The sequence below is a fragment of the Oryx dammah genome, unplaced genomic scaffold, assembly GCF_014754425.2.
Source record: "Oryx dammah isolate SB20612 unplaced genomic scaffold, SCBI_Odam_1.1 HiC_scaffold_9, whole genome shotgun sequence".
Classification (NCBI taxonomy): Eukaryota; Metazoa; Chordata; class Mammalia; order Artiodactyla; family Bovidae; genus Oryx; species Oryx dammah.
In genome coordinates this window covers 48,223,067-48,366,596 of record NW_024070193.1, presented here as the reverse complement: position 1 = coordinate 48,366,596, position 143,530 = coordinate 48,223,067, and the positions used below count along the sequence as shown (strand labels likewise).

Here is a 143,530-nt window from a genome sequence, read left to right as displayed (position 1 = left end):
CTATTTACAACAACAGCTAGAACATGGAAGCAACCTAGATGCCCATCGGCAGATGAATGGATAAAGAAGCTGTGGTACATATACAAAGTGGACTATTACTCAGCCATAAGAAGGAACACATCTGAGTCAGTTCTAATGAGGTAGATGAACCTAGAATCTATTATACAGAGTGAAGTGAGTCAGAAAGAGAAAGATAAATATCGTAGTCTAATGCATCTATACAGAATCTAGAAAAATAGTGCTGAAGAATTTATTTACAGGGCAGCAATGGAGAAACAGACATAGAGAATAGACTTATGGACATGGGGAGAGGGGCAGAGAGGGTGAGATGCATGGAAAGAGTAGCATGGAAACTTACATTACCATATGTAAAATAGATAGCCGACAGGAATTTGCTGTATGGCTCAGGAAACAAACAGGGGCTCTGTATCACCCTAGGGGGGTGGGATGGGAGGAGAGGGGAGGGAGGAGATATGTGTGTACCCATGGCTGATTCATGTTGAGGTTAGACAGAAAACAACAAAATTCTGTAAAGCAACTATCCTTCAATAAAAAGATAAATTAAAAAAAAAAGAAACACCCATGGATATATTATACAACACAGAAATATAACCATTAGTTTGTAATGACCAAGAGGGGCATAATGTATAAAAGTACGAAAATTTTGTACCATTGAGATTAATGTAATATTATAAATGACATATACTTCAATTTAAATAATCCATAGGGTGGCTGAATGGATTCACAAAAATCAATTACATACTGTGTACAGGAGATTTGTGTAAATTTTAAGGCCATGTATAGGATAAAATTGAATAACTGGAAAAAAGATATTCCATGCAAATGATACTTGCCTCATTATTATAAGGCAAAGAAGACTTAAACCTCTCAAAGAAATGAAGGTTATCATATAATCATAAAGGGGCTAATTCATCAAGAGATTATGTATGTATAACCAACATACATATATTATATCCTACATAAATATGTATGTATCCAAATTGGAGCATCTCAGCATATAAAGGAAATACAAACACTTGTGAAAGGGAAAACATGAAGAAATAAAATAATGGTAAGAAATGTCAGTACCCAATTTTCAACGCTGTGTAGATCACCCAGACAGAACACCCACCCAGAAGCACTGAACTTGAATGCATACTTGATATCAAGTGACCGTAACAGACATTTACAGTACATTGCACTCAACAGCAGCAAAATTTTCATCCTTCTTAAGTATTCCTAGAGCATTTCCCAGGATAGATTAGATGTTACACCACAAAAGAAATCTTCAAAAATCTAAGAAGACTGAAATCATGTCAAGCATCATCTCCTACCACAATGGTTCAAAACTGAAACTCAAGAAGAATAATTAAAAATTCAAGGACACTTGGCAATTTGAACAACAAGCTTCGAACAGCCATTGCACACGAGACTAAATCAATAGGGGACGTCCCTGGTGGTCCAGGAGCTACAACTCTGGGCTTCCAATGCAGGGGGCCTGGGTTAGATCTACTGCAACTAAAAATCCTGTGTGCTACAACCAAGACTTGGCACAGTCAAATAAATAAAGCAATAGAGAAATAAAAAATACATATCTTAAAGCAGACACAATTGGAAATGCAAGTATTTGAGCTCGTGGTGTACAGGTAAAACAATTCAAAGAGTTATGCTTACAGTGTTAAGCGCATATATTAAAAAAAAAAAAAGCTCTTGAGAGGCAATCAAAAAGATAAGAGTAGGAAGATACTGAGCTCACCTCCTCCCACAGACACATCAAAATCACAACAATTATCTCTGAAATGACCTGAAGACTAGCAGAGAAATTCTCCACAGCTCCAAGTATAAGGAAGGAGAAACCATAGGTAGGACAGGAGATCTAACAGTACCCACACCTCCAGCACAGTGATTCACGGTTGGAAGGTGTCACAGCTGCACGAGGGGGCCGGGGTCTGAGGCCTCCATCAGGCTGCTCAGCCCAGCATAGCAGGTCCGGCTCTGAGAACCCGCCAGGCTCACATCCCAGAGAGCTGGAGGCTAAGGGATACTGAGACTGCTCTCGGGGATACCACACAGACCCTCCTCCATCCTCAGTCCCCGCTCAGAGCCAGCAGTTTCAAAGACACCAGGCTTGGACCCACCTGCTCAACTCGAGAGAGCTTCTCGGCGAAGGCGAGAGGCAGCTGGGACTCCCACTAGGGACCGAGATGTTGGCAGGCCACATTTTGGTCTTCCTTTGACCTGGGGCGTACCCGGTGTGCCCCAGCTGCCAGCATGCCTACGGCACTTCTGCACCACAAGGCCTCACACCCAGATGCACTGGGGTCCTAGCCGATACCCTCTGCACCTGGAGCGCCACACACCGCCACCCATAATGGGGGGGGCTGCCTTGCCCACCAGCACGCCTGGGGCGACCACAAAATGCAGGACCTGCTGTCAGTTTAGGCCAGGGTCCAACGCCGCCTACCAGCCGGTCCACAATAGCTGGCCCCGCCACGCAGCCCACAGAGGGATCACCCCTGGGCGCCTGCTGGTGCTGGCCAGGGAATGTGCTGCTGGGCCCTCCAGGCATCTCCTGGGTAAGGCCACTTCTCCAAGACCAGGAAATGGAATGAACCTAACCTAATGAAGAGAAGTGCACAGAGAATCAGGACACGTAAGGAGACAGAGGAATTTGTTACGTTGTGGTAACAAGATAGAACATCAGAAAAAGAACTAGATAAAACAGAGATACGTGTTCTATCAAGAAAAAAAAAAGTGTTCAAGGTAATAATTACAGAGATGCCCATCCAAGTCAGGAGAAGAATAGATGGACAGAGTGAGAACTTCAGAGAGTAATAACATATAATAAAGAACCAAACAGCTGGAAAATAACAGATCAACACACACACACATGCACGCACGCACACACACGCACGCGCACACACACACACGCACACACACGCACACGAGGGAAGCAACATTAGATGATGTGATACAGGAGGACAAATCAGTGATCTGGAGGACAGAGAAATGAAAATCACCCAAGCTCAACAGCAAGAAGAAAACAGAATGAACAAATAGAAAGTGGGACCTCTGAGACAACATCAGGAAATATCAACATGAGCATTATAGGGATCCCAGAAAGAAGAGAGAAAGTGGCAGGGACCTTATCAGAGGGTGTAACAACTGATAACTCTCCAAATCTGGGGAAGGAAGCACAGAGTCCCCATCAAGGTAAAGACAGACAGGTCCACACCAAGACATGTTAAAGGGTCAAAAATTAAAGATAAAGAGGGATCATGGATGAAGTGAAATAAAAGCAACTAGTTATGTGCAAAGTATTCCCCTAAGACTGTCAGCTGTCTTATCAGTGGACGTTGCAGACCAGGAAGGAATGATAGGCTATATTCAATGTTCTAAAAAGAAAAAAGCCTACAATAAGAACACTCTACCAGCAAGATTATGATTCACAATTGAAGGAGAGATCAGGAGTTTCCCAGACTAGCAAAAGCTAAATGAGTTCATCACTAATAAAACAGCCTTATAAGAAATGTTGAAGCAATTTACTTCAGCTTAAAAGAAGTGTCACTAATCAGTAACAAAAAACCACACAAAAGTAAAAAATCTCCCTGGAAAAGGTATACATATAGTAAGGGTAGTAGATCAAACACTTATTAAGCTTCTGTAAAGAATAAAAGACAAAAACAGTATTTTTTTTTTTTTTAAAGAAAGGGCCCAAGTAAACCAGAAATGAAAGAGATGAAGCTGTAAGACACTGTAGAAATACAAAGTGCCAGAAGAGATTACTACAAACAGTTATATACCAACAAATTGGACAACCCAGAAGGAGTGAATAAATTCCTAGAAACACAAATCTTCTAAGATTGAATCAGGAATAAATAAAAAATAATTAAAAATAGAAACGATTACTAGAAATGAAATTGAGTAATCAAAAAATTCCCACTAAAACAAAAGTCCAGGACTGGGTAACTTCACTGATAAATTTCTATCAAACATTTAAAGGAAAGTTAACATCTATCCTTCTCAAACTATTCCCTCCAACCTGAAGAAAGAGTGTTTTCAAACTTATTTTCTGAGGCCAGCATCACCCATAGATGAAAACCAGAGAAGGACCCTATCAAAAAAAAAAGCAAATCACAGGTCAATATCAGTCAACACAGATGCAAAACCCCTTAACAAAATAGTAGTTAACTGAATTCAACAATACATTAAAAGAACCATACACCATGGTCAAATGGAATTTAGCTGACCAATGCAAGAATGTTTCAATATATGCAAATCAACAGGCGACACTCTAGATTAGCAGAACAAAGGATAAAATTCATATGATGATCTTCCTCCAGCAAAAGTATTTGGCAAACTTTTATATCAACAAAATTCAAACTATGATTTATGATAAAAACTCTCAGTGTGGGTATAAAGGCAACATAGCTTTTATACTAAAGGGCATGTATGACAAATCAGAGCTATCACACTTAGTGGTGAAAAGCTGAAAGAAATTCCTCTAAGAACAGGAGCAAGACAAGGATGCCTACTCTCAGCACTTTTATTCAACACAGTATTAACAGTGCTAGTCACAGCGAAAAAATTAAAACTGGGATCTAATTTCTAAAGGAAGTAAAACTGTTACTGTTTGCAGATGACACGATAACATGTAGAGAAAACCCTAAAGATTTCACCAAATAATTAGCATAAATAAATTCAGTAAATTTGAAATATACACAATGAATACACAGAAATAAGTTATTTTTCTCTGTACTAATAACAAACTATCAGAGAACTTAAGAAAAAAACATGTGATTGTATCAAAAATAATAAAATACCTCAGAATAAATTTAACCACAGAGGTGAAAGATTTAAGTATAAGACATTGATAAAAGAAATTAAAGGTGACAAATAAATGAAGATATATCCCATGCTCTTGGATTGGAAAAATTAGTCTTTTAAAAATAGCCTTATTACTCAAAGCAATGTACAGATTTAAAGCAATCCCAATTAAAATACCCATGACATTTTTCATAGAACTATGACAAATGCTCCTAAAATAAATACAGAACCACACAATACCTACATTGCCAAAGCAATCCTGAGGAAAAAGACCCAAGCTGGGGACAGCACGCTCCCAACTGGGTGAGTGCAGTGAAACAGGCCTCTTGCTTTCTTGCCCCATCCAGCGTGCTGAATTTTGAGTTAGTTTCATGCCTGGGGGCTGGGAAGAAGGCTCATAGGATTCTCCTAAGACACTGATGTGGCACAGATGCTACTAACTGTGTCACGGACTCCATCAAGACGCCCATCCGCGAGTCAGCAGGGATGCCCCACCCAGACAGCCTCCAGGCTGGCCAGGGGGCAGCCTCGGTGTCCTGCACAGCTTACCACCACAAATCCGCACAGCTTGGTGGTCAGTTCACCATGTGCACTCCCCACCAAGGCCCTGAGAGCAAGCTTTGGGCAACAGCTTGAGAACATACGCAGAGAGCTGGGTCACATCAGCAGGACAGAGGCAGACCAGACATTTCTGCAGTAGCACCATCCTTAGAAGAAAAGAGGGGCTGTCAGCACCCAGCCTATTGTGTTGCAAGATCAAAAGATGGTATATAAGCACAAGAATTCTGCCAAAAGATAGGATAAGAAATGTGAATCAGGTTTATCCATAAAGGCCTGAAAAAGCCGAGAAAGCCCTCTCTCATTCTAGAGGGCTAAGAGAGGGTGTTTCTTTCCTGAAGACAATTAGTAAACCCTGGAGCAGGTGGCTGCTACTTGGGAAGTAAATATAGTAGCAGAAACCCCCCAGGAACATTAAAAAAAAAAAAAGTAACAATATTAAGTGACTTCACAAGTCTTCAAGTTATCAACCCCAAAGACTTAGAAATCTTCAATCTACCTAATTAATAACTTTAAAAAGCTGTTATAAGAGATCTCAGTAAGCTACAAGGAAAGACAGAAAGAGAGTTCAATGAAATCAGAAAAAAAAAAAAAAAAGGAAGAAAAGAACAGAAAAACATAACAGGCCAAAACTGTAAAAAAGAACCAAAAACCAGTCTGGAACTAAAATGAATGAAATGAAAAATGTCAGAGAAAATTGGATACTTGTGATAGCATTTTAACAAATATGCAGGTAAAATGAGGTATGTTGTGAAATAAAAAATAAAAGGAGAAGAATAAAAGAATGGAACACTTACAGGCATGCAAAGGTAAGTTTCTGTCAGCATAAAATGGACGGTTTTAACTATGGGATGTTTCCTGTATGCCCTACGGCAGCCACAAAGCAAAGCTCTTTAGTGGAATCACAAACAGATAAAAAAAAAAAAAAGCAAGCATAGCATAACAACTTAGTAAACCACTGATTTAGAGAGATAGACAGGCACAGAGGGGGAGAAAAAACAACGGAGTAACAAAACAGTCAGAAAGCAATTGATAGCATGTCAGTCTAAGTCCATACATGTCAAAAATCACTCTAGATGTAAACAGACTGAGTTCACAAATCAAAGCCATAGCGTGGCTGGCTGGATATAAAAAAAAAAAGGCCTAATTATAGTCTGCATATAAGACACTCATTTCAGCTCAAAGAACACAAATAGGCTCAAAGTAAAGCGATGGATGACTATATTTCTATATTTCATGCGAGTGGAAGCCAAATAATGTGGAGGCAGCCACACTCAAATCACGTAAAACAGACTTTAAGTCAAAACCAACAGCAAGACACAAAGAAGCTGATTTTATAATGATACAAGGATTAATACATCAAGAAGATATAAATGAAAAGTCAACCCTCAGGAGAGCAGATTTGCAAATGAAGGAACTGACAAGGGATTAATCTCCAAAATACACAAACAGCTCATGCAGCTCAATTAAAAAAAAAATCCAGTCAAAACTTGGGTGGAAGATCTAAATAGACATTCCTCCAAAGACATATCAGTTCAGTTCAGTTCAGTTCAGTTCAGTTCAATCGCTCAGTCGTGTCCGACTCTTTGCGACCCCATGAATCGCAGCACGCCAGGCCTCCCTGTCCATCACCAACTCCCTGAGTTCACTCAGACTCAGGTCCATCGAGTCTGTGATGCCATCCAGCCATCTCATCCTCTGTCGTCCCCTTCTCCTCCTGCCCCCAATCCCTCCCAGCATCAGAGTCTTTTCCAATGAGTCAACTCTTCACATGAGGTGGCCAAAGTACTGGAGTTTCAGCTTTAGCATCATTCCTTCCAAAGAAATCCCAGGGCTGATCTCCTTCAGAATGGACTGGTTGGATCTCCTTGCAGTCCAAGGAACTCTCAAGAGTCTTCTCCAACACCACAGTTCAAACGCATCAATTCTTTGGTGCTCAGCCTTCTTCACAGTCCAACTCTCACATCCATACATGACCACTGGAAAAACCATAGCCTTGACTAGACGGACCTTAGTCGGCAAAGGAATGTCTCTGCTTTTGAATGTACTATCTAGGTTGGTCATAACTTTTCTTCCAAGGAGTAAGCGTCTTTTAATTTCATGGCTGCAGTCACCATCTGCAGTGATTTTGGAGCCCAAGAAAATAGTCTGACACTGTTTCCTCTGTTTCCCCATCTATTTCCCATGAAGTGATGGGACCGGATGCCATGATCTTCGTTTTCTGAATGTTGAGCTTTAAGCCAACTTTTTCGCTCTCCTCTTTCACTTTCATCAAGAGGCTTTTTAGTTCCTCTTCACTTTCTGCCATAAGGGTGGTGTCATCTGCATATCTGAGGTTATTGATATTTCTCCCAGCAATCTTGATTCCAGCTTGTGTTTCTTCCAGTCCAGCATTTCTCATGATGTACTCTGCATAGAAGTTAAATAAGCAGGGTGACAATATACAGCCTTGACGTACTCCTTTTCCTATTTGGAACCAGTCTGTTGTTCCATGTCCCATTCTAACTGTTGCTTCCTGACCTGCATACAGGTTTCTCAAGAGGCAGGTTAGGTGGTCTGGTATTTCCATCTCTTTCAGAATTTTCCACAGTTTATTGTGATCCACACAGTCAAAGGCTTTGGCATAGTCAATAAAGCAGAAATAGATGTTTTTCTGGAACTCTCTTGCTTTTTCAATGATCCAGTGGATGTTGGCAATTTGATCTCTGGTTCCTCTGCCTTTGCTAAAACCAGCTTGAACATCAGGGAGTTCACGGTTCACAGATTGCTGAAGCCTGGCTTGGAGAATTTTGAGCATTACTTTACTAGCATGTGAGATGAGTGCAATTGTGTGGTAGTTTGAGCATTCTTTGGCATTGCCTTTCTTTGGAATTGGAATGAAAACTGACCTTTTCCAGTTCTGTGGCCACTGCTGAGTTTTCCAAATTTCCTGGCATATTGAGTGCAGCACTTTCACAGCATCGTCTTTCAGGATTTGAAACAGCTCAACTGGAATTCCATCACCTCCACTAACTAGCTTTGTTCATAGTGATGCTTTCTAAGGCCCACTTGACTTCACATTCCAAGATGTCTGGCTCTAGATTAGTGATCACATCATCATGATTATCTGGGTCGTGAAGATCTTTATTGTACAGTTCTTCCGTGTATTCTTGCCACCTTTTCTTAATATCTTCTGCTTCTGTTAGGTCCATACCATTTCTGTCCTTTGTTGAGCCCATCTTTGCATGAAATGTTCCCTTGGTATCTCTCATTTTCTTGAAGAGATCTCTAGTCTTTCCCATTCTGTTGTTTTCCTCTATTTCTTTGCATTGATCGCTGAAGAAGGCTTTCTTATCTCTTCTTGCTATTCTTTGGAACTCTGCATTCAGATGCTTATATCTTTCCTTTTCTCCTTTGCTTTTCGCCTCTCTTCTTTTCACAGCTGTTTGTAAGGCCTCCTCAGACAGCCATTTTGCTTTTTTTGCATTTCTTTTCCATGGGGATGGTCTTGATCCCTGTCTCCTGTACAATGTCACAAACCTCATTCCATAGTTCATCAGGCACTCTATCTATCAGATCTAGGCCCTTAAATCTATTTCTCACTTCCACTGTATAATCATAAGGGATTTGATTTAGGTCATACCTGAATGGTCTAGCGGTTTTCCCTACTTTCTTCAATTTGAGTCTGAATTTGGTAATAAGGAGTTCATGATCTGAGCCACAGTCAGCTCCTGGTCTTGTTTTTGTTGACTGTATAGAGGTTCTCCATCTTTGGCTGCAAAGAATATAATCAATCTGATTTCGGTGTTGACCATCTGGTAATGTGTATGTGTAGAGTCTTCTCTTGTGTTGTTGGAAGAGGGTGTTTGCTATGACCAGTGCATTTTCTTGGCAAAACTCTATTAGTCTTTGCCCTGCTTCATTCTGCATTCCAAGGCCAAATTCGCCTGTTACTCCAGGTGTTTCTTGACTTTCTACTTTTGCATTCCAGTCCCCCATAATGAAAAGGACATCTTTTGGGGGTGTTAGTTCTAAAAGGTCTTGTAGGTCTTCATAAAACCGTTCAACTTCAGCTTCTTCAGTGTTACTGTTTGGGGGCATAGACTTGGATAACTGTGATATTGAATGGTTTGCCTTGGAGACGAACAGAGATCATTCTGTCCTTTTTGAGATTGCATCCAAGTACTGCATTTCAGATTCTTTTGTTGACCATGATGGCTACTCCATTTCTTCTGAGGGATTCCTGCCAGCAGTAGTAGATATAATGGTCATCTGAGTTAAATTCACCCATTCCAGTCCATTTTAGTTCGCTGATTTCTAAAATGTTGACGTTCACCCTTGCCATCTCTGTTTGACCGCTTCCAATTTGCCTTGATTCATGGACCTGACATTCCAGGTTGCTATGCAATATTGCTCTTTACAGCATCGGATCTTGCTTCTATCACCAGTCACATCCGCAACTGGGCATTGTTTTTGCTTTGGCTCCATCCCTTCATTCTTTCTGGAGTTATTTCTCCACTGATCTCCAGTAGCATATTGGGCACCTAATGACCTGGGGAGTTCCTCTTTCGGTATCCTATCATTTTGCCTTTTCATACTGTTCATGGGGTTCTCAAGGCAAGAATACTGAAGTGGCTTGCCATTCCCTTCTCCAGTGGACCACATTCTGTCAGACCTCTCCACCATGACCCGCCTGTCTTGGGTTGCCCTGCAGGCCTGGCTTGGTTTCATTGAGTTAGACAAGGCTGTGGTCCTAGTGTGATTAGATTGACTAGTTTTCTGTGAGTATGGTTTCAGTGTGTCTGCCCTCTGATGCCCTCTTGCAACACCTACCATCTTACTTGGGTTTCTCTTACCTTGGGCGTGGGGTATCTCTTCACAGCTGCTCCAGCAAAGCACAGCCGCTGCTCCTTACCTTGGACGAGGGGTATCTATCTCCTTACTGCCGCCGTTGCTGACCTTCAACATGGGATAGCTCCTCTAGGCCCTCCTGTGTCTGCGCAGCCACCACTCCATATGGATAGCTAAAAAGCACAAGATGCTCAACATTATTAATTATTAGAGAAATACTAGTCAAAACTATTCAGTACCATGAGGTATCACTTCATACCAGTCAGAATGCCCCTCATCAAAAAATCTGCAAACAGTAAATGCTGGGTAGGGTGTGGAGAAAAGGGAACCCTGCTACACTGTTGGTGGGGATGTGAACTGGTACAGCCACTTCTGAGAACAGTATGGAGGTTCCTTAAAAAATGAAGAATGGAGCTGCCATCAGTTCAGTTCAGTTGCTCAGTCATGTCCGACTCTTGTGACCCCATGGACTGCAGCACGCCAGGCCTCCCTGTCCATCACCAACTCCTAGAGTTTACCCAAACTCATGTCCTTTGAGTCGGTGATGCCATCCAACCATCTCATCCTCTGTCGTCCCTTTCTCCTCCTGCCCTCAATCTTTCCCAGCATCAGAGCTACCATATCCAGCAATTCCACTCCTGGGTATATATCCAGAGAAAATCATAACTTAAAGAGACACATGCACCCCAGTGTTCATAGCAGCACTATTTACAATAGCTGGGACATGAAAGCAACCTAAACATCCATCAACAGGGGAATGGATAAAGAAGATTCGGTACATACTGTGGAGTCCCATGTTGAGGTCACAGGTATGAGGCCTTGAACCAAGGCCACAGATACGGAGCCCAGCACTGTTATCTCTGGAACTGACTGAACTCTATAGCAACCATTGCTAAGAGCTCCCCCCATCATCCTTACTGACCAGTTCCCTGACCCCATATTAGGTAAAAATACCCACTCCAGTATTCACCCAAAAGTGCCCTAACCAATCACCTAATGCCACCCTTTCAGCAAGAATTTTCTGTCTTGAGGCTATAATACTTGGCTGCTAGCCCACAAAAGGGCTTCCCTGGTGGCTCAGATGGTAAAGAATCTACCTGCAATGTTCAATCCCTAGGTTGGGAAGATCCCCTGGAGAAGGGAATGGCAACCCACTCCAGTATTTTTGCCTGGAGAGTTCCATGGACAGAGGATCCTGGCGGGCTACAGTCCATGGGGTCGAAAAGAGTCAGACACAACTGCACGTCTTTCACCCAAGTTCAAGCCCACGAAAGCATCAGCTCTCCTTTGAGCCTGCCGACTGTTCTATCCCCTTTTCCCTCTCTATTCTCCCTTTGGTCGCTGCTCCCTGATCCGTCAGGAAGTTGGCCTGACGGTGCTTGCAGTGCCCACATTATCTCTGCTATTTATTCTTAATAAACATGCTCCTTTCTGAAATACTCCATGGCTGGAGATTCTTTTCCAACCCTCGCACAGACCACAACACATATATACAATGGAAGGTTACTCAGCCATAAAAAAGAATGAAATAATACCATTTGCAGCAACATGGACAGAACTAGAGACTGTCATACTGAGTAAAGTCAGAGAAAGGCAAATATCATGTTATATCGCTTATATGTGGAATCTAAAAAAAAAAAAGGGTACAAACGAACTTATCTACAAAACAGAAATAGAATTACAGATGTAGAAATCAAACATCATTACTGGGGTTAGGGTGGGGGAGGGATAAGTTGGGAAATTGGGAATGACCTATACACACTACTATATTACGATATGTAAAATAGATAACTAATAAGGACCAACTGCATAGCAAGGGGAAATCTATTCAGTAGTCTGTAATGGCCTATAAGAGAAAAGAATCTAAAAAAGAATGGGTATATGCGGATGTATAATTGATTGCTGTACACCTGAAACTAATACAACATTGTAAATCAACTAGATTAGAAAAAATATATAAGATCAAACTATATGCTGCCTATCAGAGATTGACTTCAGTGTTAAAAACACAAATTAGGCTCAAAGTGAAGCTTTAGGACAAGACATGCCATACAAGTGAAACTAAAAGAAAGCAGTGGTAGCAAGAGTTACATCAGACAGAACAGACTCTAAGCCAAAAGCTGCAACAAGAAAAAAAGTTAAGGTCATTATAGTATAGGAAAAGGGCAAGATGGCAGAGTAGAAGGATGTGTGTTCATCATCTCCTGTGAGAACTCCAAAATTACAACTCGCGGCTGAACAACCATCGACAGGAGAATGTTGCATCCCACCAAAAAGAGATACCCCACATCCAAGGGCAAAGAGAAGCCCCAGAAAGAAGAAAGGAGGGGTAAAATCGTGTTTAGACTCAAATCCCATACCCAGCAGAGATGCTCAGAGGGCTCAGACAAAACCTTGTCTGCACCAGGATCCAGAGACCCCACAGAGACTGAGCCAGGCCTGTGTTTGAGTCTGCTACCATGGGGAAGAACCCCTCAGAAGGAATGGAGTAGCCATCATGGTCAACAAAAGAGTCCAAAACGGAGTACTTGGGTGCAGTCTCGAAAATGACAGAATGATCTCTGTTCGTTTCCAAGGCAAACCATTCAGTATCACAGCAATGCAAGCTTATGCCCCAACCACTAATGCCGAAGAAGCTGAACAGTTCAATGAAGACCTACAAGACCTTCTAGAACTAATACCCAAAAAAGATGTCCTTTTCATCATAGGGGACTGGAATGCAAAAGTAGGCAGTCAAGAGGTACCTGGTGTAACAGGCAAATTTGGCCTTGGAGTATAAAATGAAGAGGGCAAAGGCTAACAGAGTTTTGCCAAGAGAACACACTGGTCATAGCAAACACCCTCTTCCAACAACACAAGAGAAGACTCTACACATGGACACCACCAGATGGTCAATACCAAAATCAGACTGATTATATTCTTTGCAGCCAAAGATGGAGAAGCTCTATGCAGTCAGCAAAAACAAGACTGGGAACTGACTGTGGCTAAGATCATGAACTCCTTATTGCCAAATTCAGACTTAAAGAAAGTAGGGAAAACCACTTGACCAGTTCAGGTATGACCTAAATCAAATCCCTTAGGATTATACAGTGAAAGTGACACATAGATTCAAGGGATTACATCTGACAGACAGAGTGCCTGAAGAACTATGGACAGAGGTTCATGGCATTGTACAGGAGGCAATGATCAAGACCATCCCCCAAGAAAAAGAAATGCAAAAAGGCAAAATGGTTGTCTGAGGAGGCCTTAAAATAGCTGAGAAGAAAAGCAAAAGGCAAAGGAGAAAAAGAAAGATATACTCATTTGATTGCAGAGTTCCAAAGAATAGCAAGGAGAGATAAGAAAGCCTTCCTCAGTGATCAATGCAAAGAAATAGAGGACAACAATAGAATGGAAAAGACTATAAATGTCTTCAAGAAACTTAGAGATACCAAGGGAACATTTCATGCAAAGATGGGCCCAATAAAGGACAGAAATGGTATGGACCTAACAGAAGCAGAAGATATTAAGAGGAGGTGGCAACAATACACAGAACTGTACAAAAAAGATCTTCATGACCCAGATAACCACGACGGTGTGATCATTCACCTAGAGCCAGACATCCTGCAATGAGAAGTCAAGTGGACCTTAGGAAACATCATTACGAACAAAGCTAGTGGAGGTGATGGAATTCCAGTTGAGCTATTTCAAATCCCAAAAGATGATTCTGTGAAAGTGCTGCACTCAATATGCCAGCAAATTTGAAAAAACTCAGCAGTGGCCACAGGACTGGAAAAGGTCAGTTTTCATTCCAAACCCAAAGAAGGGCAGTGCCAAAGAATGCTCACACCACTGCACAATTGCACTCATCTCACATGCTAGTAAAGTAATGCTCAAAATTCTCCAAGCCAGGCTTCAACAGTATGTGAACTGTGAACTTCCAGATGTTCAGGCTGGACTTAGAAAAGGCGGAGGAACCAGAGATCAAATTGCCGACATCCACTGGATCATCGTAAAAGCAAGAGAATACCAGAAAAACATCTACTTCTGCTTTATTGATTATGCCAAAGCCTTTGACTGTGTAGCTCACAACAAACTGTAGAAAATTCATTTTAAGAGATGGGAATACCAGACCACCTTACCTACCTCCTGAGAAATCTTGGTGCAGTTCAAGAAGCAACAGTTAGAATCGGACATGGAACAACAGATTGGTTCCAAATTGGGAAAGGAGTACGTCAAGGCTGTGTATTGTCACCCTGCTTATTTACCTTATATGCAGAGTTCAGTTCAGTTGGTCAGTCGTGTCCGACTCTTTGCAACCACATGAACCACAGCACACCAGGCCTCCCTGTCCATCACCAACTCCCAGAGTTCACCCAAACCCATGTCCACTGAGTCAGTGATGCCATCCAACCATCTCATCCTCTGTCGTCCCCTTCTCCTCCTGCCCTCAATCTTTCCCAGCATCAGGGTCTTTTCAAATGAATCAGCTCTTCATATCAGGTGGCCAAAGTATTGAAGTTTCAGCTTCAACATCAGTCCTTCCAATGAACACCCAGGACTGATCTCTCTTAGGATGGACTGGTTGGATCTCCTTGCAGTCCAAGGGACTGTCAAGAGTCTTCTCCCAACACCACAATTCAAAAGCATCAATTCTTTGGCGCTCAGCTTTCTTTATAGTTTAACCTCAGATACGCAAATGATACCACCCTATGGCAGAAAGTGAAGAGGAACTGAAGAACGTCTTGATGAAAGTGAAAGAGGAGAGTGAAAAAGTTGGCTTAAAACTCAACATTCAGAAAATTAAGATCATGGCATCTGGTCCCATCACTTCATGGGAAGTAAATGGGGAAACAATGGAAACAGTGACAGACTTTATTTTCTTGGGCTCCAAAATCACTGCAGATGGTGACTGCAGCCATGAAATTAAAAGACACTTGCTCCTTGGAAGAAAAGCTATGACAAACCAAGACAGTGTATTAAAAAGCAGAGACATTACTTTGCCGACAAAGGTCCATCTAGTCAAAGCAATGGTTTTTCCAGTGGTCATGTATGGATGTGAGAGTTGGACCATAAAGAAAGCTGAATGTTGAAAAATTGATGCTTTTGAACTGTGGTGTTGGAGAATACTCTTGAGAATCCTTTGGACTGCAAGTGATCAAGCCAGTGAATCCTAAAGGAAATCAGTCCTGAATATTCATCAGAAGGACTGATGCTGAAGATGATGAAGTTTGGCCACCTGATGTGAAGAACTGACTCATTTGATAAGACCCTGATGCTGGGAAAGATTGAGGGCAGGAGGAGAAGGGGACGACAGAGGATGAGATGGTTGGATGGCACCACTGACTTGATGGACATGAGTTTGAGTAAGCTCCGGGAGTTGGTGATGGACAGGGAGGCCTGGTGTGCTGCAGTCCATGGGGTCTCAGAGAGTCAGACGAGACTGAGCCACTGAACTGAAATAATGATGATGTTGTCAATTCATCAAGATGACAAATAAATACGCACTCACCAGTGTTACTGTGTTGCTGCTGCTAAGTTGCTTCAGTCGTGTCTGACTCTGTGCGACCCCATAGACGGCAGCCCACCAGGCTCCCCTGTCCCTGGGATTCTCCAGGCAAGAACACTGGAGTGGGTTGCCATTTCCTTCTCCAATGCATGAAAGTGAAAAGTGAAAGGGAAGTCGCTCAGTCGTGTCTGACTCTTTGCGACCCCATGGACTGCAGCCTACCAGGCTCTTCCATCCATGGGATTTTCCAGGCAAGAGTACTGGAGTGGGGTGCCATAGCAAACACTAACAGATTTGGAGAGAGACATAGAGAATAGAAGAAAAGTGTTCGGATCTTTAATACCTAACTTTCCACAGTGAACAGATCATTCAGAAAGTACGTCAGTAAGGGAGTACTAAACTCGAATTATATGGTAGACCAAATGGATTTAACAGGCTTTAAAACACAGCAGTTCATCCAATAGCGGCAAAATTCTTCTTAACTGCTCGTTGAACATTCTCCAGGACAGATCAAGTAATGGTTCACTAAACAAATCTTAGCAAATTTAAGAAGACTGGTATCATACTAATTCTTAGTGAGTCTTATATATTTATGTGTGTGTACATATATAAATATACACACACACACACACATTTTTTCCATTATGGTTTATCATAGGATACTGAATATAATTCTCTGCGCTATGCAGTACAACCTTGCTGTTCATCTATTCTGTACATAAAAGCTCACATTTGCTAACCCAACCTCCCACTCTGTCCCGCCCGGAACCCCTCCTCCTCGGCAGCCACCTGTCAGTTCTCCATGTCCGGGATTCTGTTTCTGGTTCATATATAGGCTCATTTGTGTCGTATTTTAGATCTCACATAGAAGTGATATCATAGAGCATTTGTCTTCCTCTTTCTGACTTGCTTACTTACATACCAACCACAATGGTAAGAAACCAGAAATGAACAACAGGACAGAGACTAGAAAGTCGACAAATAGGTAAAAATTAAACAACATGATCCTAAAAAATCTATAGGCCAAGCGAAAAATTAAAAAAGAAAAAGACTGTATCACGAAGAAGTAAAACAGTCTGAACAGATCAAATTACTATTACGGACACTGAAACAGTGCTCAAAAATCTCCCAGCAAATAGCACCAGGACTATATGGCTTCACTGGTGATTTCTACCGAGCTTTTTTCCCCTCTATCAATGTTTACAGAAGAATTCACGCTAATTATTTTCACCTGGGTAAATCTTGTCAATCTGTGGATGCTACACTTTACATTTTACAAATACACTAGGGGACACATATGTACAATATCAAAAATGTTAGAGCTCTTGGTTCTGAATCTTTGAGGTCTTTGAAAATATTTATCAGTTGAGTTCAAACGTATTTCAGAAATTTAATATGACTGAGCATACATTGAAAATATGATTCTTGTAAGCTGTTTAGAAAATACAAAGAACTAATAAGGAAGAATGTCACTGTCTGTTACGAGAGTGTGGAGAGTAATGGAAACCTTCAAGAACAAGCCTGGACTGATTATAACCTCGACTTGAAAAGCCAGTATCTTTAATAAGCAGAGGTGACTGTTCATTTTGTTTGCAGTGAAGTTGTTTGCATTGCAGTTTTGGTTGAAAATAAACCAATGGCAACAATGGAGGGTGGGTTGGCATTTTGTGCTGGGAATGGACAGAAGCCTTTAAAAATGATGTCATGAATACATACTGATGATTCACAAAGGAAACTGTGATCTATGTTAATAAAGCATATTATAACTGAATCAGTACATCAGCATTTTTGTTTATTGGGTGTCTATGTGTGTGTTATGAATTGTGGTGCAACTTACATATTTATATTTTCTCAATTCTCTGAAGTACGCTGATTAAGAGAAAAATTTGACAAAAGCTTATCTACTTTCTCAAACATTCTTTGAGAATAAAGTATCTTTAAATTTTTTTTATTTTTAACAATTAAAAAAATGTAGTACAATTTTAAAGGTTACTTCCCATTTACGGTTATAAAATATTGCTATTTCCCCCATGTTGTAGACTATACCCTTGAGCCTATCTTTTTTTTTTTTTTTTGGCTGTGCCAGGACTTAGTTGCAGCATGTGGGATCTACTTTCCTACGAGGGATCAAACTTAGGCCTCCTGCACTGGAAGCATGGGAGTCTTAGCCACTGGGTCACCGGGGAAGTCCCCCTTGGCCTGTCTTACAGCCAACACTGTGTACCTCCCACTCTGCAACCCCTATACTGCACCTCCCATCTCCCTACTGGTCACCACTGGTTTGTTCTCTGTATCTGTGAGTTTGCTTTTATTTTCCTAGCTATAGTCACTCATTTGTTATATTTTTCAAATAGTATTTGCCTTTCTCTGACTTACTTCACTTAGCATAATGCCCTCCAAGGCCATCCATGTTGCTGCAAATGGCAAAATTTCATTTTTTTCACTGTTAGGTAGTATTACACTGTGTGTGTGTGTGTGTGTGCGTGTGCACGTACATGTGAATACACATATTCTTTATCCATTCATCTGTTGATGGACACTTAGGTTGCTTATATATCTTGGCAATTGTAAATACTGCTAGTATAAACACTGGGGTACATAGATCTTTTTGAAACACTGTTTTGGCTTTTCCTTCAATATATATCCAGGAGAGGAATCACTAGGTCACACAATAATTCTATTTTTAACTTTCTGAAACTTTAGTATATCCCAAGAAGTCTCTCATACTCCACATGCCAGTATATTTAAAATTTTAAGTGATTTTTAAAACAGCCTTTTAAAAAAATGTTTTTTGGCTGCGTGGGTTGTAGGACCTTAGTACCCCGCCAGGGACTGACCCTGGTTCACGGCAGTGAAAGCGCTGAGTCCTAATCACTGGACTGCCAGGAAATTCCCAGACCAATTCGACCTTAAAATAAGGACTTTTAAAAGAGACAGAGGAGGACACTACATAATGATCAAAGGATCAATCCAAGAAGAAAATACAATTTTAAGTGTTTATGCACCCAACATAGGAGCGCCAAAATACATAAAGCAAGTATTAACATAAGGGAGAAATTGACAGTCACAATAAAAGTAGGGACCTTTGACACCTCACTGATAACACTGGACAGGTCATCCAGACAGAAAATCAATGAGGAAACACTGGCCTTAAATGACACATTGCGCCAGATGGATATACACTTCTATCTATCTATATAGATATAGATATGCAGGCATCAGTCGCTCAGTTGTGTCCAATTCTTTGCAACCCCATGGACAGTAGCCCACCAGGCTCCTCTGTCCATGGAATTTCCCAGGCAAGAATACTGGAGTGGGTTGCCATTTTCCTTCTCCAGGAGATTTTCCCTACCCAGCAATTGAACCTGTGTCTCCTACATTGCAGGCAGATTCTTTACCTGCTAAGTCATCAGAGAATACCATATATAGATGAGCTATTTTAAAAAGCTTCCAAAAAATGAAAGTTCAGGAGCAGATGGCTTCACAAATGAATTCTGCCAAACACTTAGAGAAGAGTTAATATCTATTCTTCTCAAACTGTTCCCCAAAATTGCAGGGGAAATTGCAGAGTCAGGAATTATAGGGTTGGGGGAAATGGCGCAGGACCCTTGGTAACTGAAGACTGGAACATTTGAGGGCATTAGACACCCAAGACATGAGAAATGGGCCGAAGTCTCTGGAATGACGGGAGGACAAAGGGCAAAGGAGGAGGAGGACACAAAGGATAAAAGGCTTGGGAGAGCAGAACGTGGGGAGGGCTGGGCTGAGAGTTTGGGATCAGGGGACAGAGGTTTCATGGAGATGAAGGTCTGAAATGCACAGGATGGGTGTGGGAGCGCAGTAAAGAGGCTTAGAAGGGGAAGCATTAGTTCCAGAGATATCTAAAGGTCCCAGGCAGAGAGAATGAGGTCACAATGAGGAGCAGAGATTGAAGGAAGAGAGGGATGGAGGTGGGTGATGGTAGTTGCAGTGGGTAGATTGGGGGTCACTAATTTTTTCTATTCACTAATTAAATCATAACCTAACTGTGAATAGTTTCTAGTTTTAGACCTTGAGGTAATAACCTTACTGACATAAAATACTTGTGATGATCCTTTCAATTGAATATACTGTACAAGATTAGAGAACAAATGAGGCCACAATGACACAGTATTTCTTCTCTCCTTCAGGGACACCAGGTGCAAGGTGTGACCATGGAAGGGTGGCACAGAGGCCACCAGAAGGAAATGGATCCTGCTTAGCACCTGAGTGGTCTTGGAAGTGGACTCTCTCTTGGAAGCTGCAGACAAGAACCTATGCCTCACGAGCCCCTCCTCGTTGCCCTTCTAAGACCCGAAACAGAAAGCCTGGCCAAGACTGCTAGATTTCTAACTTATGAACTGTAGAATGTTCTTTAAACTGCAAAATGTGTGGTCATATATTAAGGTAGCGATAGAAAATTACAGAGGAACAAATTTAATTATAAAGTAATACACATTATGAAATATTTAATAAAATCAAGTAAAAATGTCCATGAATTAACCACCTCCCCCCCAGAGGTAGTAAAATGTTATCTCCAGATGTTCTAGTCACTACTAAGTGTATCCTCCTTGCTCTGCAATTTCCATGTGTTACAAACTACTTTTGAATTTGTATAGTACACATCCAGACATACACTACTGCTAAAATACTACGTACATGGTTCAACATTGACATTTTGTCAAATCAGACTTTCCGTCAATGAAATTGCCTTCCTTTACCAGTGATATTTGAAGGTGATACTTTCACACCAGTAGAAATGGATCTCCTGCATTCCCAAACAGCGCCTTATTCCATGGTAATTATGAATAAAACGACTTAACCAGAACACTTGGTAGTTACCCATTTACACAGCCGCTCGTGTTCTTTTTCCTGCTGTCACAGACATGGTCTTTGGTTTCTACACACGTGGCTTATCTGGTGAAACTGTTGCACCAACACGCCTGTGCATTTCTGTGTTAGGTGGACAACTCCTAAATTACCTTGCAAATGGATGAGAAGTGTAATATTCCGCCTACTGAGTTCCCACTGTTAAAAGTGATTAAACAAGGAGGCCACTAAGCTGAGGTGATTCTCACACTTTGGTAGCCTATTTAAGCACACAAAACTTAACATCGAGTCAAGGCATGTTAACCTGAGAAAACAAATTAAGAGCAGCCAATCAAACCCAGCGACCTAGGCTTTCCAAGACCAAGGTGACTGGGTAAGACACAATCAAATAGTATCCTTGCCTTCATTTGGCATCTTCTCTAGAAAAACCTAATTCCCTGGTGGCTCAGACGGTAAAGCATCTGCCTACCATGTGGGAGACCCGGGTTCATTCCCTGGGTTGGGAAGATCTCCTGGAGAAGGCAACGGCAACCCACTCCAGTACTCTTGCCTAGAAAATCCCACGGATGGAGGAGCCTGGTGGGCTACAGTCCATGGGGTCGCAAAGAGTCGGACACGACTGAGCGACTTCACTTTCCACTTTCCTTTCCTAGAAAAGCCTGTCCCCTAGTTCCTTCAGATAAAGTGCTCTTAACCACCTTTGATTTGAGGCTGCTGGAACTGAAAAAAGGTAGGTTCAGATTAACTCTTGAAAACCTGAAATGGGCAGAAATTAGTATTCTAACACACAGTGCCGCATTTCACAGGGAGCACACTCCTCTTGTAGTCCCTGAACACCTCGCTGAGGTGCACTGGGGCTGAGGACTCTCAGTGCAGTCTCTTCCCACTCCTCCCAGCCCCCCTCACTTGTGCCAACCTCTCCCCAGCACCTCTGTGCCCTACGATCAGAGACTTCGTCCTTGATAGTAATATCACTCTGCCTGCCTTATCCGTCTCCCACCACGCACCGAGGACTTCTGCACAGAGGACTTCCAGCACATCCCAGCACAGGGAATCCAGGTGAAACTCATGGTGACTTGAATCTAGTAACTCTAACAATGCATCTTCCCCAAGAGCAGACTGGAATCAGGGGCGTTGGTCACCCAGGATCAGTCCCACCTCACGAGCAGCCCATCTGATGCCCCAGATTCCTGTTTCTCATTTGACGCTTAACATTGCGGCCACAGCTCTGCTGCTCTAGAGTTTTCATCCAGAATATAGTCCCTCTTCCAAAATCAGACTTGCAGAGCCTAATAGGAAATGTCAGTTCAGATTCCGTTTAAAATGATCACTTAAACGACCAAAAAAGGAAAAAATGTCCTGCCATGGTTCCACCCCCATGCCTTGGTAACCCTTCTCAGAGCAGCTCAGAGACCAGAGCTCCTGGCAACTCTGCCACCTTCGTGAATGGATCTGGCATTTCCAGTTTTTGATGCTCAGACTCAGGCAGGTTAAGGAGAGCAAAGGACTTGAAATTTGGTGGGTGGCTTTTATCTTTATTATCCATGATATGGAAAGAGAAGAAACAAAGATAATCTCTACTCCCACAAAGGCAAGCCTGACATCTAAATCCTCCTGGTAAAGATGAACACAGAACACCCAGTTCCCAACAGTGAATACCCAGTCCCCAACACTGAAGACCCCATCCCCAACACTGAAGCTTCCGTCCGCAGCAGATTACAACAATCAACTCTCGTAATGTGTGGATCTTAGCACAGTGTCTTTAACACATACGTGTGAGCACGCAGTAGATCCTCATGAACATTCCTTTCGTGAATGAATACATGTTGTCCCCCCACTGTTCAGACTCCACTGCTTTCTCTAGTCCCTACTCATTTTGCAAGTGGTGAGCAGAGAATGTCATCTTTTCAGAAGTTGGTGGTGGTCTTCACTGGGGGCAGCAGTATTTGTGTTCAGATAGGGTGGTTGTGTGTAAGGCACTCAGGTACTTTTCTTGATTTCTCTAGATTAATGCTGCTGGGAATGAGGTCTGGGGGAAGCAACTTCATTGATTGCTCAATTGCAAATTAATGACCCAGACTTGGGGAGTCATAACTTCTGAGTGTTAGGCTCCTAGTATCTGTTTTTAATGGGATCCAAAGTAATTCATATAGATGGGAAATTGAGCAACATTCACCAAAGTCATTTTCACCTTTGACTCTCCATTGGGATCATTTCTGTTATTTTTTAGGACTCTACTATCCTCTGTGTTGCACCCCCAGAGCTTCTGTCAATTAGTCTAGGCAGGGCCCAGGATCAATGATGTCTTAAAGAAGTGGCCCAGGTTACTCCGCTGTGACGCTGGGTAAACACTGGGAGGCTCCAGGTTCATTTCTGAGGACCCAGTGGAGGGTCTGGCCCTGGGGAGGCCTGCTCCGCACAGACGTGAACGGGGGGCAGTCAGTCTATCTCACATTCCCGGTGTCAGCAGATGTGCAGGTGTCTCTAGGAGACAAGGGAGGAGAAACTCACACAAACTCCATAAAGGAACTCTGTAAACGCACAGATTTTCCCAGGTGCCCCTAAGCAATGGAAAAAGAGTTAGAACATCCCTTGTGGGCATGGAGAAGCCTCTGGTTCTCACTCCGATTGCCATGGAAGATCACCTGAGCAAAAGGAAACCCTCAGAGGATTTAGGAGCATGGGAGCGGAGCAGGAGAGGGACCTCTGTGACGGCAGGACACAGAGGCCTGGACTTCTCGAGGGAATCCCCAATGAAGCAGAGCCGCCCAAGCCACAGTTTAAGGCCTCGGTTACTCCTTCGTCTTCGGACATCAGCCCTCTGCAATCTGAGTTATTCATCCCCACCTACCTGGGTGCATGACTGTTGTCTCCTTTTCTTCACATCCCAGGGCTCTTCTTTGCTCAAAAAAAGGTGACCAGGTTCAGCTTAGAGACAGCAAGACCTGCTTATTAAAAAAAAAAAAAAAGAACATATTACTCATCCTGGGGTTTCTACATTTTCCAACCCAGTGGTATTCAGTAGCGGAGAAGGCAACGGCACCCCACGCCAGTACTCTTGCCTGGGATCCCATGGAGGGAGGAGCCTGGTGGGCTGCAGTCCATGGGGTCACTAAGAGTCAGACTTGACTGAGAGACTTCACTTTCACTTTGCACTTTCATGCACTGGAGAAGGAAATGGCAACCCACTTCAGTGTTCTTGCCTGGAGAATCCCAGGGACGGGGTAGCCTGGTGGGCTGCCGTCTATGGGGTCACAGCACAGAGTCAGACACGACTGACGTGACTTAGCAGCAGCAGCAGTGTTCAGTAGAGATGACACTATGTAACCAGCAAGAGTTAATTTTAAATTTATACTGGATCTGCTTCAGTGACTTTAACCCTTTTTTATTATAACCGTACATAATGGCCTGCCTCAGGGAGATAACCTGAGCTGCCCACCTGTGAAGGACTGTACGGAAGTGTAACTAACACATTCCCCTGCCTGAGGCTTGCCATTCCAGGAGACATTTGCAAGGATTTAATAGTCTTTTTACTTGGTTTCCTCACCTCCCCCCGTCTCCAACCCGTAAATAACCTAGCAACCAGGCCCTGAGAAGATGGTTATTATAAGGCATTAGCCTGCCATCTTCTCCGTCAGCCAGCTCCCGAATAAAGTCCCTTCTTGATCCTAACACCTCTGAGCAGAGTGAGCTTGGACTCTGGTAAGAGCTATAAGTTATACAAAATGACTTCACCAAATAGTATTTCCCGACAGCCTCTTTAAAACACTTAGGAAGCATTTCTCATTTGCAGATCCTTAACTCTACTCCCAAGTACCACTCAATCAAAAGTAAGGAATGGTTATCCGATTTTAAGATGTGGGCAACAATATCTTATTTTACTTTAAATATCTAGAATGAACACTCATCTAGAGTGAAAGATACAGATCAGCTCAAGAAATGAGGACAAGATGAAACATCATGAAGATTTTTTTCGCATCAACAAATTGTTAATTTTCTTGAAATGATTTCATTTTTCATTTGTGCTGATTATATTCCAGCATTTTAAGATACTTGAATATATACTACAGAACGCTTTTTTTTTTTTTTCCTGGAGAAACAAAAAGTAAGAAACAAGAAAAGAACTGTGAAATGATAATGGAATTGAAGGAAATTTACAGGGATTTCCCTGGTGGTCCAGTGGCTAAGACCCCGCTCTCCCAATACAGGCAGCACACGTGCTGTCCCTGGTCAGGCAACTAGATTCCATATGTAACTAAGTGTTCGCGCGTCACAACTAAAGATTCCGTGTGGTGCAAGGAAGACGCAGCACAGCCCAAATAAAAAAATACATAAATGTATAAATATATACAAATTTTTAAATGAGAAAAAGGAAATTTACAGAACACTTAATAACGAAAGCCTGCACAAAGGTGAGAGGCTTCATTTTCCAAAGAAATCTCCAGGCAAGGGAAATGAAGCAGACAAGGGCAATTCACATGAAACGCGATGGCTCACGCACAGCTCTCAGTAGACCCCTCCAAGTCCCCGTTAATGATAATTGGAAAATTATTATCTTTTCAGTCGAGGAATCTGGCCAACTGCCCCTGATTCAAGTGAACAAAATTAACATCAGCTGTGCTGGGACAAATTGCTATCAGCTGCCTGCATGCAGGCATTGTTGGGACAGTTTTGCAAAAAAAAAAGTGAATGAAAACATTAACCCGTGAAACATTAATTTGATTACAAGAACAGGGTTAAGCACAGCTCATTTAAAATCACATATAACTCTCATGTCCTGTACTGTTGTGTATGTTGAATAGAACGTCCTTCCTTGAGGCAACTGAGAGCTCTTTCTTTTTTAGAACTCTGTGTTATTTCTAGGCCATATAGCCATCAGCTTTACCGGAGCATTTTCGTTATCCCTGTCTATATAGACCAGGAGTCCCCAACCTCTAGGATCTGATGCCTAATTATTTGAGGTGGAACTGACAGAATGATAATAGCAATAAAGTGCACAATAAACGTAATGCACTTGAGTCATCCGGAAACCACCCCCTGTCTCCAATCCATGGAAGAATGGTCTTCCATGAAATCTGTTCCTGGTGCCACAACAAGGTTGGGAACCAGTGACACAGACTGATGCTGAATCCAAACAGGACCTAGATATTACATATTCTCCTTCTTCACTGATATCCCACGACCTACCCTTATATTTGGCAGGCATCTTCTGTATCAAATCATCGCCAAGTTAATAAGAAAAAAGAGAACATTTTCAACATGTGCACATCAGTAACTCATGGCAGGAATTCGTCATGCTTTTAAAGGGGGCCTGGATGGAGAAAATGGAGAGAAGGCAGTGGGATATCATTAGAGACCTAACCTTGGCTAACATCAGGAGAAAAAAAGAGGATTAAAAATAAATTTGTTAGGCAGGACCGCCAGAGATATAGAAGTAAATGTTTACAAGGTCTGAATACATGGGGCTTCAGCAAGAAAAGAGGACACAGCTGCTGCCCTGAGTCACAAATTTTATCTGAGAACCTACCATTTCTTCCTCTTTCTCCTCCATTTCTGAGTTTCTTTCTCAGATGCTATTATATAGAGAAATCACACCTGTACATCTTTGAACGTAGCATTTTCACCTGCTACCTATACACTCAGGAGGCCCGTGAAATGCAAAAAGACCACACTGCCCTACCCTTTGCCACGTGGCATAGTCAGGAAGAAACGAGCTTCCATATGGAGACTGCAGCGTAATGTTCTCCTTCCCCATTTTCATATGCCCTTCTGTCTCACGGCCAGACACTAACGCTGCCACAGCAACGGGGAGGGTGGGGTGCGCTGACCCGACCCACCCACACAGACTCTGCTACCTTGAATGGTTATCAATGCAAGGTTACTCAAGTCTCACACCACAAAAAATACGACAGCCCTCTTGCATAATCCTGGTTTCATCTGGGAATTGCCTGGAAGACGTAATTAAAACAAATTTGTATTCTATATAAATTATGTTGGTCACCTAAAACTATGTTATACAGTATTGTGAATCAAATACAATATTGAACGTCAACTATGTGTGTGTGTTAGTCACTCAAATTGTGTCCGACTCTGTGACCCTATGGACTGTAGCCAGCCAGGCTCCTATGTCCCTGGGGTTCTCCAGGCAAGAAGACTGGAATGGGTTGCCATTTCCTTCTCCAGGGGTTCTTCCTGACCCAGATTGGAACCTGCGTCTCCTGCATGGCAGAGAGCTTCTTTGCCACTGAGTCACACGGGAAGCCAAATGTCAACTATATATTTTTTAAAATATACTCTCGCCCAGACCAATAGACAGAATCTGAGAGGGGTCACGAGGGGTAGCAGTAATTAAAACTTGCCTAGTCATCTTTACTGGTAAGCCTAGGGTGAAAAGCACATATGTAAATCTTGCCTCTCAAACTTTAATATGCATACAAAGCATTTCGCATCCCAGGAAGAAACTGATTCTGCAGGTTTGGAGTGGGGCCCATCAACTGGCATCTTTAACAAGCTTCTTCCTTGTGTCCGCTGCTCGCTAGACCCGTTTTGAGCAGCAGTGGAGCAAGCAGGCACGCCACACCTCAGCCCCTACCACCAAACACCCTGTCTCAGGACAACCACTGCCGTCTCCACCAAAGTCCACCCTATCACGGTCTTGAAGGCTCACACGTCTGGCTGGCACTTTAAGGCACACGGAAGCCTAATGAAGGCTGTAACACCTGAGTAAGTTTCTTTTTGAAACACATGTATATCGTCATCAGTGCAATGACTACTGAGTCTCCACTGTGCGTTTGCAAGTAGGTTATAATGCGCTGTTTTGGACATCTCACCGTTGTTATTAGAGTTAACCTTTATGATACCCTAGGATTTTGGCACTAGGAGTCTCACAATAACCATGACGATGTAGATAGAGACCGTTTCTCCATCATTGACTTTCATTTTTAATATTTGCATACAATAGAGACTACCTATAGATGGCTGGAGGAATACAGAAAGGAAGGCTATCTTAGAAGTTCAGAGAGTTGTTTTTAGAAATTTATTATTTTGTGTTTACTTTTACTCTTTTCTAATAGTGAAGGAGGAAACAGAACAGGGCCGGGCTGTGGACTTTGAGCTATATGCCTGGTATCTATGGAAATGACATACCAACTGGAAAATCAGACACCACCCCCCCCCCACATGGAAGAGCCCCAGGGCTTGCTCTCTGCCGCCTAAAAGAATACCCTAATTATCAGAATCATACATTCTATTATGCTTACTGGGGTGTGACCACAGGCCTATCGATGGTTGTCCACTGTTATTAACTAACCACCTAGGCTTAAGGCATATGAATCACGGGTGAAGTTTGATTGTATCTTTCTTTTCCTTTCTTCAGACTAGTTTCAGAGAATTTGGGGAGGTGGGTTTGAGCACGTACACTTAGGGTATATAAGATTTTCATAAAAACTGATCAGGGTCCTTGGCTAAGAGGAGACTCTGCCTTGGGCCCGCCAGTGTAATAAACTGCATCCCACTATCTGCATTGTCCTTCTGAGTGAGTTTGTTTCCCGAGACACGTGGCTACAACAATAGGGTACAAGATCTAAGTTTTTAAGAAAAGCCAATCAGCTTTCCTGACTAGATGTATTTTTTATACTCCCATAACTCAAAGGACATGAGTTTGAGCAAGTTCCAGGAGTTGGTGATGGAAAGGGAAGCCTGGCGAGCTCCAGTCCATGGGGACACAAAGGGCAACATGGGACACGACTGAGCGACTGAACTGAAGCTATACAGGGTAATTTTTATTCCTCTGTGTTCTCACTAAAATTTGATGTGACCCATTTTTGGTTTATTTTTTTAATTTAGGCACCCAGAAATTTGAGGTGCCATCTTTTTATTTTTCCCTGGTGTCTAGCATATAGAAAATGTGACATATTTACACACACACACATATATATTTCACTCAGTCTTACAAAAAGAGACATCCTTCCACTTCAGACAACGTGAATGAAACGGAAAAACATTACTAAGTTGAAAAAGCGAACGCAGAAAGGAAATTAGTGTGCCATCTCAACTTTGTGTAGAATCTGCCTAATGTCTAATTCAAGGAACAGCAGGCTGCCTGGCCACTGAGGCACTTGCCAGGCTGGAAATGCCCCCAGCACATGCTGTAGTCAGACCTCTGTCCCCTTTGTGAGGCGTGGCAATTTGGGGCCGAGAGTCAGAGCCGCCTGGTAACCAACAACCACCACTATGGGCGTCGCCTTGCTGTTCAACCCCATCTCATTCATGCCCCATCTCAGAGCCTGCAAGTCTCACCTGGGAGCCGCAGTTGCGTTCCGCCGGCGCTCCTGCGCCCTCTTGCGGCCATCCTCTCTAACGACCACTCCCCTCCCTTACTCCTGACCGCCCAGCCCCAGGGGCTTGCTTGGCCTTGGGCACCCTCCAGCCTGATTTCGTTCCTTCTCTCCCTCCAAGTGCAATGAAGTCTCTACAGAGGGGCGTATCTCTCTCTCAAAGTCTCCCGGAGCTCTCACTCACTTCTCCCTTCTCCACCACACTACTCCGTTCACCTTTCCGCCTCCACTTCTGGAACCCACGGGGCAGCACTTCTGAAGTTCCAGCCCCCAGCCTCCCTCCAGCCTGGATTCTTCCCGGAGCCTGGAAAGCTCTGGGGCTGGAAGCCAGGCTTCCAGGTCGCTGGTTGCGGGATCATACCGGGAAGGCGAGGAAAGGATGGGGAACTGGAACTTTCAAGCCCGTCCACCTCCTTCCAGTGGAAGGAGGAAGGCATCATTTTAACAGTACTTCTCAGGGGTCAGCCTGCTCCCCCACGCTATGGTGATTAATACTCACTTGAGGCGGCGGGGACGACCTAACTGTCCCCTTCGATTCCGCCAGAAGGGTCAGGGGCGCCTGTGATACCGCAGGCCCCGACCTCTTTTCTGGGCGGAGGCCAGCGCTGCAGCCCTGCTCCCCTGCCCTGGGTACTTGCATCTCAGAGAGGAAGGAGCGCAGAGAGATTTGGCTGAATTCAGGGACCTGCTAGCCTAGGGATGAATTTTCAGCCAGAACGCCCCAAGACGCAAGTGGAGTGAAGTGAAAGTTGTTCAGTCGTGTCCGACTCTTTGCGACCCCATGGAAAGTCCATGGAATTCTCCAGGCCAGAACACTGGAGTGAGTAGCCTTTCCCTTCGCCGCCGGATCTTCCCAACCCAGGGATCGAACCCAGGTCTCCCGCAATGCAGGCTGATTCTTTACCAGCTGAGCCACCAGGGAAGACAAGACTCAATTAAACGTTATTAGAGCCTCCTGTAAAAGGCGGAGGGGAGGTTAGGAGGCTGAGGCCCACCGCAGCGAGTCCAGCCTCGGGGGACCCCCGCACAGCCTCCCCCGACCCCCAGCTTTCCCGCCTTCGGGAGGAGGGGCGCTGCGACTTCAGCCCGGACTCTGCACCTGCCGCTCCCCAACTCCCGTCCTAACGGGACGCGCAAGTCGGCCCCCTCCCCACCGCGGGAGGCCCGAGTCAGCCGGGCGGAGGGCACCGGGGACAGGAGGGACCCAAGTTCCCCCGGAGACGCGGCGCGCAGCTCTTCCTAAACAGCAGCAGCGACTGTGAGCCAAGCCCGCGCGCCGCGCGCAGCAGCCGGGGACGCGCCGCAGGGTCCGGACTGGCTCACCCGGCGCGCGGCCCCGAGGGCAGACGGGTTTCCGCAGGAGCGGTGAGGCTTCGGGTGGGGTCGGGGTGTGGGCCGGGGTCACGCCCTCGCCCTCTTCGGCTCCCGGGCGGTGTGAGACCCTGGAGCGACGAGAAGCCGAGACGCGAACTGAGGCTCCGCGCGGACCCCGGGGGCGGGGCCCAGGGGCCCTCGGTCCAGTGCCCGGCCTCGGGTCAGGCGCCCCCGGTCCAGTGCCCGGCCTCGGGTCAGGCGCCCCAGGTAACTGCCTTCAGGTGCCCCGGCTGGCGGCTGACCGCAGTGTCCTGGGATTTAGGTGTTGCTCCATCCTGGGTGGCGCCTATGGTACAAAGGAGCATGGGCGGCTCAGAAGCGGGTTGATTTCTACCACAATAGGTAGAACAGGGAGCCGGATACTAGACGGCTTTGTATTGCTTGAAAGCGTCTCGTCGGCTTTAATTTTTAGACATTGGGAAGTCATAGGTTTTTAAAGCATGGGTGACTTGACTTGTGGGTTTTGTCAAGAAGTGTCTGGCAGCACTGTGTAGAGTGGTAGGTGAGGAAGCTGGTGTTTGCAGGAGAGGTCTGAGACGTGAGTGCAGAAGTCCACGTGAGGACCCACGCGGGACTGAACCCACGCACGTGGAGTGACCGAGGAGAGAGGAAGCATGAATTCCGTTTTGGGGTGAGGAAGAGGGAAAAACTTAGGAGGGCATCCCGACTGCACTTAGTTGATTAAATGGGAGGGAAAGCTTTTCTTTTAGACGCTTGGATTTTTTTTTTTTCAGGTGAAGTTTTTTACATGCAAGATATCTGCGATCTTTATGGACCAAAGGAAAGGGAGATGAAGAACACGGGAGAATAGTTGGTGGTGTGGAACTGCGGACAGCTCCAATTGATGTCTAAGATTGAGGATTATGCCAAGATGGTGGCTGAGTTGATGTACTGTGGGAAAGAAAGACTTTCTGGAAAGTCCAAGAGGAGGTGTATTTGGGAGGGTGGGGGCGGAACACTTAATAGATAGTAAATGCTGCTTAGGTTACATAGTTACTTAACAGGATCTGTGATAAGAGGGAATGACCTGAGAAACAGAGTTAGGAAAACAAAAACAATTTTAGGGTATATTCTGTCGCACTTGACTGGCTTTTTATCAGCCTGTTTGGCTCTGATGAGCAGTGATGTGTAAGTCTCCAAGGTGTTCCCAGGGATACTCACACCCTTAGAGCATTCCAGGCCTTCTTGTAGGAGTGAGAAAGTAGTAAGAGAGTTAGTATTCTAAGCAGATTAATCTCTCTCCTCTGATCAACTTGCAGATTTTAGTATTTTTTGTAATATTAGAAGAGAAATGGCTTAAAGCTCCCTAGACTCACTTATTTTTCAAATACTGATTATTCTTGAGCTTTGGTAAATCCTTTTTACTCTTACCTTTGGAAAATAGGCTCTCCCAGCTTTCACTTCTACACCTTAGTGAGCAAATCACAATTTTGTGTGTGCGCTGTTTTCATAAAATTCGTATGACTAGCTTCCTGTGTAGTAGAAGCAAAACATATACAAAGTTTAAAAGGGAAAATTAACCAGTAATTAAGAGCTTTTCATAAAACAGCTTTGTGTGTGTGTGTGTGTGTGTGTGTGTGTGTGGATATTTCTCTTAAAAGTGTTTTGACCAAATGCTGTCATGGAAAGTGTGTTGTTTTTCTTAACCTGGCTATAATTTGTATGATCTATCTGCTGAAAGGTCCTAGAAGCAGTGATATGCTATTAGCAATGTACCTTAAGACAAGCATCTTGGTTTCTAAAAAAAAAACATCTCCTGCTGAAAGGACCCGGCACTTGCAGAGATGGCTGATTCCAGGGCTGGTGAGGGAAGGTACCCGCTGGAACATTTTGTGCCAGCAAGCAAGAAAGCGGCCAAACAGATGGCGAGGGCATGTCAAAGGGACGCAGGAATCAGGTTTATGGAGTTCTAATTTAACGTGTCTGGAACTACTGGATATCAAAATGAAATGGATTATAGACCTCTTAAACAGGAATCCATGTTTTAATATGTAAGTCAACACATGGGTGTAAGGGAAAACTTCTGTTCACTGTCAACTAGTAAGTTTGTTAGCACGAAAGAGAAAAAGTATTTTGTAGCCGTTAATGACAGTAAGTGTTTCAGACAGTCATCAGTGGTTGTTAAAGCTGGAAAGTGAAGTTTTATGAGGAATAGGACATTTACATAGTCCAAAAGATTTCCTCTGCAAATTACCTATTGATAACAAAGCAAGAAATGATAACTTCACAGTAGAGAAACTGCCCTTTAACCAAGTTATCAAGGTTAATATTACATGTGTGGGACTTACTGATAAACTGTACCTCCTGGTGTGATGCATTAAAGTGAGGTGAAACTCGCTTAGTTGTGTCCAACTCTTTGCAACCCCATGGACTATATGGTCCGTGGAATTCTCCAGGCCAAAATGCTGGAGTGGGTAGCCTATCCCTGCTCCTGGGGATCTTCCTGACCCAGGAATCGAACTGGGGTCTCCTGCATTGCAGGTGGATTCTTTATCAACTGAGCTATCAAGGAAACCCATGATGCATTAAGCAGGATGCAAGATTATTTCTATGATATTTCTGCCCCAGATGCATAATGTTGAGTCTCATCATGCAGAAATATTAGGCAGACCTCAACTGAGGGATATTCCATGAAATAGCTGACTTAGAGCTTTCAAAAATGTCAGTGTCCTCAAAGACAGAGGCCGATAAATTAACTGTTCCACATTAATGAAGACTGAAAACTAAAGACTCAAATACATGAAAACAAAATGCCTTGTGTTATCTTAGGTCAGATCCTGGATCAGGAATACAAAAGTTGCTATATAATACTTTATTTGGACAGCTGGTAACATTTGAGGTCTATAGATTAGATAATTATATTTTATCAGTGTTAAATTCCCTGATTTTGATCATTGTACTATGATTATACAAATGAATATCTCTGCTCTTAGGAAACAGATCCCGAAGGTTATCTTACGACTTATTTTTAAAAGGTTTAGAGAGAGAGAGAGAGAAAGCAATAAAGTGGATTGGACAAAGTGGTAAGAGTTGGTGAATCTGGGTGAAGGGTATGCAGGTGTTCTATGCCATCCATACACATTTTAAATTTGCAATTAATTCAGAATAAAACATGTATATTTGTACCTTTCAGTGTATCTTGTCTATGCCAGAATTCTTATTACACTAGAATGTATAAAACTAACCATTAAAAAGACTTAACCTTGCTTCTCCTGAAGAGTCAATCAGTGAAGGCTATTCAGGCATGTTCAAGTAGCCTTGAAGAGAGTTTCAAAACAGACCTGTCTGCTCTTCTCCACGTAATTCGTGTCAGTATGATGAATGTGCGAGGGCAGTCAATATAAGCTTCCTGAGGAGTATTCTCTGAGTAACAGTCCTTTTTTTTTTTAATTTTAAAGCATTATCAGTCTTTTCTTTCACATTCTGAGCCTCTGAACCTATATTGTTAGTTTTCCATATCTACATTAATTGATAGGACCTATTCATGTCTGGGCTTCCCTGGTGGCTCAGTGGCAAAGAATCTACCTGCTATGCAGGAGACATGAGAGACACAGGTTCGATCCCTGAGCCGGGAGGATCCCCTGGAGGAGGGCATGACAATGCACTCCAGTGTTCTTGCCTGGAGGATCCCATGGACAGAGGAGCCTGGCGGGCTGCAGTCCATAGGACCGAGCACGCACTTGTGTTCACACTGGCGAATCTGTAATTCAACAAATCTTTAGGTGCTTGTTGCACGGGAGGAATAAATGACATGCTTCAAACCACGTTCTTGGTTGCCTTTCCCTTCTTTCCTGTATTTCACGTCGTGGGAGTCTCTCTCTCTCTCAATTTCTTTGAATCAACAACTTTTATCAATTCTTTTACTTAATAACTTGTACTCAGATTTTTTGCTGGTGCTCTGAACTCCTGCAGTATTGCTGAGCACTCCGCTATGTTTCTCTGCACTTCCTGCTTTCTGGTATAACGAGATGTTCCAGACTCAACTTTTGCAGACTCTGGATCAGCCATTTCTCTTGGCTCCTTTTAACTAGGATTGGTGTTTAGAAACCAAGACCGGGACAGGTTGATTCTCGAGTACTTGGTCTGCCGTATGGCTTGTCACATGTGTTCACCACATTTATTTTTAGCCTTTTATAGTGAGTGGAGAGAGCCCCCAAGAACGTAGTATGTGAATTATATTGCCTTTAGTGGCTCACTGTTCAGAAGACCTTTTTTCTCCACCTTCAATATTCCTGTGCTTTTTGAGAAGATTTATAGACGTTGGTTGTAAAGGAAGCAGATAACTCTGTGTGTTATGTATGAGGACATAAAGTTGAATGTTGACAGGAATATATATCTACTACGGGTATGTAGTTTTTCATCTTTCTTAGAATCATATCAAAGGGACATCAACTTTTATATACATATTTATATTTTTCACTCACAATTTCTGTTATAGCTTTTGTTAGATTTGGCAACATTTTTCAGATCAAACGACTTCAGGTGGAATTTTGAATTTAAAAATCTTTAGCATATCTATTAGCATGAAAGCAAAATAAAAAGCTATTTTAATAAGTTAAATTGGAAAAAAGGTCTTAGAGCTTGCCAATTGAAGAATTTAGTTGGGTAAAAAATATTATATGTATATGTACAAATATCTACATGTAGAAACTTGGGTGAATTTGGTTAAGGAAAACAGACATGGGAGGCAAAGGCAGGCAAGGGAAAGAGGCAGGATGTGTGCTGAGAAACAGTCCCACAGACAGTTGGATCAGAGCACTTGTAAAGGGAAGGAGGCAGAAATAAAAGAAAAGGATAAACAATAAGGACCTACTATATGGCACACGGAGCTATATCACGTATTTTGTAATAACCATAATGGAAGATAATCTGAAAAAGAATATATATATGTGTATATATAAAACTAAATGACTTTGCCATATACTTGAAATGAATACAACATTAAAAGTCAACTATATTTCAATAAAAACTTGCTTTGAAAAAAGGGGGGAAGGTTTGCACCAGATGGTAGAAACCTTGAATGCACCGCTAAAAGTTCAGGTTATTTTCTAACAAATCATAATGAAATCATTGTGAGTAAAATCATGTCCTTTAGTGATGCTGAGAAAGGGGACATGGCATCGCCAGACCCAAGGTGGGTCTGTTCCTCTCAAGGAATGAATTTGTATTTGAATCATGAACTCCTGTTTCCAAGGGGATGCGTGTAATTACATGTGGCAATTCAGAGAGCCTGAGAAGTGTTCGTGTTTTGTTTTCTTAAATCCATCCATTTAGTATTTACTTCTTGTTTACAACTATACCTTGAATCTTACTTTAGGAGAATGTGGCTAATAAAAATAAGGTATTTATTTACTTTTCTATCTAGGTAATGAAGCATATATGAGTGTACTTTGGAGGAAGTGGAGCAGATGAACTGGTATTTATCAAGAGCCTTGTATACCTCCCAGTATGTATGCAGCTTTGTTCATGATATCCCGGTCAGTCCTCACAAACAGCTTTTACAAACAGGTAGTGATTATCTTCCTTTATTGGAGGAAATTGAGGTTTTGAGGGGTCATGTCCAAGCGACATTGCTAGTAATTGTCAAGGGGGAAATCCAAACGTGGGTCTCTCTCCTTGTATGAGAATTGCCCGTCATTCTCAGCGTTGTTCTTTAAGCTCTCAAAAGTCTCCAGTGAAGGGTTGGCTGTGCTCTTCATATGTAGATGCTTAAGGCCTGGAGATAAAACATGGTGTGGATGGAGAGCAGTTACAAGTGATAGTTGCTGGCGTGCAAAAATAAGAGCAGAAAATGGGCCAAGAGGAGGATTCCTTCTAGCCAGGCAGAAATGTCTGCTGGAATATGTAGGAAAGAACGGCAGCGTCACAGGACCGGCGTGAGCGTGAGCCCGCGGGAAGATGAGAGGCAGTGATTTTATCAGAAGTGAGTTATCTGACAGCTCTAATCACAATCACCCCCTTTATTATAGCTTAGCTCAGCCATGTGCCTGTTTCAAGAAGAGAGAGAATCCAGGCAAATGAAACACACCTGAAGATTCCAGCCCATAGATTATAATTGTCCTGGCAAGAGAGTGAGCTTCAGATTTGACAGCTCGGCAGTGGGGGTGGGGGTCCTAGTTAGAAGTGCTTACCTGTCTGTATTTTCCTTCTACGGTGTTATTTTCCAAACTTCCACTAATTCCAGGACGGGGAGGAAAGGGACAGTATGCCTCCAGGGATCTTGAGGCTTCAGCTGAAGAGATCAGGAATTTTTTTTTGAAATCTGTTTTATCTTTAGGCAGTCTTCATTTCCATATCTGTTTCAATGGAATCCATTATTTTATGGGTTAAACATTTCCTTACCCCCATCCTAAATCACTCAGTAGAAGTGACCATCTGGGCAGATGTGCTTGTTTCACTGGCTTGACATCCTCCCGCCCCCTCGCAGGGCAGGTGCCCAGTGTGAGAAGGACCGTCTCCCAGGGTTTGCGTGTCTGTAGAGGCTTCACAGGCAGCGCACGGGGCGGCCACGCCCTGTTGAGCCCCCACCCCTGTGACTCCCTCCCTTCTTGTGCCTCTGTCCTCAGGTAGGGATTCCCCATTTATGACACCGTCACGTCTCTTTCTTTCGCTTGATTGGCATGAGTTTATTTTAAGACCTTCATCTCTTGATGTATCCAATTGCTTTATTTTTGGAGTGTCTTTTTTTATGTCTTGCTAGAAGAACATAACCAAACACCTAACTGAGTCTTGCAGGTACCTATTTTAGCCTCGGCCTGTGTCGTTTGTGGCCAGTCTCTCTGGCGCTGCATCAGCATGAAGGCCCAGCTATATGTGTGTGGAGTTGGGGATAAGATGGGGGGACAAATTGTCATCTCTGTCTCTTGGGTGGGAAGAAACAAGCTCAGGCCCTCGTGTACAAAACCTGATTTCAGGTTGTGAACGAGTGCCAGCTTTATGACTGTTCTATGTATTGTATTTCGTAGTCACTCCTGGTTGATTTCCAGTTTTCATTCAGCCTTGACAAGAGTTCAGTGGTTTTTGGTAGTTTGACAGCAGCAAGGATTTCCTTTGTAAAGTATTTTTATACCTAAATATTATATGAAAAGGATTATTGCTGATTTACTGATGCTGAAGACTTGGTTCACGTTAAGCCCTTGGGTCCTTTGTTGAGGGCATCATTCGTGTCCAGCTTGTTTTCTTCTGAAACCCTTTTGTCCACCTTGAACTGGTCTCATCTTGCTTAATTCCGTGTTTTCCCACAGGAAACTATCCCTCTGCAGAACTATCTTTTGTACCAAATGCAATTGCATTCCTGTCTTTTGAATGACATTTGCTACAAAAATAGCTCTTCACATAGGCCTTGCAGATTTCTAAGTTTTTTTTTTTTAAACTAACGGGTCTTTGTGTCTTCAGAATTATTCCATGAGATGGGCGATTTGGGATTGTTATTACCCATTTTATGAATGAAAAAGAAGATACTGGTGGCTGTGATTTGCAACTTAGTGCAAAGCCTCAGGTCTCTGGGGTTTCAATCTGGTGAACCATTCTGCTTCAGTACCCTAGTTTCTAGAAACATTTTCTGAAAGTCTTCCAATTTTCCTGAAAGTGGGAAGAATTTGTTATGTAGATTGAGTTATCTGCAGAGAAGAGAGCACTAAAATATTTCTCTTTTTTTTGTAAGTTTTAAAATCAGGGAGGAAAAAGAGTTTTCTGAATTTCCAAGTAGGACTTGTTCCTACATTAGATAGATTAAAGATGTTTACTTCCTGTGAAAAAAGAGGACTGAATCAGAGAAGATAGTGAGTGACTAAGTGTTCATTTTTCTCTTTATTTCTGGGAATAGTATTTTACCCCCCTTTATTGAAATATTGTGAGAAGGTCATGGGTGGAAGAGTCACACTTTGTGGTTCCTGGTAGGAATTTCTATGTCTGCGAGGTTTCTCAAAAGTAGTATTAGAGATCGTTTAGCTATGTTAACAGTTTTTAAAAATCTAATAGAAATGGTGCATTTCCATGAGGTAGAGCAATGAATCTTGAGATGTCAAGCTTCTTTACTTTTGGATGGAATTTAATGAACCTGTTTAGAAGCCCTGTTTGGCAACACATGGATATGCCCAATTAATTATTTTTGAGAACTGTCATTTGTAGACAAAGAGTCCATGAGGAGAGAAAATATTCAAGTGACTGGTCTCAAAGGCTTCTAGAATAGAATGGGAGTCTGAGTTCTGTGCCGCAGTGACAGAGGATGTCCACCAGGTGGCACCAAGGATTTGCTTAACCGTTGGCTCCCAGCTAGTTAATGCCTGGAACGCCTGAAGCCCGTTTAAACTTCTCCCAGCTACCCGCTCCCCACCCCGCTCCCCCAGCCCCCCGCCCCCCAGTTGTAAACACTGGCGCAGCTGCTGCCCTGCCCTCAGTTCTGGTTACTGACTTCCTCTGCACGCAAGCCCTCAGCGCAGGCATTGATGCGCTGTGAGTCGGACACGACTGAGCGACTTCACTTTCACTTTTCACTTTCATGCATTGGAGAAGGAAATGGCAACCCACTCCAGTGTTCTTGCCTGGAGAATCCCAGGGACGGGGGAGCCTTGTCTATGGGGTCGCACAGTCAGACACGACTCAAGCAACTTGGCAGCAGTTGACATCTCACCACATTCTACCTGCAGTGAAAACTGTGGGTGTTGACTTCTCCCCGCCATGGGACGCTTCCGAGGGCAGGACGAGCTGTATTTACGTTCAGCGTTATTCCTTTAGTATTTCCAGCATGCCGGGCACAGCACCTCTGAGTTGCATTTTTGAGTGAACATCTCTTACCGATCTGTGCGCTGGCTGTGCACTCCATCGGGTTCACTTCAGTGTGTTTTTTGGTCTGTGAGGGACGTGCGTATATGACTTGTTGGAGGGGGTTACCTAGGTTGTGCAGTTCCGTAAACCTTACTCTAAACTGCACCCTGACCAACCGCTTGCACTAACTTCCAGGACAGCTAGTTAGACATCACTCCTTTGGGTGGGTCTTCCCCGCACCCCTGTGGTGGGTCATGGTGGCGGGGCCTCCCTGCGTGTTAGGCAGCAGATGGCCTGAGTTGTTGGGCTGTGCCACGTGGGTAGGAGCTGGGAAAGGCGGAAGCGACTCCTCTGCGGCTCCCGTCCCTCTGTCTTATCTGGGCTCTGGCGGGGCCTGCCCAAGCCGGCGGTTGGGTCTGGAAGGGAGGCCTCTTAGAGGACGGGCAGGCCCGGGAGGGCCAGGGGCTGCACAGCATGCTGTTGTGGGATCGTGTCGTTTTATCGGAGGCCATTAAGGAAACGGATGCTCACTTTTCCTTTTGCAGAAAACAGATAATGGCTCTTAGGCCGATTGGAAGGCAATCTGAACAGGTTTCCTAACAGTGCTATTTCGTCATTCCAGCCAGCCCGCACAGGCGACCCAGTCGTCTCCAGCTCTGGCTGCTTCGTTGTGTAGAGACCTTTCCAAAGTGTTAGATTTGATGACACATTCAGGAGTTGTGTGTTTGATGGCAGACCCGAGTGTGCAGAGCTCTGAGCAGACGGCGTTTACATTTACCTAATGTGATTTTAAAAATGAGCTGCAGTCTAGGTGACCGGAGACAGCGATCCTGATGTGGTCTGTCTGGCTGCTGCTTGAAGGGCTATGTGTTTAGCTCCCTAGTGAATTTGCTAAACTGAGGCCGCATTTTTATTTCTAGTGATGGGAGTTCCCAAGCTGACGGTTTTGACCTTTGAATGTTTAGAGTACCAGAAGTTCTCATTGTGAGACAAAGAGAAGGCCCTGGCTTTTCTTACAAACCCCAGGGGACTTACCTGGCGGCCCAGTGGTTAAGAATCTGTGCTTCCAGTGCGGGGGGCACAGGTTCGACCCCTGATCATGGAACCCACATGCCTCGTAGTGTGGCAAAAACAAACAAAAAAAAACAACCCAGAACTCACTCCTGGCATTCCTTTGTCATACAAACAGAGCAGAGGATGGGACCCTTCTCTTTGGGGTGACCTTACTCTAAAGACAATACGAATCCATGTGTTAATGCTCGTCTTCTCTGGGAATCTGTGCTTTGGTTTCTTATCACCTTTGGCAGGTGGATTTAAATCCGTTGGACGCATGTCCCTTATCGTACAGGAAGGTGTTATGTTTTCTGTCTCCAAATCATGTATTTACTCAGCCTTCTTGGAGCCCAATATTGTGTTTTCTGTAATTAGGACTTGAGTTGGTCTAACGCCTCTGTGCATTATCCTGACCACATGCCTTGTATATTTCTTTCTTGTTGCTCCTTTCGTGGACCAGCTGTTTCCCTCTTCTGTCACGTAGAAGCCCCCAGCACCTGCATTTTCTGCTCACTTCGTGAGTTGTGTATACAAAGCTCAGTGTTTTCCATGAATTATCCTACTTGAGGGAAGTGGCACTGTCCTCATTTTACCCATAAGGAAGCTGAGGCTTGGAGAGCTTAAGTGTTTTGCCCAAAGTTCATCTTCCCAAAGAAGTAATCCACGAGGAAAGAGGCACCCAACATGGGGTACATTAGAATCTTCCCTGACATAGAGGCTTTTGGCTCAGAAAGACATAGGTGTCCATGGGTGTCTGTGAGCCTGGGGCCCGTGTGGTGAGAGGGTCTGGTTTCTTGTCTGCCATCCAGCCAAAGAGACTTGAATGTCCTCTGACTTGAACCCTCCTTAGTTCTTTGGGAAAAAACAGTCACAGGGGGACTTTCCTAGTGGTCCAGTGGTGAAGAATCTGCCTGCCAGTGAAGGGGATGTGGGTTCAATCCCTGGTCCAGGAGGATTCTGCAGACCTAGGAGCAACTAAGTCTGTGAGCCACAACTATTGAGCCTGCGTGCTGCAGCTACTGAACCTGTGCTCCTAGAGCCTGCACTCCACAGCAAGAGAAGCCGCCGCAATGAGAAGCCTGCACACCGCAGCTGGAGAGTAGCCCGCACACCGCAGCTGGAGAGTAGCCCCCACACTCCAGCTAGAGAGAGCCTGCACCGCAGCAAAGACCCAGTGCAGCAAAAATAAATTAAAAAAAAGAAACGGTCATTGAAGGCGAGAGGTCAGTGCTTTCTGGGGTTGATCAGAGTCCCTACTTGCCTTCAGAAATGTGGCTCTTCTAGTGTCCGGCTGGTGCCAAATCCATGCATGTCACTTGCTTTCCAGTTGGGCCTTTTGTTGCAGAGGTTGAGGAACCTAAGAAGGGTCTGTGCCCACAGAGTCACCAGCCCTTGCCTTGGGCCTGTCTGTCTACCTGGATGGCATAGGATGGCTGGTTGGGCCAAAGACCCCAAAACTGTTAGCTCTGAGGGAAGCAGTGACTGTGTTTCTGAGCCAGGTCTCTAGTTTGGGTTTACATGGAATCCTTTCATGGGCTGTCATCAGAGTAGGAGGTAAAAATATCTTAAAATAGGATGTAGGGTATGGGGACTTGTCTGTGTCCCATCATTGCTGTGGTTGCAAGTGGTATTACCAGAACAGTTTTCATGGTGTTTTGTGTTTGTCTCTAACAGAAATGCCAGGGCTTGAGATAAAGTTAAGATGGTAATGACTGGCCTGATTCTGCCAATCGTTGAAAAAGAAGGAAGTTGGTGGGGTCAGAACACCGCAGCCTGATTATAATGGCCTCTTTATCACACCGTTCCCCATTAGCTTGTGCCAGTCTTTTTTCTTCTCAGGGAGAAACAGCCAAAATGTCACTGTGACCAAAAAACCCCCCCAAAACACCTGTTACTTTCTCTCCTTGTTGGAGAGGGGACAGAGGGGTCTGGGTGTTTCTCCAGGAGCCTGAGGGTGGCTCTGGGGGGGAGGTCTTACCGCCCATCTTCAGAGGCGAGCCCCCGTCTGCTGTCCCTTGAGGCTGTCTCTGCGCAGTTCCCTGACCTGAATTTCCAACAAATGCGGGGTTATTCCCATACTGTTTCCACTCCCGCATCTCCACCTGGATGGTTGAGAATCTTGATTTTTAGGTCAGTAAATTACAGTCTTTTTGAAAAGATTTTTTTTTTTTCTGATGTGGACCATTTTTTAAGTCTTTATTGAATTTGTTAGAATATTGTTTCTGTTTTAGTGTTTTGGCCACAAGGCATGTGGATTCTTAGTTTCCAACCAGGAATTGAACACACACTCACTGCCTTGGAAAGCAACTTTTTAACCACTGGGCCACCGGAGAAGTTGGTAAAGGGTCTTAACATGTTTTTAGTTCCTGTAAAAATGCTACCTAGTCTTTGTGAAAAATAGAGATAACTACTTATAATTTAAAAAAAATGCAGTCTCCCAATCCTCATTTTTGTATGTAAAAGTTTTGTTGGTGTATGACAAGTGATGCTTGAATTTTTATCTCAGCACTTCTGTTAAGGATCAGAGGGTAAAGAATCTGCCTGCAATGTAGGAGACCCAGGTTCAATCCCTGGGTCAGGAAGATCCCCTGGAGTAGGAAATGGCAACCCACTCCAGTATTCTTGCCTGGAGAATCCCATGGACAGAGGAGCCTGGTGAACTATGGTCCATGGAGTCACAAAGAGTTGGACACAACTGCGCTAACACCAAGACAAACTTTCCAATGTAAGCACTGCGTAGAGCTCAGGACGTTCCTCTGAATCAGATCACTTCCGCCTCCCCCGTGGGACGTCAGAGAACTGGGGCTCAGACACAGCAGAGCCCCAGGCCGGGCGTGTCCACCTCACCACTGCCCTGAGCCGATCCCCGTCCAGGCCACCTCGGTCCTGTACCCGGGACTCTGCCTTCCGCCCCGATACACTCAGGGAGCCCCTGGAGCTGCTGGGGGAGAAGGACCAGGCTGGGGGCTCTGCTGCTGAGAGCCCCCCCGGGGGTGAGGGGCTCCCTAATCTCTCCACTCACAGTGACATCTCTATTTCGAGGCTTCAGGCTCTCTGGTCTGTGGATTGAGACTGTGTCACCAGTATCGTGTGGCAAGGGGGACCTCAAACAAGTGGCCAAGGTAGGATGGGCGTGCGAGCCCCTCGGGCCTCGATCTTCCAGCTGGAAACCTCCGTCGCTCCTTCAGGACTTAGACTGGAGCCCAGCAGGAGAGGCAGAGTCTGCTCTGGAGGGAGCAGCTCCCTACGGGGCCGGGTGCAGCCTGCAGCCCTGCTGCAGGAGTGGCCGTGAGCACCCACGGGCTCCCTGGCCTCATCCTCCTGAGCCCATGTCTGTCTGTCACTGGTGCCAGCATGGCGCACCTCGAATTTCCCGCCAGCAGCCTGTCCCGGCCCGGGGCCTGCCGTGTGTTGCCTGCTCACTCCCGCGCCCACCTTGTCTGCCCTTCCCCTTCAAGGGCCCTCAGTCTCCTCCTCGAACCTCTCATTCATTCTGGTGGAGCTGGTGAGGGTGGCCTTGTATCGGCTGCGCAACTCCTGTGCTTGCCTGCCTCCAGCCTCCATCCGGCCCGCTGTGCTGGCTGTCGTCATGGAGACGACCTATCACGGGATGCCATAGGAGCCCCACCTCCAGGGACTGACCCTTAGGTCAGAGGGCTGGCAGACGCCCTGCACTCTGTAATCTGGGGCAGGGGAGATGGGGTAGTTGGATGGGCTTCTCTTCTGTGTTCATCAACTCGAAAGTTTGGCCAAGGGCCAGTCTACCCTGAGTGCACAGCACCTCTGGGGGTCACTGAGGTAATGCCACACTGCTGGGACCCCGCCCCAACACAGAGCCTCAGTCAGCAGGCTGGGTGGGACAGGAGGGACCCTGTCGTCCAGTGCGCCTCGTGTTTGGCTCACGTCAGAGTAGCCTAGGAGGCTTAACTTTTCCTCCTAGTTTTATTTTGAATAATTTCAAGCCTTCGGAAAAGTTGAAAGTCCTCTCCCTCGATATTGTGTCTTGTTTGCATTCTTCTTTTCTTGAACTACCTAAAATTAATTCCTTGTCTAAAAAAAACTAAGTTATAGACATAGCACTTCACTTTTGTTGTTGTTTTTTTTTAATTGAAGTATAGTTGATTTATCATGTGTTAATTTCTGCTGTACAGCAAAGTGATTCAGTTAAGTGTGTGTGTGTATATATATATATATTATATATAATATATATATACATCCTTTTAAAATATTCTTTTCCATTATGGTTTATCATAGGATATTGCCTATAGCTCTCTGTGCTATACCGTAGGACCCTGTTGCTTATCCACTCTCTATATAAAAGCTTACATCTGCTAAGTCTAATGTCCCACTCCATCCCTCCCTCAAAACCCTCTTCGTGGGCAACCACAAGTCTGTACTGGGTCAGTGAATCTATTTCTTGTTCATAGCTTCATTTGTGTCATATTTTAGCTTCCACATGTAAGTAATATCATATGGCATATCGTCTTTCTCTTGACCTCACTTAGTGTGATAATCTCTAATTACATCCATGTTGCTGCAAGTGGCGTGGTTTCACTCTTTCCTGTGGCTGAATAACATTCCATTGGATATATGCACCGCATCTTCTTTATCCATTCCTCTGTCAATGGACAATTAAGTTGTTTCCATGCCTCGGTTATTGTGAATAACGCACAGCCCTTCACTTTTTAATACTTCAGCCTGAATTACCCAGGGAAAAAAAGCCCCTATACCCAAAATAAGTATTATCCCATCTAAGAACATTATCAAGAACTCAGTATCATCTAATAACAATCTCAATGATAGCCGGCATGTTCCCAAAAATGTTTTTTATACTTTTTGAAGCATCAATTTCAATCAAGGTTCATATATTTTGTTATTAAGTCTAGTCTCCCAATCTTGAATAATCCACCTGGTGAGCTTCAAAAAATATAGTAGATTCTCCAAATCCATACTTGAAGAAGATTTTGATTCAGTATCTGATGTGAAGCTAAAGGTCTTTCCTGGTGGCTCAGTGGTAAAGAATCTGCCTGCAATTCAGGAGACCTGGATTCAATACCTAGGTCAGGAAGATCCCCTGGAGGAGGGCACAGCAACCCACTCCAATACTCTTGCCTGGAGAAGTCCATGGACAGAGGAGCTTGGTGGGCTATAGTCCATAGGGCCGCAAAGAGTTGGACACAACTGAAGTGACTTAGTACACACGCTCGCACTCTGAAACAGGGAGGTGGCCCACTCACCTCTGGGTGCACGCATCATAGCTGGGTCAGTGCTTCGGACAAAGGGAGGCACACTTGCCTGCCTAACCATCTTTCCACTCGCCCATCTAACATGTGACCTCCACCCCCTAAGTCCAGCGTCTGCCTCCAGTGCAGGAGACCTGGCTTTGATCCCTGGGTCGGGAAGATCCCCTGGAGGAGGAAATGGCAACCCACTCCAGTATTCTTGCCTGGAGAATCCCATGGACGGAAAAGCCTGGTAGGCTACAGTCCACGGGGTAGCAAAGAGTCAGACACGACTGAGCGACTTCACTTTCACTTTCCCTAAGGCCGTTGCAGTTATTTTACTTTGCTTTATAATCCAGTCATTCATCATTGACTCGCCTTAGCTCTCCAAGGCCTGCTAACTTCCTGGAGGCAGGCAGATTGTGGAGGTGGCTCTTTTCTGGGGCCTCTAGAGGATTCTGTAAATAGCACGTGCCCAGGACTTGTGGAGTTACCAGCAAGTTATCCTGCTTGAGTCCCGGCGTGTTCCCTGTCCCTGGGAAGGAACCCAGGAAGGCTGCGGACTAGGACCTGGCTGGTGGGCCGATCCTCCTGCAGGGATCCTTTCGACCAGCTGACCGTGAGACCGGCCATGACAAAGGCTTCTCAGAGGGGACAGCAAAGCACTTGCGTTGGCCTTTAGGCTCCAGCCAGGGCCTAGGCTGTGCCGGCGGGCGGGCTGCTGTGGGCGGAGAGCAGGGCCCTGTGTCTGGGATGTCTGGGTGCCTAGCACTGCTTCCAGCCGGTTGCAGCTCTCAGGGCACTTTCCCTGCTCACTCTTCATCAGGCTCCGCCAGGTCTGGTCCTGAAGCCGCCCTTCCCAGTGGGAGCATGGGAGCAAGGGGGTGTCAGTGGAGGTGTGCTGAGCAGGGTTTTTGTGTGTTTGGTGAAGGGAGAAGCTGAGTTAAATTTAGGTCTTCCCAGCTGTGTGCAGGTGTGGAGCCCTGCCCTCTTCCCTGCCCCCAGCCAGGATCTTGGGATTATTTCTAACCTCTCCCTCCCCCGGCCTCAGTTCCTTGAAAGGTGCAAGATGAACCAGCCTCTGTCTGCTGATGCCAGGGCTCCTTTCTGCACAGATGTCTCCAAGGCTGTGGGGGTAGGGACAGTGGCAGACAGGGGCCTTCAATTTGCCAGGCCTTCAATGGCAACCCACTCCAGTACCCTTGCCTGGAAAATCCCATGGACAGAGGAGCCTGGTGGGCTGAAGTCCACAGGGTCGTGAAGAGTGGGACACGACTGAGAGACTTCACTTTCACTTTTCCTTTCATGCATTGGAGAAGGCACTGGCAAGCCACTCCAGTGTTCTTGCCTGGAGAATCCCAGGGACGGGGGAGCCTGGTGGGCTGCCGTCTATGGGGTCGCACAGAGTCGGACACGACTGAAGCGACTTAGCAGCAGCAGCAACCCCACACCTGCAAGCCCTTGGCCCAGTCAGGGGCCCACCTTAGCCCATCAGGTGAAGTGAAAGTCACCCAGTCGTGTCTGACTCTTTGTGACCCCATGGACTGGAGCCTGCCAGACTTCTCTGTCCAAGTGGATTCTCCAGGCAAGAAAACTGGTGTGGGTAGCCTTTCCCTTCTCCACAGGATCTTCCCACCCAGGGATTAACCCAGGTCTCCCACATTGCAGGCAGGTTCTTTATGATCTGAGCCACCAGGGAAGGCCATCAGGTAGGACACAGGTTTTCATTCCCATCACCTTTCACGATGGGCCCCTGACTTCTACCCTGGCCTCCTGATTTCTGGGCAGTGGGTCCCCTCGCCTCTCTGCACCCCCCGTCCCCCAGCCCCCACACTGCAGAGGAGGCCTTCAACCTCTCGCCATCATTGCCATTCAGACACAGGCTGAGACCTTGGATCTTTTCCAAGGTCAGTGGAGTCCAGGACAGTATGGCGTGTCTGTGTCCTCACTCCCCATATGAGGCTGAAGCTTGAACAGGACAAGCGTGCCCCTCACTGCTCCTTCAGTGTGGCCCCAGGACCCCACCCCTGGGGTCCCAGGTGGAGGCTTGAACCCTCACCTGCCCTGGTCCAGAGTCAGAGCCTAGCTCTGCTCCTTTGCCTGCTTGCAGTATGATTTCAGGTGAGTGAGATCTGCCTGGTCCCCTAGGTGTAACGAGCCAGAAACTCTCCAGGGTCACTCGGCGGCCAGCGTTCTGACTGTCCAGGGCAGGGTCTGCTTCTCAAAGGCAGCCTGCAGAGGGGGCTTGCGGGTAGGTGGGCAGGGGCAGCCTGGAGGCCCCGGGGATGCACGGGCTGGGGGGCCTCCGAGGAGGTGCGAATGAGGGAGGCAGAGCAGGGCGGTGCAGACAGCTCTGTCCCAGCGCTATCTCCCATCCGCGACACCCTCTCCACACCCGGGTGCCGATAAGCGGGTGTGAGCCTCGGCCGCCATGTGACAGGCCCTTCAGTAGGGAGGGGATGGGGGGTCGATCCATGGCTGAGCCTGGGCATCAGCGGCCCCCTCCCCCTCCCCTCCTCCCTTGCGGGCTGGACAGGCCGGGCAGCCCCTCCCGCCCCGGCCTGGAGACTGTCCTGGGCAGCGAGGCCCAGCCTGCTCCGTGCAGGGAGCAGACCTCCCTCCATCCTTTCTGGCAGAGAGCCCAGGAGGACGGCGCCCCTGGAGCCCCTGCCCAGCTGCTCCGGCAGGGCCTCATCCCCTCACCCCATCTCCTGCAGCCACGTGACCACCAGCTTTCAGTCATCCCCCGCGCCCCCACCAGCTCTGACTTTGGGGCCACCGTTCCAAAGGGGCCACCTTCTTTCCTCCATGGCCCCAGGCAGTGATCACCAGCAGGCCAAGGCCAGAAACCCTTCACTTCCGGGTGGTGGGCCAGGGGTCAGGGAGGAAGAGAACCAGAGCTTGGAGCTCTCGGGATGGGGAAGGGAAAGGCCAACCGTCTGGGCTACAGGCTGCGTGGACCCTCTGGGAAGGGGGGTCTTTGTCCCCCACGCCTAAGGCACTCAACTTGGAGCTTCCTTCTGCTTTCTCAGAGGCTCGCTGATGTGTTCAGAGCTGGAGGTTGTTTTGATTCTCAGGCTGAAGCCCGCTGCGTCGGGCAGCCCGTCCATGTGCATTCGGGTGTAAGAGCGTGGGGTCCTCTGTGCTCCCATCCCTGGGCTCCGTTCTCAGCTTCTGCACAGCTTGTGCATCTTCAGGGCCCATGGTCTAAGGGTGCCTGGCGTTACATCCCAGTTCTGCCATTCTAACTGCTCTGGGCCTCAGTTTCCCCATCTCCATGACAATAGGGATGATAGTACCGCATACATTGTAGGACTCTTGCAAGTATCAAATGAGTTACTACATGTAAAGTATTTGGATAGGGCCTGGCGCACAGCACACACCATGGAGTTTTGGCCATTATTATCATTTGTGTAAATTTTACTTTAATTTCACTTACATCCTTTATGCTGAGTCACCAGTTATTTATGTTTTGCTCATTTATTTTATAATTCTCTCTACATATATGTGTCTATAATATACTGTATATATAGTATATATGTATATATATAATGTATTATATATATTTATAATATACATTACATATTATATATATAATATATATTATATATTTAATATATTTTACACAGTATATGTATATACTACATATACAATATATTATGTATATATATAATATACTATAGTGTTTATTTATACTGTATATATTCTATATATACACTATATATTCTATATTGTAATATATTATGCACAGTGTACACATTTCTTTCTCTGAATCGCTTGATAGTAAGTTGAAGACATGATGCCTTTTTACTCCTAAATACTTGAGAGTATATTGATGAGGACAAGGATATTCTTTTGCAAAACCACAACACAGTTAACAAAATTAGAAAATGTGTTATTTAATCCTTGGGCTACATTCAGATTTTGTTCATTGTCTCAATCCTGTCTTCTGTTTATTTTTTTCCTTTTCCAGGGTCACCCGTTGCATTTAGCTGCCATGTCCCCTTGATCTCCTTTAATCTGGAAGAATTCCTCAGCCTTTCCTTGTAGTACTTGAACTTGACATTTCTGAAGGGTTTAGGCCAGTTATTCTATAGAGTGATGCTGCTCAAATTCTGTTTGCTGTTTCCTCCTGATTACGTTCAGGTTATGCATTTTCGGTAAGATTGCCACATAGGTTATGATGTGTCTCTCTGCGAATCACATGGGGAGGTGTGCAATGTACATTTTCTCCTTTGTTAGAAATGTTGTCTTCGATCACGTGGTTTAGGAGGTGAGCACCAAATTCCCCCTCCCCACTGTTAAATTAGGAGAGTTATAAAAAGCAATTGTGGGAGGATACTATGAGACTGTGTTGCTCATCACACTCACCTTAATTTTCATCCACTGGTGATGTTACTCCCTTCCTCTTTCTGAACTTGCTAACTGGCCCATCCAAACTGCCTCCTGCGTGTTTGATGTGTATCTATCAGCCTAAGTACCCTTACTTTCCAGGATGGCCCAGGGCTCATCTTGTATTCTTTCTCTGCTCTAACAATGAATCAGCCAAGGAATCACCAAGGAATCCTATTTCCTTTGAATGGAGAATGGTATTTATAATCTTTGTAAACAGAGTTTGTTTATGTGGCTGTGCTGGGTCTTAGCTGCAGCATGCGTGCTCTTAGTGGCATGTGGGACCTAGTTCCCTGACCAGGGATCAAACCCAGGCCCCTGCATTGGGAGTTCAGAGTCTTAGCCTCTGGACCACCAGGGAAGTCCCCAGAATAGTATTTAGAAAGCAAGACTCGGGTGCTACGTGTGTTCATTGATACCAGTGTATTATTGTTCCTAGTTGAGTATTTTATCGTCTGTTCATTTGGATGCGGTGGTGGGAGCAACGCCAAAGAAATGGCAGCTTGGAGATGGGAGGGGCAAGGTGGGCTGGATAGGGTCCCTCCCCTCTCTGGCTATCAGAATCCTCCCCGCCCTCTCTCTCCTTCTCTCCCTCTTCATCGTGACCCCATGTCCCCTTTCTTGGTCAGAATTCCTCTGGAGATTCCAGCTGTGGGAACCTCTGAAACCAACTCCCCAGCTACGTGTGTGATACCAGAGGCAGGCAACTACGCGACCTTTGTGTGTGAACAGTCAAAGGCAAAGATAATTTACGAGAAAGTTTTTGCTTAGAACAATCTGGTGACAGGGTGATTGGGGAAGACACATTTGGAAGATTTCCACCTGGAAACGTTCCTTTTTCCTGCACGAAAAGCACACAGCCTCTGCTGAGGTTAGGGCTGGGGTGCTGTTGGAGGTCTGCTCTCCAGATAAGCCTCCGCAAGACTTGGGGGACCAGCACGAATGCTTACATGCCTAGCACAGCCCACTCGCCATGTCCACAAGGAGCAGGTAGAAAGAAAGTACCTGGGGTCCAGTGAAGGCCACTTGTCTGGCTTTGTTAGTTATGCAAATATCAGGTGAGTGGGTATCCCCACTCCCTGACTTGTAGTTAGTTAACTGTTTCGAGACAAGATCCAAGGCTTCCTCTCTCTGAAATCCGAGGTATGCAAAGCTGGTGGAACTGCATCAGTTCGCAGAAGGACCCAGTATCCACCTGCTGCTTCCTGAGATGGGAAGGCAAGGAGGTTGCAGTGCAGTGGAGTAAAGGCCCTGGGCCAGGGGCTTCTGAAATGAAATGATTGGGGAAACAGAAGTCAGTGGTGGTGGCAGGGCTCCCCTGTGTTTTATGGGGGGAAGGCTGGCTTCAGGGTGGAGTGAGGCCACTTTGGGGAGGTGCTGAACTGGGCCTGTGCTCTTGACTGGAGACTGTGATTATTTATCCACAGAACTGTCCTCTAGAGAAGAGTCAAAGTATGGCTCACCCCTTCAGCTCTCCATGCCTTTGAGGAATGGTGCTGTCCTCGAGTGGGCTTCCCTGGTGGCTCAGCGGTAGAGAATCTGCCGACGATGCAGGAGACGTGGGTTATGTGGGTTCAATCCCTGGGTCAGGAAGATCCCCTGGAGAAGGAAATGGCAACCCACTCCAGTATTCTTGCCTGGGAAATCCCCGGGGCAGAGGAACTGGTGGGCTACAGTCCATGGGGTTGCAAAGAGTTGGACATGACTTAGTGAGTAAACAACATCAACTGCCTTTTGGTAGCCTGGACCCTGCAAGGTATCCAGGTCCCCTCTACAGTGAAATGGCAGTGCTGTCAGACCTCAGCCCCTATTTCGTTTTGTAAACGATTCAAGCAGAGAGTGAAGATCTCTCAGTTCAGTTCAGTACAGTTCAGTCGCTCAGTCGTGTCTGACTCTCTGCGACCCCATGAACTGCAACACACCAGGCCTCCCTGTCCATCACCAACTCCTGGAGTTCATTCAGACTCGTGTCCATTGAGTCAGTGATGCCATCCAGCCATCTCTCAAAAAAAAAAAAAAAAGTAAAAATGAGAGGAACTGGATATGTCAGTAAATTCTTGACGAGTTGATAGAAAACATTAAGTCTGTTCTCTGAGTGAGCTGGGGGCCAGTGGGGTTCTGTGTGAAGCAGCAGCCTGAGCGTGACTTTTGATAGACCCCACTGGCTGCTGTGTTGAGAATGGTCTGGGCCCAGGACCAAGCAGGAGGCCTTTGGGAGATTCCAGGCGAGAGGCCATGGTGGCTCAGACCAGCAATGGCGGCCGTGCAAGTGTTGAGAAGTGGTCAGGCTTGGGATGCATTCTGAAGATAGAGCCAACAGGATTTCCTGCGGGATTGGATGTGGGGTGTGAGAGAGAGAGAGAGGAGGCGGGGAGGACCCCAGCTGGAACTGAGTAGCTGGATCTCCAGCCGGACACTCCCGTGGAGGCTGTTGTCTGGTTTTGCCTGGCCCTTGGGGACTCTGGCTGAAGTCAGGACAGAGACCGGCGGTGGGGGGTGGGGAGGGGAGTGGCGGGGCTCGGCCTGCTCCTGGCTCTGGGGCTCGGGGCTGCACGTACTGGTTATTCCATTACCCTCATTTATTGGCCTGATTGGCTTTTGTCATTTCCTCACTGTCTCCTGTCTGGAGGGAGACTATAAACGTGATGGATTGATACAGGATACAGGAGGCCCAATTATCTCCATCGAGCTGGCCTCTCCTCTTGGTCAGGCCCTGCCTGCCCTCTTGTCCTTGCAGAACCTCCCTCAGCCCCGCACGCAGAAGCAGCCTGGCCCCTGGCTGTCCAGGAAGTGCGGCCCGAGAGGGTGAGTGGCAGACAGATGGTCCTCAGGAGACATGGCTCCAAGAGCAAATCCTGGAGGCAGACTCAGCCCACGGCAGCCAGACACAGAGGACGGCAGGGCGGGAGGCCAGGACGGACCGCCGCTGCTCGCCCGCATCCGGGGAAGGGGGCTCTGCTGCAACTCGCACGCCTCTCTGGAACTCGAGCTGGCTCATGCCGCCACGGAGGCTGGGTGATGGGCCTTTTCTCTCTGGCAGCAGGTGCCTGGCAGCTGACCGTGGATGCCAGCCTCGTGAGCTGGCATGGGAGGAAGTGCTTGTCAGAGTGGTGATTGTACGTGCTGGGCTTGAGCTGGCCCAGCCCCCTCCCCTGCCATTTACACTGACTTGGGACACCCACAGGAGAGAGGTGCCTCAGGTGAGGGCCTCTTGGGATTCCCCCCAGACAGAGCTTGGCAGCTGCCAGGCTTTGAGTGTCATTTCTAAACCAAGTCCCTTGCCCCCCACCTCTGGGCTGTCTGCCTCCCCCTATCCTGAGGATCGTGGTCCAGGGTGGTTGGGACAGGAAGCCTCAGGTTCAGTGTTAGGATTTCAGGCATCTCCCAGTGGGCACACCTGCCTCCTCGTCAACATAGACACTGGCTACTGTGCCTTAAGTGTACCCTCTGTGTGAATCTGCCCATGCCCCTCCATGTAGGTGACCTCCTTCCAGAAGAACAAGGAATGGAAGGTAGAAATGTGGCTGAGAAATGGGGCCAAGGGTCTCATAGGACAGAAAGGCAGGAAGGGTTCAGACAGAGGAGAGGGTCCAGGTGAACCCTGTGGACACTGAAGAGCTGGGTTGATGGGGTGCCTCTTGCTTTAACATTCCTGGGCTCCTACCTGTGTCGGGCACGGGCAGGGCTGGAGATGGTGGTATGGGGGCGCTCGCTGGGCCTTCCCCAGCCCTCAGGGAGCTCATACACAGAGGACAGTGTGCTGGAGGGGTGTACAACCCCGTGGCACCCCCAGCCCATGAGAGCTGGCCTTCGGCATCTCCTGGCTCTCGGCTGCTGCCCGCTCCATCTCCACCTATAGGAATGAGTGCCTGCCAGGGCTGCGGCCCCAGGGTGAGAGCTGACGTCTGTCCAGGATCATCTCTGTCCCTGCCAAGGGCTGAGATCCCGGGCCGCATGCCTTCCCTCTGACACAGGAGCCGGCGTCCGTCCCCTCATGGAGCCTGGACCCCTGCCTCGCCCCGAGCGGCCGGGTGACAGCTGCGGTGGTGCGGTGACCGCAAGGGCCGCCTTGCCTCCCTCTGGATCAGCCTGCACCTCCCGGGCCAATGTCTTCTGTTGGAGGGATAGGTGATTTACAGTGTTGCGTTAGTTTATTAGGTTCAAGTGCACAGCAAAGTGATCCCGTTATACATGTACATACATCCGTTCGTTTTCAAATCCTTTGCTCGTATAGGTTACTATAGACTATCGAGTAGAGTTCCTGCACTATGGCAGTTCCCTGTGGATAATCTCTTTTATATACAGTAGTGTGCTGTGCTGAGTCGCTCAGTCATGCCTGACTCTACGACCCCCTGGACTGTAACCCACCAGGCTCCTCTGTCCATGGGGATTCTCCAGGCAAGGATACTGGAGTGGGTTGCCATGCCCTCCCGCAGGGGATCTTCCTATCCCAAGGATCGAACCCGGGTTCCCCACATTGCAGGTGGATTCTTTACCGTCTGAGCCACCAGGGAAGCCCAGTAGTCTGTATAGGTTAATCCTCAATTCTTAATTTATCCCTCCCCACCCCCACCTTTCCCCTTTGGTGACCGTGAGTTTGTTTTCCAAGTGAGGCCTGGGCCCCCCTGGGGCTGAGAAAACTCAGGTGGACCAGTGACAGGGATCTGAGTCCAGCTCTGGGATCTGGGCGGAGGGCTGTGGGCCAGCTGCTCTGGCGGTGGCTGTGGAGTGGGGCGCTGCCAGGGCCGGGCCGCAGGCCAGCGTGGGTGGGGCAGGGGCAGCATGGAAGCCACCACAGCAGGGCTACTGGGGGAGCCCAGGGGCTTGGCAGGAAGAGGCTGAATGGACCCACAGGTACCCATGGGCAGAGGAGGGGTCATGGGGCACCCGGAAGAGTGCATCCCCAGGGCTGGGAAACCACCCGGAGAAGGCCCTGCAAGCCTGAAGAGGCCCACGTGGTGCCTGTCCAGCCACCCCATCTCGGACTGTCACGGGACTGGACATGCTCAGAACGAAGCTAAGGTGGCATTTACAACACAGGGTGGCTGAAGGCTGCTGTTTCACCAAGACTTGAGTGGAAAAGCCCCAGGGCTGGCCTGGTTTTCATCTGGAGCCAAGGAAGTTTATCTCCACTGAGTAAAGTTGAAAGGGACAGGGAGAGGCAAAAACAAAGGCTGGATTTGATGACATTGGGGTCATGTCTCTTCACACACCAACTTTACAGCTATCTATTCCCTGCCCAAATATATATGTGTGTGTGCAACTGAATCATTTTTCTGTATACCAGAAACTAACACAATATTATCAATTTGTAAATCAACTATACTTTAAAAAAAATGGACAGAATCCAGACCAGGTCATGTAAGCCATTTATTGGTTTGTGTTAAAAATATGTATCTTGTTTATGCACGAAGTTTGGTGCGAAGTGCTCGGGTGGTTCTGACAACGGCTGGCACTTGGCGCTTGTCCCTCCCTCCTGTGCCCTCCCCTCCTTCTCACATCCTGCTGGTCACTGTGCAGTTCTGGGAAAAAAGCAATGAGAGACACGCTAAAAGCTAAGGAGTCGGCTTCGCTCGGCCCTGCCCTCGACCACACGGTCTGCAGTCAGTGGCTGGCCCCGGCACCTGCCTCCAGCTCCCGGGCTGTCCCCACACACAAAACCCCGGTCTCCTTCCGGTCAGCTGGGCTTGTAGCCTGGCCGGCCTGCCCGCTGCCTCCCTGCCCACGCAGGGTGCCAGGTGTCGCGGAGGGCATATACCTCTCCAAGCCTTGAGAGCACAGCACAGAGAGCTACAAAAATAAGATTTCCACTCAGAGGAGTGGTGCTGGGACAGTTAAAACCACGTCCTGCGCCAACTTCAAGGGAACATGGGAGAAGAGAAAGCCCTGGGGGTGGCGGGTGGCTGGGGCTGCCACCAAGGGAACACGAGTGACAAGAAGAAATGTTAATACTTGACTCGCCGCTGGCGGTTCCCCCTCAGCTCCCCACGGCCGGCCCCCCCCCCGACGGCTCGGCGAGGTAGGTTAGGACAGCCAGCTTCTGGCTTCCGGGGCTGCCCCGAGAGGCGGCCTGTGAGGTGGCTGCCGGGTGGAGGGCGGCTTTGCTGGAGAGTGGACTTGGGCAGCCGAGCCCCTGCCTGCAGCCTCCACCAGCCACCACTGTCCCTCTCAGGGTGACAGTTCTCTACTTTGAAAGATTTGCATATGCTCAGTAGGATTGTCAGCAGCTGAAGAGGCCCTGTGGCAGGGTGGCGGGGGTGGGGAGGGTGGTGGTAATTGGACTAGAAAAAAGTATTTTTCCCTGAAAAGGCCTGCTCACAAGACCCATGGGCAGCCTTGACCCTGCCCATGTGCAGTGTCCCCGGGACCCCGGGCTGAGCGGGGGGTGCTGGTCCAGGGTCACTCAGCTCCCCTCCCCAGGAGACCTGGGGCCCATTCCCCTCCTAGGGCCCCGGGACTGGGCTGAGCACCTGCAGCCCCTTCTGTGTACGGGGCCTGGGCAGCCCTCCCCTCTCCCGTGCTTTCGCAGCTCGAGAGGAGCTGGGGTCCAAACAGGCACCCCCTCAGCCCCGGGCAGAGGCAGAAAGGTCTGCAGAGAGAGCCTGGGTGATGACAGGGGATTCCATTCTCCAGGCGGGCTGGGGGGCACCGTGCTGGGGGCTGTGGAGTAGGTTCTTCACCCCAGCCCCATGGGCTCAGCCTTCTCTTCCTGGCCTGTGGGGCAGGGTCAGCCAGGCTGGGCAGCACGGACAAGCTGGGTGGCTGGACCTATGTGCCTCCCTCAGGCCCTTTCCTTAATACTCTAACAGAGGCCAAGCTCTACAGGGAAGAAAGGCAATGTCAGTGCCGAGGACAAGCCCTGGGAGCCAGGCCACTCTCTTCTGGAAGCTTGTTGTATTTATAGGCCTGACTCCAGGGTGGCCTGCATAAACATACAGGGGGCAAATGGGGCAATGAGTGAGCCCTGGCTGACAAGAATCCCACCTGTGGGGGGCCGGGGGGAAAGGCCGGTCACCTTGCTCGTCTCAGGGAGTCCAGGCCACATGTGGCTTGTGTCTGCCCTCTGTGAGTGTGAGACTCTGCACACGTGTGTATGGGAAGGGGTTCAGCCCTCCTGGCACCTCAGCCCAAGCGGTGGGGGACCCCCTTTCTGCCCCTAGGCAGTGAAGGCCTGTGGGACCCACACCAGATCTCACTTTTGCATTGACGGCAGAGCCCCAGCAGCTCCCAGACACTCTTGTTCAGAGTTAGGAAGAGGCAGTGTGAATCGCTGCCAATCCACCCGTGAAAAAAAAAATGTTAGTTCTTTGCTCAAGTAAAAAAATATCAAATATAATAAATTTATGAAAGCCCATTCACAACATACACAGTCTTGGTTTCTCATTTTGTCTCAGCAGCTGGGATGGAGGTGGTGGTCAGAGCCCCAGGGCGTTGCCAGACCAGACCCAGCCCCCAGGACTGGTAACCCCAAACAGACAGCTCGGCCAAGTGCTTCCAGCCATCAGCGCGGTGCACAGGACTCTGCCTTGTCGGTCCACGGGGCCGAGGCTCCTGTCTCACTCCCGAAGCCCAAAGCAAAGGTCGGACGGCTCAGCGGCTGCTGGGCTGGGGCTGCCTTTGGGTTTGCCGCGATGCTCTGCGCTGGCGCCCCCCTTCCCTGGGCTGCGCTCACACGACTGACTCGCGGTCCCTGTCGGGGGTTGGGGGGAAGTCAGCGAGATCCTCGCTTGGGCTGTAATCAGACGCCCGCACCTGGGGGTTGTCGCTGGTGGCCCTGGTGACGCTGTCGTAGGAGGGCGGGAAGGACGTGGAGGAGACGGAGGAGCTGGAGGGCGGGCCGAGGCGGCGGGAGAAGTTCTCGTTCATCATGTAGGCGATGAGGCCCTCCTGCTCGGGGGCGTCCTCCTCCGAGAGCCCGCTGCTGCCCGCCTGCTGGCGGTAGAGGAAGGAGGCGTGCTTGAGGGAGCGCTGCAGCAGGTGCCGGCGGAAGGCCCTCTGGATGATGGTGGCCGACACCTCCTCGTGCTTACGCCGCAGCGTGGTGGTGATGGGCTCGTAGGAGATCTTGGACGGGTTGGCCGCCATGAACTTCTCCTCCATCTGGATCTTCAGGGCGTCCATCTCCCCAGATTCGCCCAGGACCCTCTTGGTGAAGGCAAAGAGGATGTCCATGCAGTGGATACGGTCCCCGCTCACCATGGGCAGGTCCATATTGATGAGGCTTATCTGGTTGGGCTTGGGGATCCGGAGCGGCTCCGAGAGGGCGTCGGCAAAGTCGGACAGGGCCGAATACTCGATGAACTGAGTGGCCTCCGGGTCGAACTTCTCCCAGATCTCGTAGAACATGTCGAAGTCGTCCTCACTCAGGGGCTCCGTGCTCTCCTCCGTGGCCACGCTGAAGTTCTCCAGGATGATGGCGATGTACATGTTGACCACGATGAGGAAGGAGATGATGATGTAGGTGGTGAAGAAGAGGATGCCCACCGCGGGGCTCCCGCAGTTGCCCCGGGAGCCGTTGCTGTTGGGCAGGTTGGGGTCGCAGTAGGGGGGCCCCGTGTTGAGGATGGGGCTGAGGAGCCCGTCCCAGCCCGCCGACGTGGTGATCTGGAAGAGGCACAGCATGCTGTTGGCGAAGGTCTGGAAGTTGAACATGTCGTCGATGCCGGCCTCCCACTTGACGTAGGCGAAGTTGGCCATGCCGAAGATGGAGTAGATGAACATGACGAGGAAGAGCAGCAGCCCGATGTTGAAGAGGGCAGGCAGGGACATCATGAGGGCGAAGAGCAGCGTGCGGATGCCCTTGGCCCCGCGGATCAGCCTGAGGATGCGGCCGATGCGGGCCAGGCGGATGACGCGGAAGAGCGTCGGCGAGAAGAAGTACTTCTGGATGATGTCTGAGAGCACAGTGCCTGTGGGAAACGATGGAGACTGTGGCCGCCGGTGGCGTCACTGTCCCCCCTCCAGCCCAGCCTCGCTGGGAGGGGCACGGAGCCTGGGAGTGGAGGCCCGGGTCACCTGGGGCCTGTAAGGACCCTGCCTCCACCCACCGGAGTCTCCATTTCTGCATTTATGGTCCAGAAAAGGACCCACAGTTCCTGCATCCTTTGCAAAGTGCCTTCTCAGCCCTCCGCCCCTTAGTCTCCTGAGCCTACTTGCACATACGAGGCCCATTATCCAGACTGTGGCTCAGGGGCCTCAGCGGACTTGCTCAGCATCCCTGGTGGCCTAGCTTGGACCAGAACTCTAGAACTTTTAGCTCCTTGCTGCTCAGAGTGTGGTCTGAGGACCAACAGCCTTGGGATTTCCTGGGCACTTATCAGAAATGCAGAATCTCAGCTCCGCACCCAGACCCCTTGTGTTTTAACAAGTCCAGGTGGTTTGTGTGCACACTGAAATACAAGAGGCACTGGCCAGGCAGTTGGCACACTCCTCACACCTCACCTGTCACAAGTCAGCCTCTCTGAGGTGCCTCCTATGACCTTCCCACCCCTGCTAGCTGCCAGGCCTGCCCACTCCATCTCTACTGACTACTCTGAGTTTGGAGTTTCAAGGAGCATAGATCTAAGTTATAGAAGAATGGAATATACTTGCCTTGTATTGGCCCAAGTGAACTTTCCAGACTTCTCATGTATTACTACTACTACTACTACGTCACTTCAGTCGTGTCCGACTCTGTGCGACCCCATAGACGGCAGCCCACCAGGCTCCCCCGTCCCTGGGATTCTCCAGGCAAGAACACTGGAGTGGGTTGCCATTTCCTTCTCCAGTTTTCCTTTAAAATTGGAGGAAGTTACAGTTCAGTACATACAGGCAAAGTCGTATCCAACTCTTTGTGACCCCATGGACTGTAGCCCACCAGGCTCCTCTGTCCATGGAATTCTCTAGGCAAGAATACTGGAGTAGGTTGCCATTCCCTTCTCCAGGGAATCTTCCCGATCCGGGGATCAAACCCAGGATCTCCTGCATTGCAAGCAGATTCTTTACTACCTGAGCCACCAAGAAAGCCCTTTCACACACAGGCAAAGGAGCCACAGTGGACTCCTAAAACCTGTAAAATCATTCTCCTGTTCCTTTAATGCAAGATATAAAGAAGTTTCCTATCTAACATCTCTTTTCTGTTGAAAGAAATCTGATAGATTTTTCCATCAAAACCTATTATTCTTTCTTAAGTTCAAGCTGGTTGGCTCCCCATTAAGTATAAAGGTGATTTGTTTAGACAGAAAGGAAGTGAAGGTGGCTATGAGCTCAGATGTCAGATATACATTTGTTTACCTAGCTCTGTTAAAGCATATTTTAAACCATTCTACACAGTATGTCAGGTTATAGGCTGCTCTGGTATCATTTCTTGAATACATTTCTAAATTCTTGTTATGATTAAGGCACTATTACAGTCACTGCTGGATTATACAAGGATAACAACAATCACATAGAACAAAGGAGCTGAACTGAAGAGTTTTTAAACCCCACATAAGAGTTATATCCCTTCCTTTGCCAATTAGGTCCTATGTAACCATCTGTGAACTTATCTGAAAAACTGTCATCTAGACATATGGGCAATACAAGAAAGGAGGGTTAATCCTGTTATGGTCTAGGTTTAACCTAAACTCAAGGACAACATTACAGTTGTGATAATTTCTATCTTCATGTCAACTGTCACAAGCCAAAGCACTGGTGGTTTATTACACTAGGTTGGTGCCAAAGAAATGGTGGTTTTTCTATTGTTGAAATCTGCCGTTTGATACTGAAATATATTTTAAATAAATGTAGCTATATATTTTATCTGCCGTTTGATATTGGAATACATTTTGAATAAACGTAGCTAGGTTCTACATCATTTTAATGTGCATGTCTCGCTTTATTATTTTTTTTTTTGCTAATGACTTATTACTTGCTATTTTATATTTATTTTAGACTACGGAGATGATGTTAGACAAAAAACAAGTTTGAGCAATTTTCTTTTTTGAGTTCAAAACGGGTTGTAAAACAGCACAGATAACTTGCAACATCAACAATACATTTGGCCCAGGAGCTGCTAACAAACGCACAGGGCAGTGATGGTTCAAGAAGTTTTGCAAAGGACACGATAGCCTTGAAGATGAGGAGCACAGTGGCCGGCTATTGGAAGTTGACAACGACCAATTGAGAGGATCACTGAAGCTGATCCTCTTACATGAGAAGTTGCGAAAACTCAATGTTGACCATTCTACAGTCTTTCAGCATTTGAAGCAAATTGGAAAGGTAAAAAAGCTTGATACGTGGGTACCTCTTAAGCTGACCGCAAATCAAAAAAACCATCCTTTTGAAAAGTCATTTTCTCTTATTGTACACAACAACAACGAATCATTTCTCAGTCAGATTGTGACATGCGATGAAAAGTGGATTATATACCACAACCAGTGATGACCAGCTCAGTGGCTGGAAAAAGAAGAAACTCCAAAGCACTCCTTGAAGCCAAACTTCTACCAAAAAAGTTCACGGTCACCGTTCGGAGGTCTGCTGCCCATCTGATCCACTACAGCTTTTGGAGTCCCTGCGAAACCATTATATATGAGAAGCATGCTCAGCAAATCGATGAGATGCCTTGAAAACTGCAACACCTACAGCCAGCATTCGTAAACAGGAAGGGCCCAATTCTTCTCCATGACAGTGCTCGACCACACATTGAACAACCAACACTTCAAAAGTCGAACGATTTGGGCTACGAAGTTTTGCCTCATCCGCCGTATTCATCTGACCTCTCGCCAACCCACTATCACTTCTTCAAGCATCTCAACAACTTTTTGCAGGGAAAACGCTTCCACAACCAGCAGGAGGCAGAAAATGCTTTCCAAGAGTTCGTCAAATCCCAAGGCATGGATTTTTGTGCAATAGGAATAAACACTTATTTCTCATTGGCAATAATGTGTTGATTGTAATGGCTCCTATGTTGATGAATAAAGATGTGTTTGAGCCTAGTTATAATGGTTTAGAATTCACGGTCCAAAACGGCAATTACTTTTGCACCAACCTAATAACAAATGTCACTCACGAACGTGTGTCAAGCGTTCACTGTCGATAGAGCCCTGGGTTGAGCAACTGACACGTCCATTTACCCCTTCCAGTTACCCGAGGAGGTAAGCTGATACTATCATCCTCATTTTCCAGAAGAGGAAACTGAGAGGTGAGCTAACTTATCCAAGTTGCCACCTAGTCAGTGGGAAGTGGGGATTTGACTCAGACACTCTGGCTCCAAGTTGAGCTGTTAACCATGCCTCTCTGGTACACAAGCTCTGGGACCAGTAGTTCCTGAATATAGTCTACACTTCCTGGAATCTTTGAGACTGTCCCTCAGGGCTCCGTTCCAGCTCCTGACACCTGCTTTAGAGAAAAGATCCTCTCTAGTCCCACCAGGCATGGTCTCACCCTCATCCCTGCCTGAGACCTCCTGGAGCAGCACCTCCTGAGCCCACTTCCAGCTTCTAAGCATCTGCACATCACTATAACCACAGCAGCCCCTCTCTTGGCCCCTGTCTTTCCCTCTGTGCCGCTGAAGAGGCTATACATGGCAGAAAGATGAAAGCCAGTTACGGCAGAGGTCTGTGGGGGCAGGGTCCAGATTGGGCTCTGAACACAAGTGAAAAAAGAAAGTATTGATAAATTGGACTTAAAGTTAAGACCACTGTGCTCCAAGAGGTGACAACCAAGAAAGTGAAAAGACAGCCTACAGAATGGGAGAAAACATCTGCAAATCTTGTATCTGATAAGGGAGTGGCCTCTGGAATATATAAAGAATTCTTATAACTCAATAAAAACACAAGTAAGTCAATTAAAAAATCAAGCAAAGGATTGGAACAGACATTCCTCCAAGACACTTCTCCTGTTATATACCAAGATATACCAAGGAAAATGCCCAATAAACACGTGAAAAGATGTTCATCATCATTAGTCATCAGGGAAATGCAAAGCAAAACCTCAATGAGATGTCACTCCATACCAATTAGCAAGGCTGTAATTAAAATACACAGACAGGAACAAGTGTTGGTGAGGATATGGAATAACTGGAACCCTCCTACACCGAATTTGGGACTGTAACGTGGTGCAGTCACTTTGGAAAATAGTTTGGCAGTCCCTCAAAATTTTAGATTAGTGGCTGCCAGGAGGTGGCTGGCTGTGACTGTGAAAGTTGTTCAGTCATGTCCAGCTCTTTCCAACTCCATGGACTATACAGTCCATGGAATTCTCCTGGCCAGAATACTGGAGTGGGTGGCCTTTCCCTTCTCCAGGGGATCTTCACAACCCAGGGATTGAACCCAGGTCTCCTGCATTTTGGGCAGATTCTTTACCAGCTGAGCCACACGGGAAGTCCAAGAATACTAGAGTGGGTAGCCTATCCCTTCTCCAGTGGATCTACCCAACACAGGAATCGAACTGGGGTCTCCTGCATTGCAGGCGGATTCTTTACCAGCCGAGCTGCCAGAAGGTAGGGAGAGGGAAACTGGTGAGCTCAGTGGGTGCAGAGTCTCTTTTGGGGGTAAGGAAAATATTCTAAAATTAGAGCATAATGATGGTTGCACACACATGTGAATATACTTAAAAGTACTGAATTGTACAAGTGAAAGGGTGGGTTTTGTGTTATGTAAAAGTATATCTTAATAAAAGGAGGAATATAATTTAAAGGAGGAATTTGGGCTCTGAGGTCAAACAGATACGGGCGTGTGCTCTGTTCTCAGTGTTTCTGTCTCCTCCTAAATTTGTATGTTGAAATTCCGCCCCCCAAAGATGATGGTATTGGGAGGTGGGGCCTTGCTGCTAAGTCACTTCAGCCATGTCCGACTCTGTGCGACCCCATAGACGGCAGCCCACCAGGCTCCCCCGCCCCTGGGATTCTCCAGGCAAGAACACTGGAGTGGGTTGCCATTTCCTTCTCCAATGCATGAAAGTGAAAAGTGAAAAGTGAAAGTGAAGTCGCTCAGTTGTGTCCGACTCCTAGCAACCCCATGGACTGCAGCCCACCAGGCTCCATCCATGTGATTTTTCAGGCAAGAGTACTGGAGTAGGTTGGCATTGCTTTCTCTTCCCCAAGGTGGGGCCTTGGGAGGGGCTTAATTTCTTGAGGGTGGAACCCAAATGAATGGGCTTGGTGCCCTTCTAGAAGAGGTTCAGGGAGCTCCCTGGCCCCTTCCAGTTTCTGAGGACACAGCAAGAAGGTGTGGGTTATGAACCAGGAAAAGGACCCTCAGCAGAAAACCTGATCATGCTGGTGCCTTCCTCTTGGACTTCCAGCATCCCGATCTGTGAGAAGTAGGTTTCTGTTGTTTATGAGTTACCCAGTCTGCTATTTTTGTTGTATCAGCTTGAGTAGACTATGTGTGATTCCTATCTCAGCTTCTCCCTAGTTGAACGATTTCCCTGCCTTGGTGCTGACTTTATATGGTGAATTGCATGAGGCAAGTGATGTCTGAAGAAGCCTGGCATACACCAGGGTGGCCAGGTGGCAATTCTCAACTCCAGAAGGTCCATCTCCAGGGTTAACGTCTACTTTAGAGGGCCACCTACTCCCAACTCTGGAGACTCTTCCTTGGGCTTGAAGGCTTTCCCTTGGGAAGGCAGGGAACCCCTACAGGCCCCATTCCCTTTCCTAGACTCACCCTTGAAGTTCTCCAAACAGAGAGCTGTGTTTCAGGGTCTCAGGGAGGGTGGGACCAGGAGGGGGTGTTGGGTCCTCTACCAAGCTGGCCCCTTGGCCCGAGTGGCCTTCCCAGATGTGTGTGTGTGATTGTGGGGGGTGGGGGTAGGAAGGACTGTAGGGAGCGAAGAATGTAGGAAGCTGGTGTACTGGCATGGAGCACAGATCAGGGGCTGGGGGAGAGGGAGATGCCTGGCCGGGGGAGGCCTGCTCTGCCCAGCTGACTTGCATACCCACCCACGATGGAGAGGATGACAACCACGAAGTCGAAGATATTCCAGCTGTTGGTGAAGTAGTAGTGGCGCAGGGCAACCAACTTGAAGATACACTCGGCTGTGAAGATGCCTACGAACAGCAGGTTGATCTTGGCCAAGATGTTGATCTTCTCGGGGCTCTGGTCGTCTGTCTCCACCATCATAGTCACCATGTTCAAGCAGATGAGAAACATGATGGAGACGTCGAAGGCCTGCTTGGTCACGACGTCGAATATGAAGCCCTGGTACTTGTTCTGAAAGGAAGGGCAAAGGAAGGGATCAGCAGCGGCCACAGGCAGGCTGGCAGGCCTCCTTTGCTGCCGCTCAGCCCAGACCACCGACCCTCCTACTCCACCCTCCGGACAGTCCAATGCTCACAGACTATCACGGGGAGAGGAAAAAGGCAGGGTGCTGGACAGCCTGGCTCCCTGCTGAAAGCTCCCTGGGCTTCCAGGCCCAGCCCCATGCTCCTTGTCCCAGACACCATCTCTCATGGCACTTCAGGAAAGGACTTCTCTTACCCCAAGTTTCCTCAGCCCATTGTTCATCAAGCTTCTCTTTTTGTTCCCATTGTCTGAAGGCTCAAGGTCAGATCTAAAGTTCAGCTCTAGAAACTGTCTCAGCCCTCAGGGTAACAAAATTTCTCCATTCTTTCTGTGGAATTTATTTTTTCCATTGAAACTGTATTTATGCATGTCTTGAATTTTAAGATTATTTTGGGGAAAGTGTAAGTCACTCAGTTATGTCTGACTCTTTGTGACTTCATGAACTGTAGCCTGCCAGGCTCCTCTGTCCATGGGATTCTCCAGGCAAGACTACTGGAGTGGGTTTCCATGCTCTTCTCCAGGGGATATTCCCAATCTGGGGGTTGAACCCCAGTCTCCTGCATTGCAGGCAGATTCTTTACCATCTGATCCACCAGGGGAGCCCCATTTTGGGGAAGAGAGATGATTATAAATAATTGAAAACACATACACACTCCTAACCTAGACCAGAGCATGGAGAACAGGAAAGAGTCAGATGACATGGATGAATTGGATGCAAAAACTGGGGCTGCCCCTTACAAGCGAATGATTTAGGCACCATCACCTGCCTAACCTAGGTTTCCCTGGTGGCTCAGCTGGTAAAGAATCTGCCTGTGATGCAGGAGACCTGGGTTTGACCCCTGGGTCAGGAAGATCCCCTGGAGAAGGAAATGGCAGCCCACTCCAGTATTCTTGCCTGGAGAATCCCAAGGACGGAGGAGCCTGGTGGGCTATAGTCTGCCGGGTTACAAGGAGTTGGGCATGACTGAGTGACTAACACTTTCACCCGAGTTACCTAAGTATTGCCCCCATCCTGCTCCAGTACACACACACACACACACACACACACACACACACACGGGTGTGTGTTGGCCTGATTTGGCCAAGGGAGTCAGCCTAGCAGAGAACCCAGCAGTGCCCCCAGGCCCCACCCACCTGGGGACTCTACGGCTCAGGGAGTTACAAGAGTGTGGTTACACAGGTGGCTGCCCAGCCCTCCCTGGGGAAAGCCTCCAGTGCTGCAGGGGAGGAGGGGCCTCACTCAGAAGCTCCTGTGGGAGGGGATCACCCCTGGACTCCCAGGCTGTCTCATGCTTTCCCCTGTACCTCCATGAGACTGAGGCCCCTGTGCGTGATTGGAGGTCCCTCCTTCCCTGGACAGGCCAAGGGCCCCAGGCTGCACCAAAACACTGTGAAGAGGCCCCGATAGCTGGTCTTGTGGCGTGGGGGCTTCCCAGGGCCCCCTTCGGGCAGATCTTCCCCACGCCCACCGAACCGAGAGCCTGGCTCACCAGGGGCCGTGGGATGGGCTTCTGGGGCTTCTTGGAGCCCAGCTTCTTCATGGCATTGTAGTATTTCTTCTGCTCCTCTGTCATGAAGATGTCCTGGCCCCCTAAGTGCAGAGACACAGGCACCAGCCTCACCTGGGGGTTCTCAGGGATCTAGCCTCCTTGGTGAGTGTGCCAGGGTGGCCCTCCTCCTCACTGCCTGTCCTGGGGGAGAAAAGTATGCCTTATCCTACATCAGAGAGTCCCCCTCAACCACCACCCCAGACCTGCTTCTCCAGGCCCCTTTCCCCGTTCCTTGAGCTCCTCTCTGACTTTGGGACTTGCAAATGCAGCCCCGACCTCCATCCTCTCCCCTGCCTAGCTCAGCCATCCTGGAAGTTCCCTCTGCCCACTTGGCTTGCCTGCCACCCGATCGTAGCTTCTATGATGGAACTCTGGGAAGACCCAGGCCTCTGTGCAGTGGCTCCCCACCCCCACCCCCATGATCCCTGATCATGGGCCAGGTGAATAGTCCCAACTCTCACCCCACCTCCTCTCAGGAGCTGCTTCTCTCAGACTAGGGCAGGCGTGGGGCCCCTTGTCATACACTTACGGGCCGAAGCAGGCCACATCATGGAGACACCCCTCTCCCACCCCACCCCGGTCGGAGCTTAGTCCCCAGCAGGAAGGCGGAATGGGGCCAGGAGCCAGAGAGGCTGCCAGGTGCCTGGCGCCCAGCCCTGCCCTGCAGCCTGGTGGGCCTGTGCTCTACGTATCTTTTTCTTCTGCTGGTTGAAGTTGTCAATGATGACACCGATGAACAGGTTCAGGGTGAAGAAAGACCCAAAGATGATGAAGATGACAAAATAGATATACATGTAGAGGTTGTATTCCCACTGGGGCTGCTCCTCGTACTAGAGGGGAGAAAGCAGACAGGAGGTCAGGCAGGCAGGAACGGGGGATGGGCTGGCCGGGTGTGTCAGAGGAAGGTCTGTGTGTGCGTGCGCCTGTGAGGGGCGGGCGGGGATGGAGTTGAGGAGGGTGGGTGGTGGCAGGTGAGGAGGCCAGGCATGCCGGGCTCAGAGCTGGCGCTGTGTCCCTGCGTGGCTCCTGCCCCTGGGCCACTGGGAGGTTTGAGTATATGGGGGTGTCTCCCAGCCTTCAGCTGTCAGTGTGACATGGTGGCTGGTGTATGTATGTGGGGCGGGGACAGGACCACAGAGAAACTTGTTTTGGGTCTCTGCTGCTCCCACCCCCTCCTCCAGGGGTAGGATTTTGGTTCAACTAAATTACAGTGAATGCCACTCACAAGATAGCTGAGAATCTGGGGCATCCCCGGGAGACCATACGACCATGTCCCAGGGGCAGCCAAGGGCATTCCAGAGAGGTTCAACTCTGGGCTGACACAAGAGACCTGGCCCTTATGGGATGCAGACCCTGTTTCCATGGTGCCTGAGCAGCTGGGAACCTTGGGTGCTTGGAACCTTGACTGATTCAAGGAGAGAGACCAGCGTGACAACCTACCCCCCTGGAGTCTACAGCTGCATACATGATGTCCATCCAGCCTTTAAACGTTGCCTAGAAGAAAGAGACAAGAGTAAGGAAATTGAATTCTGCATCTATGGAGCTACTTCGGGCTCCTATCTGGACAGATGGGACCGGGAAGTCCTCCCACTAGAAGCTAACCCTTTCAGCGGTGTCCAAGTGGCTGGGCAGTAGGGAAAGGCCTTCTTGCTCAGGGCTGAGGAGGAGGGGAAGCAGCCAAGCAGACACTCCAGGAAGGCCATTTCATGGGGGAATAAACATTCTGATGTTGGCCAAGAGACTACCCTTCAGATCTGCATTCATTTCAGATTCTAAACGGACACAGAGGCCTACAGGCATGTCCGGAACAGAGAGGGGGCACTGGGGTTCTCTGCTCTGGTCTAAGGCGGGCCTCAGTGCTGACCTGGTCCTCTCTGTCATAAGCCTTGGGGCTTCTGCTCCACAGCTTTCCAAGGACGTCCCTCAAGAATCCTAATGTTCCCTCATACTGAAGAGGGTCCTTTTGCTAGTGGTGTGTTGGAAAATGACTAACAACAAATGGCTTTCCAGAAGGAAAAATAAAAGCCCTCATTGCGCTTCCTTGGTGCCTCAGTGGTGAAGAATTCGCCTGTCAATGCAGGAGACATGGGTCCGATTCCTGACCCAGGAAGATCCCATATGCCAAGGAGCAACGAAGCCCGTTTGCCACAGCTATTGAACCTGTGCTCTAGAGCCCAGGAGCCACAGCTACGGAAGGCCTTGAACCTTAGAGGTTGTGCTCTGCAACAAGAGAAGTCAGTGGGAAGCCCACACACGGCAGCTAGAGAATAGCTGCTGCTTGCTGCAACTAGAGAAAAACCCGGGCAGCGATGAAGACCCAGCACATCCAAAAATAAACACCATAAAATTATACATAGAAAAAGCCCTGACTGTGTTTGCCAACTTCTCTGTGTAAACATTCCCATCATGGCCAACCTCAAGTTGCCAAAGTGTCGTTACTGAACTCAGTGCTGGGAAGAGAGGCATAGGACCACAGCATTGCAGTGTTTCCATGGTGTGACTATAATAGGCATGCGTAACCTCAAGAGCATAGATGATAACAAGTGGCAATGGTAAGTTTTTATTTTTGTTTCAATATCGTTGAGTCAATTACAAGTTTATAAATCTAATTTTTAATAATGGCTCACAAAATATCGGAAAATATAACCACTGGCTCTTGTGAGTCCACACTCACTGGTTCTGGCATGGCAGGAAAGAGGAGGCCAAACAGGACAGGGTCCTGGCGCCAGTTGCATGGACGGCCCCAGTCTGGGCTGCTAGGATGATTCAGAGCTGAGGGACACGCTTGGTGGTGAGACTGACTACCTAGCAGATCTCATCTGTGTCCTCGGCATAATCCTATCGTGTCCTGAGCCTCTTTGCAGCGTGTAAGCTGGTCTACACGGATTTCCCACATCTGAGAGGTTTTAGGAGTCAGGGAGGCAGCCATAGAGAAGGCAACTGCTTCAGCTTCCTGTGCCATGGGGCCTCACCCGCACAGAGAGGCCTGGAGATGCAGTGGGACCTGCTGGGGACCACCCAAGGTTACGAGGTGCCCATGACCGAATTCTTTCTAGCCACTGTGTGGTTGTGTCTGCACCGGCAGGCAGCTCTCAGACTACAACAGGGGGCTTTCCTTCCAAGTGTTGACATTCAGAAGGGAAGGCTCTCTGGGTTGGGCTCTAATCCTGTTTCCCATGAGGTATTTTAGGGACTCTGGAGAAAGCTACTCCTGGGATTTAAGAGATGGGTGGGGTTGCTTCCCTGGTGGCTCAGACGTAAAGAACCCACCAGCCAATGCAGAAACTGTGCAGGAGGCTAAGATCTGAGCCCTGGGTCAGGAAGATCCCCTGATGAAGGAAATGGCAACCCACTCCAGTAATCTCGCCTAGGAAATCCCACGGACAGAGGAGCCTGGTGGGCTCCGGTCCATGGGGTCACAAAGAGTCGGACACGACTGAGCAACTAGACAACAAAAACAACGATGGAGGTGTGAGGGGACGTGTCGGGTTTCCCTCCGCTCAGCACGAGAGACCGGTGTCTGGGCTTCACACTGGGACAAGAAGAAAAAGCTGCAGCTTTACGTGTTACAGTTCTGTTTGCATTTCTGCTGTCAAGGCTATTTGTACGCTGTGCATTATAGTCACCGAAGCCATCGTCCTCACAAATCAATAGAAACTCTGGTAGGGCCGTGAGTGTTTGAACACCCTGCACATTAGAGATGAAAGTAAAGATATTCTTTTAAACAATGCAGGAGGAATCACTGCCTTGTATAACAGAGGGGTGGCCGGAGTCACAATTTTGCTAAGAGTTCAGTCCCTGGGGGTCTGTGGTCATTCATATGCAACCTGTGCTATCGCACCGCCGAACTGACAGTGCGAGGAGTCAACATGACTGCTGGCTGCTGCTGCTGCTGGTGCTGCTGCTAAGTCGCTTCAGTCGTGTCCGACTCTGCGACCCCACAGATGGCAGCCCACCAGGCTCCCCTGCCCCTGGGATTCTCCAGGCAAGAACACTGGAGTGGGTTGCCATTTCCTTCTCCAGCGCATGAAAGTGAAAACTGAAAGCGAGCTGGGTAAAATGCCGCAGCATGGAGTCCCACGCGCTATTTGGAAAGTGTAGCATCTTCCTTAGAAAGGAACATCTGGCACCTTCCCAAACAGACAAGAAGTCTCTGGAGAGTCTCTGGGCAACACAACCCTATTGTGAGGATCCAGAGTGGCCCCGCTGTCCCCCTCCTGCCCACAGCCCAGGGGAAGGTGCCTGTTGCTGGTCAACCAGTGAGAGGAAGGCAGTCCCCCCCACCGCCCGCCACAGGACTCACCACCTGCAGAAGGGCCAGGTAGCCGGCCCCCACGTTGTCAAAGTTGACTTTCACCTTGGTCCAGTACAATTCGCCAGTCACGTTGAAAGACTCACAGTCGCTCTTGTTGTTCACGATGGTATAGTTCAGGGGCAGGTCTCCCTCGGTCTGGTTGATGCATCTCCCAAACTTCCCCGCGAAGAGGTTCACCCCCATGATGCTGAAGATGAGCCAGAAGATGAGGCAGACGAGGAGGACGTTCATGATGGACGGGATGGCGCCCACCAGGGCGTTGACCACAACCTCGAGTGGGCAGAGAACAGACTCAGTTTCTGGGGGTGCTCAGCATGCACACCCTTTGTAAGATGCCCCCCCCCAACCTACTGAACCCCCTGGGTATAGATCCCTGTGGGGGTAGCGGTGGGGAACATTCCGTCACCAAGGAAGGACGGCCCATGGCTAGAAGCTCTGGTGGGCGGTGAGAGGGAACACACGTGCCTTCTGCTCTGCATCCCACACTCACACAGCTCAGAGCCTCTTCTGATCCTTCATAGCCCTGCCTGGAATCCATGACCTTCAAACTTAACTTTCAACACGGTCTCTGCTAGACTGTACGCCAGAAATCTCATGGGGAAGAAAGGGTCTCTGGAGACACACTCTCTGAGCTGAGTTTCTGGTTCATTTTGGGGCTGCTGCTCCTGAGATGGATGGGTGTTCTCCCACAAAGTGTGCCCGGGGGATCTCCGGGGGGTGCAAGAGGAGGCTGCTCTGACAGCCCCCTCACGCTGTGATGGGATCAGGGCTGGCAGGGCGGTGTGCGCGCACTGTGCCTCTGCCCTCTCCAGGGAGCGGCCCTCTGACACCGTGGAGCCATGGCCCCATGCTCTCTTCATTTAAACTCACAGCACCCAGGAGAGGCATCCTTGGCAAAAAGAACTGGGGACTTCACTCCAGGGAGGGACCTAGTCCCCAGCTGTCTGTGAGCCAGGAACATGTCTGCAACACAAACTGGAGGCAGAGCTGGCGTGGGGCTGTGTGGTGGGTATGGTGCCAGGACGGGTAACGCTGACATGTGCAGAGGAAGTAGGGGCGGGGGGGGGTGCCCCTGGCCCAGCATGAGATGCACGTGGGAACAGGGTGGGGAACCAACTCTCGCACTTGCCTTTGGCTGGCTCTGTGGCCAATAGCCACAGCAGAGGCGATCCTGGTAACTAGTGTCTCCCCCATTTCCCCGTGTCCTAGAACCAAGTGTTTTTTCTCCCATTGGACATGTGGGAGCATCTAACTTAGGTCGGATTATTCACTTGTGAATGGCTTCCCACCAGAAATAAGCAGTGTGTTTCTCCATGGATTGGGGATGTGGGCAAAGTTCAAAACCATCAACCGAATGGGGCTGCATAGTGGCGTCTTCTGGGTCAGTGAGAGACACACAGAGGTGTCTTCTAAAGTCAGAACAGAACTGTGCACATTTCGTACAACAATAAAAAACAAAGAACATACTCACACAAACACATAGGCTTGTTTTCTTGCTATATGTCACGGGTAATGTTTTTTCTTGGTGGGCTTTTAAATTTGCCTTAAATGTGCACGTTCTTCGGTAAAACTGAGTAACTGGAGAAAAGGCAGAGCTCTCTGCACTTAGAAAATAGTGCCAAAGTGTTCACTAAGCAAACCAAACTGCTCTCTGATCGGTAGGACTACTGGCTGCTTCCTTGCTTGCTTTATCCTCACCAGCCCTGCCCTGCTGCCCATCCTGGATCGAGGGGAGGCAACCTGTGTCTGTCAGGAGGCGGGGGACAGACAGGCACATGGAGCCAGGGCACCCAGAGACATGAGGCCCCGTGGGAGAGCAGAGACTGAAGGGGCCCTGGGCTGGTGGGGCTGGGCTGCAGCTGAGATGCCAGCAGTCCAGCCGGTGCTTCCTTTCCTTTGTCCAGCGCTCTCTGGCCCTCGTGGAGCCCACAGGGCTGAGGCGTCAGGCCTGCGGGGAGGTTCTCACAGCTCTCCACCTCCAGGCACCTCTAAGCCCAGCCGTACCTCCTGGAGATCTCACACGTTTGCAGCAGGCCTGCAAGTGAGTCTGGGGGTCCTCTTTACGGAGCCACCACCCACTGCTCCCATGAGGAGAGCCACCCCTCTTACCCTCATGCCCTCAAATCGTGATAGGGCTCGCAGGGGTCGGAGAGCACGCAAGGTCCGCAGTGACTTGATGGGGCCCATCTCAGCAAAGCCCAGGGCGTTGGCCACCAGGCTGATCAGCGAGACCTGTGGGAGTCAGGGCGGTGAGGCCACGAGGCCAGCTCGAGACCGGTGGCAGGGCTCTTGGCTCACCGAACTCAGGCTGGGTTCAGTGAGAGCCAGCCAGTGAGAGAGTTCAGCTCTCTCCTGGATAGGAGAGAGGCTCCCCGTGTCCAGGCTTTATGATTTCCGGCTGGATCGTCTTCACAGGCTGTCCTGTGCTGGGCCAGCCTTCCCCAGGCCCAAGAGGCTGGGGCCAAGGCCAGGCGTGTCCCAGCTTTCAGGCCTTCACCAAGGGCCTGCTGTGTGCACTTCACACACGTGTCTATGATAGCTCCACTCACCCCAGGCCTTGGAATGCATCTCCCCATTCTACGGATGCGAAAACGGAGTTCCAAAGCCACCTGCTAGTGTGGAAGAGCAGGACCACAAAGCCTGGGTGGCTTTAGGTCCCCATGCGCTTTCCTTCAAATCAGATTCTTGGGCTGGCCCCTCCCCTCCCCCAGAGTAGACTCTTTGCTGGAAGAAGGACCATCCTGAGTTGAATATGAGCAGACAGACCATCCTGGGGCATTTCCTCAAGGCTGAACCTTGCAACATTCTATCATCTTCACGGAAGAGAGGCTCAGACGGAGCCCCTGTGGACTGCTCTCTGCTTCCTCTGCCCTGCCCCCACCGGGACATTTCTGCCCCTGGGACTTGATCCTTGTAAAGCTCCGCGGGCATCCAATCCCTCCTTACGTCACTGCTGGCCAGTGACCGCAGGTTGGAAGTGGCCTCCTGCCTGACCTCACCGGCTATCACCATTACCACCACCCGGCTCTGAGGGCAGCCTGGGGGTGGGGAGGGGCCATGGGGAGTGGGGGGTAGGTGTGACCCCCATAGCCTGCTCTCAGGCTTGGAAGTGCAGGTTGGGAGAAGGCTGGGCAGAAGAGCTCGGAGGAGCTGCCTCCTCCAAGGACTCCCAGGATGGACTTCTGTGCTCCCCCGACTCACCCCTCGAGGATGCTGGTCCCCACTCTGGAGAGGACGAGGGGCCTCTCTCAGGGACCTGCTGCTGAGGCCAGGGTCCCAGGGACCAGGTCTGGCCAGGCTCCCCAGCTGGTCCCCAGCAGGCGGCCCCTGTCTGTTCCTTCCCAAGCTTGCCCCGCCTTTCCACCCGATCTCAGCTGATGGCAGCTCCATCCTACCAGCTGCCCAAGCCACAAGCCTTGGCATCATCCCTGCCTTCTCTCTGTCTCACACACCGACATCCAACCCATCAGGATTTCCTGTTGGCTCTGCCTTCAAAATATGTCAGAAGTCCAAATATTTCTCACCGCTTCCACTGCCGCCATCCTGGCCAGGCCACCGTCATCTCTCCCCTGGATTACTGCCATGGCCTCCCAACCTTCCCCCTGCTTCCACTTCCCTCCCCTGGACAGGGTGATCCTTTCATAATGAGTCAGATGATGTCACTCTTCTGTCCAAAGCCCTCCAGCGCCTCCCGTTTCACTCTAAATAAAAGCCCATGGTTTTTCAAAGGCTGCACGCGTTCTACCCCATGCAGTCTGGCCTCAACTCCTGCACTTCCGTCCCCTCTCCTCTGCTCCAGCCACTCTGCACTCCTCGTGGTTCCTCAAGTGTCCCAGGCACTCTCCCATCACAGGACCTTTGCGGTGCTGCTCCAACCTCTGCTTGGAATGTTCTGCAGACACCTGCCTGGCTAGCCCCAGCTTCCTTCAAATATCGCCAGTTGGCCTATTTCTAGCCAGCTTGTTTAAAGTTGTAATCTGGGGCTTCCCTTCTCCTGGAGTCCAGGCCCTCCCAATCCCCTTCCCTTCCCACTTCTTTTTCTCCGTGTCTATCACCAGTGTAATACTATATAAAGCCGGCTCATGTGTTACGTTTCTGGTTCCCAGCACCTTCCTCCAGGCATGCAGTGACTTCGTCTATTTTGTTCCCTGAGGTCCTCAGCGTCTCCTATAGCACCTGCATATAGGAGATGCTCGGCAGTTTTTAAAAACTGCACGAATTGAACATGGAAACCCCTTTCTCCAGATCCTGAGGCCTGAAGTCCACCATTTCCGTGGGGTGTGGGGATGGGGGTGGGGGTTACGGCCAGTGTCAGGAAAGCTGGATTCCAGCACCACTTCCTTCTCCTTTTTCTTGGGCCAGGCCCTTCTCTGCTGTGACCCTGTTTTCCTCTCCACAGGCTGATTCTCCAGTCTTGGGAATTTCAGGCCCTAAGGCCTAGCCTCAGCTAAGTTCTCCAAAGGGGCAGGGGGTGGGAGTGGGGTGGGCTTCCCCAGACATCTTTGCAGACTCTGTCTGGCCTGCCCTGGGGGAGTCAGTCCCACGAAGCTGCACGAAGCTGTGGGTGAGGGGGCCAGGGCAGAGCTGCCAGGCTCCCAGGCCTTCCCACAGCCCCTTAGCAGGAAGGCCTCACGGTCCTTTCCATCATCTCAGGGAGGCTCTGAGGGCCCCGGGCTATAAGCGCACCCAGAGCCCCTGCCTGACTGCCACCCCAGCACCCCTTACCCCAGCATTAGCATCTTTTCAGCCACTTGTGGTGGCTTGGAGTCACCTGTGAGGAGGCCCACCCATGAGGCTGTGTCTGCATGCATGCTCTAGCTCAGGGGGCCACTCAAGCTTGACCTCCCACCGAGGCCTGACCCTAGCCAGGCCCACTGGCCATCGAGCCCACCCCCCTTGGACCTCTGGGGCTGCTGTAGGGACTGAACACAGGCCTAAGCTGGAACTCTAGGAAGCACAGCCCCTGCAGGTGGGCAGAGCCTGATGCCAAGCCCAGCAGCCATGGACGTCTTCTGGAAAGCTTTTCCCAGCTTGCACATCCTGGCCCACATTCTGCTGTGGGAGAAGCACCACAGCCAGACGGTGAGCCCTCTCTTGGGCCCTTCGCCATATTCCCTCTGCCCTCAGGGAGCACAGATCCAAGGCTGCCCCGCTCCCCCCAGCCTCAGTTCTCCCCCATCACCCTCTGGTTACTCTCTCACTTGACTGTGCTCAGGAGCCCCGCAAGGCCCCAAACTCACCCTGCTTGCACCCAACAAGGTTCTGGGGCCTGGGGAGCTGTGGGGAAGGGGCTGCATTCCATCCGCCCACCGGGTGCCCAGAGGACATGCCAGCCTCCTACCCCAGGCCCTTCTGGACACATCAGAGACTGGCATGGCCTGCTAGCTACCAGATGACCCGGGGCAGCTGGCTGGAACCCCTCACCCAGCCCATGTTCATGGCTTTCCTCCTTCTTGCAGATGACTCCACCCCGACTCATCCTCCCTGTTGTGGTACCTTCTACCTGAGCCAGGACGATCTCCCACCTGCCCAGCACCCCTTCCCCAACCCCCTGCCCTCTGGCCTTTGGTTCACTCCATCTCCTGTACAGACGGCCCCCTCTCGTGGGTAGACATGTAGGCTCTTAACTGGCCATGTGTGTAGTGGTCCTGATGGACGCTGCACAAGGTGGCGTGGTGAGGGCTGTAATACAGGCTCACCAGCGCCCTGCTTCTGGTGGTCCTGAGAGGGCGAGAACTCATTCCTGCCCTGGCTCACAGCCCTGCCAGGACTCTACGCACTGCCCCCACAGTGCGTCCAGTTTCTCCCAGGAGCAGGGCCTATATTCCCTTGTCCCCGGCTGGGGGTTCTGACTGCCTCCCCTCCGTGACCTCAGACTCGGATCTCCTGCCCCTCCACCTGCCTTGCAGCACAGCCAAGAGCCTCCGCGTCAGCCTGCCGAACTCCCGCCACCTGTCCTCCTGTCCTCCGATCCCTCAGCCTCAGCCCCTTCTCGCACTGGCGAAGGGCGCCCCTCCCCCCTTCAGGGGCCACACTCACATCCACGATGAGGAAGTCGAGCCAGCACCAGGCGCTGGTGAAGTACTTCTTGAAGCCGTAGGCCAGCCACTTGAGGAACATCTCCAGCACGAAGACATAGGTGAACATCTTGTCGGCGTACTCCAGCAGGACCTTGACGGTCTTCCGCTCCTCCAGGTAGATGTCCTCAAAGGCCTGCAGACCAGGGTGGGCAAGGCAGACAGGGCGTCCTGAGCCAGCTGCTCCCAGCCCGCACGAGCCTTCACCCCTGACGGCCTCCCTCCCCCGGGAGGGCAGGGCGGAGGAGGCCGCACAGTGGAGGGGCTTCTGCGGCATGCTCTTTGAGCCCCGTGGGTACCATTGCTGGGTCAGGAAATGAATTTACGTGGTGTGTGGACAACAAGGAAGAATGTGTAGTGAGAATGCTTCCACCTTCACTTTGAAGAGCAAGTCTCAGGTCAGTGCTAGTGCATCCATCGTTAAGATCTCTCTCAAACAGCTCACAGCCTACTGTCGGAAACAGCATACATCTATCTGCCCCTGCCCCCCTCCACTGTGTTTTTACTCTCTTTACGTTTGGCATTTACCTACTTTTCATAGGAAACAATATTGGTTTCCAATGACAACAATCATTCAAAGTTGCCCTTTACAGTAAATTTATTTAAACAAACAAAAAACCAGTGAGTGTTTATATCTAATGCAAAATCTCACAGAAGTGATAGTGAAGGCAGTCTATAGATATGAAGATTAGGAAACACAGGACTAGATGAAGTCAAACCTTCTGTAATCCTCAGAATCTGGGAGTCAGTGTGTCTAACAAGCTAGCTGTTGGTCTTTCCCCACCTCCTCACTCCTGCCTCAACCCAAATCCCTGGGCCGAGAGAGACTCGGATGGCCTCCGCTGCCCTCCTCCAACTCCAGGCTTCTGATGTGTATCTGACCCTCCCTGAGGATGTGCTCTGAGGCTCCCAGTCTAGGCAACTGAACGCGTCACTGAGGGCCCTGGGGAGTGCCCCCATCTTTCGCTCTGGGCCTCCCTGTGTGACTGCAGGGCCTCTGTGAGCTACAGTGATCCAGGGGCCCAGTGCCGTCAGCAGTGCCCAAGGACGCGCTGCCCAGGCAACACGTGGTGAACCTGGTCTATGTAGGTGGGACAAAAGGATAATTCAGGTCCCCAGATGGGGTTTGGGGATTCTTCAAGATTAAAAAGTAGGCATTTTTCTTTCTGATTATAAAAAATATATCTTTTATAAAAAATGAAATAATACAGAAATTATAAAAAAGAGAATAAACAAGAATAACAACAACCTCCCCCCAACAAACAACCCAATTGAAAAATGGGCAGAAGACATAAATAGACATTTCTCCAAAGAAGACATACAGATGGCTAACAAATACATGAAAAGATGCTCAACATCACTCATTATTAGACAAATGCAAATTAAAACTACAGTGAGGTACTACCTCATGCCAATCAGAATGGCCATCATTAAAAAATGTGCCAATAACAAATGCTGGAGAGAGTATGGAGAAAAGGAAACCCTCCTACATGCTTGGTGGGACTGTAAGTTGGTGCAGCCACTGTGGAAAAGAACGAAGAGGTTCCTCAGAAAACCAAAAATAGAACTGTCATACGATCCAGCAATCCCACTCCTGGGCAAAGACCCAGACAAAACTCTAATTCAAAAAGGCAAATGCACCCTCTATGTTCATCGCAGCACTATTCACAGCAGCCAAGACAGGGAAGCAACCTAAATGTCCCTCAACAGGCAAATAGATAAAGAAGATGTGGTCCATGCTTACAATGGAATATTAGTCAGAAAAAGGAATGAAATTGGGTCATTTGTAGTGATGTGAATGGACCCTGAGTCTGTCATACACAATGAAGCAAATCAGAAAAACAAATATCTTGTATTAACGATATATATGGACTCTAGAAAACCGGTGCAGGGCAGTACTATCCGTAGGGCAGTAATCAGAGATCAGCCCTGGGATTTCTTTGGAGGGAATGATGCTAAAGCTGAAGCTCCAGTACTGTGGCCACCTCATGCGAAGAGTTGACTCATTGGAAAAAGACTCTGATGCTGGGAGGGATTAGGGGCAGGAGGAGAAGGGGACGACAGAGGATGAGATGGCTGGATGGCATCACCAATTCGATGGACATGAGTCTGAGTGAACTCCGGGAGCTGGTGATGGACAGGGAGGCCTGGTGTGCTGCAATTCATGGGGTTGCAAAGAGTCGGACGCGACTGAACTGAACCGAACTGAACTGAATAGAGATGCAGATGTAGGGAACGGACATGTGGGAAAGGTGGTGGTGGGGACAAGGGAAGGGTGGAACAAGCTGGGAGACATATATATACATACATAGCACTGATATATATACACTACCATGTGTCAAACAGCTAGCCAAAGCAATCTTAAGAAAGAAAAACAGCTGGTGCAATCAAGCTCCCTGACTTCAGGCTACACTGCAAAGCTACAGAAATCAAAACAGTATGGTCCTAGCACAAAAATAGGAATATAGATCAATAGAACAAGATAGCCCAGGAATAAGCTCACACACCTGTGGTCAATTAATCTATGACAAAAGAGGCAATACTATACAATGGAGAAAAGACAGTCTCTTCCATAAGTGATGCTGGGAAAACCGGACAGCTACATGTCAAAGAATGAAGTTTAGAACAATTCTCTAACACCATACACAAAAGTAAACTAAAAATGTATTAAATACCTAAATGTAAGATCAGATGCTTTAAAACTCTTAGAGGAAAACATAGGCAGAACACTCTTTGACATAAATCGTGGCAATATATTTTTGGATCCACTGTTTAGAGTAATGAAAATAAAACAAAAATAAACAAATGGGACCTAATTATACACAAAAGGATTTGCACAGCAAAGGAAACCATGAACAAAGCAAAAAGGCAACCCACAGGATGGGAGAAAATATTTGCAAACAAGGTGAGCAACAAGGGATTCCTCTCCAAAATATACAAAGAGCTCATTCAACTCAATACCCCCCAAAAGCCAAACACCCCAAAGGAAAATGGGCAGAAGCCTGACAGACACTTCCAAACAAAGCACACAGATGGCCAAACTGCACATGAAAGGGTGCTCCACATCACTAATTATTAGAGTAACGCAAGTAGGAACCACAGTGAAACCAGTATCACCTCACACTGGTTAGAACGGCCATTACCAAAAAGTCTACACACAATAAATGCTGGAAGGGGTGTGGAGAAAAGGGAGCCCTCCCACACTGTGGGCGGGAATGCAAATTGGTACAACAACTATGTATTCAGTATTGAGGTTACTTAAAAGCAGAACTACTATATAATCCAGCAATGCCACTCTTGGCATACAGCTGAAGAAAACCATAATTTGAAAAGATGCAAGCACCCCAGGGTTCACTGCAGCACTATTTACAATGGCCAAGACATGGAGACAACCTAAATTCTTAATTGACAGAGGAATATGGATATACAATGGAATATTACTCAGCCATAAAAAAATTAAAATTCCATTTGCATTATGGATGGACCACGGAGATTATCACAGTAGGTTAAGGCAGAGAAAGACAAATATCATATGATATCACTTAAATGTGGAGTCTAAAAAAACCCAACAAAATGATGCAAATGAATTATTTACAAAACAGAAACAGATTTAGACACAAAAACAAACTTATGGTTGCCAAAGGGAAAGGTAGAGGGATGGATAAATTAGGAGTTTGGGATTAACATGTACATACTATTCTATATAAAACTGATAATCAACAAGAACCAGCTGTATAGCACAGGGAACTCTACTCAATATTCTGTAGTAAGCTATATGAGAAGAGATTCTGAAAAAGAATATGGATATATGTATATTTAGAGCTGAATCACTTTGCTGTACATCTGAATCTAACACAACATTGTAAATGAACTATATTCCAATATAAAATAAAAATTTAATTTAAAAAAGACTACAAAAAGTTAAAAATAATGAGGTAAACATGTAAAAGAAAGTAAAAGAAAAAAGAAAGCCCTTGCCTATTCCAAAGGCTGGGAAAAAAATGACCTTTCTGTTCTTTCTATTTCTTTCCTTCTTGTTTCATTGTTTTATATCATAATTTTAAAAATCTAATATATTTTGGTAAGGAGTAAATTATCTATTTTAATATTTTTTTCCAGAGTGACTTGTCAAGTGTCCTAACACTTTATTAAAGAACCCACTCTAAATCCACAGAGTAGAAGTCGACCCTGTAATCTACTACACTTCTATATTTGCTTACAACTTCTGTGTGGTTCCATTGCTCTCCTGGTCTATTTCTGAATTAGTGTCACACAAATTTTCCTGGTCACTTTCCATAATTTTTAAGATACATTTAAACAACATTTTGTCAAATTCCCTTTAAAACATTAGAAATTTATTACTGCATTGAGTTTATCAACTGTTTTAGGAACTAATTCAGTCTTTCTGCTCAAGGATGGAGTATATTTGTAGTGTGTTTATCTGTTTGTCTTCCTTTACACTCCAAAGGCAAGTTTAATAGTTTCCTTCATGTATCTATTTTACATTTCATGTTATATTTATTCTCAGTTATTTTATGGTTACAATGCCTGGCATCTAAGGACTATTGGAGAAATGTTACTCGTGACTAAATGTTTCTATTCCAACAGCAACAATTATTCATACATTTGTTTTATAACTAGCCATATAATGTTTTTAATGAGTTTTAAATTTTTCTCTAAGCAATCATTATCTACAAGTAATGATATACTTGTATTATTTTAAACTCATACTTGATTCTATTAACTTCAATTCTTCTATTTTCCTATTTTTATGCTGCATGTTTAGTTTTCTTGATTAACTGCACTGGCTAGTACTTCAAAGTTATTATTAAATAATGAAAAACAGCTAAAAGGTAGTTAAATCAGCTTTTTTTTATCCTTGACTTTAATAAAATGTTTTTAGTGCTTTACTTACTACTAATGACGATGTAGAAGACAACTTGAAATTAAGTTTTTCATTAAGTAAAGGAAATCTATTTTATTTCTATACTTACCAAAGTTTTAAAAATCAAGCATTCACTGAGATAATTATACAGCTTTTCATCTTTGTCTGATTCAGGTAAATAGATTTCCTAACAGGGCGTCCTTCTGACTTTTTAGGATATACCTCGCTGTGACTCATTTAATCTTTTAAATATTTTACTGAATCCTATTTGCATGTATTTTAATATTTTTGCATCACTACTCACAAGTATAGAGTATGAAAACTAGTGTGTTGTTTTACTTTTGGTACACTTAAGGTTTTAAAAATCAGCACTATTAGCTTTCATAAAAATAATTTATAGATTTTCCATCTTTTTACATACTCCAGAAGATTTTAAAATAGAATTTAAATTATTTTCTTCCTTGAAAATATGAAAGAATCCACTCTTGGAGATGTAAGAGATTAGATTAGCTAGTGGTTTATTGATCACTTTAATTTTTCAAGGAATCAGCTTTGGAATTTTATCAATTTTACTATTTATTTTCTAATTCATTAATTTGTGTTTTTACTTTATTAATTATTTCCTTTGCTTTCTTTACAATTATTTTGTTGTTATACTTCTAATTTCTTGAGTTAATAAATTTATTCTTTCTGTTTAACAAAGAAAATGTTTAAGTCTATGAATTTTAGTCATTACAGCTTTGGCTACATCCCACATAAAGTATTAGCAATATTGTTACTTTCTAGTTTCTTCCCCTGCCCCGAGTTAAAGTTTTTTCTCTACCTCTATTTTTCCTTTCTTGCTTTTTTAGATATCAGGAGGACAAAACTGGTTGAATCGTAATCTTTGATGACACACTCCCATATCTGGTTCATGAATAGTTTCTTTACTTCAGTTCAGTCGCTCAGTCATGTCCGACTCTTTGCGACCTCATGAACCATAGCACGCCTTATTAATAATATAATGAACACTCATGACCCTCCATGAAACTATTTTGTTTATTCCAGAGTTTAAGAATATGTTTCATGTTTCTACGGGTTTATTTTTAATCTATTTTTGCTACATATAGCAGTTTTCTTATCTGTAATATAGTACGTACCTCACGCGAACTAAATGTATTAATGCTTGTAAAATGTTACAACAGAGCCTAGCACATAGTCAGTACTATTTAAGTGTTGAGTTATTATTGTTATTCAGTTCAGCTCAGTTCAGTTGCTCAGTTGTGTCCAACTCTTTGCGACCCCATGAATCGCAGCACTCCAGGCCTCCCTGTCCATCACCAACTCCCGGAGTTCACTCAGATTCACATCCATCGAGTCAGTGATGCCATCCAGCCATCTCATCCTCTGTCGTCCCCTTCTCCTCCTGCCCCCAATCCCTCCCAGCATCAGAGTCTTTTCCAATGAGTCAACTCTTCGCATGAGGTGGCCAAAGTACTGGAGTTTCAGCTTTAGCATCATCCCTTCCAAAGAAATCCCAGGGCTGATCTCCTTCAGAATGGACTGGTTGGATCTCCTTGCAGTCCAAGGGACTCTCAAGAGTCTTCTCCAACACCACAGTTCAAAAGCATCAATTCTTCAGTGCTCAGCCTTCTTCATAGTCCAACTCTCACATGCATACATGACCACAGGAAAAACCATAGCCTTGACTAGATGGACCTTAGTCGGCAAAGTAATGTCTCTGCTTTTGAATATGCTATCTAGGTTGGTCATAACTTATCTTCCAAGGAGTAAGCGTCTTTTAATTTCATGGCTGCAATCACCATCTGCAGTGATTTTGGAGCCCCCAAAAATAAAGTCTGACACTGTTTCCCCATCTATTTCCCAGGAAGTGATGGGACTGGATGCCATGATCTTCGTTTTCTGAATGTTGAGCTTAAAGCCAACTTTTTCGCTCTCCTCTTTCACTTTCATCAAGAGGCTTTTTAGTTCCTCTTCACTTTCTGCCATAAGGGTGGTGTCATCTGCATATCTGAGGTTATTGATATTTCTCCTGACAATCTTGATTCCAGCTTGTGCTTCATCCAGCCCAGCATTTCTCATGATGTACTCTGCATATAAGTTAAAAATAAGCAGGGTGACAATACAGAGCCTTGACGTGCTCCTTTTCCCATTTGGAACCAGTCTGTTGTTCCATGTCCAGTTCTAACTGTTGCTTCCTGACCTGCATACAGGTTTCTCAAGAGGCAGGTCAGGTGGTCTGGTATTCCCATCTCTTGAAGAATTTTCCACACAGTCAAAGGCTTTGACATAGTCAATAAAGCAGAAATAGATGTTTTTCTGGAACTCTCTTGCTTTTTCCATGATCCAGCAGATGTTGGCAATTTGATCTCTGGTTCCTCTGCCTTTTCTAAAACCAGCTTGAACATCTGGAAGTTCACAGTTCATGTACTGCTGAAGCCTGGCTTGGAGAATTTTGAGCATTACTTTACTAGCATGTGAGATGAGTGCAATTGTGTGGTAGTTTGAGCATTCTTTGGCATTGCCTTTCTTTGGACCTGGAATGAAAACTGACCTTTTCCAGTCCTGTGGCCACTGCTGAGTTTTCCAAATTTGCTGGCATATTGAGTACAGCACTTTCACAGCATCATCTTTCAGGATTTGAAATAGCTCAACTGGAATTCCATCACCTCCAGTAGCTTTGTTGATAGTGATGCTTTCTAAGGCCCACTTGACTTCACATTCCAGGATGTCTGGCTCTAGATGAGTGATCACACCATCGTGATTATCTTGGTCGTGAAGATCTTTTTTGTACAGTTCTTTTGTGTATTCTTGCCACCTCTTCTTAATATCTTCTGCTTCTGTTAGGTCCAGACCATTTCTTTCCTTTATTGAGCCCATCTTTGCATGAAATGTTCCCTTGGTATCTCTAATTTTCTTGAAGAGATCTCTAGTCTTTCCCATTCTGTTGTTTTCCTCTATTTCTTTGCATTGATCGCTGAAGAAGGCTTTCTTATCTCTTCTTGCTATTCTTTGGAACTCTGCATTCAGATGCTTATATCTTTCCTTTTCTCCTTTGCTTTTCGCCTCTCTTCTTTTGACAGCTATTTGTAAGGCCTCCCCAGACAGCCATTTTGCTTTTTTGTATTTCTTTTCCATGGGGATGGTCTTGATCCCTGTCTCCTGTACAATGTCACGAACCTCATTCCACAATTCATCAGGCACTCTATCTATCAGTCCATATTAGGTTAGATCAAATTTATTAACTATATCTTTTAAGATATCTCATTGTCTCATTCTTTCTATTAATACTTGATTAGCCAAGTACTAAACAAATGAGGTAAAATCTCACTGTATTATTGTACTGTTGCCACTTTTTTCCTGATTTTACTTTATATAAGTGCCCCAAATAAATATATTCATAATAGTTGTGTTTTTATTATAGGTTGGACTTTATTTTTTTATCTCAAGATTTTTACCTTGAGTTCAACCTTGTTTAACATTAACAAACAAAAGCACTCTGATTTTTGTTGTCATTGTTTACACTTTCCTGCTATATCTTATTATTTCACTTTTAATATTTCTGAGTCACAGAGTTTCAGGGTTGTACTTTGAGAACCCACAGCTGTAGTTTTTTTTCTCTGATCCATGTAGAATCCTTTCCTTTTAAAATGATGAATTTTATCCAATTACATTTATTAGTAAAACACATATCTGATCTTGTCTTTGCCATATTATTTTGTTTCCTGATTTAATGCTTCCTTGTTCCTTCTTTTCTCCCTATCTTTTGCTGTAAAAATCTGTGTTCTCAAAAGAAATTTTTTTTCCCTTCAGCAATTTCAAAGTGATACATAGTCTGCTTTCTGTTAAACAAGTTTATAACTTTAAATAACACACTCTGACTTATTTTTCTCAATATATCATTGATGTGGATTTCTTTTTTTTTAAACAGTGCTTGGCTGTCTACCCTGATGAGATTCACCATTTGCTTGCCAAAACACCTCCTCACTTATGCCAGGCTGAGCTTTTCCTCCACAGCTCAGATTAAATGGCTCTGGCTGCCCTTGTTTGTGGCTGTTTAAAAACAAAACTCGTTAACATATTGTCAAATCCTCCTTCTCTGAAGCCTGCAGAGATTTGGCTCTAGCCGATGGTAAAACAGCATGTAGCCTGTAAGCAGCGGCTCCAGGCCCACTCTGGAACAGTGTCAGGACAGTACAGGGGAATGGGAGGCCCAGAAATTTAGAAGTGGCAGCCTCAGTGTCTCCTCATGGCCTGGCCCCAGAGAGGCAGTGTGTGGGCGGTGTTAGTCGCTTGGTCGTGTCTGACTCTCTGTGACCCCATGGGCTGTAGCCCACCAGGCTTCTCTGTCCATGGAACTCTCCAGGCAAGAATCTTGGAGTGGGTAGCCATTCCCTTCCCCAGAGGAACTTCTCAACCTAGGGATCGAACCCTGGTCTCCTGCCTCGCAGGCAGATTCTTTACCATTTGAGCTACAGGGAAGTCTCGGAGGCAGCAGCAGCATCAGCTGGAGGCAAACAGCCTCGTATCAGAGTAGCCCTCTCACTTTCCCTATCTAAAGTCCAAAGCACTCCTTGTTAGTTGCTCATTCATGGGGCTCTCATCTCCCCAACAATACTGGGTTCTTGCTGCTTCTGGGCTAGTGAAGTTTCTGTTTCCTCTGCCTTCTTGATCACCCCTCTCCCTGTTCACAAGTATCTTTCACAACTCTCTCCAGGGCTGTTTCATCTCCTTCTAGAAGGGCTCCAAGAGATGAGTAGGGTGCTTGGGGAACCAGGTGGAGCATCTCCAGAGGGCCTCGCTGTTCCTCCTGGTCTCACCAAACCTCTCTGTTTTCCATAGTCCAGCTCCATCTGCTTCCTCTAAGGAGGATTTCTGATTGTTCTAGTTTCCCCTGACCTTCCATCACTCTGAGTCATCTACTCCATTCTTGTTCTCCTCTCTCTGGAGCTGATCTCTGACTATATCAAACCTGCTGAATCTGGTTTCCCCAACTAGACTAGGAGTCCCTGAGGCCAGAGCCGGGGTCTCTTCCTCCTGTTGCCCCTCCACGCATCACAGGACCAGTAGATACAAGGAGAGCTTAGTAAAGATCTATTGAACAAATGGAAAGTCAAGACAAAGGACTTGGAATCTGATTCTCTGGGCTCAAATGCCACATCTGCTGCTTGTGAGTGGTGGGGCTTTGGGTAAGTTACTTAATGTTTCTACAAAGGGTTGCTATGGGGATTAAATGTGATAATGTGTGAACCACATAGCTTGGCCTCTAGCCCCTAGAAGACATGAGTGGAGCTACCAGTGGACTGTCAGCCTGCATTGTCAGCTGCACTGAACCAGCCTGACGGAGTGTCTGATGCTGTGTGCAGGTGGGTGTGTCACCAGGGCTCAGGTGCAGGTGGCTGGTGGCTTGAGACCTGTGCCAGCTGTGCCCTGGGATCTGGGAAAGTCACTTCCCTCTGTGGAACAAGGAGGGCTGGACAGACGGCCTCTGCCATGGTCCCTCTCTGCTCTGACCTCTGTACGTGCTGTGGGTGTTGACAGTGTGTGAGCGGGTCTTCCTCTGGGGCCCTGGGGGCGGGGTTCATTTTCAGCAGAGGGCTCTGCCCCAGTTTCTAACCTGGCTTTCCGCTGGAGATGCCCGTTCTCTGCCTGCGCCCTCTCCTCACCCCCCTGCCCACCCCCGCCCCCAGGAGGGTACCAGCGCGCCACTGCTGAGCAGGATCATGAAGATGACGAACGTCTCGAACCAGCTGTGCTCCACGATGCGGTAGCAGGTCTCGCGCAGCCTCCACCAGACCTTCCCGGGGGCCTGTGTGGTGTCCACGGTGCAGCAGGGACAGCGGCGGACACAGCCTGTGGGGGAGGGAGAGGGCTCAGACCCAGCCCAGCACCTGCGAACGCCCACATCTGACAGCAGGAAGTTGGGCACTTGAAAGAATGACTGAAAGTGGTTACAATGATGGGTAATGAGCTGGGCCACGTGGGGGGCAGGTCCATGGTGGGGGGTGATGACTGTGGGAACTGCTCTCAGGAGGCTGCACGCAGCAGGTACTCCATGGAGAGGGTGGATGGACTAGGCTACCAGTAAGTAGATGAAGGGCCTGGCAGGTCTGGGCCGGGGCAAGGCTGGGGTTGGATTGGGCTCCAGCTTGAACCGTGCTCACCCGGACAACTCACCCCCTGGGGGAATGTTCCAGAATCCCCTGGGGTGCTCGGTCCCTGGACTTTCTCCATGTTTGCAGTTTCTGAGCCTTGGGAAGGGCAGACTTCTTACTGACAGTCCCAAAGGGTGTGCCACATGGAAGACAAACCCTCATTTTATCCCCAGCTGCCCTCCAAATATACCATGGATTCATAAAAGCTCCAGATGCTGTCACCAACATGGCCACATGTCACACCCACCTTGAATGTTTACAGAGGGCCTACTACGTGTCAAGCGCTGTGCCACAGCCTGAGGGGATGGGGGAATTAGACCAGTCCCTGCCGCTATGGGGGCCCCCAGTCATACCACCATGCCACAAACGCAGCCAAACACACTCCACACTCCTCCGTGGTCCAGCCAAACACATCTGAAGGCACACCTGCCATAATTCACGTCACGGGCAGGTGGGGAGGCCCCCAGGGTCTTGAGGAATGGGGAAAGGATAACAGGCATCCAGGCCAGCGCGGGTTGTGACACAGGAGCTACGGGTCCTCCTGCCCCTGTGCTCAGGGCTGAGGTGGGCCGCAGTGCCAGCCGGGGCCGTACCTTCAGTGAAGCAGTCCTCTGGATCTTTGACGTCCTCTCCGAGGTCAGGGATCTGCTCCAGGAGGTCAGCAGTGTTGGTCATATCTGCTGTGCTCCCCTCAGAGTAACTGTCTTCGGGAAGCTGCAGTCAGGATTGTGAGGTGGGGTGGGTGAGCGCGTGAGTGTAGGCTCTGCAGCAGCCTCCAGCCTGCGGCTCCCAGAGTGGAGGTGCCTAGGCCATCCCCCACGGCACACCTGGAGAATCTGAGCCCGGGGGGATGGGAACCTGCCACGAAGCTCACCGAGGCTGGACCTTAGGGCCCCTGGGTCAGTGATTCTGGGCTGCTGGTGTCTAGGGCAGGGGTGCAGGGGTGGGACAAGGGTTCTGGGGAAACCCCAGGAATGGGGAAGGCATCCAGGTGGAAGTGAAACAGGCATGAGGTGCAACAAGGACACACACTAGGATGTGGACACAGTGGCAGCCCAGCACACACACAGGAAACAGGCAGGCCACGCCCAGAACAGAGTCAGCGCCAGGGTCAGAGGCACACACAGGCACCGCGTCAGACATGCAAAGGGCAGGCCAGGGACCCCAGCCCGCATTTCTCACTCAGTTCACACGGGTGCCGGTGTGAGGCACACAGCCTAGAGCAGGAAGGTGCTGGAACGGTCCCTGCCTGGTCACGGAGGTTTCCGTGGCCCTGATCCCACCTAATCTGATGATGACAGGTATGTGCTGCTGCCCTTACGAGCACCTCTGTGTGTCATGTGTGGGCACCTGTGTAGGAGTGCTGTAGTTCTGCCCAGTTCCCCTCTCTGGGCCAGTGCACCTGTCTCCAGCTGCTGCGAACACTGTTTAGCTGACCCCATCTCCAGAAAAGTGCCTTTAGCCAGGGACCTGCCATCCTTGGAAAAAGTTTGGGGGTTACAACCCAAGTCCAGGGTGGCTGACACCCAGTGACTGACTGATATGGAAGAGACCCAGCTGAGGCTGGAATCCAGCCAGCATAACATCTGGAGCTGCTGCTTTTGCCTTATCTTGCTTTTCTCACTTCCTTACAAGGTCTCTCCTGAGGGCACCCTCTCAATGAATCATTTGCATAGGAAGCCAGGCTCTGGCTCTGCCTCTGGGAATCCACCTTAATGACAAGTATGGCAGGGAAGAGGGTTCTGGGGAGGAAGGAAGCCTTCATTTGCTTCAGATCACATCTACAACACCCAGCTCAGTTGTCCACCTCACGCTGCTCAGGCTCTGCTCCACTCTGGGGAGAGCTGGTTTGAGTTCTTGGGCAGCCCTGGCTCTCAACACTGCCTTCTTTTCTCTTCCTTCCACAATTCAGTCCACTGCTGTCTCAAAGTCCTCTTTAACCTTGAGATTGGCTGTAAGGAGTGACTGGATCCTGGTGAAAATGTAGAGTGCCCCTGGGTGGAGGGCGGTTTCTGTGGTTCTGAGGGTCACGTCCTCACTCCAGCTTCGTGCAGTGCTGAGCTGGGGAAGGCACAGTGGAGGGTCTTTGGGCACCTTTTCTTTTCAGATACTAGAGCTGTCGCGTGAGACGACAAGTTCTCGGGATTTCCCAGGCAAGTGAGATGAGGGGTCCTTCTCCTGGGAAAGTCCCAGCCCACCTAGCTGTCTCCTCATTTCCACTGTGACTTGATCTGAAAAGGTGATGGAGGTACCAGACTTGCTCAAAGGTCAGCATTCCAGTACGGGAGCCCCTTCTGTCCGTGACCTTCTGTCTCTCCCGTGTCTTCCTGTTCCCCCCACCTTGATGTGTCAGACCCTCCAGGAGGACAAGTGTGACCTTCACAGTCAGGGCAATGATTCCATTAGTCCCGTGTACTCCCAAACTGGCCATGAAAACAAAGCTTCCCATGGGCCCATCCCATGAAAGGAACAAGACAAAGGAGAAATGTCGCCTTGGAGCAAGTCACAGCTGATGGACTGAGGCTGAGGTCAGGCTGCAGAACAAGGGCCCTGGGCACAGTCTCTGAGCACATGACCTCCACCTTCCTGGGTGCTTGGCAGAGCAGGGGTGGGGTGTAGCCAGCAGTGCCACAGTCCAGTTAGCTCAGGGGCTGCAAACCCAAGTGCTTACGGGGCCAGGCAGGTAATGGAATGAAGGCAGGCAGGTGCGGTCTGGCCAATGGCAGCGTTCTGGCCGGCCAAGGAGGCGGTTACACACTTCAGCAGGGAAGCTCTTCTTCCGACATTTTTTTCAAGACAAGCCAGAATGCAGACTTTTCATAGAAAAGCCTCTGGCTTTTAAATGTTGGTCGCTGTTGTCTTGTTATTCAGTAGCTCAGTTGTGTCTGACTCTTTGTGACCCCATGGACTGCAGCATGCCAGGCTTCCCTGTCCTTCACCATCTCCTGGAGCTTGCTCAAACTCATGTTCATTGAGTCGGTGATGCCATCCAACCATCTCAACCTCTGTCATCCCCTTCTCCTGCCTTCAATCTTTCCCAGCATCAGGGTCTTTTCCAATGAGTCAGCTCTTCGTATCAGGCGGCCAAAGTATTGGTAATGAGCACAAATTAAAACTCTTCCGTGTCCAGAACAAATGTCTCTGACAGGTCTTGTATTTGCCGCCTCAGCTTCAGTCCAGGTGAGAAGCGGCTAGTGGCTTGTGTAAGAGCCTGTGCTCAGAGCTCCCCCAGTCCCCTGGGATGGGCTGACTCATAGGACAGACGTTTGCCAACAGGACCAAAGCACAGGAACCCAGTGAGGAAGGGGTGAACACACAGGGGTTTGGGGTTAGTCCTGTGGTGCTCCTGGGGCCTGCTTCCTGAATTTCCCCATGGCTCTGGGTCCCAAGCCATCCCTCCCCTGTCAGGATGGGGCCACTCTGCAAATGGGTCTCCCACACTGGCTGTGACAGCAGCTGTGGCTCCCTCCAGAAGGTTGGTGTCTGGGGGCCTCTCATGGCCTCCAGCCCCAGCGGCAGTGCCCCAATGGCTTCGGGGACAAAGGTGTGCGTTACCTCACTGCACCCTGGGGCCGGGGCCTCTGCTCGCCGCTGCCGCTGCAAGTCTGCCTGAGCCTCACTGGCCTCAGCCCCAGAGGAGGTGGTCTCTGACACCTGGCTCCAGACCCTCGGCTTCGGGAGGGCCTCTGGGTTGCCGGACGCAGGCTGGGATTCCTGCTGAAGAGACCCCCCCCAGCCCGTGAGCTACCCAGCCAGTGTTTCCAGGATCCTGGCTCTGCTTCACTACTCTCTTCGTGAGGCATCATCTCACTGAAGACCCCTCCCTCAGGCCTTCTAAGGCTGACGGAAGCTCCTGAGAGGACCAGGCAAAGGGCCTAAAGCTAAACAAAGCCTCTGGCCTGGCTGGCACAAATCTCCCCCTCCTCTCGCTTCTCGAAGGGTGTCAGTGTGCCACGATGTCCAGCTCCCAGGTGCTGGCAGCTCCACTTAGGAGGACAGGCTTTCCCCAGGAGTTCCCATGGCAGCTCAGCTTGCTTTCACAGGTGCGCAAGCACGCGCACGCACACGCACACACACACGCACGCGCATCTCAGGGCCAACAGGCTCAAGGGAAGGAGAGGAGCAGAACAGCAGGGCAGCCGGAACCCACTCCTGTGCTGGAAGCGTCCTGGAGCTAATTCTAAGCCGCGGTTCTGGCAACACCAACCCTTCCCCTCCCCCAACCGACTCTGTGGCTGTCCCACCGCCTGCCTGAAAGGGCAGGAGCTGGCCTCTGGGACCACAGGAAGGCAGGAGTTTGTGGAATCAAGCCTGGAGCCACAGATCAAATTCCATGCAGGGGAGCAGCTGCTCTTCTCAGCCAGACCCACCCAGTGCAGGCCCCAAGGAGGTGGCCAGCGTGGGCCCAGCGAAACCGAGAGACCCAGTCCTCACTGTCTGACCAAGGACCTTGGGAGAAGCCACCTGAGCCGGGCTCAGGCCGTGAGGACACTGAGGGAGCCGGGGAGGGGGTGGGGTGCACTGTCCCTTTTGTTCAGACTCCAGTCCTAAGTGTTAAAAATAACAGGTTGGGAGATAAGATAGTGCTGTCTCTGACACCTGCCATCTTAGGGATGCTTATTTTTAAACCTCAGAATGAGCCCTGGGCCTGGGGGGAGGGGAAGGGGCAGTGGTGAGGTCAGGAGGCCACTCTCCCCCACTCACCAAGACATTCTGCCTTGTTAGTCTTGGAGGGGATACGGTCAGGGTTGGGTCTGGGAGCCAGGCTTCCTGGCTCTGTCCTAGACCTGTGAGGAACTCCTAGCAAGTCTGTCTCTCTTGTTGTGCCTCGGTTTCCCTCTCTGAACAACTGGCTGCCCGTGTCCAGCCAGGGGATGAATGATGGACAGCAGTCCCTTGAAGATGCCCTCCTGGGCTGGGCTGGGGAGAGAGGGTTGACGGCTGGTCTCAGCATGCCTCCACGAGGCTGGTTCTGGAGGGGTGGCCTGTGTTCCCCCTCAAGGCCAATCCCTACCGGGGCAACTGCTCCGCGTGAAGCTGGGTCCCCTGGACAGGAGATGGCGCTCACTCACATTAGGGGCAGGGTTTGGGGGCTCACCTGCTTGCTGGACTCTTCCTCTGTGCTCAGGCTGTTCTCCTCATCCTCCTCGGGGTCATCTGTGTCTGACTCGGCCATGGCGATGGGCACACACACAGGTTCAGCATCCCTGGGTGCGCCCTGACCTGGCCGCTGGCCTTCCTCAAACCGCGTCTCCTTGCGGGCTGGGGGAGCCTTCTCGCTCTCTGGTGGGGGTGGGGGGCTGGAGGTGGCGATACAGCCTGGCAGCTGGCCCTGGGAGGCGAGGGCCGCGGGCTTCTGAGGTGGCCGCTGCAGGAGCCCACAGCAGAAGTCCCAGGTGGTCCGCTTGATGAAGCGCAGGCCCCGCTGGATGCGGGCCAGGGCCAGCTGGAGGTTGTTCATCTCCCCATCCTCGTCGGGGGCTGTGAGGTTGTCTGCGCTGAAAGAGCTGAGCAGTAAAGCCAGGAAGAGGTTCAGGACCTGTGGAGACAACGCCAAGCCCTGGGCGCTCAGGATGGAGAACCCTTGAGGAGGGCCGGAAGCAAAGAGTGCAAGGCTCGGACCCTGGGGCCTCGTTCTGAGCTCTCACTCCCTTCAATATAAAGAGTTTGGCTCTGAAAGGAAAGGCGAGTTCTCATCCTGAGGCAGCAGATACACAGGCCCTAGACTGAGCAGCTGCAGCTGGTCTCCTGCTGACGCTTCGAGATGGGAGACCAGCGGGAGCGCTGGGTCCTGATCGGGTGTGTTCTCATGGGTTTCCCGGCCCAACACATGTGCAGAGAAGGCCCTCAATCTAAGGGAAGGACAAAAGGAGTGAGAATAGGCCAGCTAGAATCCATCTTGGCTGAGAGATGCATGTCCATACTAGGAACAGATATGGAGATGACTGGCTAAAAAATACAACAATGGAAAACTGCCCGATTTAAGCAGCCTAAGCTGCTCCCTCCTAACTTGCCTGTCTGCTCTTCCACACACACTTTGCTTCTAATAAATGCTTTTATCTTTTTCACAGTTGTGGTGTCTTTGCTGAATCCTTTCTTCAAAGAAGAACCGAGGTCCTTCTTCCAGCTTTTCACCACCAGAATCAACCCCTCCTCCCAAGGGTTCAGATACAGTCTGAATTGAGGGCGTGCAGACCCAGGATTCTTGGGTGTTGGTGCACATTCAATGGGAGAGCTGTGGATTCCTCTGATGTCAAAGTCTGCAGATACTGTCATGCTGTCTTGGGAATAATGGGAGGCCATGCAGTCATGGTGAGGGCTTCCCTAGTGGCTCAGCAGTAAAGAACCCGCCTGCAGTACAGGAGACAGGGGTTCGATCTACAGGTTGGGAAAATCCCCTAGAGGAGGGCATTGCAACCCACTCCAGTACTCTTGTCTGGAAAATCCCATGGACAGAGGAGCCTGGCGGGCTACAGTCCATGGGGTCACAAAGAGTCAGACATGACTGAAGCAACTTAGCATGTACACATGCAGTCATGGTGAGCACAGGACTGCTCCCTGGGAAGTGGGATCCAAGCTGGGATTACCAGGAAAAAGACAGACTCCCAGCCAGAAGCAACCCAGAGCATCCATTCATCTGCCCACCCATCCATCGCTCATCTGCTCTTGGGGACCTCCTGGGAAGGGGCCTGTGCATCTGTTGGCATCTGATGTACCTCTAAGTTCCCTACTGAAGCTAGTTCTCCACTCAAACATTTGGGGGCTCCTGCTGTGCAGCACACTCCAGCGGTGTCCCCAGATCTTACTATGCTCCCCAGGTGAAGGACATGGGATACTGAGCACAGAAGAGGGCGATGGCAGGAGAAGAGGCCAGGTGCCAGCTCTCGGGACTGACTGCAGGGTCAAGCCACTGAGAGGGGGGTGTTGTGTCCAGGTGGGGAAGGGTGCTTGGGTGGGTGCTGTGTAACACTAGACAGCTGGGGTGGAGTGGAGAGACCTGGGGCTGGTGCCAGGGGCCAGCCTGAGCTCTAGTGCCCGTATGCTGCAGGGAGGCAGGGAAGGGGCTGAGGCCTCAGAGGTGCCAGAAGACACAGACTTACTATTATGAATTTGAGACCCCTACAGAGGGGTTGCAAAATCCTCCTGTCTTTGGATGGTTTTTGACTACTGCTTGTTGCTAAACCACCCTGCAAGTCTGAAGCTTTAGTTTTGGTTAAAAAGGTGAACTTCTGTTGAGTGACAAGGGACTGGGCTTGGGTCTTGGGGAGGGTAACTGAAGATGGCAGCGGGCTTGTTCCACACAGGGGGCAGTCTGGCTCCCGGGCACCACTAGGCCGATGGGCTAGAGAAGAAACCTCCCCCACCTTGGGCTTGTTCTTCCCCCACAGCCACTCCCAGAAGGGAGTCCAGTCGGATGGAGTGGTGTGTGAAGGTGGACACCCAATCTGAATCCTTCCTGCTCTGGCTTCTTACAAGCCCCTGAGACACGTCTGTCAGCAAGCTGGGAAGAATTCTGACGAAGGCAGTGGGCAAGATTGGCGTGCCAGGCCTCAGAAACCTGCCTTTGGTTTCAAAATTAACACTCATTCATGTGGACAGTATGGAAAGGTTAAGAAGTGGGCTCTCCTGTCCTATATCCACAGAGAGATGATTGCTTGTGACACCTGGCAGCCTTTTTTTTTATGTCGTCACTGGAAGAGTGAGGCATGTGATGGGATTCAGAGCTGCTGTCTACACTGACCCCTGGCCAGGCTCCTGGCCTCTGTCCACACTGGACTGGGCCTGACCTGCCTCTGTTCCTGGTAGCCCACCCTGGATATGCCCACCACAGCCGTCGCTCACACCTGGCTTAACATCTGATCACCAGGCATCTAGGGCCAGGCTGGGGGTGGGGCAGGAGGTGCCTGGGCAGCCTCGTCTGCCCACAGAGTGTGCCAGGGCCTTCCTTGCCGCTGGCTTCAGAAGTTTGGCGGCTTCCGGTGCTTTCCCCGTCAATCACACGCTGCTGCTCCCTGGCCCCTGCCTGATCATCACTTCCCATTTCAATGGCAATCTTGCTTCCACCCACGCCCGGCAGCGGTCCAATTCCTGAGGCGGCCAGGGAGGGGGCTGCGTGGGCTGCGTTTGCTTCCCTCCTCCAGCAGCCTCTAATCTTCTCATCCCCAGGCAGATCCGCTTGGAAATCGCAGGCTGTGTGTGTGTGAGAGCAGCTCAGCCTGGCCCTGGGCTGAGAGCTCTGTGCACTCACATCCTCCTCGAACACACAAGAGTCTGCTGGGCTGGGGGCTGAGTGAGGGGCACCCCGAGTGGCGGCAGTGTGTTTGAAGGGATGGGAGGGGGTCGCGGGGCCAGCCAAAGAAAGAGCTGGACTCCATGGGCACTGAGCACTCTGCTCCATCCATGGAGCCTGAGGGAGATGGACCTCAATTCAGACTGAGCCCACCCTGGCCTGCTTAAGGCACGTGGGAGGAGAAAGCAGGCAGGTCTGAGGAGTGCTTTGGAATCTGCAGCCCATGGTACTCATATCACCCGAAACCTCTTTGTGAGTGGCTGTGGAGCCTGCACTGCCCACACTGGGGGCAGCGGGAGCCAGATCCTGCCGCTGTGACGGTGGAACATGTGTGGTCCCCCTGTACACTCAGGAAGAAGGCTGCATGTCTACAGTGGACACTGACTTCTCCCTGAACCACTGACCCCTCTCAGCCTTGCTTCTTCCAAATTTCCCACGTTGTAAAGACACAAGGCAGGATGTACTTGCCCTGGGGCAGACCGGTGACCAAGAGGGCAAAGACCTGGGCTCCTTCTGACAGGACAGCAGGGCCTCTCACCACAGCTACCCAGGGTGACATACAAGGCTCCCTCAGGCCCCACACATGTTCCACCTGCCCGCACCCGTGCTTTGCTTAACCTGCTTCTTCTCTCTCTAGTAGCACTTGTCCATCAGGTCAGCAACAAGTCCCCTCTACCAGAAAGGCCTCCTTGATTTCCCTAGCTGAAAGGGATCAGTATCCATGGTCTCCCCCTTAATGGCTCTGATCATTCTGACCAGCTTCATTCAGGCCTGTTTGAACTCTCCACCTGCTCACTCTCTCAAGGTGGCGAGTAAAGTCAGGGCCACATTCACCTCTGTATACCCAACAGCATCTGGCACAATATTTAGCATGCACCAGGGGCTCAGCAAATGTTTGTTAAGCTGAATTGAATCAGGTGATAAATCAGACAGTGAATAGCTAATAAAGTAATGAGTAGCTGAGCAAATAATAAATTAATGGATATAAACTGAATACATAAAGAATAGGTAACTAGATGGGTAAATGAATGAATGAGCAAATAAAGAGTGATGTGGATGAATGGATAGCTTAATGAGTGATAACTGGCTGGATAAATGAGTAGATGGATGGGATTGACAAACGAATGAAGAGATGACTGATAGATGGATGTAGAGATGGATGAATGAGCCGGAGGGATAGAGGAGTGACTGGAAAGATGTGTGATGGGTGAATGAATGGATGGATTCGTGGGTGAATGACTGGATGTGTAGATAGATGGACAAATGGATGGATGAACAGGTGCACGTGTGTGTGAATGAATGGGGGTTGATAGGTGGATAGTTGATGGATAGATGAATGGATGGGTAAGTGAATGAGTAGATGGGGTTGATGGGTGGATGGCTGGGTGAGGGGGTGGATAAATGGATAGGCAGATTGGTAACTTAATAGACTGATAGAGACAGAGGTAGACAGATGGGTTATTGATGAGTGGATAGATAGCTGGATAGGTAGAGTAGATGGATGAGTAGAGAGATGAAAAGAATGAACGGGTAACAGATAGATACATGAATGGATGGGTAAACGGGTGAATGAATGAATATTGCTGTTGTTGTTTAGTTGCTAAGTCATGTCTGACTCTTTTGTGACCACATGGACTATAGCCCACCAGGCTCTCTGTCCATGGGATTTCTCAGGCAAGAATACTGGAGTGGGTTGCCATTTCCTTCTCCAGGGGATCTTCCAGACCCAGGGATCAATTGTGTGTCTCCTGCATTGGCAGGCAGATTCTTTACCACTGAGCCCCCAGGGAAGCCCATGAATGAATGAATAGGTGGAAGGATGGGTAAACGAGTAGACAGATGGATGAGACTGATGGGTGCATGGGTGCATGGATGAGATTGATGGGTGGATGGGTGATTTGACAGATGACTGACAGAGGGAGTGGATGGATGGAAGGAAGGGTAAGGGAATGGACAGACGGGTGATTGGGTGGGGGGGTAGCTAGGTAGATGAATAGACGGGTAGGTGAGTGAGTATGAGAGAGGCCTCTGGCCAACTTACCACGAGGTTACCAATGACCATAACAAGCAGGAAGACCAGCAGGCATAGTGACTGCCCAGAGACCTCCATGCAGTCCCACATGGTCTCGATCCACTCTCCGCAGAGGATGCGGAAGATGATGAGGAAGGCGTGGAAGAAATCCATCATGTGCCAGCGGGGCAGGAGGCCTGAGTCGCTGATGCGGTGCCTCAGCTCTGAGTAGTTCTTGCCAAAAAGCTGCATGCCCACCACAGCGAAGATGAACACAATGATGGCCAGCACCAGCGTCAGGTTGCCCAGCGCGCCCACTGAGTTCCCGATGATCTTGATGAGCGTGTTCAGGGTGGGCCAGGATTTGGCCAGCTTGAAGACCCGAAGCTAGGGAGGGAGGGGTCCTTGTGAGGGCCTCTGGCTCGCACCACCCATGGACATCCTCACGCCCCTAGCTCCTGCCTGAAAACCCAGGGCTCCCTTAGAGGTCATCAACACCTGTTTCTCCCCTTTCTCCAAGAGCACACACTGCTGTTTCTCTCCAGAGCCTGAGGGTAGTTTCACTGGGCTCTGATCTGGGAGTCAGGACAACAGCTCCAGACTCCTCTCCCCAACCACCCCTTCTATTTGTCCCCACACCAGCCTCCTACTCACCTTGGTCTCACTTCTAGGAACCACCCAGTAGATTCCTCCATCATGGAATGTCCCTTTTCCAGACCTTTCCTCATCAGGGGTCCTTCCAGGCAGGTTCAAACCATCCCTGACTTGCCCAGTCAACTCCATACTTCCCTCCTCTCAGTCATCATAGAGAAAGGTAGCCAGTGCTTAGCATTTATTGAACAGCTACTGTGTCGGGCCTTATGCTTGGATCAGCTAATTAGGAACTCCAAATAACTACACGAGGGTGGCACTATTATTATCGTATTTGACAGATGAAGAAGCCAACTTTAGAGGTGGAGTAACTTGTCTAAATCCCTTGGATCTTGGCAGTGCAGTTGGGATTAGAATCCACAGCCTGGGCTTTCTCTTTTGCCCCAACCATTCTGCTTTCCTAGCCCAAGTTGAAGCCACCTCCTCAAGAAAGCCTTCCCTGACCTACTTCTGGCCCCATGTCTGGACCTCTGAGACAGTGTGAACTCAGAGCATGGTCCACAGACTCATGGCTTTGATATTATCTGAGACCTGCTGAATCCACACTGGAACTTTAGCAAGATCGCCAGGCAATTTGTGTGCACAGTAAAGATTCAAAAATGCGGATTCTAAAACCAGCAGGTAGAGCCCCAGGTGAGCTGTGGGAGACTTGGTTCCACCTGTTACCTGCCATGTGGCTCTGGAAAACTGTTTCACCTCTTTCCGTCTTAGCCTCCTCATGAATGGGAATGCAGTAACACTAGCTCCTCTCCTGGGATACTGTGAGGACTAAAGGGGGCATGGTAAACCATAAAGGGCTTTGCAAATCATCAGGATGGATACCACCCCAAATGCCCCTCTGGAGGGAGGGACAGCTCCCTTGCCCACCTCTGTGTCCCCCAAATTGCCCATACTAGCCTATGCTGTACCTAGCGAGCAGCTTCTGGGTGGGGGTATGAAAGATCAGAGCAGGGGGCACTGAGTGATGGCCTCCGAGAGGGCATGCCTCAGTGGCCCCAGGGCCCGCCCACCCACCACTGCCAGGCCCAGCCGGGTACCAGGCGGAAGGAGCGAAGCACCGACAGGTTGCCCATGCGGGACAGGCCCAGCTCCATGAGGCTGAGGATGACGATGATGCTGTCAAAGATGTTCCAGCCCTGCTGGAAGTAGTAGTAGGGGTCCAGGGCAATGATCTTGAAGGTCATCTCTGCTGTGAAGATCCCCGTGAAGACCTGGGAAGGAGTGGGAATGAGGAGTTCCCAACATTTAGGCTGGAAAGAGCCTCTGGCAGCAGGGTCTCCCTACCTCCTGACTCTTGCTCCAGGAGGGTCCCCCTCCAGGGCTGTCAGCTCGGACTGTGCCCAGAATCCCCGTGGTGCTTGCTTGGCCCTGGCCCACTCCCTTGGGGACACCTCCAACCCAATGCCTCCAGCCAACTCTGCTGTTTCCCAGACATGACCCACCAGCCTGGGCCTCAAAAACAACCGAGCCCATTGCAGGCTCTAAAGACTGATGATGCAGGGAGGCACCTGGGATCAGGGGAGGCTGGGGTGGACCTCGACGCCACCCAGCTCCAGACTTGTTCAAGCCCATGTTGCCGCAGGAAATTTTCCCTGCTTCACACACACCAAATTCACACATTTGCACAAACACTCATGCTTCCATGGCTCAGCACCTTCGACCATGCTGTTCCCACTTCCTCCCTGTCCGTGTGATGACTTTTCTCACTGTAACAACAATCAGCCACCATTTCTTGAGGCTTGACTATGTGCCTAGAGCTGGGCTAGAATGCTTAGAATAAGTCGTTTCTTTTAGCCTGCCTAACAACCAGGTAAGAAAAGTAGCATTAAGGCTATTTTACAGGTAAGGAAATTGAGGCACTGAGAAGTTAAATAATGTGCTTGGAGTCAAGTAGCTCATAAATTTGAGAACCAGGAGAAGAACATTATGGAAAAGTTTTTAATAGGGACAAAAGAATGCCCATCACAAGGAAATGGTTAAACTATTTATGGCTCATCTTTACAGTAGAATATCCCACAACTATTTTTCTTACAGGAAAAAAAAAAAAAACTGATGCTGTAGGAGAAGGAAATGGCAACCCACTCCAGTGTTCTTGACTGGAGAATCCCAGGGACAGCAGAGCATGGTGGGCTGCCCTCTATGGGGTCGCACAGAGTTGGACACGACTGAAGTGACTTAGCAGCAGCAGATGATGATGTTTAGTTAGTATGAAAGGACATTCACAAGGTGTTATGTTTCAAAAGTCAGTTTATAATGTGTACAGTATGATCCCATTATAGACATAAGCCAAGGTTAGAGAGTTTTGCTGTTGTTCAGTCACTCAGTCGTGTCTGACTCTTTGCGACCCCATGGACTGCAGCACGCCAGGCTTCCCTGTCCTTCACTGTCTCCCAGAGTTTGCTCAAACTCATGTCCATTGAATCAGTGATGCCATCCCACCATCTCATTCTCTGTCATCTGCTTCTTTTCCTGCTTTCAATCTTTCCCAGCATCAGGGTCTTTTCCAATGAGTCGGCTCTTCATATCAGGTGGCCAAAGTATTGGAGCTTCTGCTTCAGCATCAGTTCTTCTAGTGAATATTCAGGGTTGATTTCCTTTAGAGTTGACTGGTTTGATCTCCTTGCTGTCCAAGGTACTCTCAAGAGTCTTCTCCAGCACCACAGTTTGAAGGCATCAATTCTTCAGCACTCAGTCTTTTTTATTGTCCAGCTCTCACATCCTTACATGACTGTTGGAAAAACCATAGCTTTGACTAGACAGACCTTTGTAGGCAAAATCTTCCCACTTCTTGGGAAGCCACTATTAGCACTCAGGGCTCTGTGAACCGTCTGCTGGGAGTCAGGGGAGGTGGGTGCCCACACTCACAGCCTGTCTGCCAGATCCCAGTGAGCTTATAAAACACGAAGAGCTGTTTGTATCTGAAGCCCCTGCTGGGGCCTGGAGATCTCAGCAGTCATAATAAATGAGGCCAAAGAGAACAATAACCACCCTCTCATAGGTAGCATGGAGAAGGCAATGGCACCCCACTCCAGTACTCTTGCCTGAAAAATCCCTTGGATGGAGGAGCCTGGTAGGCTGCAGTCCATGAGGTCGCTAAGAGTCAGACATGACTGAGTGACTTCACTTTCACTTTTCACTTTCATGCATTGGAGAAGGAAATGGCAACCCACTCCAGTGTTCTTGCCTGGAGAATCCCAGGGACGGGGGAGCCTGGTGGGCTGCCGTCTATGGGGTTGCACAGAGTCGGACACAACTGAAGTGACTTAGCAGTAACAGTAGCAGCAGCAGCAGCAGCAGCAGCAGGATAGGTAGCATCCACTTGACATCCTTGAACTCTAACTCATAAACAGCCTGTGGAGTTATTATTCTCCCCATTTTACATATGAGGACACTCAAGGCTCAGAGAGATGGAGAAACTGGCCCAAGAGTCCCATGGCAGACCCTGCTCTGGAACCCAGGTCTGGCTGCTGTTCTCTGCACATCTTAAACTATCCAGCTGTGCTCTCGTGTCCTTGCAATGCCAGTGATGATCCTTGGTCCAATTCATTTCTTATTATAAATTTCTGGAAATGGAATTGCATAGTCAACAAGCATTTTCAGAGATTCTGACACATAGGTGCTAAATGATCCTCAGAGATAGGTTTTAACCAATTCCATGAACCACATGGGAAAACTGTTTTCCTCATAAAGATGCTCATTCCTGTCTCACTCACCTCTCCAGTCCAACAGGAAAAAGGCCATTTTTTTATTGTTGTTTTGTTGGACATTTCTTCAATTTTTAAAATTTCTCCTTTTGTAAAGTTGCCTCTTCGTATCCTTTACTTATTGTCCTGTTAGGGTGTTTGCCTTTTCTAGGTGTTGTTCATAAATAAATGTACTTTATGCCTTGCAGTAAGTGTACTTTATACATTGTGATTTTCTTATAATATTGGAGCAAATATAGAAAAACAGACTAGAGCTACAGAATTAAGAACTCAGAAATAGGAAATGCATATTTGGAGACTTGATAAATAACAGAGATGGCATTTTAAATCAGTAAGAAAAGGACAGACTATTCAGTAAACAATGCTAAGAAGAATGGTTACCTCTATGGAGGAAAATGAGTTTAGATTCCTACCCCACACTACACTCATTAATTAGTTGCAGGGAAATGGATTCAATACCCAGATACAATAAAAATTTAAACTTTCTAGAGTAAAAATGGGGGGAAATATTTAAAATTTGGAGGTTGGGAAGGCTTTCTCTAACAACACAGAAGGTTTGTACCATGAAAGAAAAGACTGCTAAATTTACATACATTAAAGTTTATATCTGTATAATAAATGATATGGTAAACAAATTGAAATCACTACCACAAACTGGAATTTGAAGTTATGAAAAGTATTTAACTGGAAAGACATGGGATCCAGAATATATATTGAATGCTTACACATCCATAAGGAGAAGAGGGACAACTCAGTGGCAGAAACACAACCACAAGGATGTGGAATGTATGGAGGAAATGACAGAAGAGGAAATTCAGATGGTTATAAACAAAACACAGAAGAATGCAAATTAAATCAACATTGACTTACTATTTCTCACCCATAAGAGAATCAAAAATAAACTTCTGTATGTTGGCAACGATATGAAACAGTGGGAATTCACACTCCGTAAGAGCGTGGATGTGGTACAACCCTTTCAGGGAACGGTTGTGCCAGTATCTGGTAAGTCACAGCTATGCATACCCTAAGCTGTAAGAATGTCAGATATGTATATTCTTAAGACAGTCTCTCATGTCTGTGCAAGGAAGCGTGTCCAAGGAAGCTCTCTTTGCTGTATCCTTAGTCACGGGAAGGGCTTCCCTGGTGGCTCAGATGATAAAGCTAAGGAGCTGGGGAGGCTACAGTCCATGGGGTCACAAAGAGTCAGACACGGCTGAGTGACTTCACTGCACTTCTAGAAGAACATAGCCAAATGCCTAACTGAGTCTTGCAGGTACTTATTTGGGCTTCCCTGGTGGCTCAGATGGTAACGCGTCTGCCTGTAACCTGGGAGACCCGGGTTCAATCCCTGGGTCGGGAAGATCCCTTGGAGAAGGAAGTGGCAACCCACTCCACAGGACTACACTGACTGCAAGGTAATCACTATCATGCATGTTTCTACAGTTTTGACATCTAGTATTTTTGCCTGGTTTTAAGGTTTATATAAAGGGGCCAGGCCATATGTGTTCCTTTTTTGCCAGTTCTTATATTCTTCACATCACGTTTATGAGATTTATCCACATTGAAAGATATATATGCATTCCTTCTAGCTGGACATAGTGTTTCACCACATGAAAATACCACGACATATTTTATACACGGGAAAGTAAGCTCCAGCTTCCCCAGGAGCTCAGTGATAAAGAATCCACCTGCAATGTGGGAGATGTGGGTTCGATCCCTGGGTCAGGAAGATCCCCTAGAGGAGGGCACGGCAACCCACTCCAGTATTCTTGCCTGGAGAATCCCCATGGACAGAGGAGCCTAGCAGGATACAGTCCATGGGGTTGCAGAAGAGTCAGACACGACTGAAGCACTTAGCATGCACATGTGCAGGCTAAGCTCCTCACCTAACTCCTTAATTTGTCTGGACAGAACTTTACTTTTCCATATGAATTATAGGGTTGCTTTGTCAAATCCCATGGGTAAAAAGTATGTTAGGATTTTTATCAGAATTACACCAAGCATCTAGGTGTAATTTGATCAGAACCGATATTTCTACAATATTCAGACTTTCATCCATGAAAATGCCATATTGCTGCACAACTGTTTTTCAATGGTTTTATAATTTTTCATATCAAATTTATAATCTTCTGCTATGTTTATTCCTATATTCCTCAGTTTTTACTGCTATCGTGTTAACTTATAAATTCCTCTCTCCAAATGATCACTCATGTTGGCTTGGAGCAGAATTAATTTTAATATATTGAGCCTGTACCTACCAGCATTGCTGAACTCTCTTACTAGTTCTAATATTCTTTCTGTAGATTTTCTTGGATTATTTCTCTAGACAACAACATAATCTAGAAAATCACATTGGATCTGTTTTCCTTCCTTCTTTCTTCTTTTTCTTCTCTTACTACACTGATAAGGATGCCAGTATAGCTTGGACTGGAAGCAGGGAGACTGAAACAAAGCTTGAGCTGCAGCACAGCTGTGTAAGCTACTAGCAAAGAGCACGGGCCCTAGAAACAAAAGGCTTGGACTTTAATCTTGGGTCTTTCACTTCCTGGTTGTGTGACCACTCTGCCTCTGTTACCTTATCAGTAAAATGTTGTTTTTGTTTAATCACTGAGTCGTGTCTGATTCTTTTGCGATCCCATGGATTGTATCCTGCCAGGCCTCTCTGTCCATGGGACTTTCCAGGCAAGAATACTGGAGTGGTTGCCATTTTCTTCCCCAGGGGATCTTCCCGACCCAGGGATTGAACTCGTGTCTCCTGCATTGGCAGGTGGGTTCTTTACCACTGAGCCAGTTGGGAAGCCCCATCAGTAAAATAGGGGTAATAATAATAGCATTTCCCTTACTGGTTGTTATAAAAAATTAGGTGTTCAACAAGTGTTAACTATGCTTATTAGAATCTCTTTGTGTGTTAATTTTTTAAACAGGTTCCAGGAACAGTCAGGTATAAATTCGAACTCCATATCTGTATAAAGCCAAATTCATAGTCACAAGCTTCCAAGGGTTACTTTTTTTCAGCCCCTCTCTCCAGCCCTGACTGAGACTGACAACCTTCCTTCTTTCTCATTTCCCAGGGCCAGCATGTGAATTTGTTTTAGTTCACCAGTGTATTGAATGTAGGGTCATATTCTTATGGGCTACTCGGTTCTAAACCCTACTTGCACTGTCCCAAACACAAGTCTTGTCTCTGCATGATCACTGAAATCCAAGCCCCCAAAATTACTCGATCAGCACCTGTCCCACCCCCTAAAGCAACTACAGAATGATTTCCCATGTTTACTGCTACGGTTTTCAAGTCCCTCTTTGTTTTTTGGCACTTGGAGATTTTTGTTTCCTTCTCATGAACTTTGCTATGCATGTCAAAGAATATTTGCTATATTTTTCATTGTTTTGTAGCTGGAGACATCTCAGGTTTTCTTGTCCACAGTATTGCTAAAAACAGATGGTTCATTTGCCTTTTACCTCTGGTTATATAATGGGCTAGTTAAATCTATCAATGGAATAGACAAATTTATGGAATTTGTCTTTAGCGACATGCTTAGAAAGGCTTTTTTCACACCAAGATAATTTACCCATGGTTATTTTTGTGGTTTTGTTTCTTTACATTGAATATTTACACCATCTAGAATATATTAACTGCAAGACAATTAAGATCTTACATACTAACAATAAAGCTATCCAAACAGGAAAGAATAGCTGTAACCCGACGACATGACCTATTACTAATAATCTAACCACAAGTTTAACACAGTAGCAGTTCAATCACAACTTAGTGGCCCAGGGAAGCCACCTGTGCTCTTCATCACCTTGACTATGGCTCATTCCAACCCAGTGGTCACATTCCATTAAAACTGCACGCAGCTGAGACCCCACATCACCACCACTTGGAGACCACCCAACACAAGGCAGGCACAATAGTGCAGCGAGACTCCTGCTGACTGAGAGCTAGCTTTTCCTTCTGTTTGTATACAGAAGAAGGAAAGAAAAGTAGAACCACAGCAAAACAGACTCACACTTGTGAAAAAATGTGAGCAGACCCTGTAGAGAATTGCCTAGAGCTCTGGACATGGAAAGTAGTAAGGGAAATTGATCCTCACACTCCACAGTGTAGGAGACCTTGCCGCCCGTGGGGGCCACTGTGGAGCTGGGACTGAGACAGACTGGGCTGGGTCTGCAAGAGGAGAGAGCTCGGATTGAATGAGCCCTCTGCCCACTCAACCTCAGCAATGACCTCAGGAGCTCCTTCCAGAAGCCAGTGGGCTCTCTGCAGCCCTGCCCTGGGATCTGCTGCAGAAGGGCCAACCCTGCGTTTACCTGGACAGAGCCAGCAGGACCCTGTCCCCTAGGGTCAGGAGACAAGAGCCACACGCCCAGCCCTGCCACCAGCATCTCACCTCTCTGGCCTCAGTTTTCCATGTTTAGGGTGAAGAGCTAGGACTTGATTTGGTGTCAAGAAAAAAAAAATCAGAATAAGAACTGACATGTTCTGACATCCAGGGACAGTCTCTTCAATAACAACAATAAAAATAATAACCACAGCTATCATTTATTTTGAGTGCTTATTGTTTATCAAACTCTGAGCCAAGCACATTACACACATTATCTTATTCAATCCTCATTAGCTTCCTGAGTTTGATATTGTCATACTAATTTTACATTTATTACATTCAACAAATACTTACGGTACCAATTACTGAGACTAAGTAATTTGCTTGAGGTCATATAGTAAGACTGAGTCAGAATTCAAATCTGTCTCTGCCTGCTTTAGCCACTCACTCCATTCACCCAGTCATCCATCCATCTCTACCCTTCCCTTCCTCCTTTCTCTCCATCCTACCATCCATCCATCCTCTCCCTAAGAGAACTGCCTCTGTTTGGCATATTCTCCTCCTCCATTACTGCCACGCCCCATGTCCCCACACATTTCAGGCTCCCATCAACTCACTTTTGTTTTCTAGCCTTTGGGCATCTTTATCCCTAACCTCTCTCTCCCAACTGTATCGCCCATCCTTGAAAGCTGATCCTGAGGCTCCTACCAGAACGTCTTCCATAAAGAGGCCTATCTTCAGAACACCCTTTTGTGCTGAGCCCCTCCTCCCTCACCCACGAAGCCTGTGCCAGCTGGCCAAGAGGCCTTCACACCACGGTGCCCATTTGAGGGTTAGCTGCCAGCGGTACTTACCAGGTTTCCGACCTGCAGCATCTCCTCAAATTCGGTTGTCATGTTGTAGTGCTCCAGCGCCATGAAGAGCGTGTTAAGCACGATGCACAAGGTGATGGCGAGGTCAGCAAACGGGTCCATGACCGTGAACCTCACTGTCTGCTTAATGGACATCCACAGCGGGCAGCACTCCCAGATCAGGTAGCGCTGGGCGAGGCGGGTCCAGCACGGCGGGCACCTGCGCTGAGACTCCTCCAGCTCTGGGGGCGGGGGCGGGGGAGCCAGTGGGCTGGCCTGTCTCTGTTGACTGCGTCACGTAACTTTCCAGAAGGGCTGTATGACGCACCCAGCAGACGACAGGGCTGCTACATGACAGGGGGACAGCAAGCGGTCCAGGCAAGGCTGGGGGAAGAGGGGCCTGCGTCCTGACTTCTTACTCTTGGAATGTGGGGAGAGAGGGCCACAGGGACAGAAGGCCAGCACGGGTATGAGGAAAATGGGGACAAGACAGATTAGGACAGGTGTGGGCTCTCTGGAGATAACACGCCCACACAGATGTGGGGCCCCTCGGGGGAGGACAGGCAGAGACAACATCTGAGATGGGCAAGTGCAGATATAAGGGCACTCGGGACCCAAGAGGCAGGAACAGATGTGGATGTCTGGGACATGTCAGGGGAGATGTGGGGGTGGGGGTGGCGCCTGGGACAGGAGGGAACAAATCAGGGGGCTGGTACCAGGCTCAGAATGAATGAGATGTGGGGTTGCCTAGAGTGGCACTAGCTGAGACAGATGTGGGACGCTTGGACTAGCCTGGGCTAGATGGGGAACGATGGGGAATAGGCTAGAACAGGCCTGCTTGGGGTGGGACGGCCCCGGCAGACCTAGGGATACTCAGCAGAGGACAGGATGAGACCAGTGATCACCTGGGAAGGGGCAGGCCGGCTGCAAGGACATTTGGAAGAAACACAGGCATGACTCCTGAGGATGCCCAGGACAAAACAAGCTGGCACAGATGGAAAGACACTCAGGACAGGCGACAGAGACTGAAAAGTCTGGGACAGCTTTGGGGATGTCCAAGGCAGGCTCAGCAGCTAGGGTGAGCCTGGCTCCAGTCCGGATAATGGCTCAGACCAGAAGCGGGGGACGGGGTGGGGGGTGTTTGGACGACACCGGGGTGCTGACCTTCCAGGGCACTGGTGAGGACGCTCACTGCGCTGAGGGCTCGCTGCCGCTCTCCTGGCTCCTCGAAGCCGTCCACACAAGGAGCCTGGGGCGTCAGTGTCTGGGGCCTGCCCGGCTCCTCCGATGCTGTGGTCTGGGTGTAAGCGGGAGATCTGCGTCAGCCTGGGGATGGATGGGGGTCCACCTCGACCTGGGGCAGTTGCCCCAGACTCCGGCTGGGGAGGTCCCAGGGGGCCACCATAGGGGTCTTGATGTGACACTGGGCACTGGGCTTTTCTGCTCCCAGCTCCCTCCCAGTTAACACTTCCCCTCTCGCCAATCATTATCTCCTTTGTTTTCTTTTCCTGCACCATCTCTCATTAGTGGTGATTCCTGGGTGGGAAATGACATGTACTGAGTTCTTTAACCAGATGCTGTCATATACATTAGTACATATGCAAACCATCTGGGAGTCTTAAATGATCCCAAGCTCCCTAGAGTCATGAGCATACAGAAGCTGAAAAAAAAAATGTATCATGCTCTAAGGTGACGTTAATGGAAGCGTATGTAAAGCACGATGCTTTGACATAGCTGGTCGGAGCTTTTGTGGAGGTAACTTAGCTATATCTACTAAGAAAATTTTCAATTGGCTCTGCGTTCCTTGCCTAATAATCGAACTTCATAAATAATTATACACGTGCAACCAAAAGTATGCACACAACGACGCTCACCGCAGCATTGTCCCTAATACCCTAAAAACAAAACAACTGATCAATAGGAAGAATATTAAAATCAGTTACGGATACAATCCAACTCTGGACTCTGACACAGACAGTAAGGAGAGCAAGGCTGTTGCACGTTGTGTTCCCATGGGAGCACTTCCAGGACAGTTTGATGAGGAAACAGGAAAAAGATCTGGAAGATAACACACTAAATTGTTAAAGTGGCTGTATCCGGGGAGTGGGACTGGGTGGGGAGGGCAGGGACTTTGACTTCTGCACTGTTAGATTTGTTTTCAACAAGCTTGCACCAATTTTGTAAGTAAAAGAACCAGGCCTGTGAATGGAGATGGCGTAAGTCCTGATGAAAAGATGGGCAAAATATACATTCTCTGGGCTTACTCAGAGCCTCCCACAGAACCAAGCGGGGCCCACAGAGGCTTAATGTCGGCATGGCCACAGTCTGTGAGCCCAGGGTGGGGCTGATGAAGGCACTGGGCTCTTCAGCGTGCAAGAGCGAGGCACTATAATCTCTATGGGTCAGAGGGAAGATGGGCCTAGGCAACGCAGGGTGGGAAGGTCAGGGCCTGGGGTGGGGTAATAAACCGATCTGGGCTCAAGTTAAGGTCAGCTTTTGTGATCCGTGGAATTGCCCTAAAGTGTTGCCTAGGGAGGTAGTGAGCTCCCAGTCATGGAAGTCTTCAAGCAGAGGTGCCTGAGAGGGTTGACATAGCTGGTGGAACAGTAGTACCCTTGGTCCAGTGCATCCACAAATCAGGCCAGCTTAACTCACAAACATGTCTTAAAATTCCCCAACTTCTCTCCTCTACCCTCTGTGATGGTTTGGGTTTTCTTTCAGCAAACTTTACTCTTTCCTCTCCCACTGTGACTGAAGCAAAATCCCCTGTCCTGTTGGTGATGCACTTGCTTTTGGCCAAGGGAATGTTAGTGGACATGCTGTGAACAGAAGCTTTAACTGTCCTTGTGCCATTCACCTTGCTCTTGTGTTCCAGTAATCCGCCAGGAAAAGAGCTTCCCCGAGTAGCTGCCACCCTTTCAGCTCAGGGCAAACACAAGGGGAGCATCCCTGAGCCTAACCTATACTATGGAGCCAGGCCATGTGCAGTCTGAGGCACAGCTGCCTGGCCAAGGTCAACCTAGACCAGGCAAACCATGGCCAACCTGCAGAGAAGTGAGTGTGATTTCTCACTTGTTGTTAGCCATTGACTTTGGGGGTAGTTTGTTACGCAGCAGTATTATAGAAATAACTTGACTAATATACTGTTCTAGTGCATGCTATCATCATCTCTTTCCCAAAAATACTACAACAGCCTCCTAACTGGCCTCTTCTCTCTCCTCTATTCTCTACACAGCTGAAAAACATACCCTTAAAAAGTAAATCAGTTCACGATAATCCTTTGAATAACAACTCTCCCCCATCTTATTCATAGCAAATCCAAACTTCTCTATAGCTTACAAGGCCCTGCACAGTCTAGACCCTAACTGCTCCAACTCATTTTATATTCCTTTCTGTTTCCACCACACCCAGCCCTGCCCAGCCCTCTTATCCCTTAAACATGTCAAGCTTATTTCCTTCAATGCCTTTACACTTTCCCTCTGCCTAAAACACTATTCTTCACATATGTGTGGCTGGCTCCCTAGAATCTTCTACGAGTCAACTTTAATGTTACCTTCACGGGGAGGACTTCCCTGTGTATTCTAACCAATAGCTCCCCATTCCCAGCCCTCCCCTAGCAACTTTCTATCACATGACCCTTATTGGTCCCTAGAAATATTGATCAGTTTACTGTCTTCTTGACTATGATGCCAACTCCACGAGGTCAGAGCTCTTGTCTGTTCTCTTCATGTCCTTGGTGCCTTAAACACTGGCTGGCACTCAACACAGAGGGCTGGTCCTGGGTAGATGTTGGATGGATGGATAAACACGTGGCAGCCGGGGGCCTGGGTTAAATTCTAACTCTGTCCTTAAGATGACTGTGGGGGTGCAGGAGGGAGGAGGGAGAAGAATCTGTTCAAGGTGCCTCTAACACCCCCTCTGCCTTTGGGGCCAGGCACATATTCAGATATCAAGCAAAGCAAACCTTCACTCTCTGCTCCCAATTAAAGCCAGCTGTCAGTCGGGTCAGCTCTCTCCCTGTTGATGAAACACCCACTATGTGCCTGACACTGTGCCTTTTTTTCAGACTAGAACTGGGCAGGAGTTTCACCAGGGGCCCCGCAGACACAGGGAAGGCCTCCTCAGGGGACTACCGCCTGCTAATCTCTTTAACTTTTCAAATAACCCCCTTGGCCTGCTAATCCCTTTAAGGTTACAAATGGGCCCCACAGAAGTGAGAATGGGTGAAGTCAGAGTTCCTGGTAATGAAGTGTCTGAACTTGGATTCCTCCCGACATGTGCAGTACAATGAGATGATTTTCTCCCTAATGAGATTAGGAAATTCTATTAGTGCTCCAGCTGCTGACCTGATTCCACAAGGCTGAGGCTCCAGGGCTGGACCTGCGGCCCTAGAAATCTGTGTTCCTGGGAAGTCCGACACCCCACCCTCCAGGTGACGGCCAGGGGCCTCCCCAGACCCACCCAGAAGCTACGGTCTCCCCCAGTGTGTTCGCAGGACCCTCTCCTTGACTCCCCACTTCAGAGCAGTGTGAGGGCCCCAGGTGCTCGGGGGTGCTCCTGGAGTCGTCACTTCTTCTTGCTCTCTCATAACAATAATAGCTAATAATAATGATTCCTTGAACATGAGGCAAGTGCTGGTCTAACCACCAGACAGGTTTTAACTCTTTCAGTCCTTGCCACAACTTTTTCTTTTTATGCTCTATTATTCCATTTATATAACATACAAAAAACAGGCCAAATGAAATTCTGGTGTTAGACGTTGGGATAATGGTTAACTTTGGGTGGGAAGGTGGGAGGAAACTGGGAAGAGGGATGCTGGGGGAGCATTGGAGGTGCTGGTGAAGTTTTTATTTCTTCATCGGATGGTACATGCTTGGCTCACCACAACCTGCTGATGTGGATATTAATTTTATTTCTACTTAACAGGTGACGGGGCTTCCCTTGTAGCTCAGTCGGTAAAGAATCTGCCTGAAATGCAGGAGAGCCCGGTTTGATTCCCGGGTTGGGAATATTCCCTGGAGAAGGAAATGGCAACCCACTCCAGTATTATTGCCTGGAGAATGCCATGGACAGAGGAGCCTGGCGGGCTATAGTCCATGGGGTCGCAAGAGTCGGATACGACTTAGCAACTAAACCACCACCACCAGCAGGTGGGGACACCGAGGCACAGGGGAATTTGTTAACCCGCGCAAAGTCCCACAGCTGCAGCGCCTATCTGAGCTGGAACAACAGTCTCTCTCTCCAGCCTGCCCCCACCTTCCTGCTCAGGTTTTCCTGGCTTGTTCTGCTTCCTCAGAAAGTCTGCCCTCTCCACTGCCTGCCGGCCTCAGGGTCTGAGCCGCACGTTTGCCCTCTTCCTGGGTGGGCTGCTCCAAGGCCTTTGCTGGGGGGCAGCGGTCAGCAAGGGCACTCGATGACTGGCTGGGCGGTCACCAGCCTGTCATGGGATCGGCTGGCTGAGTGATCGAAGCTCTGACTGGCTTCTCACTATCTGGTACCTCTGTCCCCGGCACCTCTTTGACAGTCGCTCCAACACCTCTCCCCTTTACTCCCTGGTTTCCAGCACCCTGCCCTCACGGCGTGTCCTCCCGTTTGGGAGGCATGCTTCTGCCTCAGGGCCTTGGCACTTGCTGTTCTTTGGGCCTAGCACACGCTTCCCCCGGATGATGCAAAGACAGTCCGTTACTACGTCATCATTACCACATCAACTATGTGTGCCTGTCCTGAGTACTGTATGCATATTAGCCCTTCATCCTGACGTCAACCCGGAGGTGGGTATTTTATTTATTTTTGGCCAAACCGTGCAGCATGAGGACCTTAGTCCTCTGGTAGGAATCAAACTCATTCCCCCTGCAATGGAAGCCTGCAGTCTTAACCACTGGACCACCAGGGAAGCCCCTGAAGTGGCTGTTTTAAATTCATTTTACAGATAAGAGATCTGAGGTGCAGAGAAAGAAAAGAACTTGCTCACAGCCATCCAGCTGGTAAGCGATGAGGCGAGATTCAAACCCAGTTTGTCTCTAGAATCTGAGTGCTAATCTGTCTGCCATAACACCCCCTCCGCTTGCCTCCTCCAAGTTGTTTTGATACCCTGCAGGAAGGAGGTTTACCTTTCCCTCCTTCCTACTTTTGTTCTTCCATAATACTTAGAGTTTGGGCTGGTATTCCCCGACATTTACTGGTTTGTAAAGTGCTGAAATACTTCAAACTTGATGAGGTTCTTGTTGCCCAGAACCTCAGAAATGTCCCCTTGCCACTCTGGCCCTTCTCCAGATTGTCCAGGATCCACAGCCCTCCCCGGCCCACGCCGGGCACACACAGGGCCTCCAGAGCACCGGTCCTGTGCCACTGAAGTGTCTAAATGTTTAACTCTCATCCCTGTTTATCACCATTATATGCATATATTCGTTCGTTTGTTGTTTAGTCGCTAAGTAGTGTCTGACTCTTTCGTGACCCCACGGACTGTAGCCCACCAGGCTCCTCTGTCCATGGGATTGTCCAGGCAAGAATACTGGAGTGGGTTGCCATTTCCTCCTCCAAGGGATCTTCCCAGCCCAGGGACGGAACCCAGGTCTCCTGCTTTGGCAGGCAGATTCTTTACCATTGAGCCGTCAGGGAAGCCCTGATATGCATATATATATATTTTTTCTTCTTCTTTTTCTTTCTTGATTTGTGTCTGTCTGGAAAGTCTAGGAAGGAGAGATTTCTTTTGGTAGGCTTATTTATCCCTGAGCCCAGCACACAGTAGGTGCTCAGTAAATACTTAGCAAGTAGTTTTAGACCTGGCTGTGGTGAGCAGCCTGGGAGATGGGATGTGCCTGGTGCTGCATCGTGGGGCGGGCTCACCGTGTCTGGGGGGCGCTCCAGCTTCATAGGGTGGAGGAGGTGGCTCCCTGGGGAGGCGGCCTCGAGGTCGCCCACCCCCAGCAAGGAGACCACCCCGTTACAGTCCACAGTGCTGTTCCTTTTGCCGTTGACTGCGAGGCCGGGAGTTGAGGTTCCAGGACTGGGCTGCCCCAGGGTGCTGGGCCGCCGCAGGGGCCAAGGCACCAGCAGTGATGTGCGGTGGCTCTCACTGTCCCCGGCGGTGCTGTTTTCATCATCGGCAAAATCTGTCTCGGAGCCCAGGTCCCGTCGGCGGAAGGTGAAAATGCTCCCGTGGCTGGAGCGCGGCTTCAGGGAGGTCCTGCTGAGGCCGTGGGTGATGCTGAAACGATTCTGAAGGCATGGAGAGAGGACATGACTGGGACAGTGTTCCACATGCCCCTGGCCTGTCACTCGTGGTATCGGCCCCGGCTCAACTTGGAGCACTGAGGGCTTCTGTCTGCCACATAGGAACTGAGTGGGCTGAACTAGGGGTGCTCCGAGGAGGGGTGCAGGATTACAGGCAATCCTGCATTTTCCGGGATCTCTGCTCACCTGAGGCCTGTGCTCCTGGGGCTCTGAGATTGAAGCTCATATGGGAAAGAAGCAGGCAGAAGGCTCCTGATGGTATAGACAGGCCTGGCCCGAGCGGGACCTCGGCAATCAGCCATGTCCCTTGCTCATCTGGGCATGTCTGTGAGCTCCTACCAATCCACACGACGGGGGTGCCCCCCAGCTCCAGTGCTGGGGACTTAGCTGAGCTTGGGGATATGCTAACACCCTAACCTACCCTATCCCTCTGCCCAGGGCTCCTCCACTCTAAGAGTAGCCATGAGAAACAGGAGGGACTGGGAGGGGGCTCAAGGAATATTCTCCTTGGGGAGCAACCGTGGGGGCTCTGACAGCACCAGGCTTAGCATGATGGCTTTTGGATGCCAGATCCATCCTGAAAGGGGCAGAGCCGCAGCTGGGGGTTACCACTGCTCGGGGACCATCCTCCGAGTCGGACTTGGGGAACTTGTCGTCCCCACACTCCTCCGTCCCTGAAGACATTCGCTTTCTTCTCTTGCTCCTTCTCTCGTGGGTGGTTACTGGGGCCAATGGGGACATCTCCAAGGAGCTGCGGGACACAGTGTCCACACCCCTGATGGCGAGGGCCTGAAAATGGTGGAAGAAGGGATGTCATGGTCAAGGAGACAGGGTGCAGACTCAGGCCAAGGTAGGCCAGGCAACCATCAGCACCTTGGTTTTCCCCAACAGTAAGTGCACCTGCCCACTCACCCCAAAAGGAGGGCGCTATGGAGAGGTGTGCACAGACAGACCCAGGATGTTTTGAGAAAGATCCAGATCCAGGGAGGAGGGGAGTAGTGGCCAAAGTGGGCAGCTCATGAAAGAGTAGAGTGTTGGGCAGGTGCGACTGGGGGTGCTGATGAGCAAAAGTGACAGAACTAGAGGGCAGGGAATCTTCTAGAAGGTTTGGCTGGCCAAAATGGGTGCTGGAGGAGGTGGCGTAGGGCAGTTCGTGGATGTCCTTGGCCTGGCTTCTAAAAGGTTTGTTCTGCAGTTGGCTGCCGGCACCCACATGTGGGACTCTGGGGACAGCCACGGCAGCATCACCAGTCCTCATTTGCTGAGCCTGAGCCTTTGCCCTTGGATCTTCCTATCCCAACAGAAGGTCTCCCTTGACCAGCATAAACTATGTCTATGGACACAAGACTCTCTTTTACCCAGCATGCACTGGGCTCACAGTGACTGCTTTTAGCCAGGAGCCACCACCTTTATCCACCTGGCACCACTTCACCTGGAAGATACCATGGTCATAGGGAACAGCTTTCCCCCAGCAGGCACCATCCTCACAAGGCCCACCTTTACTCAGCAGGCACCACTTATACCCACCTCATGAACAGGCTCTGTCTTCACTCAGCAGATAACAAATTTTTATTCAGCAGACGCCACATTCACAGGAAATATCTATACCCACCAGACACTTGCTTTATCCAGCAGGTACCAGCTTTACCCAGCATGCATCACTTATAGCCACCAGCTGTACCCAACATGCATCATACCTCCAGACACTGGTTTTACACAGCAGGTACCGGCTTTACCCAACATGCATCACGCCCCCAGATACCACTATGACCCAGCAGGTATCATGCTTGTAGGCACCCATGGTCAGGTGAAGGCTTGGTCTGGAGGTTCCTTGGCCGCTCACTCACCTCCTGCTCTTTCTTGAGCAACTCCATGGCTTCCTGGAATCGCTTTTCCTTCTCCTCTGTCTCTGCAATGGTGGCTTGGTTTTGTTCCTCGTAGGCCATGGCGACCACAGCCAGGATCAAGTTCACCAAGTAGAAGGAGCCCAGGAAGATGACCAGCATGAAGAAGATCATATAGATCTTCCCTGCAGACCTCAGGGTCTAGAGGAGCAAGGGGACAGAGGTCATCTTTACTGGCGCTCCATCTGGGTCATGGGCGCAAATTCCAAGTTGCCCAGCCTGGCTGTGCCAAGGGTTCAAACGGCCACAGCATGGGGAGGCAGTAGAACATGTCCTGCCTATAGACAGAAGCATCTGAACCTACAGAGGGGGACCTACATGCATGGGGCGGTGCCCCCCTCGTGGGAGGAGGCAGAATGCTCCAGTTGACAGAGGAAGTGTTGCATCACATAGGGTGAACTAGGGTCCCACTCACAGAGCACAGTCTTATATAGAGGGCGGGGTCCTTGGTCACCAACAAAAGGCAACTTTCTTTGCCTGCTGAGCCCCCACCCCTCAGAGCCCTCTGTCCCCACTCTGTTCTGGCCAGTGGGGAAGCTGCTGGGGCCGCTTGTGGCTAGTCACTTGTGCAGCCTGGGCCCTGATGCTGGGCCCTCAGCCCATCCTGGTGGCCTTGCGCCCCATGTACCTGCTGGTAGAGGCGCTCCCAGCAGTCCTGCGTCATCAGTCGGAAGAGTGCGAGGAAGGCCCAGGCGAAGGAGTCGAAGCTGGTGTACCCATGGTCAGGGTTCTCGCCTGCCTTCAGGCACCTGTAGCCCTCGGGACATGTCCTGTGGCCAGACACACCGAGTGTTCCACGCTGTGAGGGGTCCTCTGTCCCCGAGACTCTAGTTCCACACAGCGGGGTCCTGCCTTCCTGATTTTTCATGCTGTGCCTCCCACCCGGGATAGGCTTCTCCTTTTCTCTTCGTCTGTCTGCTGCCAAGCCTAAATCCTGCTCCCTCTGTCCACACGACATGCCATCCCAGCTGGTGTCTGCATTGCCTCTCCCCTCCCAGAGGAAGTGTCCAGGGCCTGGCTCAGGTTTCTTCCTTGCCTGCCCACCCCAGGGGAGCTGGGCACAGGGCAGACACATGGGGGGAGCACTGAGGCTGAGCTGAATAGGACAGACCCGGGCAAAGGCCAGACCATGGGGTTGCGGGATGACTCCGGGCTGGACAGGCTGGGGCCCGGCCATGTCTGGAGGGGACAGTCTCTTTCCCAAAAGGGAGCACTGGGCTGGAGCCATGAGTGGACTGTGAGACAGAGGATGGGGACAAGGGAAACTTGGCAAGTAGGAGGATGCAACCAAGGGACCTCTGCGCCTTGCTAATGTGATAAATTAAGAAAAGAAGACTCTCTTTGGCAACAAGAAGGGCTCTGAACTCCATAGTCAGACGTGCAGGCCTACTGCCCCGCAGAGCACTCCCCTCGGTGAGCCTGTGTGGCCCTGCGGAGCAGTTACCCTGCTGAGGTGCAGGCCCACACAGGGCCCCGGAAGATGCACGTGGCACCAGGCATCTCTGGGAGCCACACCCTGCTTGCCCTGGAGGAGAGTCTAGGCTGCCAGGGGAGGCCAAACTTACTCTAAACCTGATGGACAGTTTAAGACGGAGAAAGCGAAGACTGGAAGGGGAGGGTGCCACCGTGGGGGGCTTTGGGAAGGGAGTGGAGCCAGGGCTGGACTGGTGGGGGGCCCTGCAGTGCTTCCTGGGTCCTCTCTTCAGCATTCTGTCTGCCCTCCCTGCAGAGGTGAGCCCCCTTCTCTTTCTTTACCTCTCCCAGCTGTCTCCCTGTGGAGGTGGGGGGAATATTCCAGAGACCTGGCAGGGAAGAGAGCCAGGGAAAGGTCTTGCTGTCCCTGGCGTCAAGGGCATAAACAGAAAGCAGTAGAAGGGGAGTCCCCTGGCTGAGTGAGGTGGCCCTGGGGGTGGGTGGTACGTACCCAGCGTCGGAGCTGTTCCCACACAGTAACACATCAGAGGTGCCATTCTTGAGTAGGTAATTTTCTGGAAGAGAAGCATCTGATAATGAGGGGCATGTGGGGTCCAGACTCCTGGGGTTTCCAACTTACATCCTGGGCGTGGGGAGGGGTATAGAGGCACCGCTGGGTGTCTTCCGTCTGCTTCTCTGCTCCGGCCCTGACCTCTGCCTTCTGTCTGGCTAGGTTTGAGGCAATGCTGGCTGCTTCTCTGGCCTTCCGCTTGCTCCTCCTCAGACAGTCAGCTGTCAGTGTCCCCAGTGGACTCAGGAAGTCCCCACAGGGAACTTCTACACCTGCTCCAATCACTCAGGGGCCAACCTCGGTCATGAGAGGCCACGAACCAGGAGGCAGGGGTCTGTTCAGACAGGGCTAGGGTTGGACCAGGTGAGACATGGGATACCAATCCCGTCGCCTCCACTCTGGGGCCATCTATCAGTCCCCCTCCCGCCCCACTAGCTGCCTCAGTCTTAGGCAGCAGTTTTCCAAGACCAGCAGCATCAAGCACCAACTGGGAGCTGGTTAGAAAGGCAACTTCCCAGAGATATCGACTCAGAAACTCGGGAGGTGGGGCCCAGCAGTCTGTGTTTCCTGGAACCTTCCAGGTGACTCTTGCATGCATGGAAGTTTTGGAACTGCTGCTACATGGCCACAGCTGAATCACAAGCAGATTCACTCACACAGTTTCCATCTATTTCATTTTTCCAAAGTGGACTGCTGGTGTAGGTTAGAGGCCTTGACTTCAGAATGGCCCTTGGGGCCCTTGTAGACGAGCATGTGGCCTTGTGCCAGCCTCTACCATCAACCTTTGGTCCAGACTGATAGCTCTAGACAAGGGGGGTGCTAGCCATCAGCCTGGACGATGGAAGTGTAACTCACAGAGCAGTGAAAGAACCTGAGGGGCCCGCATGGCTTTGCAGCATCACAGAGCTTGTCCTGGGCTGCAAGTGGATGGAATTAACATCCTGACAAGGATCACTGACCTCAAGTGACAAAGCCCATGCCAAGCAGACGGTGTCTCCACTCTGAAGCCTCAAAAACTGTCCCAGCTCTGTTCCCCGACCCCTTCCCAAGGGAAACCCCTCCCCCTGCAGGCAGGCTAGTTTCTTCACCAAACTGCTGTTCTCCTATCTACCTCTCCATCCTCCTGCTCTTCAAGGGTCATCTCCCCATACAGCCTGAGAACTCAGTGCTAAGACTGCTCCTCTCCCGTCCTCTCTCCCAGAGCCTCAGAGAGCAGGGGTGGGAATCCCTGACACCCAGCCAGGTCTCTAGGGGGGCGGGTAGGGCTTGGATGTCCCCAGAAGGAGGCTTGCATGGGAGATGCCCAGCCCTGGGTGGGAGATGCCCAGTTCTGGTGAGGGTGTCAGAACCCTGCCAGGGGGCCACAGAGCCAAGTTGGCACCTGGGTCGTTGAGGTAGAGGTCCAGCGAGTTCCAGATCAGGCCGTCGGCCTCCACGGAGCCGTTGGTGCCGTTGAGCACCGTGAAGTTGCGGACGCACTTGTGCCTCAGGTTGCCCATGAAGAGCTGCAGGCCGATGAGGGCGAAGACGCTGAGGCAGAAGACCGTGAGGACCATCACGTCGGCCAGCTTCTTCACAGACTGGATCAGGGCCCCCACGATGGTCTTCAGGCCTGGGGGAGGTGAGGCGGAGCGCGGGGTCACCCGCGGTGCCACGTCCCCTGCCCCAGTGAGCAGGCGCCGGGCCTGAGGGGTGCTGGGCCGGGCGGGTGATCAGGAGGTGCAGGCAGGGGAGGGAGGCCTCTCTCCGGTTTTTTCAGACCAAAGCTCCCCCCTTCCTCTGCTGCCGAGATTCTGTCCTGGTCCCCTGCAGCGGGAGTCCAGCCTGGAGTGCCTCTGTGTTTTCAGAGGGGCCTCGTTCTCTTTGCTCTCCCATAGCAAATACCTGATGTAAGCATGGGAAGTGCTGTCTCCTTGAGGGATAAAACACTCAAAGCCTGTCCCTCTCTCACTGGTCCCTCTAAATGCAGTCCCTGGGAAGGAGACAGAGGGCCAGGCCCATGCCAGGGCAATGGAGGGCCTTGGCCTTGACCCTGAGATGGGAAGAGATACACCATTCTCAGCGGGGGCATGTGTATGCCAGGCAGGTGTGTGGGGGGGTGTGGGATCCGGCAAGGCCGTGGTTGGGGATGTCCCAAGGAGCCTGTTCTGCCTCAGGTCACACTTTTGGGGAAAGGCTCAGGGGCGCCTGTTTTGTGCTTTCCTCCTCTGCCCTGCGCCCTGGGGACTCGTCCCCGTCCATCCTGCTCCCAAAGCTGAGAGGCCGTGATGTGTTAGTTGCACGGCCCAGTTCCCTGCAGAAGCCAGCGCCACACAGAACAGCACGTGTAGACGCCTTTGGTGTGACAATTGGCTGCGGGCCTGTGACAAGTTCACAAGTTCGAGCAGAGCATCAGGAGCAAGGGAGCTTCTCTGCCAGCAGCGGGGACCCGCCCCCTCCACCTCTCCTCCCTCCATCAAAGCAGCCAGATCTCAGATTAAGCCCCATCCATCCATCGTCCAGCCGGTTAATGTGTTAGGAGCACCCTTGTGGCAGTGCCCATGACTCAGAGACAAGGAGGCAGCGATGGGCAAACACGGGAGAGGGGAGAAGAAGTCCTCCCCATAGTGCCAGCAACGCTGCTGCCTGCCCGGGGCTCAGAGGCACTCAGCGTCCTCTGTGAAATCGTCCTGGCAGATGTTGGCAACTGCCTGGGCAGTGAGTGGACCTCGCAGGGGTCTGGGCCCGGAGTGGTGGTGGTGATGGGATTCATGAGCCCTCTGTAGTCCGGGACTATGCTTCATCTCTAGCGAAACTTCTGGGACCCTGTGGTGAGCATCTGGTTCTCCTCACCGTGCCCACTGAAAGAGGCACGGGGAAGGGGGTAAAGTTGAGCGTCAGCAGGCAGCAGCTCACATTTCCAAACTGGACTCTGACTCCACAGCGTCTCTGGCCTAAAGCGCTCAGGTCAAGGCTCTGAACACCTCCTAGTCTATGGAGACAGTGTTCTTGGGAACAGTCAGTTGGCGGCCCATCCCTTTAACCACTTCTCAGATGGATGACAGAGTCCACTTCTGGCCAGGAGGATTCCAACCAGGGAGAGGGGTTCTCTCTGAAAAGACCCAGGAAGGGATGGGTCCTGGCGGACCAAATGGGAAAGTCTCCCTCCACTGAAGCTCTAACAGGCTCGCTGAAGAGCCTTAGGAAACCAACCATTCCGACTCCTCCCCATTTTAAAGCAAAGGAGACTGGAGAGAGCCACAGCTATTAAGCCTCAGTGCAGGGGACACCTCCTCCAGGGAGACTTCCTTAACGCTGACCACAGCATTTTCCTGATGCTCACTTTCAGGAGCTCCTGTCTGGCAGCTGTGAAGAGATCCAATGGGGCTGGGTTGGGAATGGCGGGCTCCCTCTCCTTTAACCCCAGATGGAGAAACAGTTTCTTGTCACCCTTTTTTAATAAAACAAACTGGGGCATGCCTTTTCTTAATGGCTCTGGCCAGTGTGCTTTCCTACCTTTGCTGGGTGTGTGCTGTGAAGTCCCCAGGGCCCTAGAGGACAGATCCCAAGGTATCTGAGGATGTGTGTGTACCAAGGCTAATGATACCTGTTACGACGGCGGGGTAGGGGAGGCTTCGTGGGAGTTGGAGCAGCCTGTCCCACTCACTATGAGCTCTTAGCATGCTGAGGCCACTTGTGGAGAGTGTGGGGGCAAGCCCATGGGTGTACTCAGCCCATGGTGGGATCAGAGTCAGAAGGAGCATTCTGAGGCTCAGTGTGAAGCCAGCATGAATGGGGGCTCCCCTTATATGATAAATGAGCCCCATTAGGGGAGGCTGAACTTTAGGGAGCTCAGAGCAGGGCCCCTGGCTCCCTGGAGGCAGCAACAGCCAAAAGCAGGCTAAGGGCCCAGGACCCATCCTCTTTCCAAATCAGGAGTGGACACCACCATCTGGTTCTGCCATCTCCCCAGATCGGTGGTGTACAACCTGTTTCCAGCTGCCTGCTCAAAAGAAGCGCCTGCTCCGGTTCTGAGTGTGGACATGCTGGGAGGTGCCTCTGGGCTCTGACATCGTTAGAAGTCTTAAGAGAACATTCCTAGATGGATGGGGTTGACTGGCTTTCTAGAGAGGCCACCTGGGCCTCAGCAGGTTTCCCGGGGACAATTGCCAACATGTTGTCAAGGAGAATTTCTTCCCGAGGCTACCATGCACGGTTTGCTAAATGTCTACCGCACATGCAGCGAGGGCTGTTAGACGCCAAGGCCCGGTGACACCTGTCCACAGAGTACGCTCTGTATCACAGAACGGGGCGGGAGTGCCAGCTGTGCATGTATCAAGGGGGCTCAAGGCAGGGACGGGGCGCTCAGCCACGAAAGGCCGTGCCCGCGCTGTCTTTCTGGGCTCCGGGTGTGGTTTCCCTACAAACAGTTCTTTTAGTGTCCTGATCGCAGCTTGATGCTTTGAGGGGAAGCAACACACACATAAGCTTTGACCTCTTCCGATAGTTGAGTTCAGTTTGGGAAAGCAATCACTGTCCTGGGGAGAATTTGGGTTCAACCCAGGACCTTCCATGGTGTACTCTGGGGTCCCTGGGGGTCTGTGGTGGTGGGCTTTGTTGGGGTGGGCCTGGAGGCCCTTCGAGGCACCGAGGGGACAACCGTATCCGCTGCCAACAGCCCCCACATCCGAGCCCTGGGAAAGGTACTCTGGGGACAGGCACATTCGGGGGGACCTTCCCGAGGGCCGCCTTGGCCCCCGGGTGGCTGGAAAGGCCCAAGCGTATCCCTCCAGCCTTGGCGTTTAACCTGATTTTCACCTGAAATGACTGATATAGTTTTCAGGGCCCGGAGGACTCGGAAGGTACGTAAAGCTGAGACATTGCCCAGGTCCACAAATTCAGTGGTGTATCTGTAACAGGGGAAATTCACACACAGGACGGTGACGGCACACCAGGAGGACACACGGTCGGGGGTGGGGTGGGGGAGACAGAGAGAGAGTCACTTGTAGCTGACATCCGGGAGCAAAGCCGAGCATCTTACCTGGGATAACTGAAATAGTTTTTAGAGCTCTCAGGACTCTGAAAGTTCGAAGAGCCGACAAATTGCCTAGTTTTATATTTTCTGATACATACCTGCAGAATCAAACCACAGTTATTGGGAATTACAAAGCGGCACCTCAGCCCACCCTCCCCGGCCAGCCCTCTCTCTCTTCTCCCGCTCCCACGGGAAGGGCTGGGCATGAGCCGCAGCCTCCCCCAGGTCTTTTTCCTGCTCTCATCCCTCCTGCCATGGGGACCTCAGCGAGGATGCCTTAAGAGTGTCCACAGGGCAAGCTCCCAGGCAACTCTCTTGGTGGCGGTCCCGTGAACAACCGGCGTTAGGAGGTGGCTACTCTGCCACATTCTCCATGCCACTGGAGACTGTCGCACGGCCACATGGTGGGCTCTGGGGCTGGGGACACGGCCAAGAGGGAAACTCCATTTTCCAGGGGGAAAGTGATAAAGGAAGCAAGCGGCTGTCTGGCCCTAGGTGCGCCCTGCGTCTTCTGCAGTGTCCTGGGCTCACGCCTTGAAGCTCTGACCTATGGGACTCAGAAGCCCCAGAGACCACTGTGAAGGCAGCCTGCTTGCTCCTTCCAACCACAAATGTCTGTGCACAGGCTGGTTCAGGAGTCCCTGAAGTCAGAAGGTGGCGGTGACCTGAGAACCCAGAGGGAGAAGACTTCCCAAGAGGATGCTTTGGAAGGCGAGATGGGAGGTTGCCCACAGAGTGAGCTCTTTGACTACGGGCAGTGACCAACACAAGAAGAGGAAAAAAGCAGGTTGTGGAGTCTTAGGGATGTGCCAACCCCTCTCCCATGAGGCCACCTCTGTCTTGGTGTCCCCTTACGATGGGTCTCCATGGGAGGAGTCACCTTGGGAAGTGAGCAGCCCTCCTGGGGCTATGTCCTGCTCGGGCCCGAGTGGTGCTTAGCTGGGCTGAGCGGCCATGGGCGCAACTTGGACAACAGATTCCACAGGCCCAGAAGGAAGGCACCAGTCTCTGGGGGGCTGCGCCCACCCAAGCAGAGCACAAGGACATGCGTGGATGGGTCCCATGACCAGGATGTCTGAGCATGGATGGATAGTGTGTGCCCGGGGCTGTTGGGAGAGTGGCAAGTGACTGGTGATATTTAATCAAAGGCTTCACATCCAGGGTGTCTGACATTTAACCGAAGGTGTCTGATGTTTGACAAAGAACAGCGGACTCTGGATGGCTCACATGTAACTAAGTGTGTCCGACCCGGTGTCTGAGTGATGTCAGCCCAGCGACACTGGGTGAGTGTCGAGGGTGGGTTGACAGGGCTGATGGACTCGCTCTGCCAGTCAGTGTGGCCCTCCAGGCCCTTCCACTCTGCTTAGAGCTTCTGAATGTGCCTTCAAGCTCTGGGGGTCTGCAGGGAGGGACCCGGCAGGCTCCGCCAAGGGACTCAGTGTCCTGAGGTTGGTCGGGTCCAGCCTGGTCCAGCGCTGACACCAGCTTCCTCTCCATCCACTCACGGGGTTCCTCTATCCTCATGGGGCTCTGTGGACCAAGCCTGCTCCCTCCTCACTCTCCATATCCCTTCAGGGATGGGAAGTAAGCAGACTCATTCTCAGCAGAGCTTTCCTTCTGCCTGTACCAGGTCTTTTCTATGGTGTGGTTTCCATTTCTTCCACTGGACTCATGGCAGCCTGCAAATCTTTCTCGGGTACAAAAGTCAGATACAGCCCTGGCTCCCGATGGGAGGTAAACATCACCTCATCTGTTGATTTGGTTGAAGCTCCCTCTCAACTTTGGCTGGCTAGTCCACTTTCTGTGAGGGCTCTGACCCTCAGGCCTCTGAGGGTCGCACTTTCTCCTCTCAGGCTTGGACTCTGTCCTGATGAGGTGTGGCCATGGGACTGTCAGGATGAACCTGGACCACTGCCAACGTCGCTGTTACATGGAAGCCACAGTTCCGGCCTGCAGGTGGCTCTGGGTCCATTTTCTGTGGCTACTCCAGTGGGTATGCCCCAGAACTGAGTTTTCTTGCTGAGGATACTGGCTTCAAGGCTGTGTCTCCTGGGTATAGGGAATGGGCAGAGAGCAGTGCCAGAGAGGGAGCCAACTACTTCAGTCTCTTGTCCCTCCCAGAGCCTGCCTGTCCCCTTGGGTCTCCAGTGAAGCCCTGCCCGTCTCCTGCTTGGATTTAGCCAGCCTGTGCCCATCCCAGTGTAGACCCTGCCTCCCCCATGCCCTAAGGGTCCCTAGCACCAACAGTGCTTGCCCTCTAGTCAACACCTGCTGGGCACAGGGAAGCCAAGACCCCAAGGGGTATGCTCCCATAGCCTTCAAGGCCAGTGGGGTGGCTGAGAATGGGGCAGGGCCAGCGGTCAAAATACTGAGGAAGAAGCCTGGAAGGTGGGGTGCAGGGCAGGGTGAGGGCAAGGTATGTCTGTGAGCACGTCTGTGACACGGAGGTCTACTGCCTCTTTCACTCGACCCAGAACCTGGTGCCTGACTACTTCCCATCTTGGGGTCCTAGACCCTCACTGAAGCCTCTCTTGGGGCCCTGGAGTATGGCCAGGCAGGAGAGACCCTATATCTAGCAAAGGGGCAGCTTCAACAGTGGCCCAGAGCGGGGTGGAACATAGATCCGTGCTGCCCAGATGCTCCATCAAGCCATTCCACTCTTTCTGCGGGGGCCAAGCCTCAGGGCAGGGGCAGACAGCTGGGGTGGGATCGTGGGCCCTGACACAGAAAGATCAGACGGTGGTGGGTGAGAGTTCTACCCCATCACACCAGCCCCAGTGCGAGGGGAAGGCTTTTGGAGGCTATGGAGCCACAAGGAAGGCAGAGCCCGGCCTTGCTCCTGCTCAGCCCCCAACCGGTCAGGCAGCCCTCCCATTCCAGGCAGACAGCCCCTCCTGGGCTGCGAGGCAGAGGTACAGCCGGCACGTTAGCTGCTACGGTGATTGCCACCCTCTCCTCTCTGCCCTCCCTCCCTTCCCCTCCAGGTTTGGTTTCCATAACAACCCCAGAAGGTGGGAGGCAGCTGGTAATGCCCAGCTGAAAGGGGGGCCACAGGGAGAGCTCTGGCTGGAGGGTTGCAAGTGGAGCCTGACAGGCTTCCTGGCACCCTCCTCTGACTCTCCACAATCTCTAAAGTGGGTGGGACTGGGGATCAGGTGGAAGCCTAAGTCAGAAACATCAGATTAGGGGTGCTTCTCAAGGATACAAGTTAGGAGACCTGGCTTGAGTCCCTGCATTGCTGCTGATTCATCCTACAATTTGAGGCAAGGGGTAGGCTCTCTTTGAGCCTCAGTTTCTCCATCGTTAAAATGGAGGGGAGGCGGGGGAATGTCACTGAACAGAACTTTCCTGCCTCTCTGATTATTCTAGGAGCTCCACATTATTAAATCACTTTGGTTATAGCAGAATGCTTTTCACTGCATCACCACAGCAGTAATTCATTGTTTTCACAAAGCAGGAGCACCGTCAATCGAAGTGCTGGGCCAATCTAGCCCAGAGAGCAAATCTGGCCCAGGCAGCCCCAGGGGAAGTGAGCGGGCCATTTCTTGTGAGACACTCAGAAACGTGGAAATAGTCTGGTTGCCTTGGAGGTTCGCTCTGCTTTTTCAGCCCAGGCTCAGTATAGAATGAGGGCAGGAGGCCTTGGTGAGCAAGGCATTCCTTCTCTGCGTTTCTGAATGAAGGGAGTAGCTTCCCTTGGGATTCTGTGGGTGGGGGCGGGGAGCTGACTGGGATTCTCTCACGAGACAGGACAGGAGGACTCCCTAAGAGCTAGATGGAGAGGACTCAGAGCACCACCCAGAGTCACGGGCTGAAGACAAGGCAAAGCCTGGCTCCTGACGTCAGACGAGGGGCCCAAGGTTCCGGGCGTGTTGGTGCAATAATCCAGTTCTCTGCTCAGGCTCCAGGACGGGAAGGTAGGGAAGGCTCAGGCAGAGGCGGTATCCTCCTCCTGTGACTTCAGGCCCTCGGGTCTGTGGATCACCGCCCACCTCCCGCAGGGCACCTGAGAGCCTGGGCCTGGAGATCCTCTCACTCCACTCTCACCAGTCCTGGCTCAGACACAGAGAACGCTACCTCCCTTCTCACACCTTGCACTCACCTCCCAGCTCTGTGTTCTCAGTTGATGACCCTGCTTCTTACCACAGAGAAAACAGAAGCAATCAGAAGAGAAGTTCCTTCTCTCATCGTCGGCTCTATCAGTCCACCCCCACTGCCACTGGGAATTCTGTCTTCCCTGCTCTTATGACCAACACTCCCCCAGACCCTGGATTCCCGACCCCTCGGGGCCAGCTCAAGGGCTTTGCTCCTGCAGCTGGCCCCTTTCCACCATCCCCAACTTGCCCTCTCTCCTGGATCGTTCCCATCAACCTGCACAGATGCTCCCTTCTTTAAGGGTCCTCCCTTCACCCATCCTCCCCTCTCATCACCGTCCTACCTTGGGTCCTCTTTTAGAGTAAACCCCACAGACCAGAAGGGTACACTTGCCCTCCTCTATTCTCCTCCCACCCCGCCTGGAGCCCTCTCTAATCAGCTGTGTGTCCCCTGTCTTGTCAAGGTCAAGGTCATCCGCCCTTTTTATGTTGTCAACTCCAACAGTTCATCTCGGTTCTCATGAGCCTCCTTGTGGTTCCTTTCGAGTCAGGTCCCCTTGCTGGCTTTCAGGATGCTGCTCTCTCCTGATTTTCCTCAGCCTTCCCTGGGGGTTCCCTCCAGTCTCTTTGCTCCATTCTCCTTCTTCCTGACTTCAGGATGTCGGAGCGTCCCAGGGTACAGTCCCCAGGCGGCTTCCCTTCCCTGGCGACTCTCCCAGATGATCTCATCCGGTCTCTTGGCTTCAAATACCATCCGTATCCCGATGGCTTCTAAATTTATACCTCCGAGTGGACCTCTTTCCTGAACTCCAGGCTGGAAGATCCAGTTGCTGACTTGGTATCTCACCCTGGATGCTTTCAGACCTAACATATTCCAGACCGGATATTCAAGTCTTCTCCGCCCTGTGTTCTCCAGGCCGACACGTGGTCACACCAGCCACCCAGCTGCTTGAGCCAAGAGCTGCCTCGAGGCCTCCTGTCAGCCCTAATTTCAAACACCCCCAGAATCTGACCATATCTTGCACCTTCTCCACTGGGACCCTGGTCCCAGCCACCATCCTCTCTCTCCTGGCTCCCAATACAGCCTCTGTGCTTACTCTTCCCCAGAGTCCCACCCACAGAGCAGCCAGGGCCACTCCTCAAAGGTAAAGCAGGGTGCGTCCCTCCCTGCTTTTAACCCCCATCAGCTCTTATCACACTCGACTCTTTTGGCCTGTAGGGTTGAAGTCTGTCTCCCACAGCCCAGGGCTCTTGCCCTTGTTTGCTCAGCTCTGTCCAGGCCTAAATCGACACTGGATTCAGAGAGACTGGTAGCCCCTCTCCGAGCCTCAGTTTCCCCACCTGTAAAAGGGTGGGCTGGAGTCAGCTGACCAGTAGCGTGCCTAGAAACGGGGGCTCTGCTGCCTGTTCTGACCGGCAGACAGACAGCATCCCATCATCAAGGTCCAGCCTCTCTCTTTCCCTCTCTCTTCCACCGCATGGCTGAGCTCAGAGCCGCTCACATCCAAGAGCCAATAAAGACTTCGTCATGAACAGGTGGATTTAGTCAATCTGAGAAACCTAGAAAGTGGCAGCGGAACTGCACTTTGGATAGCACCCAGCTCAACACCACCCCTTCACCAGTGGGGAAAGCAAGGCTCTGAAAGGGCAGGGAGTATAACCCTCACCGGCTCTGCTGTTGCCAAGGTGCAGTGCCCAGCCCTGCACACACTGGGCTCTCCACACATATCAGTCTTTCAGGAAGGGTTTGACGCTAAGCCCCTGACCACGACTCCTGCATGAGAGGCCTGCCCTGATCCCTCAACCCCACCAGAACCCAGCATCCATTGTCTGAGCTATCCAGAGTGGCATGCCTCAATCCAGCCCCTCAGCAAGAGGTCTCCTCCCAGGCAAGGAAGTGGGGTTTCAGCCGGTGGAGCAGCAGGCCTAGGGTCGCGTTGGCTCACTGAGTCCCTGGCGTCAGTCTGCTCATCTGTAAAATGGAGATAAGGAACCCCAATCCCTTCTACCTCTCTGGCTGGTGGATCGTGTCGGTGACTAGGGGTCTTGCAATGTGCCAGATGTGGGGTCTGTGAGTGCAGACTGAAGCCACGCCAGGGTGCCTGGCAGGAGCTCCTGGGGAGGTCTGGCCACTTCTCTGGGCTCTTTTGCTCTCTCTCCTGCAGTTTAAGTCACCTTGGAATCCAGGTCACTTTTCATAGTGGTCCAGAGATTTCAGGTTGTAACACTGGTTTCTCTTGATGGAAAGCACAGAGGATGCGAAACCGGAATCTTAATGAAGCCCCCTGAGCACAAGGCTGCCACGGGGCCACAGATGAGCCAGTGGCCCTGACCCCTAAGGAAGCCTGAGCTACTCTGAACCCATGTCTCCCCACCAGGACGGGCTGAGGGCCTCCATGCCGTCTCCACCTCCAGAGCAGGAAAGTGGGTTGCTCTATAGCCACCTGCAGAGCTGACGTGGCCTCTCAGCCTGGGGCCAGGAGTGGCGCCCACGGCCCTCAGTGTGGCCTCTCCCCGAACAGCGCAGCGACAAGGTACTTACGCCATGATGATCACACTGAAGTCCAGCCAGTTCCATGGGTCCCGAAGGAAGGTGAACGCATGCAGGCAGAAGCCTCGAGCCAGAATCTTGACCAGAGACTCAAAGGTGTAGATGGCAGTGAAGGTGTACCTGGGGAGGAGAGATCAGCGGGAGGGTGAAGCCTGCAGGCCAGGCTGGCATGAGCCCTCTGCATCTTCCCCCCTCGGCGAGGGCCCTCAGACCAGCCTCTCTGCAAAGCCCCCATGGCAGAGCTGGAGTTGGGAGCTGGAGCTTTGTTCCAAAAACCTGGTCGGCTAATGCATCATCCTGTTTAGTCAGCATCGTGCACAGGCCTCCCACGTTCCCATGTGAACTCTCTGTCTTCTCTCAGTTGCCTTGATGTAAGAAGACCCTTCACCTGTCTCCTCACCTCAGCCCTGGGTTGAGGGTAAAGTACCCGCTGTGGCCACTGTAGGGCTGTAGGCACTCAGAATCATGGCCCCGCACTTTTGTTTGTGGATTCTCAGTGGATAGCCTGGTCTATCATCAACCACCTACAGGTAGGTGGGTACAGGTGTCTACCTTGGGCTTTGAAAGCGGGTTGATGTTCTAACACCTGAGACTAGAAGAGGGCTGTTCTCTGTGCTCGGGGCCAGCTGAGCAATCCCAAATGCTCGGATGCTGGGACTGCGGCCCACAGGGCCAGACGAGGAAAGGGCCACAGCCCTGCTGGTCACCAGGTCTTAGCAGCTGGATGCGGAGCGCAGCGTCAGTGATGCTGCTGGGTCCTGTGTGAACAAGGCAAGCCGCTTAGGGAAGAGAGGCTTCCCTAGCCTTTTGGTGGTCCCCTGAAAACAAGAGCCAAACGCACCAGGGCTGTTGGGTCCTCTTAGAGCCCATAGGTCAGGTACTTTCATTTGGGAAGGAAGAACCAGGAAGCTTTCTAAAACTGGTTATAGGAAGTAGGACTTAGGGAAAAGAGGCGGCAGCATGCGGCGCTGAGCTAGGGAGAGTCCAGGGCCTTTTCATGGTGCCCACTCCCCTTAGCTGCATAGCCTGAAGCAGTTACTTCTCCAGCTCTCTCTCGTCTGTCAAATGGGCCCAGCGGCTGTACGTGCCCTGTTGGGTTGCCATGAGGGTTACAGGACATGATGCTTACAGTTCTAGGACAGTGCCTGGCGTGCACTAAGCGTTCATTCAATCGTTAGTATTGTCTCTCTGCATTCTCCAAAACCATCGGGTGGGCCAGGGAGAAAGCCCTCCTTTCGCCAACCCAGAGAGCTTCCTCTCCTGAGGGCACAAATCAAAGCACAGATTTGGCAGGACTGGAAGCAGCAAGAGAGGGAAGGAAGGGCTGGGCCGAGGGCACCCCAGGTGGGTGAGCTGTGGGCCTCTGCTCAGGTGACCTTGAGGCCAGGAGTCTCAAATGGGAAAGGCAGAAGGGGGCAGGGCCTGCTGGAGAGGCCCTGGGGATACTCACTCGACATATTTGGTCCAGGGTGGAGGGTCGTGCTGGGCCATGAACACACAGTTGGTCAGGATGGTACACATGATGAGCATGCTGAAGAGCGTGGCGCAGTGTCAAGGAAAATCGCCTGCAGGGGCCAACCGGGCCGCCACCCCCAGCGGGCCCCACCCCTGGGCCCCACACCACCAGGCCAAGGCTGCCAGTCGACGAGGCGAGGGCTCCCAGGAAACACAGCGGGGGTCTGCCCAGCCCTTGCCAGTCCCTCCTCACTGAGGCCGGACCCCTGCCCTGCTCCACAGCCTCTGACAGGGACCAGACCCTTGAATTGGAGCCATTAGCAGAGTCCCTTGTTGGGCCCATCCCGGAGGGATGGATGGAAGGAAGGAACCTCCCAGACCTCAGAGGTTTTTACCTTTATAAATGGCTGCTCGGAGGCCACTGTTTGGCGGGGAGGGAAGCCACGATGGCTGGGCTCTGAGTGCCCTCCTCCGCTTCTGCAGGAGTGGCCCAGGCTGACCTTTGAATCAGGACTTCTGCCAAAACCTATATGCCTTGTCAGGACACACTGTCCCGGGGGAGGCAGGAGACCACTTCTCTGGCTGTTGGTTCTTTTGCACAGGCTCTTCTCTCTTGGCCTCTGCTCTACCTGATACCCTGCTTCTCTCCTTCAAGGAGCTCCTCCTCAGGGCGGTCTGCCCTGACTCCTTGCTTATGCATCCCCAGGGCACCCGGCACCCCTCTGTTAGCACGTCTGCCTCTCTGAATGACAGTGTCCCTCTGTTCCCACCAGAAGGGGAGCTCTTTAAATGCCACGACTGTGTCTTGGGCATCCTTGGGGCCCTTGGCCTCAGCACTGAACTGATCCCTGACTCCTTGGCTCCAAGTCCCAGACGCTGCTTCAGACTGGATGAAGCTCTGACTGACCGCCATGACCTCTCTTGCCTCTACCAGAACTGCGGAGGAACAAAGGCCAGACCCTGGGCCTCCTGTGGGCGGGGACTGCCCTCAGGAATCCTCTCCCGAGTCTGACTGGGGAAACGGCCTCCCACCCCCTGTGGCTGCTCCCAGAGTCACCATCTTGCCTTGGCATTGGCCCGTGGGGCGATTAACATGGACGGCCCAGGTGCTGCAGTAATTGAACTCCGGGGGCCTGCCTTTTCCCTCCCCATCACAGTTCCATTCTTTCCCATGGCCTGCCCAACCTCAGGCCCAATGCGGAGTCCAGTGCAGTCAGACTGGAGAGGGGGCTGAGCTAGGGTTTTGATTTCTGGAGGGGGCTGGCCCAGCTGGGGAGACAGGTGGGATGTCTTTCACACCTCCAGTGCTTCTTCGAGAGAATCCAGGGAATCAGGCAATAGCATGTCAGATCCAGCCTGCAGCTTTATAGTGAATTCTCCAATTTCTCATCTGAGATGACAGGGGTCATGTTTGGGGACCCTCACCCCTAGTTAAAACAGGGTTCAGTTCAGTTCAGTCGTTCAGTTGTGTCCGATTCTTTGCAACCCCAGGGACTGTAGAACACCAGGCTTCCCTGTCCATCACTAACTCCTGGAGCTTGCTCAAACTCATGTCCATTGAGTCAGTGATGCCATCCAACCATCTCATCCTCTGTCGTCCCCTTCTCCTCCTGCCCTCAATCTTTCCCAACATCAGGGTCTTTTCCAATGAGTCAGTTCTTCACATCAGGTGGCCAGAGTATTGGAGTTTCAGCTTCAACATCAATCCTTCCAGTGAATATTCTGGACTGATTTCCTTTAGGATGGACTGGTTGGATCTCTTTGCAGTCCAAGGGACTCTCAAGAGTCTTCTTCAGTACCACAGTTCAAAAGCATCAATTCTTCGGTGCTCAGCTTTCTTTATAGTCCAACTCTCACATCCATACATGACCACTGGAAAGTCATACGACTACTGGAAAGCTGGTAGCTCAGCTCAGAGGCCAGGGCTGCAGGGAGCCTTGATTTCTCCCCAGCTAGGGGGTACCTCCCCAGATACCGGGGTCCTTCCCTCAGCTTGGTCTCCACCACTGGGCCTAGCTCCTTCTCCAGCATTCAAGGGCAGATTAGATAACCATCTCAATAGCCCTTCTCCCCTAAACACACACACACACAAACATTCCTCACACCCCGGCTCCCTGCCAAGGCTTTCCTCACTGGGCAGGGAGTTAACAAGCCCCTTAACCAGCCTTTATTCATCCCCAAAGGCAGGCTTAACTGTCTACTGAGGATCAGATGACTCCTGAAATATGAAGGTAATGATGTTAACAGCAAGTATTTATTGAGCCCTTCCTAGGTGCCAGGCTCTGCTCTCTGCATCCATTGACTATTTCTCTTCTCCCGAGAATGCAGGAGGTAGAGACTTCTCCATTCTAGAGATGAGGAGACTGAGGCACAAAGAGGTTACCTGGAAGGATACTCTAATAGGTAGAATATGCCCCCCAGCAAAGACAATCAGGTCCTAATCCCTGGAAACTATAAACGCTCATGTCGATGGCAAAGGGGACTTTGCAGATGTGATTAAATTAAGGATCGGGTGATTATCCTGGATTATCTGGGTGGGCCCAATGTCATCACCGGGTCCCTATAAAAGAGAAAGAGGCAGGCGTCAGCATGATGTTCGTGAGAAAGACTCCACCAGCTGTTGCTGACTTTGGAAATGGAAGGGGGCCAGAGCCGAGGATTTTCCGCAGCCCCTGGAAAACAGAGAAACCTAGAAAACGGATTCTCTCTGAGAACCTCCAGAAAGAACTGCGGCCCTGCGGATACCTTGTTTTTAGCCCAGTGAGATCTTTTTTGGACTTCTGACCTCCAGAACCATAAGATGACAAGCCTGCATTGTTTCAAGCTGCTAAGTCTGGTAATTTGTTGTAGCAGCCACAGAAAATGACTGTGGGTCCGACCCTGGTCAATGGCAGAGTCCAGACCTGAGACCTGGCCGTCCTGACGCAGGCTCCACTTTGAACTCTGCTGCGGCCTCACCATCTCTACACAATGACAGCAACGTCCCCTGGTCCCTTCCCTCACCTCCAGACTGAAGGGCCTGTGGGAATCACACTGTTTCAGGCCCTCATCCGCCAAGCAGGAGTGCTGTCCCACACTTGGGACTCTGACACCCACAAGGCACGCTGAAAACCACGGGGTGAAGGGCTCTGTAAAGTGTGTGCAGACAGCCACCCAGGAAGACAAACTGAATTATTTGTCATTTTTAAGAACCCACCTCCCGTGAGCACATGGGCATGGCTCTGTGTGGGAGACAGGGAGACCTCCAAGCCGTTGAACTGCTCCAAGATAGCAGATTATGAGAAATCAGACTTGTCTCCGGCGAGGCTGGGCAGGAAGGCTTCCTGGAGGAGGCATTCACATAGGCTCTGGAGGCTGGTTAGGGTTCCTCTAGCAAACAGTCAGCCCAGCTGGTCCTGGGGAAGCTCAGGACTAGAGAGACACCTGTCTGAGGAGCTGAGCCTCTCCCCACTGTGGTTATAGCACTCAAAGCTCTCATCAGCTTGGAGAGAAGGCTGCTTGGCAGACAGCAGCAGTGTGGCCAGGCTGCCTTGGACCAGAGGACGCGGCTGGACACAGACAGAGGTGAACTGCAGTCTGACAACAAGACTTAGGGAAGAGCCAGAGCGGACAGCCCTTCTGAGCCCTGCCAGCCACAGCCTGCACTGCACAGAGGGAAAGGAAAGGTGCCATCTGAAGGAATTTTGGCTTCTCCAGACAAAGCAATGCCTTAGCATGAGTTGCTGAGATTTCAGTCTCTGCCACTTGACTGTTCAAAACCCTGCCTGGCTCTCCAGTTCTTGAGGACGGCCCTTCCATTACTCTCAGCCATTTTTGGGTAGGTGTGTGAGTGTGTGACCTTTTCCTACAAAGACTGAGCCTCTAGTCCACGTGACTCTGCCCAAGCATCCCTGAGTTCCCATGGAGCCACCACAGAGCCAATAACCAGAGAGAGAAGTCAGGCGCGCTCCCGGCCGGAGCACACCTGTTTGCACTGCCTGGTGGTTGCAGGCCGACGACTGAGCTGGTTTCGTGCGTGGGCAGTGGCAGAGGCCAGCTCTCCAGGGCTGAGCCGAGCCGAACATCTTCAATCTTGTCGTGTCATTGTCCCTAAACACCCACTCCCAGCCTCATAATTAAAATGCCAGCAAGGACTGCCAGCCTGGATTGTGGGGAATGCCTGAAACTGGGGCTGCCTGTCTTCAGAAGCTAAGGAGTCAAAAAACTCCCAATGAGAAGGGAATTAACAGTCAGCGTATTTTCATATATTTGTTCTATTAAATGAACACACCACACACACACACACACACACACACACGGTTTGATTGCCCATTTGAATCTGGAAGAACGTGGGAGGATTTTGTGAGCAGATCCTGTGCACCCAGGAAGGCGAAATGCTGCTCGCCATGAATGTGCTGCGTCTCTGAATGCGACTGCAGTGGAATTTGGAGTTCTGTTGGTTTCTTTTATTTAATCCTGGCAGGAACACATTCTGCAGGATTATAACAAAAATACATCAGGAAAAAAAGTTCTCCGTGCCCATATTTACTTTTTAGGCAACTTCCCGGGGACACACTGCGAGCGTGGAGCCCAGAGCAAAGCTGAACAGAGTTATCGTGCGCTTGCCAGCCGGTCCCTGGGAATGCCTGGATTGTCACAAGTGAGAGGAATTTCTTTCTGGAGAGGAGGACCTGTGTTCCTGCCTGCTTTCAAGTCAGTCTTTATCCCTACTGCCCTTTCTAAAGGGCCTGGCACAAAACTTTGCATATTGGGGGCTGAGATGTTTGAATATCTGTAGAAATGTAAGCAGACAATTAGCTTCAGTTTAGCAACGTGAAAAAGTTACTAGAGATCTGTGGCACAGCAATGTTAGCATGACTGTTCTGGATACTTAAGAATGATTAAGATGGTCAATTTTATGTTATATGTTTTATACCACACAAAACGTGTGTGTGTGCTCAATCACTTCAGTCATGTCCGACTCTTTGTGACCCCATGGACTGTAGCCCACCAGGCTCCTCTGTCCTTAGGGATTCTCCAGCCAAGAATACTGGAGGGGGTTGCCATGCCCTCCTCCAGGGGATCTTCCCAACTCAGGGACTGAACCTAGGTCCCGCACTGTAGGCAGATTCTTAACCATCTGAGTCACCAGGGAAGCTCAAGAATACTGAAGTGGGTAGGTTATCCCTTCTCTAGGGTATCTTCCCCACCCAGGAATAGAACCAGGGTCTTTGGCATTGCAGGTGGATTCTTTACCAGCTGAGCTACCAGGGAAGCCTAGCTATGTATAGTCATATATCTATATCTATAATCTATCTATCTATACACAGAGAGAGAGGAAAATTTTGTAATTCAAGACTTGACATCTGTATGCTTTAGAAATGCATGGTGACTGCTGATCGGCATGGGACTCCTTCTTGGTGATAAAAATGCTTTGGAATTAGAGAGTGGTAATGGTTGCACAGCCTTATGAATATACTGTACTGAATATAAGTGTACTGAACTGTACACTTTAAATGGTAAATTTTATGGTATGTGAATTTTATCTTGATTGAAAAATGCATGAAGAACTTGTAGATTTGAGGCCTCACACCGGCGGTTCTGGTCCGGAAGGGGCTAGGAGTCTTCATTTTCAACAAACTTCCCTGGTGCCACTCAGACTGACATTTAGAAGTGACTGCCTTCGAGCAGTGAGTGCACAAATCATAGCTGTTGTTTATCACTGTCGTGCCTGACCCTTTGCAACCCCACGGACTGTAGCCGCCGGGCTCCTCCGTCCACGGGCTTTCCCAAGAATACTGGAAGTGAGTTGCCACTTTCCTCTCCAGGGAATCTTCCTGATCCAGGGATTGAACCCGCGTCTTTTGCACTGGCAGGCGGATTCTTTACCAGTGAGCCACCAGGGAAGCTACAAATCATGGAGACTTTCCTAAAGCACAGGTTCTGGACCCGAGAGTCAGCAGTTCCTGTAAGATCCTTGTGATGCTGCTGCTGATGATCAGTGTAGCACACTTTGAGGGCGAGACCCAAGGACGCAGAAGGGCTGCTCCCCAACCGCACAATCCAGGCCCCTCCTCTCCCTCAGTGCCTCCCGAGCCAGCTAGGGGGCGCTGTGGGAGGCCCGCCGTGCGCTTCCATCCCCAGGTAGCAGAGCATCAAGGAGCCTCTAAGAGCCCAGCGCAGGGCCTCCCAGATGCTGAGCCTCTCCCTGGGGCAGCTGCCCTGGGAAACAAGGTCCACCTCAGAGCCCTCAGGGCTGGTCCTGCCAGGCGGAACCAGCTCCTCACAGCCTGAGAGCCACCACTTTTGGTGGACCCTCTGGCCAGGCTGGGGACTGTGTTGGCCCTGCTGTCCCCCCAGCCCACCTGCCTCCCTGGCCTCAGCCGCCCTGTGGCCCAGCCTTGCAGGAACCCCGAGGCTGCAGGTGCATCTCTAGGGGCTGAGCTGACTGCTAAACAGAGCTGGTTGGTTAGATACCTGGAGGAGAAGCCCCAGGTGGGAGCCAGAGCGTGCTTTCAGTGAGGCCACACCCTCGCAGTGAATCCCGAGAGAGGCTCAGAGCAAGAAGGCTGGCCTTTCCTCCTACTGCACTGCTCTCACCAGGCTATGTCCACAAGCCAGCAAAATGACAACTCCTCATGTGGTTGTCTAATCACTCTTGGGCGGGGGGTGGGGGGTGGGGCTGTAAAATTCCCAAGGGGGCAAGGACAGGGACTTATCCAGTTTGATAAGCACCCCAGAGTGCCAGGCAAAGTGTGTAGCACCTACAGGGAGCTTGGGAATGGCTCAAAATTAAATCCAGAACCACCCATGCCTCACAAAGCAGGATGCAGCTGTGAGTAGCAGGCTGCTCCATGAACATAGTCCCTCCCCACGGTGTCTGCCCACCCTGGAGACCACCCTGCTGATGCCACAGCCTAAATGGGGGGGAGCGGCGTTCCCTGGATGTACACATCTCAGGATCCCCAGGAGAAAGGCCAGAGCAAGCTGGAGCGGGCCAGAGAGCATCTGCATGCAGAAAACGAATGGGCCTTAAGGCCTTCTGAGTGGCCCCGGGTTTGGGATCAGCACTGGGGCACATGTGGGCAGACCATGGAGCCAGGAATGGGCACCTCTCATCCCTGCCTGGATAGGAAAGGCCCCTTGAGTAGTCAGCATTCGGTTACTCAGTTCCTCACTGGACAGCCATTTTCCCCAAGCCTCCTGCCCTGCCCAGAGGCCTTGGCCTTCCAACCAGAAGGGGAACAGAGAGGAGACTTTAGGGAGCTCCCTCGGGCCCAACCTGCCAACCCCACAACTAATCACACTGCTGAGCCCAGCGGTGTTGATCAATTAACAGCCAAGCCAGCTGCAGCTAAAGCAAAGCTGCCCAGGCCCTCACGCTGAAACACAGGCAGCTCTGACTCCATGGCCAGACACCCACCCTCTCCAAGAGGCTCTGCGTCTGGGATCCCTTTTCTGAAGTCCAAAGAATACCCATTTCCCTGTTCCATACTTGGTCTGAATGGGATCCTTCTAGGACCCAAAGACCAGTACCCATCACTCATCACACCACAGCCCACCCATCGGTCTCCTCCACAGCCTGAAGCTTTTTCAGGCTGTGGTTTATATAATTTAATGCTAACCAGAGTTCTTTGAGATACTCTGAAACTGCAAACGTTTTGTCAACACCTAATCAAAAAGCAAGTGTTGCCTCCCTCGAAAGAGGCCCACGTATGACTAAACCAGAGGCCTCCTGATTGGGAAGCAGTTTCTCCTTGGCTGAGCCCTGGTGACCTGCCAGAGATCCCTGCCAGTGGGTTGGGAGGTGCAGGGCATGGCGGGGGAGGTGCAATTCGAGGGGACATGGGGAACCAAGACCAGAATCAGGGGACACTGACCGGCCTCATTTCTTCTGCTTTCCTCAGTAGCTCAGCTTCTAGGACGCTTCTCTCCTGAAGAATCAGCCGAATCTCCCAAGCCTTCATGTGTCCACTATCTCCTAGGATCTTGTTAAAATGCAGATGCCGAATCAGCAGGTCTTGGGGTGGGGTCTGAGAGACTGATGTCCAACCGACTGTGTGCTTGCTTGTTTGAGGACCGACCAGGAATCAACATCGCCCTCAGTGCTAAATGCCCTGTCCACCCTCTTTCCCCGGGTGGGGCCCACCCAGCAGGGATGAATCACAAAGGATATGAATGAACCAAGATCTTCACAGCCGCTCTCCGGATGGGGTGGAAGGGGCTGAGGACGTACAAGGCGTTGGTGGCGCTGAACCGGAAGATGGTCTTGCCTTTGTTCAGGACGATGAAGGTCTGCGGACAGAGAGCCACTTTAGGCAGGGTGGCAGCCCTAGGTCCTTACGGAGAGGAACTCTTGGGGGGCAGGTGTGGGCTCAGAGGTCTAGCACTCTGGCAGAGAGGTAGGGTGAGAGGAAGAGGAGACAGCCTGACAGAAGGGTGGGGGGTACCGGGAGCTGGCAGGTCACCCATGGCTGGGCTGGGACAAGAGCAAGTTCAGGGGATTGTCAGGTTGGGGAGATTTAGTTTCGTTTCAGTGATAAGGGGCCTTTCATGATCCTAGCTGAGCTGTTATCATAGCAGAGGCCAGGACCCAGCTGATGCCCCCCTGGTTCCCCTCTCCCTCTGACCCCTCTGTGCTTCCCCACCAGGCCCACTGAAGGCTGAGGGTGCGATGAGGGAGCTGGGTCAGCAGGGACAACCAAAGAGGGATGAGGAGAATGCAGAACTCAGCCCAGGAGACAGAAACTTTCCCTGGGACCCTGTCTCCTGGAGTCCAGACAGATGGCAGCCCCAGCTGACACCAGAGGCCACGATCTGCTGTCTTCCTCACCAGGGTCATGTGTTGCCCAGGGTAAACCTGCTCTTCACGCTTCTGGAAGATTCTATCTACACAGCACAGTGAGGCATGGAAGTGGACGGTGGGTGCTGGAGGCTGCACCATAGCACATGGAGCGGGCACCTAGGCCCAGTGCCGTCTCTGAGGACAGCGGTCCATCCCCGTTGGCTACAGCAGGCACTGCGGAGGTGGCAAGGCCTGGGGCTGGGCTTCTCCCAGGGCTGAGCTGGTGAGATAAGGTTCTATTTAATCTGGGCTAGGGAGACAAGTTGTCCAGGAAGATTGGGACTGAAAGTTCTGCTGTGGTACCTGCGTCACCCCACGGGGTTGCTGGCAGTGTGACCAGGGGTCAGCAAAGCAAGACAGGGGTTTAGAGGCCAGAATCCTACCTGGGGCCACTGCTCAAGTGTCCCCGGTCACAGGGATAGGAGAGTGTCCCTGACTGCCCCCAGGCTCAGCTGCCACCAGCTCCCAAAGCCCAGCCCAGCTCTGGTCCACTCTCAGTTGGGTCCCTCTGCCATGACTCCAGTCTGTGAACTCCAACCCCATCACCACTTTGATGCACCACTCAAAGCATGACTTGTTCCAGCTGTGGCCTTAACCCCAGCCCTAATTCTAGCTCTGACCAACCAGGATCTAGGCCCACCCACCCTGACTAATCCCAAAATAGCCAGAGGCCTCACCTTCACCCAGCCTGAGTCACCTGAATTGGGGGGTGGAGAGTGAGGGCAAATTCACCGTCTCTTCTCCCACATGTGCACATAGCCTGGGTGGGCTTGACCTCTACCCATGCACACATGTGTGCACACAGGGAGACAACTGCGCATCACTCCCACTCTCAGACCCCTGGTCTGCTGGATGCATAGTGCACAGTGACACGCCGCTCGGACGCCTGGTAACACTGACACACACTCACAAACACCAGGTGCTGGCCCTGCCCTGGGAACGCCAGCCTGTCTGTCTCAATGCCTCCTCAGCCCGGGGACTGACTGCAGTGATGTGGGCAGGACCCATCTTGCTTGGCACCTAGCCTTCTGGGGAGAGGCCTCCACCAAGTAGAAACCCACCTTCCCCTGGCCATGCAGCCCAAAGTGTGGGCAGCTGGGTTGGGGACTCAGGCCTCTGCAGGAGCCCTGTGTGCCCGAGGTCTGGCTGGGTGCAGGCCTGGGCACACGGTCCTGACAGCACAGCGGCCCCAGATGGGGGAATTTATCTCCTGGCTAGAAATTCATGCTGGAGGAAGCCTGAGTTACCCCATCCAAGTGGACAAAGGGCTTCCCTCGTGGCTCTGACGGTAGAAGGATCTGCCTGCAATGTGGGAGACCCAGGTTTAGTCCCTGGGTCGGGAAGATCCCCTGGAGAACAGAATGGCAACCCACTCCAGTATTCTTGCCTGGAGAATTCCATGAACAGAGGAACCTGGTGGCCTACAGTCCATGGGGGTCGGACACGGCTGAGTGGCTAAGGCACACAAACAGTGGACCAAAGTCGCTTCCTCTCCCCGCACTCTGAAGGGACAATGGCAGAGCCACCAGCTTCCCACTCCTCTCAGATTTCCCACGAGCCGCCACAGTCCCATCACCAGCCCACAAGGCCCAGATGCTGCTGCTGAGGCCCCCAGCCCGAGCCGTGACGGCACAGCCAATGCCCAGCAAATTCTCTGGGGCAGGGGGCGGAGGTTCCGCACTGTCCCTGCTTGGGGGAGGGATCCCATGCCGTGCTCTGAGGCCCAAACTCAACTCAGGACAGGACTCAGGGCCCGACTCGGACTGACACACACACCACAGGGTCAGGAGTCCTCCAGGGGTGGAAATCTGACCACGGATTATTCCCTGAGGAGATGCTCCACCAGGAGGCAAGGTTTCCAGAGTGGCTGCCTGCTCTTTCCTTCACAGCACTGAACCATCTCAGGCTGCATAATTCTGGGCTTTTTTTTCTGGAACTCCAAAGTTAGGGTGATTGGAATATAGATTGCTAATGACTCACTTCCCCGAGGCCCAAGGGAGCCAGCCCCAAAGAGAGCCCCGTATGGGGGCGAGACCCTCTCCCTATCTGCCTGGTTGATTGAGATGCTGCGGGGAGGCGGGGTGGGAGTGGGTGGCAGTCACCTTTTGAGTGCTATAGAAGGGGTCCAGGTCCTCCAGGGGCTCCCCGATGAGCTCTCGGGGTGGGTTGCCGTAGAGATCCGGCAGCTTTTTGGAGGCCTGCAGGTCCAGCTGGGGCTGGGGAGCCTCCTCCTCGGGCAGCCCATCGCGGCTCTCCTGCGAGGCGGCTGAGCTCCGGGCCTGCTTCTCCGCCATGCGCTTCTCGATGGCCGCCAGAGACTCCCGGGTGAACCTGCGGAAGCTGCTGGTGCCCCGAGGTAACAGGAAGTCTGCCATCTTCTCATCCTGCTTCTGGGGCACAGGCTGTCCTCACACTGCCTGTAGGGAAGCTGAAAGACACACAGACATGGGGCTGATGCTGCATCCAGGGCCGGGGGGCAGGGTGGTCAGACCTGGGGGGAGCAGCTGGGCCTGGTGGAGGGGAGGACCCACATCCTTGCAGAGACGCCCCCCACCTCTCCACAGGCACACCCTGCAGATGCCGACCCGGGGAAACCCGGAATCCTCCGGGCTGCAGGGAATGCAAGGGGATCTGCAGGAGGGGCACTCGTCCCTTCCCCATCCCAAGGAGCAACTTTGAAAGCAAGTACGCATGAGAAACTGGGTCACCAGTGACCGT

General features: G+C 49.9%; 1 protein-coding gene across 2 annotated transcripts; it reads right to left on the bottom strand.

The window, feature by feature from the left end:
- Positions 1-55,051: 55,051 nt before the first annotated feature.
- Positions 55,052-143,187, bottom strand: SCN5A (sodium voltage-gated channel alpha subunit 5). 2 transcript variants are annotated; one of them, XM_040246212.1, is made up of 27 exons: positions 142,915-143,187; positions 140,144-140,262; positions 131,984-132,073; positions 130,525-130,653; positions 123,895-123,986; positions 120,256-120,486; positions 118,815-118,878; positions 117,519-117,660; positions 116,834-117,031; positions 115,596-115,775; positions 114,600-114,971; positions 108,918-109,050; positions 107,757-107,995; positions 99,911-100,084; positions 98,253-98,609; positions 93,020-93,460; positions 91,477-91,638; positions 88,515-88,635; positions 87,465-87,619; positions 76,844-77,017; positions 72,914-73,036; positions 70,793-71,074; positions 67,930-67,983; positions 67,182-67,319; positions 66,430-66,534; positions 64,597-64,867; positions 55,052-58,603 (listed from the first exon to the last, which is right to left on the bottom strand). In XM_040246212.1, the coding sequence occupies exons 1-27, from the start codon at positions 143,185-143,187 to the stop codon at positions 57,363-57,365; spliced, it is 6,060 nt and encodes a 2,019-aa protein (XP_040102146.1). In that variant the 3' UTR covers positions 55,052-57,362. The 2 variants fall into 2 exon arrangements, with proteins under 2 accessions (XP_040102146.1, XP_040102145.1); XM_040246211.1 differs by lacking the exon at positions 123,895-123,986 and adding an exon at positions 123,672-123,763.
- Positions 143,188-143,530: the final 343 nt, after the last annotated feature.

Coding starts and splice junctions, on each gene's coding strand:
- SCN5A (XM_040246212.1), bottom strand. CDS start 143,187: ATGGCAGACTTCCTGTTACCTCGGGGCACCAGCAGCTTCCGCAGGTTC. Junction 130,654..131,983: donor CCCTGGACCAAATATGTCGA/GTGAGTATCCCC, acceptor TCTCCTCCCCAG/GTACACCTTCACTGCCATCT. Junction 115,776..116,833: donor TGCTCAAGAAAGAGCAGGAG/GTGAGTGAGCGG, acceptor CACCATTTTCAG/GCCCTCGCCATCAGGGGTGT.